Consider the following 122,055-nt stretch of genomic DNA (forward strand, 5'->3'; position numbering starts at 1 on the left):
GTTTTGTTTCTTTTCCTCTGTGGCTTTATATTTTCATTCTACTCCCTCCAGAATTTTATCCTAATTTAATAGCATATATTTGTATGACCAAAGTATTTTACTGTTATCCAATCATTAGTTTTTCTCTAACAAAAATCCTTATATAAATTGAAATTAATCTCCTTTCACTCCAAGGCTCTATGGGCTTAAAACATTTACTTTTGGATTGAGTTACCATTACCAAAAATCTCTTATGTTACACATTCTGATACTTATTGAACATAAAAATAAAAATTTAGTTGAAATTTTTTGAGGTCCCATCCAGGCCTTGCTGTCTGAATTAGCTCATGATATCCATGGATGAATATTACTTATAGCTAAAATGAGACATGGCTCAAGGTAGGTTTTATTCCCCTTTTTTGTATTTATAGATATAAACATGGAAATAATTCATTAATATAAATACATCTATGGGAAGGGAAGCACTTTTGTTATAGAAATGTCACTTAATTCTCTGAACTCCTTCAAAGATATGTGGCCCCCCCCCAAAAAAATCACATAATAATGATTCATTGTCTAAATTATTTTTACTGATCAGTCAGTGGGTGACTTGGTTAGATTCTTCTCCATTTGATGGAAACCGCCTGGTTCACACAGGGATTCGTCACCTAGTTTTTAGAGTCCTTCACTTTCTCAGTTCCTAGGAAAGTGTGCCAAAAAGGGTTGATCAAAAGTTAGCCAGGAATATCATACCTGTTACTCTTTCATTTAAAGACATCTTTTTTAACCTCACATACACAGAATGAATTGGGAAATTTTATTTATTTATTTATTTATTTTTAATTTTTGGCTGCATTGGGTCTTCGTTGCTGCGTGCAGGTTTTTCTCTAGTTGCAGCGAGCGGGGGCTACTCTTCATCGCGGTGCGCACGCTTCTCATTGTGGTGGGTTCTCTTGTTGCGGAGCACGGGCTCTAGGCACGCGGGCTTCAGTAGCTGTGGCACGTGGGTTCAGTAGTTGTGGCTCGTGGGCTCTAGAGCACAGGCTCAGTAGCTGTGGCGCACGGGCTTAGTTGCTCCGCGGCATGTGGGATCTTCCCGGACCAGGGCTCGAACCCGTGTCCCCTGCACTGGCAGGTGGATTCTTAACCCCTGCGCCACCAGGGAAGCCCCAAAAGTAATCTTTTTATGTTCCACTCTCTGGTCTTTGTTGCAAAAACTCCTCTGTATCCTGGCTCCTCCCTTGCCTCTTCAGAGCAGTCTTGAGGCCGGAGATAGATGGGCTCCAGGCCGGATATTTCCTTGTCTATAAAAGGAAGTGATGGAGGTAACTTCCTTAGGGATGCTGGTAAGGATTTAAAGGGAGTAAGCATGGGTCCGTGCCAGGCTGAATCAGCACCCCTTGAGGTACTGTCCTGCAGCCTCCCCAGGCAGGGCTGCCCCTGTGCCCCTCTGTGTTCCTCAGCCCACACTCGCCCATACTCCCTTTTCCTCTCTCCTGCAGCACAGCCTTTACACACACACACACACACACACACACACACACACGCACACACACTCCTACAATCAATCGTTCAACAAGTCTTTGAAGATGTGTAAGCACTGGAGCAAGCTACACCTGGGCATGTGATGTGACCATGACACACCTGACCTCGTGTGTATGGGGGACACAGGTGTTGAATAAAAATAACACCACCGGTGATTTCATCACGATTGCGCTGAGGGTGTTGAAGGAAAGTTCCGGGCAAGGGGAGCACACAGCAGCCGGTGGGTCAGGGAAAGCTTCCCAGAGAGATAGCGGGTCAGTGCTTGGGGGAGGCTGGGAGCACGGCTGGCCGGGAAGGAGAGGAGTGAAGTGGACATGCAGCCCTGCTGCGGGCGCTGGGCTGAACGACGCGCCGTACAGACGACGCTGTGCCTTTTGTTGCCTTAGCCGACAACCCCTGACCACAGCCTTTCCCCACGTGGCCCTGGATTCCCCACGTCATTTGTAAGGAAACAAAACAAGCAGCCTATACATGAGCTGAATCCATGTGTATGAAGTTCAGACACAGGCAAAACCAAACCCACAGAGGCAGGAATCAGAACAGGGGTTGCTTTCGGAGGGGGAGGGGAGTCGACTAGAAAGGGATGGGAGGGCAATGGATTTGGGAGGTGGAAATGCTCTTCCTCTTGATGGGAGCAGTGGTTACAGAGTGTATATGTTTGGAGAAACTCATCAAATACTTAAGTTCTGTGCATTTTACTACGTGAAATTATTGCTAAAAAAAGAGAGAGGGAAGGAGGGAGGGAGAGAAGAAGGAAACTTAAGAGGGGGAGGGAGGGAAGAAAAAGTGAGCGATAGGATAATACGAGGTGAAGAATCAGAAAAATAAAATAAAGCGGAGTCAGCCTAGTGACCTCAACCAGGTTGCTTACCTTTGTGAACCTCAGTTTCTCCATCTCCAGAAATGAACCATCGCCTGGAAATCTGTGCACAGTGCCTGGTGCCCGGGGGCACATACTGGGCCGTCTGGTCCCCTCCCTCTCCCCCTCTCTGGAGCACACCGTCCTCACCATGAACAGGAATAAGGGGCTGATGGCTGCTTAGAGAGGCCCCCCGTAAGCTCTGCAAGCATCTCTGCCCAAAACTGGCCTCTCCATGCTGCCGCCTGCCTCGGCAACGTCAACCTTGAAAACATTCCTTTGTTTGCTTCCTAAGTGCGCGGTATGGTTCAGAGGTATCCGCAGCTGAGCTGTGTTCACCTCCTGGGACCATACAGCCGGCAGCTCCTCTGTCGAGGGGTCGTGGCTCGGCCGTCCACCCCGATCTCTCAGAGCCCTCGGGCTGCTTCCATCTGCAGGGGCAGGACCTCGCAGTGACGGTGGTGACACCGAACAGAACTGCTTCTTAAATGTCGCTAATGACCCTGGGGTTGTGCACAGCCCTCGAGAACACCTCAACACCTATTCCTTCAGTACATCTTGGCCTTGGCCTGGTGCCAGGCCCTGGTCAGGGCGCTGAGGACACACGGAGTGACCACAATGTGACTTTCACCTTGGGATGAGAATCAGGTCTGGGGACAGGAGAAGGAGAGGCCTGGGGAGAGGTGGAACAGGGCAGTAGAAGCTAGATGGTGAAGGGTTTGCAGGTCGGAGAAGGAAGTCTGAATTTTACGTGTCCACACGAGGGGCGTGGGGAATTGTTCAGCCAGGGAGTGGGAGAGCCATGGGAGAAAGACAGTATTGCTGACATGGCTGCCTCACTTCTCCCCTTCCAAGGAAACCCTGTTTTAGATGTGTCCCACCAAAGACTACATTTCCCAGTCTCCCTTGCAGCCAGGTGTGGCGTGTGACCTAGTGCTGACCAGTGAGACATAGGAGAAGTTGGAAAGGAGAACTCATTAAAAAGGGGACCGAGAGCTGCCCATTCCCTCTTCCTCCTGCTTTACGCCTGGGATGAAGACATGAAGCTTGGCGTTCCAAGTTATTTTGGACCCTGAAGTGACCTCTAGGTTAGAGGCCAGGACTCAGGAGGGCAGAGCAAAAAGATATGTTAGTTGTTCCTGATCCCAAGCCAGTGGCCAGTAGTCCAAGGCTGTCTGGCAGACTGCTGACTTAACCCTTTAACTGCCCCGAGCAGAAATGCATTCAGCTTTTCACAGCCAATTCAGAACCTGGGATACCCACCCCCTAACACCTACGCCCCTACACACTCCCATCTCTGTCAATGTACCACTGTCCCCCAGTTTCTTAGGCCAGAAACATGGGTGGCATTCTCCACCCCCTCTCTCTCATCCATAAGCCCCACGAGGCAGGGTGGGGTGAGAAGAGCCCTAATTTGCAGCATCTGACAATGTCTCACACCACAGCCAATTTCAAGTCACCAGCCTGACATCATTGAAAGCGGAGTCAGGAAGGGTTGTGTCAACTCCACGAGCGACGGCGCACCACAAAGGCAAGAATCACCACTTACACGGTGCGTGTCTCTTTTCCCTGCTGGCCTGGAAGGTGTCGGCTGTGCTCACCATCACGTACCTGGGGTCTAGTATGGTGTCTATTGCATCGTGGGCTCCGAGGAATGAATGGAAAGAAGGAAGGGGTGGTGAACCTGGAATTGGACCTCTGTTTCCTCCGTGTCAGCCGGGGTTCAGCAGAGAAATGGAGATTCATTTTAAGGAAGGGGCTTACGTAGTTGTGGGGTCTGGCTGGGCGTGTCTGAAATCTGCGGGGCAGGCCTGTGAGCTGGAGACAGGCAGGAACGGCCGTCCACAGGCGGAATTTCTTCTTTTTCAAGGAAACCTCAGGTTTGCTCTTCACGTCTTCAGCTGATTGGATGACACCCACCCACGTGATGGAGACGACCTCTTTCACTTGAGTCAACTGACTGTAGAAGGAACCACATCGACAGATGCATTCGCAGCAACACCCACCCTCGAGTTTGACCTAATAACTGGGGAGAGGAACCTGGCCGAGCTGACATATAAAGTGACCAGCACGCTCGTCTCAGGTGAGGATTGTTTTCCTCTCTCTTGGAGGTCCCTGCTGTACTAATTTCTCCCCAGAGCATGCCCAGTGCATTCAGAGTAAGTATCTGGGGTGGCCGGTCACCCACGTCCAGGGAGCTTCCTGATGCCTGGTGGGCCTGCATCCTGAGAGCACGGCCATCCTCTCCTCTCTCCCAGGTCTGGCAGGAGTGGCCCATCTGGCTGGCATGGCACCGGGACTTTGGTATCTGTGTGCAGAGCCCCAGTTGGAGCCCACAGGGAGCAGATATGGGCAGAGTCCAAGGTTCAGGGCTTTCAGGGTCATTGTCTCCACCGTCGGCCCCTCTCTGAGAGGATCCTGGACCCATCAGAGATTGCCGGCTTTTCCTTTCATAGCCCTGAGCCTGTGAGGTCTCCCTCCCTCCCGATCCGTGCCCTTCCTCCTGTGAGACCCTCCCCTGGGGCAGGTGGAGCTCATTGGCACAGGTTATGCTCCTCCAAGTCCGCTTTTCTCAGTTTCCACATTTGAGGCCTCCTCGCCAGGCAGCTCCCATCTTTGTGAACGCTCGGTCTGCCATCCGGGTCGCCTCCTAAGGTCTTGGGCTTCTGTCCAGGATGATGCTTTAGCCCTGGTACCCAGAGCCAGGTGAGAAAGGGCCCACCTCCTTGGAGATGGGTGGAAAATATTCTTCCTGTGTTAAGCTCGACACTGACACTGACTAACCTCTTCCAGGGTGATGAGTTATGCCATTTTCCAAGAGGAATCGGGCTCGGGGAGAGTAAGTAGCTTGCCCTAAGTCACACGGTGGAGTCGGGACTGAATTTAGCCCTGATGTTTCAGGCCACCTACTGACCCCCCCGCAGGTCTGCTCCACAGTGGAAAGAGGTGCATCAGGCTGTCCCACCTTAGACGTGAGCTGGGCATAAACCCTGGGCCCTGGGGCAGCAGGGAGGGCCGTACAGAGCTCCGTGGCACTGAATCAAAGTCAGATGAATATGAGAGCCCTACTGGTCATGCAAAGTTCTGAGGATGACCTGGCTTCCCAGTAAATCGCTCTAATCAAGTTGAGTGACGGTAGCAGGCAGGACCATTGGGCACTCGGCAAGGAAGTGGTGTTCCCACCTGGGGATGCCTGAAGAATTGCTGATCTGCTGTCCTTGCTGGAAAGAGGATTTTCTGGAAGGAAGGGCTTTACAGGCTCTTTCTTACCTAACACAGCCATGAGGAACAACTGTCATTATGCCCATTTTACAGATGAGGAGACTGAGGCTGAGGGAGGTTTTTATTTGTCCAAGGTCACACAAAGGTAAGCAGCAGAGGCAGGCCCATACGGCAACAAAACCCTTACTGTTTGAACAATATCACACAAACTCTGCAGAAGCTAGCCCCAAGCCCCCCAGAGGTGATCTTAATTCCAGAGGAGGCTGGGAAGTCCACATCCAAGCTCATAACCAGCATTTGATTCTGGACCCTGTGAGTCAGCCTTCCAGGGCGGAGTGAGGGGACGATCTAGAACTGCAGCCTCTAACAGGATGGGGTCCATGCCTGGGCGCAGCAGAGGCAGAGGCAGGCTTCCAGCAGTGCCCCTCCCTTTAGGCTTGCTCCCCACTCCTGTCTCCCATCCTGGGCTCCCGGCCAGGTCTGGAGCCACCTCTGCTCCCTGCGCAGCCTGGACCAGAGCAGCTGCAGCCTGTACAGACCAATACAGGCCAACGTGGGTGTGCCCATTTCCAGGAGCTGAATGTGGTGCTGATAGCAGAGTCCCCAGGCCAGGCCTTGCCCAGGATGGAGCACCCCTACACCCCAACTGTCTTGGGAGCCCATCGCTTGGCCTGGCTAACTCCCCAGCCGTGGCTGGTCTCCAGGTGCAGCTAGTGGGGCGCATGTGGGTGGTGGACAGAGCCTGGAGTTTAGCAGGGTGACTGTGGGTGAGTCATCTCCCTGGACCTGTTTCTTCCTAGTATTACGGATGGTGTTGCTGACAGCTGACATTCCTCTCTGCCGTGCACTGTGCTAATCACTTTACAGAGATAACCTCATTGATTTTTTATAAATTTATTTATTTATTGGCCGCATTGGGTCTTCGTTGCTGCGTGCGGACTTTCCCTAGTTGTGGCAAGCAGGGGCTACTCTTCATTGTGGTGCATGGGCTTCTCATTGTGGTGGCTTCTCTTGTGGAGCACGGGCTCTAGGCGTATGGGCTTCAGTAGTTGTGGCTCATGGGCTCTAGAGCTCAGGTTCAGTAGTTGTGGCACACGGGCCCAGTTGCTCCGCAGCATGTGGGATCTTCCCGGACCAGGGCTTGAATCCGAGTCCCCTGCGTTGGCAGGCAGATTCTTAACCAATGCGCCAGCAGAGAAGTCCAGAGATAGCCTCATTTAACTCTCATAACAACCCACAAGGCAGCTACCATTATCACCTCCATTTTACAGACAGGAAACTGAGGACCAGAGAGCTCGAGTGACTTGCCTGAGGTTACACAGCTAGTAGGCGGCCGAGCCAGGCTTTGAAACCAAGCAGTCTGGCTCCGGGGCCCACACTCTGAGCCCCTCCACTCCCCGTAACTCCAGAGGCAAACTGTGGTGGGAGGACCGTGGATGCGGTGTAGCGAGGAAGCCACAGCTACCTATCTATGCCTCAGTTTCCTCATCTGTAAAATGGGAAAGCATATGACTCCCCTACCCAGCTCCTGAAGTGAGCATTCATTCAACAAATCCTTAACAAGCAGGTACCATGTGCTGGCCAGGCAGGCTCCAGGAGCCTGGGGTGGAATGGTGAACAGCACAGATAAGCCCCTGCCCTCCCAGCCCTGGCATTCCAGTGCGGGGACAACAGACAGTGAACAAGCTAGCAAGAATATTCTAGGTCAGGTGATTGAGTGACGTAAGAGGTCTGAAGGCTCGCAAACCACAAAGGTTCTATGAATGTCCCTGTCCTCCACCGAAAGGGGGCCCAGTGTGTGTTAGGGTTGTTGTGGTTAATAAGATTTTATCCTTATCTGCCAGGTGCTTTTTTACCTGTACTACCTGATTTTGCCCTCCCCACGATCTGTACGGTAGGTTTTATTACTTCCGTCTTACACATGAGGAAACTGAGGCTCAGAGAGGTTAAGCAACTTGCCCAATGTCACACAGCTGGTAAATGGAACAACTTGAATTCAAAGAAGTCCCCTGACTCTAAGTCCAGGGCCTCCTATGCCTGAGGGAACACAGTATGTTATGGGATTTAAACACACTGAGAGTTCTTATTTTAAGAGTTTAAGATTCAAATCAGTAATATCCAAAGTCAGGGGAGTTGAAGAATTCTTTTGTGCATGAGTTCAACCTTGTTCCAGGCCCCATCCCAAGAGCCCTGGGTGGGGGCCCTGGTGGAAAGGGGCCCCTGGAGATGAATGAGCTGTAGGTGGTCCTGCCATCCAGAAGCTCAGGGTTCAGTGAGGGCAGCTTAGGTGGGAACCAGAATCCCAGTGACGCTTTGAGGTGTCCCAACAAGTTACGGGTGAGCACTCTTTCCACACTGGCATTTATTAAACGCTTCCCATATGACAGGGCAGGACGGGACTGGCCCTGCATTCTGGTTCTGGGCCTGTCACTTCCTTGCTGTGTCACTTGGGGCAAGGCCCTGCCGTCTGTGGACATTAGGGCACCACGAGGGTGTGGGCTGCCTGGCACGGGGTCCTCCAGCCTGATACTGCTGACACCAGGAAGAAGGTGGGGCTCCATCGGTCGTGTGGGAGGTGGGGCAGACACATTCATCCCTAATGCTTGTCCAGAGACGTGGGGCCCTCACGGGGACAGCCTGGGTGTGCCTGTCACTCCTGGAACCTGGGACACTTGCCCGGGGCCAGGTCATCAGAAGCCAAGTGACTCTGATCACAGGCTTTGGGGTCCAAAACCAGGGTTTGATTCCTGGCTCTGCCACTAGCCAGGTGTGTGAACTTGGCCAAGTCACTCAGCCTCCCTGAGCCTCAGTTTCCTCATCTACAAAATGGGAATAATATTTGCAGGGAACCTAGCACAGAGCCTGGTAGCTGAGCAGTCAATGAACAATAGTTGACACTGACAATTATGAAGCTGGTGATGACAGAGGGTGAGACATCAAAGCTAACATTTATAAGCACAGCTATGTGCCAAAGCATATAGCTCAGGACAGCTACTCCGTAATGGGGTGTGCATGCGTGTGTATAAATATAAATGCAAACATATACATTCTCACAACCTCTGGCTCGCTCTCTCCGTCCCTATCTATCTACCTATCTATATTTATCTATCTATGTAACTATACCTGTATATCCATAAAGAGACAGAGAGAGAGAAAAGGCGAGAGGGACGGAGGTAGGGAAGGAAGAAGGGGAGAGAGAGAGAACAGCCACATTTGTGACTTCAGGGAGGGTAGCTGTCTGTCTGGGGATAAGGTCTGGACTGACACTGAGTAAATACCCCTTTCTATATTTTAAATTTCTTTTTTTTTAAATTAATTATTTATTTATTTGGTTGCCCTGGGTCATAGTTGCGGCAGGTGGGCTCCTTAGTTGTGGCATGGGAACTCTTAGTGTGCTATGCGTGTGGGATCTAGTTCCCTGACCAGGGATCGAACCTGGGCCCCCTGCATTGGGAACGCGGAGTCTTATCCACTGCGCCACCAGGGAAGTCCCTACATTTTGAATTTCGAATCATGTGATTGTTTTGCCTATTTAAAATCTCATTCAAATTAGACATATCTATTTATCATACTGATCATTCTATCCTCAGGATGACCTGCAAGAGAGAGCTAGACTCCTGCCCACCTGGCAGATGAGGTGACATGAGCTGCTCAAGGTGACTCAGGGAAAACGTGAGAAAGATGGGCCCTGAACCCAGCTCCGCCTTATGGGACTCTCCCGGGGCATCAGGTTGGAGGCTCTGAGCCTACAGCTCCCCAGCTGCGGTCAAGGGGCTGTGCTCTGTCCAGAGGACAAGCCCACACGGCCACTCCTGCCGGTCCCTGGCTGGGGCAGCACCGCGAGTGTCTTCGCTCCATCCGGCAGGTCTCACTGGCTCAGTGTGAGAACCTGCCCCAAAGGCCTCAGCTCTGCAGGGGGAAGAAGTAAAAATAGCCGGGGGCTTCCCTGGTGGCGCAGTGGTTGAGAGTCCGCCTGCCGATGCAGGGGACTTGGGTTCGTGCCCCGGTCTGGGAAGATCCCACATGCCGCGGAGCGGCTGGGCCCGTGAGCCATGGCCGCTGAGCCTGCGCGTCCGGAGCCTGCGTCCCGCAACGGGAGAGGCCACAACAGTGAGAGGCCCGCGTACCGCAAAAAAAAATAATAATAAAAATAGCCGGGCCGAGCGGCCAGCGGCTAGACTGTGGGCAGCAAGGCATGCCTTTCCCATGACCTGGGTCCTGCAGAGCAGAGGACTTCCCTGAGCCCTCCTGTGTGCCGGGCCCTGGGCCGGGTACCTGGGAGGCAGCGCTGAGTCAGGCACAGCTGCCTGGGGCGGGACACGTCCCGGGTACACCGTGGCGGGCGGGGCCGGGGAGGGGCTAGCACTGGCCAGGTGCAGTAGACTGTGCAAGAGAGAACTCTCACCCAGTCACGGGGGTGGGGCAGGGAAGGCTTCCGGAAATAGGTCACATGGGTGAATGCAGGAATTAAGAAGAGGTGCCTGCAAACGTAAAATAGATAACTAGTGGGAAGCAGCCGCATGGCACAGGGAGATCAGCTCGGTGCTTTGTGACCACCTAGAGGGGTGGGGTAGGGAGGGTGGGAGGGAGGGAGACGCAAGAGGGAGGAGATATGGGGCCATATGTATATGTATAACTGATTCACTTTGTTATAAAGCAGAAACTAACACAGCATTGTAAAGCAATTATACTCCAATAAAGATGTTTAAAAAAAATAAAATTAAATTAAAAAAAGAAGAGGTGTGTGTACGGGGCGCGTGCCAGGCAGTGGGAACAGCATCGGCAAAGGCAGAGGTATGACAAGTGTGAGACATCAGGAAGGGCAAGTAGCTGGGCATCTGCGGGGGCGGGGTGCCTGTGAGGGGAGGAGGGTCTGGCTGGGGTAGAAGGCAGGCCCCATGGTAAGGGCAAGATGGGACTGTGGACCAACGGGGAGCCAAGGGAGGGTGTGGAGCAGGGGTGAGACGTCGGATCAGCATCTTAGAAAGACTGCGGGTTCCTGAACCCAAAGAGACGGTCACCCCGAGGCTCAGGCTCCACCATCTGCGCCTTGCATGTTCCTGCCCCAGGCGCGTTTCGGGCACCTGCAGCTCTTTTCCTGAGGGCTCTCTCTGGCTGCCGGAATGCATGCCCCCTCCCCACCTCCTTTCACTCCCACCAGGAGCCCTGGTGCCTCAGGCGGGGTGACTGAGTGCCAGGCGCTCCCTGGCCACTGGTTCGATGATGCACCTGAACTGGCTGCCTCCTTGTCCGTCTTGCTTGCCTTTTCTCCTGCCAGCCTTTCCTAGGGTCACGTACTGTGCTAGTTGCCTGTCATTGCTATAACAAATGACCCCGAACATAGCAGCTGAAACAACACACACTTATTTTATTTTTTTAGAAAATTTATTTAGGGCTGTGTTGGGTCTTCGTTGCTGTGCGCAGGCTTTCTCTAGTTGCGGTGAGCCGGGGCTACTCTTCGTTGCCGTGCGCGGGCCTCTCATTGAGGTGACTTCTCTTGTCGCCGAGCACGGGCTCTAGGCGGATGGGCTTCAGTAGTTGCGGTGCATGGGCTCGGTAGTTGTGGCTCACGGGCTCTAGAGCGCAGGTTCAGCAGTTGTGGCGCACGGGCTTAGTTGCTCTGCGGCATGTGGGACCTTCCGGGCCAGGGCTCGGATCCATGTCCCCTGCATTGGCAGGCGGATTCTTTACCACTGCGCCACCAGGGAAGTCCAGCACACACTTCATATTTTATAGTTCTGGGGATCAGAAGTCTGGCACAGATGTCCCTAAACCAAGGTGTCTGCAGGATTGCGTTCCTTTCTGGAGCCGCTAGGGGAGAATCTTTGCCCTGCCTTTTCCAGCTTCTAGAGGCTTCCTGCATTCCTTGTCTCGTGGCCCTTTCCTCCGTCCTCAAAGCCAGCAGGTCAAGTTCTTCTCACATCGAGTCTCTCTGATCCATTCCTCTGTCCCTCTCCTCTTCCACTTTTAAGGACTCATGTGATTAGATTACTGGCCAGATAACCCAGGATAATCTCCGCATCTGTGGTCTGTAACCTTATTCACGTCTGCAAAGTTCCTCTTGCCGTGTAATGTAACAGATTCACAGGTTCCTGGGATTAGCAAGTGGACAGCTCTGGGAGCCGTTATTCTGCAGACCTCACCTCCAGAATAACACATTTGCACTGAATCCTTGCCCCAAGGTCTGATAGGGGCCTCAGACTAAGAACCTCAAACCTTAATCCTGAGCCCCTCGCTCCCCTGCACGTGCCCCAGCTCTGGTCGACATTGCTCCCCCTTCTCTGAGAGTCTTGGCAGTTCAGCCTCCAACAGACATTGGGTTTTGCTGAACTTTCACCCTGAATTACCTCCTCCAAAGTCCACACCCCCTGACCAAGGCCTTGCCCACAGCTCTTGGAGTCTCTCTTAAACCAGGACAATTGAGGTAAAAAGCTAGGCAGAGAATTGGAGCAACCCTTGGGATGGAGAAAAGGGCACAACTCTGGTCACTGCCAGAGCTGGGTTCAAATCCTGCCTCTGCAACTTCCTTGCTCTGTGGCCTCCGGAGACTCACTGGTCCTTTCAGAGCCTTGGTGTCCTCACCTGACAAAGGTGTGAGGGGCCCCAAGGGGTGACTAAGCAGGTTAGAGAGTTGATGGTGGGAAGTACCTGGCGCACAGTAGGCTCTCGGGAAACGAGAGCTGTTTTCAGAGACCAGGTGGCTCTAGCCCTAGGTGGTTACCATCTTTTTTTATAGAAAATATTAATGATAAATAAATAAGTGCTTTGCTACCACCCTGAACTGCCAATCTGATTAGGGGCCGAAGAAGTTTGTCTGTTTCCTGGATGCAAAGAACCAGCTGATTTCTCCAAGCCTGGTGCAACTGACAATTATCCCAGACAACACTGACGCCCTCTGGAAGGTAGCTGAAATGTTGGGGTAGCATGGGAGAAGGAGGGGGCTCTTCAGAGGACCCACAAGCACCTTTGCTTCAAAAGTGGGCCCTGGGTCAGCTACCAGGGTAATTAGGCCCGACGGTCTTGAGGTAGAAATTCGAAAGCTCCTTGAAATGCTATAAATCAAGCCACGCATGGGAAGGGTGTCTGACTTTACAGCAACTTTCCCCTTAAGGTAAGTCTTCCATGGAACCATATGTACTCTTCTTTCCATTTGACGGTGGAAATAAGTTAGATGATGGATTTTGATGTTTTTCGGCATTAAATTAATGTGCTGTTCTATGTGAATATTGTTAGATATTCCCCTTGATCATGTCAATTGGATGGAATGTGGTTTTCTTTTAGCCTTTTGTTCAAGAGAGATGGATGAAATAGGAATTTCCGCGATTCCTGAGTGGGTTTCGTTGTTGTTTTGGTTTTCAAAAGTTGGGTTGAAGGAACATCTACTCTGCTGGGACAGCTGGGTAACTTTCTGCCAACTAGATTGTCTGCAGAGACTTCTAGTGCTTTTCTCCATCTTCTTCCCCAGGGCAGCCAGGACCGACCCCCTCGGTGGCTCACTTCCCGCCACCAGGAATGCTTGGGACAAGCCAGGGACTCAGCAGCGGTGCGGGGGGTGGTCATAGGAACGGTCACCAGGGAATCTGTGAACACACTGCCCCCAGCACCATGGGTGGGAGAAGCCCAGTCACGTGGGAAAATACGTGACTGAGGGAGACCGGGCTTTGGAACCAGTGAGTCCCGTCCCAGCTCAGCCACTTCCTGGCTGTTCGACCGTGGGCAAGGTTGCTACTTCTCTCTGCTTCCGTAAAATGGGAGAGCAACGGCACCTGCCTCGCAGGATTGAGAGGATCTGATGCGTCCACACATGTAAAGTCCAGAAGGGCACCCAGCACTCAGAGAATACTCAGCAAGTACTAGGCCTGCTTACGAGGCCTCCATGGCTAATTAAGCAAATGGCAGGGAAATTAATTCATCTAAAGTATCAGGACAGGGACACCATTTTGCAAATGAGGAATGAGGCTTAAATAGAAATGCACCGCGGCAGCACCATTCGCGGTAGCCAAAAGGTGGAAGCAACCCAAGCGTCCATCGATAAACAGAGTGGATCCGCACAATGGAATGCTATTGAGCTTTAAAAAGGAGGGAAATTCTGACACTTTCGCCATGGATGGACCTTGAGGACATTATGCTAAGTGAGACAACCCAGCCCCCAAAAGACAAACCCTGTATGATTTCACTTAACAAGGTCCCTAGAGTAGCCAGACTCACAGAAACAGAAAGTGGAAAGGTTGCCAAGGGCTGGGGTGGGCAGCGGGCGTGGGGAATGGAAGTTATTGTTTAATGTGCACAGTTTCAGTTTTGCAAGATGACGATTATGGAGATGGATGGTGGTGAAGGTTGCACAACATTGTGAATGTATTTGATACCACTGAACTGTACCACTGAACTGTGTACTTAGAAATGGTTAAGCTAGTATATTTTATGTTACATGTATTTTATGGCCATTAAACATTTTTCAGAAGGAAAAAGAAATGACCCAAGTTGCCCAGGTCCTTCTGCTGGGAAGCGTGAGAGGCAGGATTCAGACTCAGGACAAAGTGAGTGGTTCCCAGCCAGTGGTTCCCCAACACAAACCTCCCTGCCATATGTCTGTTCAGTGGGTACAATTCAGGGGAAGAGCGTGGCGCTCAGAAAGAGAGCTGAATACTTGACTGAGGGAAAACACGAAAGGGGACCCAGGAGAGAGGAGCAATCAGTGGGCATGAAGTTAGGAGGAGGGGGTGTCAGGCAACTTCTGCTGTGTGAGCTTGGGCACACCACTCACCCTCTCTGGCCTGCTGTATGAGTGTTAGGTCAGGAGGGCATCCAGATCCTTCTAGCTCTGAGGTCTAGGGAGGGGCGAGATGAGATGCGCAGATACATGCTGACAGCTCCAATAGGCCTGAGTGCCCTCCGCCACCTGAAGATCCTTGCTGGGTGCTAGCAACTGCCTTCTCACTTGGGTACCTACCGTGTACCAAGCTCTATTCTGGGCCAGGTCCCTGCCCTTGGGCTGAGTCCTATTGGGGAGGACAGGCAAGAGACAAGTAAATGAACAGAAAGAGAGCCTATGAAGAAAGAAACATGAATAATATGGTAGGGTTTTTTCATTGGCGGGGCCAATGTTCCCGGGAGTTCCCGGGGAGGGAAGGCAGCCCTCTGGTTGGGGCCCAGGAAGGCATCTGGAGAAGGTGGCATTTAGGTCCCCAACTTTTGTCCCAGCCAACCAGGGTTACGAGAGATAAAGAACTCGGGGGCCCAGTCTTGTGGGGAAGACAGACACGGCAGCAAACACATCGCACATAACTACAGGGCAGGAGAGCGGGGCGGCAGACCACCTCACAGGAGATTTTCCTGGACAAAAGGACACATGAGCAGGACTTTGGAGGATGACTCTGTTAATCAGAGCTGAGAAGTGCACCCCAGGCTTTGGGTCAGGACAGGCAGGGCAGGTGGACGTTCCTGCCACCGAGGTCTCCCAGTCTGAGCTGAACGGGCTTTAGGGATCTGCCACCCAGTCCCACTTTTCCATGTGGGAAACAGAGGCTCTGAGAAGTAAACCACCTGCCCCTGCCGGCTTGCTCTGTGGCACGCTCTGTGCCGTGAACTTTACCTGACGTATCTTCTCGCCTAAGGTCACCTCTTCCTGGAAGATGTCCGCTTCCTGTTAAGGATACTTAAGCATTGTCATCAGACTGTGACATAATTATGGTACATAAACACAAATATAAAATCCATTTTAACAGGCATCCATTATATCTATTCCCCCTGTAAACACCACAGTATCATGAGCTGTTAGGAACAATTCTGTCTCTTAGGAATGATCCAAATCGGACTGTAAATCTTTGGCATTCTCTGATCTTTATTTATTCATTCAACCAGTATTTATTCTGAGCACCTGCTGTGTGTGAGGTCCTGTGCTAGGGGCTGGGAATGCAGCAGTGCTCGAAGTAGACAGAGCCCTAGGGACTTCCCTGGAGGTCCAGTGGTTAGGGCTCCGCGCTTCCACTGCAGGGGGCACGGGTTTGATCCCTGGTCACGGAACTAAGATCCCCACAGGCCGTGCAGTGTGGCCCAAAAAAAAAAAAAAAAAAAGGTAGGCAAAGCCCTGCCTGCCCTCCTGAGGCTTACAATTAGAGCAGAGAGGAGCGCCAGGGACAAACACATGTGCAAGAAAGCACATGATGGTTAGTGCCGTGAAGGACAAAACCAGATACCACAGCTGGAAGGACAGGTGGCTGCGCTATTTTGTGACCGTAGAAGATTTTTAGGGCCATTTTGGGTTGAATGGTGCACTCCCCCCAAAATATGTCCACCCAGGACCTGTGAATGTGACCGGATTTGGAAAAAGGGTATTTGCCAGTGTCATTAAATTACAGGTCTCGAGATGGGTTCATCCTGGATTATCCAGGTAGGCCCTAAAGCTACTGACAGGTGTCCCTATAAGAAGAAGCAAAGACAGAGACACACAGAGAAGGTCACGTGAAGGCCCAGTGTGACCACAGAGGCAGAGACTGGAACGATGTGGCCACAAGTCATGGAATGCCTGGAAACATCAGAAGCTGGAAGAGACAAGGGATTCTCCCCGAGAGCCCGGAGAGGGAGCAGGGCCCTTGATGACACCTTGATTTTGAACTTCTGGCTTCGGGAACTGTGAGAAAATCGATTTCTGTTGTTTTAAGCCACCCGTTTGTGGCCATCTGTTACAGCAGACACAGGAAACGCATACACATAATTTCTGACTGAAGCTTGAACGCGGTGAGGAAGTAATCACGCAGGTGTGTGGGAGAAGAACATTACAGGTCAAGAGAATAGCGAGTGCAAAGGCCCTGAGGCTGACTGTGCAGAATTAGGGAATAGCAAAAAGCCAATATGGCTACAGCCGGGCTTGGGGGTGGGATGTGAGAGCAGGTCAGAAGCAGCCTGGTGGGTGAGGACCTTGTGGGAAAAGAACTTTGACATTTACTCTGAATGATATGGGAAACAACTGGAGGTGCTGGGAGAGGAGGGTAACATGACCTGATGTGATTTATAATCACACTGCTCTGGCAGCTGAGATGAGAGTAGACTGAGGGGTGGGAGTGGGGGTGGAAGCCCACTTGACGTGACCCCCGAGTCAAATCCAATCCCCAAAGCATCAAGGTCTCATGTTTTAGTGAAGGTTTGATGGGAAAATAGAAAGGGCAGTTGCGTGGCACAGCCCCCAACAAACGCTACCCTCCGTCCCCTTTAAACATCTCAGTTCCCTTCTGAACACATTTCCCATAGAAGCTAAGCTAAGAGAGGCAAAGTCTCTTACAGCCAAACAAAGCCTCCTGAAAACCCCGGGAAATGATTCCAGACTTTCCGATGATCATTGTCAACGTGATCTGCTTATGGTTCAGATCTGGTCCCAGACAGTGAGCAAGCATGTTACATAGATTATCTGTCTCCCTCTAAACTCACAACAACCTAGGAGATGGACACGATTATCCTCATACCCATTTCACAGATAAGAAAGCTAAGGCCCAGGAGGGGCAGGGACTGGGCCCAAGGCTATGCAACTGACAAGTGGAGGAGTCAGTCCCTTGAACTTGGGCGTTAAAGTCAATTTAACTTCAATTGGGCTGAGGCTGGGGAAGCGTCATTATGTATTTGCACGGGCATGAACTGGCAAAGGCATCCACCAGCCACCCTTTTCACTGGGTTTTCACAGTGGCCTTGGAAGAGACCAAGTGCAGGCAGGAGACTCAACAGTGGCCTATCTGGTATCAGGAGTTTCCTGGCCTCTGGGTGTAGCCCATTTGATCGGGACTCAGGCCTCCAGACTCCAGCTGTAACCACCACCCTCCTTGCTTCCTCCTCAGGTTGTGGCTTAATAGATGCTCTCTTGGGACTTCCCTTGTGGCACAGTGGTTAAGAATCCGCCTGCCAATGCAGGGGACACAGGTTCGAGCCTTGGTCCAGGAAGATCCCACATGCCGCGGAGCAACTAAGCCCGTGAGCCACAACTACTGAGCCTGCGCGCCACAACTACTGAGCCCGTGCGCCACAACTACTGAGCCCACGTGCCACAACTACTGAAGCCCATGAGCCTGGAGTCCACGCTCTGCAACAGGGAAGCCACCACAATGAGAAGCCTGCGCACGGCAACAAAGAGTAGCCCCTGCTCGCCGCAACTAGAGAAAGCCCGCGCGCAGCAACGAAGACCCAACGCAGCCAAAAATAAATAAATAAATTTATATATATTAAAAAAAATGCATTTGTGAAAAGAAAATAATTAAAAATAGATGCTCTCTTTAGCCAGCCTTCAATGCTATCGTCCCAAAGTTGCAGGGTTGGAGAGGTCATTGGAGCTCAGCCTGTCTAGACCACACTAAGTGCTTCAATATCTCTTGCAAGATCTCAGCTAAGTGATCAGGCCACACACACATACTCCCCTTACAAGTTTCTCACAACTCCTGAGAAGGTCAGTCCCATCTTGGGACACCCATGGCTGTTTAAAGTGGACAGAGCGCTAGAAGGGAGAGTCGGTTTCCAATGCTGGGTCCAGTCACCTGGGACAAGTCACTTCAGCCCTCTGAGCCTCAGCGTCCTCACCTGTTAAATGGGGACTCGTGGGACAGTGGATGAGATTGAAAGGAAATAATATAGGTGAACGTTCTTTGCACAAAATATGTACATAGAGGTGCTCAGTAAAAGCTTCCATTGCTCACAGTCCAAATATGTACAACCTTCCTGAAGGCAATTCCAGGTATAGCAAGAGTTCTGAATGCTCATTCCCTGCACCAGGTATGGTTTTGTTTTTTCTTAATATTTATTTATTTATTTGGCTGCGTCGGGTCTTAGCTGTGGCACGCAGGGTCTTCGTTGCAGCGTGTGGGCTTCTCTCTAGTTGTGGCGTTCGGGCTCCAGAGCGTGTGGGCTTAGTTGCCCTGTAGCATGTGGGATCTTAGTTCCCTGACCAGGGATCGAACCCACGTCCCCTGCATTGGAAGGCGGATTCTTAACCACTGGGCCACCAGGGAATTCCCCCAGGTAGGTATTATTAACCCTCTCTTCCAGATAAGGAAACTGAGGCTCAGTCGTCACCCAAAGTCAGACAGCTTTGGCCACAGTCTGGCTCTGGGCACTATACAAACTTGCCACTTCCCATGAGTCTCAGATACGGTTAGAAGTCAAGGGCAGAGGGTCACCAAGAGGACCTTCCTTTTCTCTCTCTCCTTCGCAGGTGCACACATGGCACTGACAACTTTGCAAGGGAGGAAGCAGGAGCCCTGAGAAAGGACATAACTTGCCCAGGATCACCAGCAAGTGAGAGCCGAAGCCTGGCTCCTTCTTCTGACACACGGCTCCTGAATGGTGGCCTTGCCTTGGGGACATTTTTGAACTGAGATTTGATCTGGCACCCGGGAGACCTGAGACCCCCCCCCCCCCATACCCCACCACGCAAACACCTCCAGAACATGAAGCGTATCGTAAGTGCTCAATCCAAATGTGTTGAATAGGTAAATGAATTCTTCCATAGCACACTCACCATAGATTCACGGCTCCCACCTATGCTACGAATAAATTCCAAACACCTTTTCACAGCCTACAAGGCCAGGCTTGTTCTGCACTCTGTTCACACACACACACACACACACACATCCCACCTCTCCAGTGTCACCTGGAATCCTCCAGCCATGCCGAACTGCTTTCATTTTCTCAGTGCATTACGACCTCCCCTGCCTTAGGACGTTTGTATGTGCTATTCCTCTGCCTGGAATACTCCCTTCAACCTACCTTCCGGTACTGATCACAAAGACCTGGGTCCTTTTCATTTTCCAAACCTCAAGCTGAATATCACTTTCTCAGAGAAGCCTTTTGCTGATAAAAGTCTAAGTAGATAGTCAAGTAGATTCCCCCTGTTTGTTTCTTCTTAGAGCATTTAACAGGTTAGTAATGATATATTTCTATTTTTATTATAGTTGGTTTCCATACTTAGGTTGTAAGTTCCATGGAGCCATGCTCGCTTTACTTACCAATGTGTACCAGGAGTCTAACACAGTATCTGCCAAGTTTGTTGAATCAATGGACAGAAAGATGGAAGGGAAGAAAACTAGATGTGGGATTGACAGGGACCTGGCTGTTTCCCAGTCCTGAATCTGTGAACCAGCTGAACTGTAAACTTGTGAAAATTACTTCAATTCCCTGAGCCTCAGGTTCCCCCTCTGTAAAACAAAGATAATAATAGTCCCTCCCTTCTTGTGGGAATTAAATGAGATAGTGTGTGTAATACACAAGACCAAGAACATAGAAGGTGTTATGGGTTGAACTGTGTTCCCCGCAAAAGATATGTTGAAATCCTAATCCCCAGTACCTCAGTGACCTTATTCAGAAATAGTCTTTGCAGATGTAATTAGTAAAGATGAGGTCATATTGAGTAGGGTGGGCCCCTACTCCAATATGATTGGCGTCCTCATAAGAAGAGAGAGAGACAGAGGAAAGATGGCCATGTGACAACCAAAGCAGAGATTGGAGTAATGCATCTACCAGCCATGGAATGCCAAGGATGGCTGGAAAACAACAGAAGCTAGGGAATTCCCTGGTGGCACAGTGGTTAAGAACCCACCTGCCAATGAAGGGAACATGGGTTTGAGCCCTGGTCTGGGAAGATCCCCCATGCTGCAGAGCAACTAAGCCTGTGTGCCACAACTACTGATCCTGCGCTCTAGAGCCCACGAGCCACAACTACTGAGTCTGCATGCCACAACTACTGAAGCCCACGCGCCTAAGAGAAGCCACCGCAATGAGAAGCCGGTGCACTGCAACGAAGAGTAGACCCCACTCGCTGCAACTAGAGAAAGGCTGCATGCAGCAGTGAAGACCCAACGCAGCCAAAACAAAACAAGACAAAACAAAAAACAGAATCTAGAAGAGAGGAAAGTATTCTTCCCTAGAGCCTTCAGACAGACACAGCCCTGCTGATGCCTTGATTTCAGACTTCCAGCTTCCATTGCTGTGAGACAACAAATTTCTGTTGCACTTTTTCCAGCAGCACTAGGAAATGGATACAGTAGGCACTGAACAAATGTCAGGTCAGTGTGTCTTCCTTCATTTTTGCTCTATCACGTTCTGTTACGTACACGTAGTCCCTGGGAGACGGTGTGGTCCTCAAAGTGTCCGCGTCTGATCCACATAGCACAGCCCTGGCCTGAGAGCGCAGGAGGTGGGAGTCAAACACATCAGTGCCCTCGTAAGGGCCCTGTGCCCTTAGCGCTTGGAAGACAAGGGCCAATTTCCTGTCGTCCTTTCCTGGCTGGGAACTGCCCCACACTGTGCACTGACAAGAATGGTGCGAGAACTGGTCTGGCCCAAGACGTGGAGGTAAACGGAGAGGATCTCGGTCTGCCCAGGCTTCCCAGTGATGGGACCTGCTTTCCTGAAAGGCAACCCCTCTTATGCCTTCCCGGCCCCTCCTCCTGGTATGGCAGCAGGGGAGCCCCTTCTGATGGAGAAGAGGGAATGACTACCTTCCAGCTCACCTGCTCCGGGCTTTTAAATATCACCTGGATGGAGCACCCTCTCCTATGGAAGGCCTGGTGTCTGACAAGCTGCTGGTAGGCTATGCTCACAGTTTAATACCTTGATTAAAAATCACCTCCAAGCCCTTTACATGTCAGTCGCCCAGATGCAGGGTCCTCCTGGGCGTAGAAGGGCAAACCAGTGCAGAGGAAGCCTCTGTTACTAATAATAACAAACCGTCAGTGCTGAGGCCAGGAGGTCGGGAGGCGTGGTCAATGTCTAGCCTTCAGGCTCCAGCAGAGGGACGTCAGCCTTGCTTCCCACCCAGACTCACACGTGGGAGGCGGTTTCCCCAATTGCAGGAAGGGGCTTCATATCCTGGGCAATTCAGAGACTGGTGTTTGCTCCTGGAGGGTGCTCTGGTGGTTTCTATCTTCGAGGTTGGGAAGCCAGCTCAGAGAGAGGAAGTAACCTGCTGAAGGTTGCACAGCTACCGAGCGGCAGCAGTGGACTCCCACCCTGGTCGCCGGACCTCAGAGCCTGACTGCAAGGTCATTTCTGGAGCAAATTTAATAGGGCAGAGCATGAGGGCTCTAGCTCAGCGGCTGGGGAGAGGGCACTGATTATTTGGGGAAGGCAATGAGTCAGCTGTGGACATGCTGCAGTGCGGGTCCCCACCAGCAAGGTGACAAGTGCAGGAGGCAAGTCTGGGGCCTCAGAGAAAGGTCAGGAGAGAGATGCACGTGTCCCTCATCTCCATGTTCGTTCAAGCTGTGGAGTAGATGAAACTTCCCCAGGAGCCTGCTGAGGGATGGGGTGAAGCAGTGGAGTGAGATGGGACAGAGGAAGAAGGGACCGGAGCTGGGGCTGGCGTTTACGGAGTGTTTCCTGTGCACCGGGCACTATTCTGATCCTCTGCATGGATTCACGTATCCCCCTCACAACAACCCTCTCAGGTGGATACTATTATTATTATTGTTTAAAATATATATATTTATTTATTTTGGCTGCACCAGGTCTTAGTTGTGGCATGCGTGTGGTATCTAGTTCCCTGACCAGGGATCTAACCCAGGCCACCTGCATTGGGAGCCTGGAGTCTTATCCACTGGAACACCAGGGAAGTCCCAGGTGGATACTATTATCATTACACCATTTTGCAGATGAGAAAACTGAGAGGCTAAATAGCTTACCCACGTCAGCAAGTTAATAAGTGGTGGAGCTCTGCTTCAACCCAGTGGGCTTAACCACCGTACTACCCGACCTCTAGATTGGCCCGTCGCCGGCGCCACTGTTGAGTTCTCCGTGGATTGGGGTGAAGGGGTAGGAATGAGGAAAAAGCCAGCAGCCATCAGAACAAATTTGGAAGAATAATGGCAAGACCGCGTCTCTGATTTTGTTTGGCCTTGAGCACAGCTAACAGCCAAGCAGGGCAGGCCTATTACCCCTCCATCTTCTCATGGAAATGGAAGACTTGTCAAGGTCAGTGGGTTCCTCAAGGTCATACTGTGAGGCTGTGTCAGAGGCTTGACCTCAACTCTCCAGATGCTGGAAGGGTATCTGGCACCCCCAACAGGAATGCAGGGCCGCTGAGAGGAGGGGCGGTGGGTCAGGAGGGGCTGTAGGCCCAGCTGGCCGCCTTGAGTGACAAGCTGAGATGAACGTTAGAATCCTGAAGGCGGGGATGGGTCCCAAGGGGAGTCAGTGGGGAGCTTCTCTGGTCAGGGGATCATTCACTGAAAAGCTGGCTCGGGCTGGACTCTCAGACACAGCGGGGCACAGTGTAAAGAGCAGGGCTACAGTCAAATCCCGGTGCTTGCCACACGGTAGCAGCATGGCCTGGGGCAGGCCACCTAACCCCTCCAGAGCCTTCGGCGTCTCTAACTGCACATAGGGGTAACCTCTCCATTGCTGGCTGATGTGTGGGATCAGTATGGCACACAGCTGGGGGCTCAGGAAATGGGCTGCTATTGTCAGTGTTGGACACAGCTGAGGTTTGGACACATTCTTTGATTTTTAAAATCAGGCTTTATTTTCTAGAGCAATTTAAGTTTCATAGCAAAATGGAGCAGAAAGGACAGAAATTTCCCATATGCCTTCTACTTCTCCCTCCCTAGCCTCCCACTTGTATTAAAGTGTAGCTTCATTGAAATTTTGTTTCCAAAATTCACAGGAAAAAGAAAAAAAACAAAAAGGAGACATTTGAAACCTTCCTGCCTGAGTCCCTTGCTGTGTAGAAGGGGAAACTGAGGCCCAGAGAGGGAGATTACATACCCAAGGTCACAGAGCCGAGGAGGCCTGATCCCTGCTTTCTATCAGTCAGTGTGGGTTGCACAGCATCACCAAGCATCCTGGACTCAGCCCCATCCTGCTGTTCACCACGCATACATGGGGTTGCAAAACTACTGCCCCAGCTGGCATCCACCGAAATCCTTGCTGGAATCCAGCACATCAAAGTCAGAGGGCACTGGAAGTTGTCACATTCCCCCTCTCATTGCCTTGTCCTCGTGCAGGGGTTAAAGAGCCTAGACAGGTGGCTCTCAGACTGGAGAAATGAATGATCACAGACATACACAGAGGCCAAGATGGTTTCTCTTTACAAAATCCTGAAGTGGGGCTCCAGAGGGCAGGCTCAGTAGTTGTGGCACATGGGCTTAGTTGCTCTGCAGCATGTGGGATCTTCCTGCACCAGGGCTTGAACCCATGTCCCCTGCATTGGCAGGCAGATTCTTAACCACTGTGCCACCAGGGAAGTCTGAACCCACACTCTTTACTGGGCCACCCTGCCTTTGACATTCCTTAAAGCTTTGGAAGCTCGTGGCTCGCTATGGAGCCTGCGAGCCGCAACTACTGAGCCCACGTGCCACAACTACTGAAGCCCGCGTGCCTAGAGCCCATGCTCCGCAACAAGAGAAGCCACCGCAATGAGCAGCCCGCGCACCGCAGCGAAGAGTAGCCCCCGCTCGCCACAATTAGAGAGAGCCCGCGTGCGGCAATGAAGACCCAATGCAGCCAAAAATAAAGTATAAATTAATTAATTAATTTTAAAAAAGAGTGTGGGTTCATGCTTGAGAACCCAGTTCCCGACGGCTCCCATGAACACGGGGTTGTTTTCTCATGTGTGTCTACTTGGACTACATTACAGATGACCTTTCCGTCATTCATCTACAAACTGGCAGGCCCTGTGGTGGGTCGGTGAACACCGTGGACAAGATGACTGCTCTCCTGGGATCCAGGTCTTCGGTGGAAGGGAGGCTGAGCTTAAAGAGTAAATAAACATACAACTAAGATAATTTCAGATACTGATAAGAGCTATGGATAAAAACCAAAACGAAACAGGATGGTGGCATCATGACTGGGAAGGCTGGCTACTTTAAAGTGGGGATCAGGGAAGGTGTCTCTTAGCAGGTGACATTATAGCTGAGCCTTGAACAAGGAGGAGCCAGCTATGCAAACATCTGGGGAGAGAAGTTTCTGTGAAGAGAAATCAGAAAGTGCAAAAGCCCTGAGGCTGGAGTCAGCCTAGCCTTCTAGGACTTTCATCAAAACAAATAATCTGGGACTTTCCTGGTGTCGCAGTGGTTAAGAATCCACCTGCCAATGCAGGGGACACGGGTTCAAGCCCTGGTCCAGGAAGATTCCACATGCCGCAGAGCAACTAAGCCCGTGTGCCACAACTGCTGAGCCTGTGCTCTAGAGCCGGCGAGCCACAACTACTGACGCCCGCGTGCCTAGAGCCCGTGCTCCGCGAGAGAAGCCATCACAATAAGAAACCCGCCCACTGCAGCCAGCGAAGAGTAGCCCCCACTCAACGCAATTAGAGAAAGCCCACACGCAGCAACAAAGACCCAACGCAGCCACACATAAATAAATAAATGGCAAAAAACAAATAATCTGAAGGCAAGGGGGCTGGATTTTTTGTTTGTTTGCTTTTGTTTTTGTTTTGGCCGCACCACAGAGATTGAACTTGGGCCCTCAGCAGTGAGAACACAGAGTCCAAACCATTGGACGGCCAGGGAATTCCCAGGGGGGCTGTTTTGTTAAGGAAACAAAGTAAACAAGATATTTTCATTCTCTAACCTGTAATCTTCCCCCACCACCTCAAAATCATACTAATACTAGTTAATTCCTACTCAGTTTAAATACTTCTTCCTCCAAGAAGCCTTCTGGTCCCACTAGTTCGTGGTTTATAAAAACTGGTCTGTGGCAAAATGAGAAAAATGTCAGAAAACCCGTGTGTGTGTGTGTGTGTGTGTGTGTGTGTGTGTGTGTGTGTGTGTGTGTGACTAAAAGGTTGCCAACTGTGTTACCTTTCTCTGAGAATATCTGAGATATATTGTTACTACAATCATCCCTCCGTTCAGCAGGGATTGGTTTCAGGACCCTTTCAATACCAAAATTGGAGGATACTCAAGTCCCTTACATAAAATGGCACAGTATTTGCATATAACCTATGCACATTCCCCTCCTTCATACTTTAAATCATCTCTAGATTATTTATAACACCTAATGCAATGTAGTTATAAATACAATGTAAATGTTATGTAAATGGTTGTGGCGGAGTCAAAATTTGCTTTTTGGAACTTCCCGGAATTTTTTTCTTAAGTATTTTTTTGTTTTGTTTTGTTTTGTTTTGTTTTGTTTGCGGTACACGGGCCTCTCACTGCTGTGGCCTCTCCTGTTGCGGAGCACAGGCTCCGGACGCGCAGGCTCAGCGGCCATGGCTCACGGGTGCAGCCGCTCCGCGGCATGTGGGATCTTCCCGGACCGGCGCACGAACCCGTGTCCCCTGCATCGGCAGGTGGACTCTCAACCACTGCACCACCAGGGAAGCCCTTCTCAAGTATTTTTGATCCATGGTTGTTTGAGTCCACGGATGCAGACCCATGGGTACAGAGGGCTGACTGTATTTTTATTTTTTACTGTTAGTAAGTCCTTTTCACTAAATGATGAGTGTAGATGACGACAAAGTTAACGCGGCAAAAATTAAAAGTTTACCACTCTTTGCAAATCCCCTATATTGGGGGGTAAATTTCGCTGGTTGGTCTGTGAATCCCAGGTCCGAGGGCACCTGGGAACTAGACTCCGAAGCTCCATTACTTGCCCCTTCTTTGCACCCAGGTCACTCTGGATTTCCCACACCCTTTCATCCTCTCCCTCTTTTCCGAGTTTGATCTCCAAGAGGGCAGGGCCGCCCCTGCCTGGCGTCCAGCAAGGCCGAGAACAGGTGCTCAGAAGACACGGATTGAATGCACTGTGATTCATGATGAGACACATTCAGTTGAGATGAACCTCACAGAATAAAATTGGGAGCAAACTGATGAAGGGAGAGAGCTGTGTAAAGGAGAAGATCCCAGACCTCACAGCCAGGAGCCTGGGTTCAAATCCTGCAAGAGGCAGTGTGGTTTGGGGAAGTCAGAAGACCTCACTTCTTCTGGAGCAGGAAAGCTTAGGTGAAATCATTTACTTTCTCTGAGCCTCGGGTTTCTCTCCTGTGAGATGGGAACGATAATGCCTTGACCCAGGATTCTTCTTAAGAACAAAACACAGGTGTACAGAAAAGCACTTTGTAGAAAGTGTGCAAATAGTTCGTGGTCCACCCTCCAGCACCCACCCAGCCCGTAATATCCAGTTTGCCCCTTCCCAGCCGGTACGTCAGCTTCTCCTACACCAGGGAGCTGGTGCGGGAACCTTGCTTCGCAAGTTCTGAAAGGAAAGCTCAGTGCCTGGCACTTAGTAGGTGCTCAACAAATAAATCAATGGAGAATGACCCCCAGGCAGGTCATGCTCCCTCTTAAGAAAATTGGCAATCTCCAAGGCTCCTTTCTCTCTGGCGCCTGTGATACTTATTTGCCTTTTTAAGGACAGACCTACGAATCACATTTAGGAAAAGTGGGTGGGTGTGAAGAGACTTTGATTAAAAGGTTAATGCACATTTTTGGTTCCCACTTCCGAATCTTCCAGAATTTATTTTTGCCTACTTAATAAAAAGAGCCATGTCACATTTCTTTAGCTTGTCTTCTGGGTTAAAAAAAAAAATTTTTTTTTTAAGCCTGTATTTTAAACCGCCCACTCCAGCCATCCCAGGACGCGGCGAGGAGGGGGCCGCAGACAGGTGGAGCGTGTGCCGGGAAGGCGGGGACCGAGGCAGCCCGGAGGCGGGGAGGGGCGGCGGCGGAGTTCAGGAGCCCCACTCGCCCCTCCGCAGGGGGCGTCTCCGCTCCTACGCCCCGCACACCGGGTGGGCTCCTGCCTCCTGTCCTCCAACCTCCCGGCGACTCCCAGCGCCCACCGGCAGCAGCAAGGCTCCGCCAGGCTCCAGGGCCCTCCGCTCGCCCGCCCGTGTCGGGAAGCCCAGCGCCGGCCGGAGGGGCGGGGCCGGGGCGGGGCGGGGCCGGGGCGGGGCGGTGGCGCTGATGTAATCCCGGCTCCTGGGCGGAAGGATATGGAGCGCGCCCGGTTGGCTGGGCGCTGAGGCCAGTTGCCGGGTAACGGAGCGGAGCGGCCGCGGTGCGCCGCCTCCCGCCCTCCGCCGAGTGGCGCCGGAGCCGCCGCCGCTTTACGTAAGGCGCAGGCCAGGGCTGCCCGGCGCTCGGCAGCCGCTCGGAGCCCTCGGTGCGAGAAGGCGCCCCCGCCAGCCGCCGCGACGCCCGGCCGCTCGGCAGGTACCGCGGGTGGGCTGGGCGGGCTGAGCGGGCCGCGGCCCCTCGGGCGGCTGGGGCGGGCCGCCACCGCGGCCGAGGGTCTCCGGGACCGGCCTGAGGGAGGCCGGGCCGCCCCGCCGGGCCGCGGGCTCCGCGAGGACCCCGGCCGGACCCCGGGCGTGCGGTGGGCTGCCGGCCCGGGGACCCCGGCCCTGGGGAGCCGGGCGCCGGCGCACGGGGCGGACGATGAGTCCGCACAATGGGCGGGTGTCGCCGCGCTGGGAGCGGTTCTCTGGGGGGAGGCGCGGCGAGGTGGGGAGCGGACGTGCGGCCGGGGTGCGGCGCCCAGAGTGCGGCGGCCGCGGGACACCTGGAGCGGCCGGCCAGCCGGCCGGTGGGCGCTCGCGGCGCTGCCCTCGCCCAGCTGCGTCCCTCCGCCCTCTCTCCTCCTGCATTGTCCTTTAGGGGCCCGGGAAGGGAAGCCGCCGGCGGGGGAGGGGAGGGGAGGGGCGGGGCGGCGCGGACGGACGGGCGCGCGGGCCTGTGGCGCTGCGCGCGCGGGGCGGGCCCTGCCGGTGGGGCGGGCCCTGAGGCGCAAGGTTCGGCGAAGGTTACGGCCGCCCGCGGGAGGGACTGGCACGCAAAGTCATCCGCGGCCGCGGCGCAGGAGGGCCTGAGCCGGCTCGGGCCGGCTCCAAGCACACGCGTCCCCGGCAGCCCCTCGGAGCTCTCCGCTCCTCCGCGCCCGAGGAACGGCTGGTCGCGAGGGAAATGCCTGCAGCCCCAGGACTTAGCGGGCGGTGCGCAGTTGAACGGGCCTGCCGAACTGTTGGTGGCGGACCCCCCCCAAATCCTGGCAGAAGCCGGTTTTGATTTCACTTTCGCCACCTTTCACCTTTTGCCCTCCATAGACAGGCAATGGAGACCTCACCTAGTACAAAGTGTAGGAGATTAAGCGGGTAGGGGGACATGTGGTTCTTTGGAATGGTTTAACTAAATGTGGTTTCTGCTAATAAATATCTGGGTTGGATTCTTGGATATCTAGGTCGGCTACTTCAGCCAGGTTCCTAAGATTGAGCTTTACGTGTCTGGGTCTTTGCTTGTTTAAAAAAAACTGTGGTAGGAGATTGGTGAAGAGGTCGGGGCAAGCAGTTTTGATAATAGGTGATGCCGTGGATAAAACTAACTATACAATCAAATCCCTAATCCCTAAGGTAGGTTTCTCCTGTGCAATAAGACCGGGGCCCGAGCACCTTGACATTTCATAGACTTCGAATCCGACGTGGCGGGGTCGGGGGCGGGAATCTATCACTTTGCAGCCTGAAGGTCAAATATTCTCTCATAGGTTATTTTGGATTGATCCACTCATAAATGGTTCTCAGGATCTTTATGACATTTCTTGGTAGCAAAAATTATTTCTGAAATTGTGCCTTTGCATACCTATAGGTAAGCTTCTTGCAATGTTCTGTATTCAGTTGCTGTACTTGATAAATAATGAATTTTTAATAATTCAAAAAATATTTATTGCTTCAGTTTGGGCACATATCTTACGGTTTTTATATAAGCCTGTGTCATCAGTGAAATGCCAGTTTGGCCACTGAAACATTGAAGGAAGGAGAGAATATTACTCTTCAATATTTAACTTTGTAGAAAGTATAATTAGAGGTACAAATGTTTTGTTTTTAAAGGAAAGTACCAGTCTTTACCATGGCATCAACATAAGGCAAATCTGTAACTATTTCAAAGGCAATTAGCTTATTTGTTACACAAGTTGCAAACATTTAAGAAAATTAAATGGATTTTTAGCGCTTCTTTAATGATACCATAGATCACTCCGTGCTTTATTTTATAGTAGCACTTTTCAAAAGCAGTAGGGTTGTTTATATTTTGCATTGTGTGGAAAGTACTGAGCCTGGGTTGTTCTCCCTGTTTCAGCAGCATTTGACTTGGAGCAGTTCATGGCCTCTGGGCCAGTTTTCTCATCTCTAAAATGGGAAGAGTGTTGATAACTGTCCCGTGGCATGGTTGGAATGATCAAGTGAGGGGAGATGTGACATTGTTATGCCAACTTTCAGTCCCTTTTAAAATACTAGGTAGTGCTAGTGTGTCCAAGCTTCAGATTCCTCTCTTGGCTTAAGGCTTTCTTATGACCCTGCCCGTCCCTTCCTGTCTGCACTTTGCCTGGCTGTCAGGTCACCTTTCCTAAATCTAGATTGCGTCTTGTCAGCCTCTGGCTCAGAATGCTTCTAAGGACTGACCGCCTGTTGTTTGGAGGCCAGAACCAGACTCAGCAGCATCCCATTCAAGGCCTTCACAGTCTGGCCCTGGTCATCTCTGAACTTTACCTGTCTTCTCGGTTCCCCTTCCACACTGTCCCGCCAAATGAGACTACTCTTGGTTCTCTGAACAGGCCAGGCTGCTTCATCCCTTCTTCCCTTATAACTTTTTCTCTGACTGGAATGCCCTGTCTCACTTCCACCCACTCCACTTTTTAAAAGTCCACATCTGATTTTATGTCCTCTCTGGAGCCCTTTGGAAATCCTGTCAAAGTGAATTATTCATTTCTGCAGTCATAATCTTCTATTTTTACTTTCGTTATTGCCTATATCACGTGTTGTATATGTAATACTCTGGCTGTGGTGACCCTGTCATTATTTTATCCCCAACACCTTGCTCAGGGGTTTAACCATGAAAATGTTCAGATGTTTGCTGAATAAAGTCAAAGTCTGTAATCCACCTTATTATTATAAACGATTTTAATAACAAACATCAGTACCAACCACAGCACTGGGAATGAGGTTTTATTATATTGAAGATGGTTAATACTTAGCATATTTCTTTTCAATTATTTTTAATCTCTCACAAGATACCAAGTGGTATTTTTATACAAAGTACAAACAACCACCTCTCCCACGTGTGTGGAAACTTTCAGGGCCCATGGACCAGCAATGCTGACTGAAGTCACTGCACCCTGTCTCTTGGGAGAGGGGATCAGAGCATACGTTTTAAAATGTTCCTTACCTTTAAAATGTAATTGCAGTCTCAGCAGATTCACGCTTTTTGTCTGAAACGTTTCTGGAGGTTTATTATAAGAAGTAAACTGCTTTTGAGGGCGCTTATTTAGGCCTGGATTCGAGAGACTTAGGTCTGTGTGTTGGCTCATCTCCTCACCCCTGGGGCACCATGGGCAGGTCGGTTAAATCTCTCTGGAACTTCAGATCCTTTATTTTGTGAAATGCTTTGCGGTGTCACTTAGAGTGGCTATTCTTTGTGTACTGCGTGCCCTTGTTCAGATAAAGGTAATGAGATGATATTACTTCACAGCACATTGGTCTTCCTTGTCACCCAGGCTGGAAACTTTTTGAGGCTTCCTTTTCTTGACCAGATTTTTACCAGGTCTGCCTCCATGTGTCTTTTCCATCAACCTTCTTGTTTTTGCTTTTGTTTTTCTCCACAGTTCCCCTGTCGCTGCCCTCCCTGGCTCTTGTCAGTTCTTATGGGGGTTGTTCCTGTAGGCCTGCTGACTGGTCTCCCTGTATCTAGTCTCTCTAGTCCTCCTGTGTTCTGTTCCCAGAATTATTCAATATGTAAATCAAATCGTATCATGCCCTGCCCCCCAGGTATATACCAGCGGTTCTTGACATCCCCCCGCCCCCGAGTTCCATCACGCCTGGGGTTATGACCTAGTACTGTCCAGTAGGCTTACTCCTACAAAGATTTTCACCTTGGAGGCATCACCACCTGGCCGGTTGCGAATTAGTGTTAAGGGGTTAGGAAAGCATTTTAAGACCTGTGCCATCTGGCCTCATTCTAACGTTTAGCTTCATATTTTACTGCATCTCTCTTGTTACCTGGTATTTCAACACTAGACCTCTGGCCACTTTCATGGTTGTTGGTCTGACTTCTTTACTCTTGAATGTCCTTTCTGCCTTTTTCTTCTTATCAAAATCCTTAATACTGAATGAAGGCTTGGCTTAAATGCTTCTACTTCTATGAAAGAAGCTTCCCCTGATTTTCAGAATTAATTCTTCATTATTCTCCCACACAGTGCTTGACGATACTTCCACTCAGCTAGTTTTTCTTTTTGACTTTTTAGTTTATTCTTTACATGGATTACAGACTCGTTAAGGGGAGAGAGGAAAATCTTATCCATTGCTGATTCCCTCTAGTGTGTAAAGTGGTCTTTCACATAGTACTTGTTGATTTAGATGCTTGATTGAGTTAACTCAATCACTCTGTATTCTCTGAATTTAGCAGAGGGGTAGTGGGGTTGGAGTGGCTTTATGTGAGAGCTTCATGAATCCACACGACATACTCAGAACAGGGCCCAGCACGTAGTAAGTGCCCAGTAAGTGGCAGCTTTTAGCTGTTAGTTGGAGCAGGTGTAGAGAACACTAGTGGTTGGGTATGTTGATTTTTTTTTTTTTAAACATCTTTATGGAGTATAATTGCTTTACAATGGTGTGTTAGTTTCTGCTTTATAACAAAGTGAATCAGCTATACATATATCCTCATATCTCTTCCCTTTTGCGTCTCCCTCCCACCCTCCCTATCCCACCCCTCTAGGTGGTCACAAAGCTCCAAGCTGATCTCCCTGTGCTATGCGGCTGCTTCCCACTAGCTATCTATTTTACATTTGGTAGTGTATATATGTCCATGCCACTCTCTCACTTCGTCCCAGCTTACCCTTCCCCCTCCCCGTGTCCTCAAGTCCATTCTCTACTTCTGCATCTTTATTCCTGTCCTGCCCCTAGGTTCTTCAGAACCATTTTTTTTTTTTTTTTTAGATTCCATATATATGTGTTAGCACAGTATGTTGATTGATTGTATATGCTGGTTACTGTAACAGTGTTCACAGATTTGCTTCTGGGTAAAGGAAAAAAAAATCGTCTGGTCTCTCCATCTTCATTCTTTCGTTAGTTTTGGGAATTAGCAGAAAAGTGAGTATTTGGTTGGAGGGAGCTTTTGCATAAGCAGATTCATGATGGTGGTCCTAAATTATTCTGAAGACAGGAAACCTTTCTGTAAGTGAGCCAGGTTTTTTGCAGTGGCTTAAGAAAGTGGAAAATGGTTTGTCAGTTGTTATACTATATGTTATTTTTCTGTAAAACACACGCTTTCGTTTTAATCTTATATATTAAGCAGTAGAATCTTCTTATTTAGTATTTAGAATGACTGTTGAAATTTTGTTTTTGAAGTCATCTCCAAAGCTTTTTCTTGCCACTAGGCTTTCTCTGTAGTTCTCTATCTTTTCCTTTGTCTGCTCAGCAGTTTTGCCCTGTGACTAGACAGGGAGAACCTAGGGGAGGAAAACCAGCTATCATTTTGAAACTTTTAATTAAATATTTAGGTACTATTTTTAAGTTTATATGTGTTACTGATTGACAGGTTATATCCAGAAACCTTAAAAAGTGGTATCTCTGGTTCTAACAAAATATGGAATTCCCTACTTGCAGCAACATAAGAATATGTATTAATTGCTATTTAGCTTATGTTGACTATATTGATGATTATGAGCTTTTAAAAAATCACTGGAAATATTATATTCCTATTATATTCTTAGGAATTATTATATTCCTAATAAATCTCTCTTAAAACCTGCCCCAAAGAATTGGGGATGATAGGCCTATCCCAGTGGATGAATTAGTATCAATTAGAAATAAAAGCAGTAGGACAGTTAGAAGATTAATAATTGCAAAAATGCTTGAGAATGTGTTGCTTTGTGTGTGTGTTCCTAGCTAGTGTGATGAAGGAATGTGAGTTCTGTGAATGCAGGTTGTGTGTGTGTGTGTGTGTGTGTGTACACGTCTGTACATGTATGTGGTTCTCTGGTGACGGGAAGCGAACCTAGGCACTGTGTGTCTATAGTCCTTATGGTGCCTGGCGCAAGGAGCGGTCACTCAGCACACACTGATGTCAGATGAGTCAGTCACACGTGGAGATAAATAAGTGTAAAGAAATGGGCCTCAGCACGTTTCCAGATTTCTTTTTTGGTAATGTGGTTGTTACCTCAATAACAGGAGGAGGTAGAAAGTGGGGAGGGATTTATTTTCCCTTTCAGCCAGGAGTTTGTTTCTAGCTCAACTACATTTTGCAAAGTACCTGTGGAATCTTAATAGCCAGTACATAACTATTTCAAAACTGTTTACCCAGCTTGGGGATTTATTCAGGCTCTTTACTTGTCTTCTTCAGTAACTATAGCTTTTTCTTGGGCATCTGATTAACATTTAGCTCCTTGTTAGCATCTTCCCTGAAGATTTTAATGGTGAGAAAGTTGAAAAAAATTTTCTTTATTGAAGTATAATTGACTTACAATATTATATGAGTTTTGCTACACAACATAGTGATTCAGTTATTTTTATACATTACAAAATGATCACGAGAAAGTTGAAATTGAATAGACACATTTTTGGTCCTTTTTTTGGTTGTTGTTTTTGCCACTGCTTCCTTTGATTACCACCATAGATAATTATTACTGATTGTATTGTTAATAGTTTTTTGCTGGTGCCATCGAAGGAGTTTCTTGTTTTTATAAGATGTAAAGCTCAATTTAAAACTATCAAAATATGTTTTGTATGATTTACCAAAACATTGTTTTGAATATAAGTAACTCTTATAAAGCCTATTTATTTTTTAAAGAGTCCATGTTAAATCTAAAAAAGCAGTAAGTTATAAGATGAATAGTAAGTGTTCTCTTTCACTCCCCTTCCCACCCTGTACTCATTTTGAAAAATCACTGATAAGCTTCTCGGATGTCATAGAAAAAAAATTACGCCTGTACTTCTAAAAATTGGAGTCATGGTAGAGAGTGTTCTTCGTTTAAACTTTGTATCTTGGAGCGCTTTCCGTATCAGCATGTGTAGACCTACCTCGTGTACAGATCTACTTCACTGTTTTTTTTTGTTTTGTTTTGTTTAATTTAATTTTGGCTGCGTTGGGTCTTTGTTGCTGTGCGTGGGCTTTCTCCAGTTGCAGCGAGCGGGGGCCACTCTTCATTGCAGGGCATGGGCCTCTCACTGCGATGGCCTCTCTTGTTGCAGAGCACGGGCTCCAGGCTCACGGACTTCAGTAGCTGTGGCTCACGGGCTCTAGAGCACAGGCTCAGCAGTTGTGGCTCATGGGCTTAGTTGCTCTGTGGCATGTGGGATCCTCCCGGACCAGGGCTCGAACCCGTGTCTCCTGCATTGGCAGGCAGGCTCTTAACCACTGCGCCACCAGGGAAGCCCCACTGTTTTTTTTTTAATGTGCCCAGTATTCTGTGGTATGAATGCACCAGAATTTATTTGATTAGTTGATGGAGTGGGTTTCCATGTTGTTATTGTAACACAGTAAACATTTTTATACATAATGTTTTGGTAAACTTGTGTGAGAAACCTCCTTAACCTAGGCAGCCTAAAACAAAACAAAACAAAAACTGACGAACAAGTTTCTAACTTCTCTAAATTATCATTGATCATATTGAAAATTTTCTTGGCGGCTTTATTATATTTAATAATTTTAGACATTAGGCTGGGTATTTTCTTTTCTGAAGTAGTCCTGCAGGTATTTAGGGTTATTTGGGGCATTATTTAGTTTAAAAGTGGTCAGAGTTTGTGGTGAAGGGGAAAGGTAAGGGATTCTTAGAAGTAGCTATTAGAAAACGGGTAAGGAGGAGTCTGAGCTCACGCTTGTTAAAGCACTTCCTACATGTGAGGCCTTTTGTTAGGGACCTTAGGTAAAGTGTTTCCTTTAATCCTCCTGACAGCTCTTGAGAGAGGAGGTATTATCTCCATTTTACAGATGACAAAGCTACAGCTCAGAGGTCTCAAGAAACTTCCCTAAGGTTACACGTAATACATGGCAGAGCAGGAGCCCCAACTTCTATCTTTGCAACTTAAAGTTAACGTACTTCCCACTGCCCGGCTCTTCCTAGAGATTCATTGGTTCACACGGCACTTGTCTGCTCACAGTGTCCTATGCCTAGATGCCAAGATGGTTAGACGTGCACGAGACTTACACGGGGCGGGAGGGAGGGAGCAGGAGGGAGGGAGCAGGAGGGAGGGAGCAGGAGGGAGGGTGGAAGAGCCATCGGCTTCCGTGCAGGTGTGATCCTGGGGGAGGAGAGATGGGGGAGGGCAGGCCAGAGCAGCCTCAGGCCAGGGCAGTTTGGAGACTGTCTTGGCCAGGCTGCTGGCTGCTCGGCAGGTCAGATCTGTACCCCCTCCTGGTCAGCATTGCTGGGAGCAGCCTGAGGGGCATGTGGCCTGATGTCTTTGCCACCATGTAGCAAGTGGAGACTCTCAGTCAGCTGGGCTCCCCACGGCAGGCCGTCTCGAGGGGCCGCCTGACCAGCCCATGGCCACCACACCATTCAGCGCTGGGGCGGGTGGGGGAAGCCAGCAGATGGGTACACGGGTCAAGTGCAGATGCGTGCTGAGAGGGAAAATGAAGTAGGCCGGAGGGGTGTTGTGTGTTTAGGGTGGGCAGGAAAGGGCTCTCTGGTAAGACATACTTGAGCTGAGACCTGAGGGGAAAAGGGAGAAAGGTGTGGGGCTGTCTGAGGAGCAGAGCATTATTCAGGGTGAGGGCAGAACAAGTGGAAGACCCCGATCGTGCATCGTTATGAAGGTGGAACGAACGTTATGAAGGTGGAACTGAACGGAGAGGATTCGCTGACAGGTTGGATTGGAATGTGAGAGAAACAGGAGGAGTTAAGGATGATGCCAGAGCTTTTGATTTGAGCAGTGGAAGCACAGAGTTGCCCTTGACTGACACTGGGAAGGTCCTGGCAAGGTTGTTGGTGGTAAGAATTTTTGGGTTTTCATTTGTGTTTTTTAAGAGATGTTGTAAGTTGAGATGCCACTCAGACATCGTCTAGTAGCTTGATGGCTCTGTAAGTTTTGGGTTCATGAGAGAGAAGTGGGGGTGAGAGAAAGTTTGGAGTAATCTCTAGATAGATGTAGAGATTACAGTCATGGGAGTGGAGATCAGCTAGGCCTGTGCTGTTCAGTAAGGTAGCCATGAGCCACATGCGGCTTCTGAGCATGTGAGATGAGGCTGGTTTGACTCGAGATGTTCTGTAAGTGTCACATACACACCAGATTTCAAAGACTTAGTATGCGAAAAAAAGAATGTAAAATAGCTCATTAATGATCTTTTACCTTGATTATATTTGGAGTGATAATATTTTGGGTCTATTGAGTTAAAGTATATTATGAAAATTAATTTCATCTGTTTTTTTTTAATATGGCTGCTAGAAACTTTTAAATTACATTGGTGTGACTCAGGTTTTGCTATTGGATGGCTTCAAAGGAGGAAGTGAATGTAAACAGAGAAGTGTGAGGCCGGGGCGGAGAGCTGGGGAAGAGGAGGGGCCCGCAGAGGAAGGGCCGAGAGGGCGGGGCAGTGAGGGTGGTAACAGTTGTGGTCTCTAGAGCTTGAGCGAAAGAAAAGTACCAGAGAGCAGCTAGGCCTGCCACCGTGTGACCGACAGCCGTTGCTTTAGGAGTGAACGAGTCTTGGAGGTGGTCTGTAGAGTGAGATCTTTCCCTATACTGTTTTTTGTTGTTTAAGTGAGTCTCATCAGGACAAGAATGCAGCCTTTTCAACCAGAGTTATAATGTAGCCTCTCTGTGGATGCAGCCACGCAGTAGGAAGAAGCACACATTTAGAAGATTGGACACAGTTAATGCAGGCAAGTGACTCTGACCTTCAAAGGCTCGCTCTCAGGGCTTTCTTTCATCTTGCAACCTTCCCTTGATGAAACAATTGTGAGAATTTCTTACCTTCCTTTTCCCAGTTCTAAGCCGGGGAGTGGACCTAGCTTCCACGTGGCCGTCCGTTATCTAGACCTGTAATTGGGTTTTCTGGTTGACACGCAGCTCGTTCTGTTGTGGTAGTCACATGATTTGGCACGCGTCCCCTCCCTGCCCTCCCGCGGCCCCAGTCTACTTCTGGCCTGATCAGCGCACAGGGCTCCAGAGCTGAGGAACAGGCTTGGCCCTTCACTGGCAACAGGCCGTCTGAGGACCTTCCGGTGCCGCTCAGGGGCTTCTTTTTACTATGTTGGTATGTGTGTTAGGCACATGTTTTTGCCCTTAGATCTTATACTTTTCCCCCCTGCATTTCATTTTCCTATTTCCAAAAACACACTTGCACATCTAAGGACAGTGTTTCCAAGGTTTTTCACTAGCCGTGTGATAGAAGCTGTCACGGAACCCACAGCTCCTCTGAGTGGAACTCGCTTGGGCCTTGCCAGGGTAGGCTGGCGATCACCTTGAGGAGGCTTGGGTCGCGCCCTGCAGTCTGCACTGGCTGCGGTGGGGCAGGGCTGGTCTCCCTTTCTCTCTGGCTTGGGAGTCAGGTCTGTCAGCTTCTCGAGATGCCTCTGTGCCTGTGGGGACAGTGAGCAGAGATGGCTGAACCAGGAACTGATTCAAAGGAGACGCTAAATGCAAAGTAGGAAGGCTTGGCTTTGTTTCTTTACAGTTATCTGATGGCAAGGCTACAGGTTAGATGAGGGGTGGATGGTGTGATGGAAAGGGCACCAGTTTCGGACCTAGGCCCACAGTGGCCCTGGTCTTGACTCACCTGGGACCCTGAATACATGTTTAAGTTTCTTAATCCATAAAATGAGGAGGTTTGGTTGAGCTCAGTGTTTGTTCATGCTGTGAAAGCAGTGTCTGCACAAAGTAGGTGCTCAAAGATTTATTGAATGAACGGATGAATAAAAGAATTCTAGAGAGCCCAGGTACTTATGGCATGAGGCAGAGGATGGGGCGACGGGGAGGCGTGTTTGGCCAGGCCCCCCCCTCACCTGTGCTCCTTCAGCCTGTCTCAGATATGGTACTGGGTTCTGCTACTTTGAGAAATGTTTTCACAACACCGGGTTAGCAGACCGATCTCTGAACGTGAAGCCGGCACGCTTCCGATGCTCCCCGCTGTCACATCCCTGTATACTTAGTGCCAAGGTAAAAGTTGTGGGAGAATAAATGCAGTTGCAGTCATATGTGGGGTGGGGAGTGCTGCAGAGGTGCTGTATTGTTTCCTGGCGCAGCTGTAATAAAGTGCCACAAACTAGGTGGCTTAGAACAGCAGACGTCCTCTCTCAGTTCTGGAGGCCAGAAGTCTGCAGTCCAGATGTTGTCAGCAGGGTTGGTTCCTTCTGGAGGTTCTGAGGGAGGACCTGCTCTGTGTCCCTCTCCTCACTTCTGGTGGTTACTGGCAATCTTTGGCATTTCTTGGTTTGTAGGCACAGCAGTCCAGTCTTCGTCTTTGTGTGACATTCTCTGTGTGTCTTTGTCCACATTTTCTTCTTCTTATAATGACATCAGTCATTGAATTAGGGCCTGAACAGAGGTAGATTGAAAATGAGTAGTGCTTGTAAGAGAACGAAGAAGAGTTACTAATTGAAAGTGATTACATTGCCTAGAGCTTTGATAAGCATATTCATGTTCTTAAACATAAAATGTAGAGTTTCCATAGAGTGGAATGGTGGATTCTGGTTTTTCTGCAGAGCAAACGATGTGTGAGGATGATCATTTCATGCATGTGCTGAAATCACATTCTCTTAGCTTTAAAATTACTAGACAACATGCCACCATTACCTTCCAGGTTAAGCTGCCTTGTGTCCCCCACTGTGTCTTGCACAGAGTAAACATACACCAAATGGTGGTTGTTTCTGATATTTAACTATGATTAAGGGGGTCGTGAATCTGATGGGGCAGTTGGTTCCTTTATGAGTTCTTTGGTAGGTGGGTTCTCTGGAAAGCAGCTGCAGATAGTTTAGCATGCAGAATGTTGATTAGGAAGTACCCCTGGGAGGGACTTCCTGGTGGTCCAGCGGCTAAGGTACTGTTCTGCCAACGCAGGGGGCTGGGTTTGATCCCTGGTCAGGGAACTAGATCCCACATGCCGCAACTAAATGATCCCGCACGCCGCAACTAAAGAGCCCGAATGCTGCAATGAAGGTCAAAGATCCCGTGCTGCAACTAAGACCCGGCACAGCCAAATAAAGAAGTAGATATTTAAAAAAAATATTAAAAAAAAAAAAAAGAAGTATGCCTGGGGGCCACACCTGCAGAACCTGCAGAAGGAAGGGAGAAGCTGGGCTGCTTTGCAGGCCCAGTCACAGCCTTGGCGCCCCCCATGGGGAGCTGTGGAGCTAGAACAGCCCTTCAGAGTTGCCCCAGGTTGGACCTGTGTACTCTCAGTCAGTCATCAGATGTGGGGCGGTCCTGGGAAGGGTCAGGACGCTGGAAGGGACAGCTCCCTGCAGCTGAGGCAGTCCCTGAGGGGCTGGCACAGCACTCCCAGCAGCTGGCAACGTGTCCTTCAGTTGCGGGTCTGGCTGGTACATCACAGCATCTGCCACAGTTGGACAGTATTTTTCTTAGAAAATTTTTGATTGATTTGATTTGATTCATTGGTTAGCCTTCTGGAGAAATACAGGATAAGTCTGTCCCCTTTGTGACTCCCCTCCTCCTTCCCCACTGTGTACGTAATGTGTATGTATATGTGGCAGGGGTGGGCTCGGGTGGTGAACAGAGTTATAGTTCGCCGTAAGCTTTTCTGTGCCAGGTTAGACACACTGGTTTCCTTAAACTTACGTTATTTCACGTGGTTTCGATGCTAACCTGCTCTTTTCTTGGTGTGGTTGAGACTTCCTTGGTTTTCTTTAGCCATCTGTCTGCCTGTTTTCAAGTATTTCAGTGACATTGAGGTCCTCAGAGCAATAGCTCATTCTCAAAAATGTGAAACCTATTTAATGTGAATTTAAATTCTTATCTCATTTTATGCTACTTCTCTCTTTCCCCTGTTGATTTGCGCTGCTTTGATGATTTGAAGGACCCTTTACTGAATCCGTGGTCATATTGGACTCCATTAGAGCAAAGTGTAATTCCTGGAAAGCCAGAGTTAGATGAGACCATTGCTGCTAAAGTCGTCCCCTTTGGGGCCAGAAGGATCCTTCTGGGTTGTTGCAAGTTGTTATCAGATGGTCTGTGGTGGTGAAGAGCTTGACCCTGGCGTTAGCTCAGTCTGCTTTCATATCCGAACTCTTCCTCTTTTCTTGCTGTTTGGGGAAATTAATTTCCTAAGTTTCATTTTCATCATCTGTAAAAAGGGAACACATAGATAGTAAGGATTCAGTAAACGTAAGCTGCTTCTGCCGTTGCTGGAAGAAAACCACACTTCTGTTATAAGGAAGAAAGTATCTTTGTTCACTAATTCTAGATATAGGTGACTGAGCTATATCTGTGATCTTAGCAAATGTCAAGTAGAAGGAAATGTTCTTAACTAATAAAGAATGTCTACAGAAAACTTAGACATCTGTCTTAGTGAGGGTGTGGAAACATTTCCTGTATAATCTTGTACAAGACAAAGGGTGCCCCACTGATACTACTTCTCACTGTGGTCCCGAGCACCAGCCCACACAAGGAGAGAACAGCGTTAATGGGATTGGAATGCTGGGAACACAAAACTGTTGTCATACGCAGACAATGATTGTGTAGAAGACCTAAGAGAATCTGTAACCTAGTATCTGGGAGTAAATCTAATAGCCACGGTCTGTGTGTTGAAAATTAAAACTTATTTGAAGGACATAAAAGGAGATCCAGTTCAATGGAGAAATGGCCCTTGCTCAGTACTGCAAAGCAGTCAGTTCTCCTCAGATTGATCTGTATATGTAATGCATTTCCAATTAAAATCCCAGTAGGGTTTCTCATAGAATGTGATGGTTGATTCTAAAATTATAAGAAAAAGCAAAGGGCCAAGATTGGGAAGACACCTCTGGAGAAAAATCTCGAGACTCCATGGAAAGGTCTAGTGATGAATACAGCATGGTGCTGGCGTGGGATGAGTATACTGAGCACAAGACCTGTGATTATGTGGAACTTTGATACAGGAGAGAAGTGGTGCTACAGATGGGGGTGGAGGGCTGATCCGTAAGTGATGCTGGACAGTTGATTTTCCTTGTAGAAAAGAAATGAAATTAGATGCCTTCTTCACAAGTCCACTTCACTAATTCTAGACATAGGTAACTTGTGGATGGGTTAAGGACTTGAATATTTTATTAGACTTTACAAGGTTGTACTTTGATGACCAAAACCCCAAATCTCAGTGACTTAAAACATCAAACATTTCTTCCTGGTTCACATCACATACTGGCTGCTGTGAATTGGCTGCTGTGGCTCTGTTTTAGGTGTCTTCTCATTCTGGGGCCCATGCTGTTCTGTGATACCAGAAGAGGCCAGGCTGAATCCCATGATTAATTTTATTTTTTTTTTGGTACGCGGGCCTCTCACTGCTGTGGCCTCTCCCGTTGCGGAGCACAGGCTCCGGACGTGCAGGCTCAGCGGCCATGGCTCACGGGCCCAGCCGCCCCACGGCATGTGGGATCCTCCCGGACCAGGGCACGAACCCGTGTCCCCTGCATTGGCAGGCGGACTCTCAACCACTGCGCCACCAGGGAAGCTCCCATGATCACTTTTAAAGCATCTTTTTGGACCTGGTGTATGTTACGTCTGACCAGTCATAGGGAGCAGTGCAGGGGCATGTACTGAGGCTTCAGGGAGGTGCTGCCAGTCTGTCCCGTGGTGACAGTAGAGACCTTCTGGGTAAAGGGATGGATAAGGGAAGGAAAAGGATAGTTGGGAACAATAGTATTGCAGTCTGCCACAAATGCGAGAAGAGAAACCTGAATACTTTCAGAAGAAAATGCAGACAAGTATCTTTCTGATCTTGAGGTAAGGAAGGATATCTGAAGACAGTGTTCTCAAACTTTAAAGTATATGTGTTATCTGGGGGACGTGATAAAATGCAGATTCTGATTCAGTGGATCTGGAGTGACGTCTTAGAGTCTGCATTTCTTTCTTTTAATCTTTTTATTTATTTATTTGGTTGCACCGGGTCTTAGTTGAGGCAGGTGGGCTCCTTAGTTATGGCATGTGAACTCTTAGTTGCGGCATGCACGTGGGATCTAGTTCCCTGACCAGGGATCAAACCTGGGCCCCCTGCATTGGGAGTGCACTCCACTGCGCCATCAGGGAAGTCCCAGAGTCTGCATTTCTAACAAGCTCCCAGGGAATGCTGATGCTGCTGGTGCATGCACCACACTTTGAGTAGCAAAGTCTTTAAGGCACATAAAGTGCCAGCCATAAAAAGGGAAGATTGATAAACTCAGCATATTAAAGTTAGAATTTTTTATCAAAGGATAGCATAAAGAAAATGATGAGCCACACACTGGGAAAAATACTCTGGCATATATAACTGGTGAGGGATTAGTGTCCATTATATGAAGAACTTCTAGAAGGCCACAAAAAAGAAACATTTCAACAGAAAAATGAGTAAAAACTGTGCACAAGTAGTTCAGATATGAGGAATCATAGCCAATAAGTATATGAAAAGGTGCTTGTCACTAATGATAAGGGAAATGCAAATTAAATCTCCATGAGCTATTTTTCTTTTTTTACATTCACTACAGTGACAAAAATTCATGTCTCTGAGTACCATGTATTAGAGAGGATGTAGATTAAGGGATAACTTACATACATTGCTGATTGGAGTGCAGTACTGGTATGATCTCTTTGGGAAATAATTTTACATTATGTTGCACAGTTCAGCATTTGTGTATCCTATAACTTGACAGTCCCACTTTTGGGTATATATCTTCAGGAGAAATGTGTACCAAGAGCCATATACCAGACTGTTCATAGCTGTTGTGTTTATAATAGCAATTGGAAACAACTCAAATATTCATTGACAGGAGATTGAATGAAATATGGTATTTATACAATGGAGTATTATAAAATAGTAAAAGTGAATAAACTTCTGCATACAACATGAGTGAATTTTGGAAACATATGCTGAGTAAAAAAAGGAAGTCCCAGGAGATTATATACATTGTAATACCATTTTTACAGAGCTCAAGAATAAATACAACTGAAAAATATATTGTTTAAGCAAATCTGCATTTGTGACAAGTTTTATCTTTTAAAACAATCAAAGAAATGACAGAGGTTAGTAGCCACTGTTGGATGGGGAGGCAGTGGGATGGGGTGGGACGGGGTGGGGAGGTGGACAAATAAATGGTAATGTGTTCTAGGCTGGGTGGTACTAACTACCTTTTTGTGTTTTATAACTGAAAAGCGTTATGTGCGTAGATGTTTTACCTGTAATAAAAGCAAACGTTAATACCACTAGTAGGCTCCGTTAGAAGACAGATGAAAGAGACAGGCCTGCTCTGTCTTAAGTGATTGTGTTAGTCAGGGTCCTCCAGAGAAGCAGAACCAATGGGATAGGGGTGGGGTGGAGGGTGGGGAGATAAGGAACTGTTTCATGTGATTGTGGAGCCGGAGAAGTCCAGACCCAGGAGAGCTGATGGTGTAGTTCCAGCCTGTGCGTGGAAGCCTGAGACCCCGGAGAGCTGATGGGGTACCTCCAGTTCAGTCTGAAGGCGGGAGAAGACCAGTATTCCCGTTCAAAGACGGGCAGAGAGAAAGAGAATTCTTTCTTACTCAGACTTCTGTCGTACTCCGGCCTTCAGTGGACTGGGTGAGGCTCACCTGTGTCGGGGAGGGCTGTCTGTGTTACTTAGTCTACTAATTCAAATGCTAATCTCACCTAGAAAACACCCTCACAGACACAGCCCAGAAACGCGTTTACCAAATATCTGGGCACCCATGGCCCAGTCAAGTTGGCACCTAAAATTGTGCCAAATATCTGGGCACCCATGGCCCAGTCAAGTTGGCACCTAATAGTGACCATCTCCCTTCCTAACTTCAGTTGCTCGTCTAGTAAAGATCACAGATCCCTGGGGAGGCATCCTTCTATTTCAGTTAACCCTTTCTCAGAGTTTCATTATTCTGAGCAACCATCAGGCCAGAGCACTAGTTAGCTAGCTTTGTAGGAGGCCTGGGTGGTGGTGGCTGTGCTGTGCTTCATCTTCATCCCTCCCCCAAGGACATAAGGACACAAAGGGGATTTTGCTGGAACATAATAGGATACACAGTGGTGATTCAGGTGTAGAGCAAGGCGAAGTAGATTGGTGATGTAGGGAGCGCAGAAGAATGAAATTAATTGATGTGAGATTATCTCAGGGAAAGAATGACAGAACATTGAAGGAAGGATAACAGTTAAATATGAGTGCATGGCGGTCCAGTGGTTAAGACTTCGCCTTCCAGTGCAGGGGATGCGGGTTCGATCCCTGGTCGGGGAGCTAAGATTCCACATGCCTCCTGACCAAAAAGCAAAACATAAAACAGAAGCGATATTGTAACAAATTCAATAAAGACTTAAAAAAAATGGTCCACATCAAAAAAAAATCTTAAAAAAAATGAGTTGCATGTATGTGCAACTCTTGTACAAATTGAGGCCTAGCTAACTTACGTTCAAATGAAAATATCCTCTGGGTAGTTGGAAATATTAGACTGAGAGGTCAAAGTAGGAGAATTGATTTGTAGATGGTGACATTTGCATAAGTTACACAGATCTTTAACATTGTCATTGAATAGTTGAAACATAAATGTTCATAGGGCCTGTAACACAACTCTAGGTAAAAGTCACTCCAGTAGTTATAATTACTGGTACCTGAAAGATGCATTAGAACAAGATTACTCTAATTTATTAAATATTTCAAGGGATGATAATCTCTTTCTTTTTAGAGTTGTTTAATTTCATATTCATCTGAGTAGAATACTCATTACTAACCCCCAAATCAGCTATTTCACATGACAGAAAACTTGACCAGAATCTATAAGAAAGGAATAATCAATTTCATATTTGACATGAGTTGTTTGAAAGTTGATTTTTTTGTTTAGTGTTTGGATAGTTAACTATTTTTCTTGCATCTTTGTTTATATGCCTTTCTGAACCATGCTGCTTAATATTTCTGCTGATTTTTTCCTTCCTTTACATTTACCTTTGTAACGTAATACTTAACGATTTGAACATATCTGTGAAGTTTTAAAGAGTTTTGACCTGTATTGGGCTCTGTAGAGAGTCTTTTAGTCTGTTTTTTTGAGGAGAAGAGTTTTAATTAGTGTAAAATTCCAATCAAATGTATCACCTTTGTTGAGTATCATACTTGGCTGAGTACAGTATTTTAAATATATTTGTCAGGAATGTTGCATTGTTAACCTTTTTTTTTTTTTTTTAAATTTACTTTTGGCTGCTTTGGTTCTTTGTTGTTCTGCGCGGCTTTCTCTAGTTGCGGCGCATGGCTTCTCTTGTTGCAGAGCATGGGCTCTAGGTGCATGGGCTTCAGTAGTTGCGGCTCACGGGCTCTAGTGCGCAGGCACAGGCTTAGTTGCTCTGCGGCATGTGGGATCTTCCCCGATCAGGGCTCGAACCCGTGTCCCCTGCATTGGTAGGCGGATTCTTAACCACTGTGCCACCAGGGAAGCCCTAACCTGTCTTTAAAGTACTTATATTTTAGGTTCGAAGAGTATGTCTATTTCATTGATCTAGGGAGAATTCCATATGTAAGTAGTCACTTGGGCTCCAAGTGTAGTAGGGCTTCTCAGCATGTTTCCCAGATTCAGGAATGCCTCAAAGTACACTTAAATTTGGTAGCATTTCTAAATTTTTTAGCAGCTGTGCCTGATATCCAGCAAAAGTTTGTTAAATACAGGTACTTTGCGTTTAGCTTGCGTCTTCACCAGCCCCAGGAGTGTGCCCTCTGAGCGCCATCCTCTTTCCTCCATTGTAGATCCACTGGTCAGTTGGATTCACTCTTGGTGGTGGCTCTGCTATGAACATCCTGTTGTCAGATGTCTGTCTTGATCCACTAAAAGATAGCTTGGTTGTTCTGTGAAATAGGAACAACTCAAGACCATTTCAGTGGCTGTAGGCACCCGCATAATATTCAGGTGCCTGCCTTGCTGCTGCGCATGTCATGTAGGTAGGTAGGTCACAGTGGACCCTGCCCTTGCAGTGCGGCAGAGAATGCATTGAGGAGTCAAGAGCCTCCAGGTGTATGTAATCAAAGATAACAAATGAGGATGAGGCATGCCCAGGGGAAAAGGGAGATTCTGGAAGTTTCTGACACTATTAAAAAATGGAGTACTGATTGATTTTACTGTATAGAACAGTACAATTTATGCAGATTATTTAAAGAAAAGGAGAAGGATATACTTAATGGTCTCATTCCTAAAATTATATCTTCAGTTTAACTTTTCAACCCTGGGAAGTTGAGACTGTAAGGACCCTAGGTGATCTATGTCTTGCTTATAATGTGGACCTTAGAGAAAGTGTTAATTCTTTCTGGTTAGAAGATTATGTTTACCAAAGCATATTCTGAGGAACACAGAAAGGATCCTTAACAAGTATGGAAAATGCTCTCTACTTTGTTTCCTTCAGGGAGGTTCCACAGGCACATTACCATATTAAAAGTTTCAAGATGTCCTAAAATAAACAAACCTGCTTTTGTTTCAGCTCTGGTATTTCCCTAATTTATGCAAAAAGAAGAAGTTCTATAACAAAAGTAATACATTTTTATATCACCTGGAATACACCTTGGGGAAACTGTAGCAGGTTATCTTTTAAATGATGACACTGTTCATTTAAATAGCTGCCTAGAGGCTATAACTATTGTTATGTTAAGAGTCACATCTAGTGGTATAAACACAATGAAATATTACTCAGCCATTAAAAAGAATGAAATAATGCCATTTGCAGCAACATGATAACTGTCGTTATGTTAAGAGTCACATCTAGTGGTATATAAACAATGAAATATTACTCAGCCATTAAAAAGAATGAAATAATGCCATTTGCAGCAACATGAATGGACCTAGAGATTGTCATACTGAGTGAAGTAAGTCAGGCAGAGAAAGAGAAATACGGTACGATAATGGGGAATATAAAAAGAAATGATACAAATAGATCTATTTAAAAAACAGAAACAGACTCACAGACTTAGAGAAGGAACTTACGGTTGGGGGTGGGGAAGGATAGGGGAGGGATAGTCAGGGAGTTTGGGATCAAGAGGTGTGCGCTGCTGTATTTAAAATGGATTAACCAACGAGGACCTAATGTAGAGCACGGGGAACTCTGCTCAACTCTGCAGCCTGGATGGGAGGGGAGTCTGAGGGGGAATGGATACGTGTATATGTGTGGCTGAGTCCCTTTGCTGTGCACCTGAAACTATCACAACATTGTTAATCGGCTATACTCCAATATAAAATAAAAAGTTAAAAAAAATCAGTTTTAAAGCTAAAAAAAAGTCACATCTAAAAACTTGATTTGATCTTTGAAGCATGTATTGAATAATTAATGGATGCAAAATGAAAATATGTACTTTGAACATATTTTGAGTTCTCAAATATATATCTTTTTGCAAGATCAAAAAGAATTTTATTCTGATTCTTTAAAATTTATAACTAGTTGGATATGAGTCAGATAATCCATATAAAATTTTTATACTGAATTAGATATCTCTTATTAACAGATACTAAAACATCACCAAAGTATTGCTTATAACCTAAGTTCATTTTAGAGAATTGTAATATGTATTACTTAGATTATGGCTTTTAATAGTAACTACAAAAAAGAATTGACCCACTGTCTTACCAGCGAGTTGTAGAATTTCAGGCCATTTTTTTTCCCCCACTCATTGAAACTCAGAAGACAGATCACTTTGTAGTTTTGAGATGAGAAGTTGAAAGCTGTAAAATTTTTATGCACAGACATTTTGACAAGCAACAATATCACTTTGAAAAATTATTTTAGTACACAATGATCTAGTATTTTACTTGATAAAGTGTTTCATTCTTGACGAAATGGGTTTCATCATGTTAGAGCTTTTTGCATTTTCAACAATTCTAAAAATCTACTTGTTTTAATTTTTTGTTTCCAAATAAACTTGCTTTGGGCTTGTGAAAATTTGCATTTCTTAGAGTGAAGATCAATTTAAGTTTCTCCTAATTGAAGTTTTTAGGTTTCTAAAATTTAGTTGTTCCATCACTTTTCCAACAATTTTTCTAAAAGCTTTCTAGAATTTCATAATAGTGAACTATGTTTTGATTTTTGGATTTTGTTTGGTAGCTGGTTTGTAATCTTGTTTCTTTATTTCAGATGTAAGTGTATACGTTTCCCCCTCCCTTTTGACCCAAATGGCTTCATGCGTGTTTTTTCATCCTGTAAACTGTGTGACGTGAAGTTTTCCCCTTTTAGGGAAAAAGGGCATTTAAAAAAATCTCCATAGGACTTTTTTGAAGGCATAAAAACTATCGTTTTGTAGCCCTGCTAAAGAATTCTGACATCTAATAGATCTTGAACTAAACACCTCATTGGTTACTGTACTGTGATAATCTGCAAAGAAATTATAACCTTTGAAAGGCAGTTCAGCTTTTCAAACCAGAAATATTAACAGATGAGTATGAATCAGCAAATAACTGCCCGTCAAGTAAAAGTTAGAAATAAAGCAATGTTACTTTACATAAGCAGTTCATCTCCTCAATATTCAGCCCAGTTAAAGCTATAAGAACATAGAAGCTGATCCAAACTCTCATTTCTGTAAGCATTTGACAACAGCACGGTCAGTAGAGGGGAATTCATCCAAGCTGGATGGAAAGCTCTTCCCTTTTATTCATTCTCATTACACACTTGATCTACATCTCATTTGTTTTGCTTTAATGGAAGTCTGTTTAGTACTTCTGATTCTTATGTAGAACTGAGTGCTTTCACCTATACTTTATCTTCATATAGTTGGTTCTTCCTTTTTTCTTATCTTTTAAACATAGATATTGGCCTAGGTCTGTTACATGCCTGTAATTTATTAAGACACCTGCTAGTTCCTGTTACTATCAAGTAGTAGTCTTATCTATAAGAACAATCCTACATTTATGAAAAAAATTGATTTTATTTGTCACTGGAGAATATACACTTATCAGTTCATTTCTGATAACCTGTAGTAAAAATGGAATTTCTTAATCTGTTACGCAGTTCTTCCTATTTGCACAGAAGGAACTCATGTCCCACACAAGATTTATTGATTATGTTATTTTTAAATGGAGCCTTATTCATTTCCTAGGACTTGATACATTTCTAGATGGGGAAGAGACTGTAGGTCTGATTGTCCATTTCCATAGTTTTCCAGTTAACGTGGCTAAACAGGTGTACAAGACCAGCTTTTAGCCCTTGGTCCTGTCTTCAGTGATAGGGCTGTAGGTTAGGTTATAGATTCTCTGTGGATTTTCTCTTCTGGCCGTAAATTGGCTCTGGAGCCAGGCTACCTACTAAAGAGAAAAGCAATACCTTGTGTTCCAAATTGATGCACTGAGATCTGAAACTAACAGGTAAAGATTGTGTGTATATGTATAACTATCTCATTGTATGAGTGCACTCTCTGGTTTGCTTGGCAAATATTATTTAGGAAATTTGTGAGAGTAGTAGAATATAAAAGCCAGAGGCTTACTATTTCAGACATCTCTTCTCTTTTCTATGTTCTTTTGTCTATTTCTATCTTATACCCTTTACCCTTCCCCTTCAAAGGCTTTTCTTTATGTGAAAATCCTATGGACACCCAAATTGAAGAATTATGAAAAGATAGTTGCAGGTAATGTAGGCCTTTGATGAATACGGAGCATTTTAACCATTTTTTGATGAAATTTGTAGTGAAAAAGGACCAGTTAAAAATAGAGTGAAGGCATAATTTGCAGAAGTACCATACCGGGTCAAAGGGAGGGCAGTGGGTTTCGGTGGGAAGAAGTCCAAATTGGTTACCTAAGGATGAAGACCAAAGCCCACTAATTCAGGGTGGTGACCCCGAAGGAAAGACCCCAAGGGTCGCCGTCTGTGTGTCACTAACACTGTGCACAGTGCCTGGTACACAGTAAGCCTCCAGAAGGTGTGTGGGTGGTGAGAGAATGAGTGAGAGCCCTGGCTTAGAGGGTTACTCCCTTCCGGGGGGGTTTAGAAATTGACTAGAGTTGAGTCCCTCCCCAACCCTCCCTGCTGGTGTTATGAATATTGTTTTATTTCCCAAACTTTCTCCTTCGGAATTCATTCCCCCCATTAGATTTGGAAAGTATTTGGCTAGACACAGGTTTTTTTTTTTTTTTGCGGTACGCGGGCCTCTCACTGCTGTGGCCTCTCCCGTTGCGGAGCACAGGCTCCGGACACACAGGCTCAGCGGCCATGGCTCACGGGCCCAGCTGCTCCGCGGCATGTGGGATCCTCCCGGACCGGGGCACGAACCTGTGTCCCCTGCATCGGCAGGAGGACTCTCAACCACTGCGCCACCAGGGAAGCCCACACACCTACCCTCCTTGGACTAAATAACCTTTCCTCCCAATTTTGTCCGTTGGCCCTCTATTCTGTTTATTCTCAGTTTTCTTTTTGCTCTGTTGATAAGCTTCATGTCTTCTTGCCGTTCTGAACAGTCTGGCTTCGTCATTAAACCTTCCATGGTTGCATTCTACCATAACGAAATTTGACTTGTTGACATTTGAGGCCTCTCAAACATAAAGGTAAATCTTTTCCAGTTCCCTCACACGATTCCTCTCGGGCACAGTATTATCTCAAAATAACAGTGTGGTTGGTACCCTACCTTCCGGGTATAAGGAAGAGTGTCTCGTACAGTCTACAGGCACATGAGGAAGGACATGGTGAACTCTTGAAAAGAGCTAACGGTTCTTGGTTTAGCCCAGCATAATCATTGCCAGCATTGTCCAGTAGAACTGTGATGATGGAAATGTCCTATACTTTATATTAGCACAGAAGCTGCTAGCCATGTGTGGCTATTGAGCGCTTGAAATGTGGCTGGTGTCGCTGAGGAGCTGATTTTTAATTTAAATGTAAGTAGTCACATGTGACTAGTGACTGCTGTGTCTGACAGTGTAGTAAGACGCTAAAACAACACTGGGATGACATAATGCTAGGTGAAAAATGCAGGATACAAAAGTATATATTTGTTTTTAACATGTTGAAATATTGAAAAATTTTAAGTTCTTTGCAAAGGAAAAAACACTGATAATCACACCAGAATACTAACAGTGAATTGTATTAGGGTAGAGAAATTGTGTATGGGTGCCCTTCTGTTTTCATATTTAAGAATACTTTAAAAAACTTTTATAATAAAGGTATATATGAGCAGAAAGAAAAAGTGTTCTGAGACTAAAAGAATGCTTCAGCAAGTGAATATATTGCTTGAACAGAGCTGCACAGATATTTCTTCACGAGATCTACATTTTATTCAGTACATTTTGCCTGAAGAAGCCAGATTTACAACTTTTTACTATCTGGTGCTCTTTATCATCAGTTGTGCTGTAACACAAGTAAATTGAGAAAACAATCCACAAATAATATTGTATGTACCGTGTCAGAAAGACATTATGCTTTTTGAAATAATTTTTATGAGTTTTGAGCAAACCTAAAAACCTAAAAACAATATATTATCAAAAATGAAGGGAAGTACCTTAATATGTCTGCCACATGTGTGCTCTACTTGAGCACTAAGGAAACTGAGCTATAGATCGAGTGTATGTCTCTTACAGCTATTTAAGGACACTCATGGGAGCTGTAACTTGAATAATTTTCAGTAATGTATGTGGTGTTACAAAGAGTATAAAAAGATGGCACTACATTTCTTAGCACATTGTTACATAGGGGATGAGATTTTGGAAGATCAATGAGCTTCTTCAAAACCACCCCTCAGGGCTTCCCTGGTGGCGCAGTGGTTGAGAGTCCGCCTGCCGATGCAGGGGACGCAGGTTCGTGCCCTGGTCCGGGAAGATCCCACATGCCGCGGAGCGGCTGGGCCCGTGAGCCATGGCCGCTGAGCCTGCGCGTCCGGAGCCTGTGCTCCGCAACGGGAGAGACCACAACAGTGAGAGGCCCACATACCGCAAAAGAAAAAAAAAAAAGACCACCACCCCTCAAGGGCTTCCCTGGTGGCGCAGTGGTTAAGAATCCGCCTGCCATGCAGCAGACACGGGTTCGAGCCCTGATCTGGGAAGATCCCACATGCCACGGAGCAACGAAGCCCGTGCGCCACAACTACTGAGCCTGTGCTCTAGAGCCCGCGAGCCACAACTACTGAGCCCGCGTGCCACAACTACTGAAGTACGCGTGCCTAGAGCCCCTGCTCCACAACAAGGGAAGCCACCGTGATGGGAAGCCCACGCACCGCGACGAAGAGTAGCCCCCGCTCGCCGCAACTAGAGAAAGCCCGCGCACAGCAACGGAGACCCAACGCAGCCAAAAATAAATAAGTAAAATAAATAAATTTAGAAAAAAGAAACCCCACCCCTCAGCACCTTGCCCCCCCCCCCCAAAAAAATCCCACTTCATTATTAAATTACTCACTTGAAGATTGTGGCATTACTATGTTTTGGCTGGCTATTGTTGAAAAGGTACTTATGTAATAACTTCAGTACCTAGATCTGTTTTTTTCTCCTTAATAGACAAATCATTTGTGACTAATTATCACTCTGAAAACATGTGGACTAGATAAAGAATTAAATGCTTTCGATTTTAGAATTCAGTTTATTCTAGTTCCAGGTCTGATCATAAGCACCACAGGCCCCAGGGCCCTCACTCCTGGAGACTGAGGGTGACACGGGGTTTCTTGCAGGGGTGGAGGGGTGTGTATGTGGGATGGTGTCATGGGCGTGGGTGGGGCTTGATAGATGTTCCCCCCTCACTCCATTTTCACTTCCAGGCTCACATTAATACTAGGCTTGGAGGCCTTCATCCATCCCCAAATCTTTGGGGAGTGATTTTCATTCACCAGCAGGGCTGTGTATAATTCTAGAGTCCTTAAAATGTCTAGAAATTGCACACTAGGCCACAGAAGGAAAGCGGTGTGTGCTAAGCTTCTGAGTCTGTACTGTTTGGGGATAGTGCGGCTTAAATGCAGAGGTTGCTCTGCAGATGTGCACATTCCAAAAGACGGGAAACAGCAGCCTTGTTATTTCTATGTTCATCCTCTGCACTTCACCACCTTGAGTTCTTAGCAGCGTAGCACTGGAATTTGTAGTAGAGACCAAACTGTTACTTAAAAAGAGGAAAGGCTTTGGTATGATTAAAACTAGATTTTTATTGTAAATGAAGTTGATTTCATAGTTCTTTTTTTTTTTTAAGGATAGCGAGGAAATTATTTTTTGTACTAGAAGCCTAATGTATTTTACGTAATTACTATTCTTCAGGTAATCATATCAGTGAAGAACCCTGTTAGAGTAAGCAAATATAAATAATTTGAGGGGGGTAGTTTGTAATAACAGCACCTTCCATTGGTGTGACATTTTGTGAAATACAGAGGCCACAAATATCAATACTTGGATGCATTTCTCACTTGCTCATTGAAACAACGAGAAGTTGAGAGGCAGGGAAAGCAAGTATTTATTATTCTCCTTTACAGATGAGTTATGGGCAGAAAACCCAGCTATTCAGTAGTGGAAGTGATACTGACTACAAAAACCTACATGTTATGGACCGCTGGGCTGGTGCACCTTGCACTCTTCCGTCCTGCCTTCCTGAATTAAAGAAGATGCATGCTTCCATGGGCATTAATCCGCTATATATATTTTTTGGTATCCTTAATAGAAACCATTTAAAATTTAAAGTAAAAAAGACAAGAGAAATTCTAAAATAAGTGTATTATCGTTGGACCTTTAAAATTATCATTTACACAGCCCAGTCTTTAGGATGATTTGCGTTAATTTTACGTGGCAGAAAGATGCTCAAGACAATTTGTTGAAGGTCTTTTTTTCTCAGTGTAAACCTTTGTAGAAGGAAAAGTTGAAAAAACGAAACAAAACGAAGAACCTTTGAGTGTACATGGTGGTGCTTTTTCTTTAAAACTTTTAGAGAGGGCTTCCCTGGTGGCGCAGTGGTTGAGAGTCCGCCTGCCGATGCAGGGGACATGGGTTCGTGCCCCGGTCCGGGAAGATCCCACATGCCGCGGAGCGGCTTAGCCCGTGAGCCATGGCCGCCGAGCCTGCGCATCCGGAGCCTGTGCTCCGCAACGGGAGAGGCCACAACAGTGAGAGGCCCGCGTACTGCAAAAAACAAAACAACAACAACAAAAAACCTTTTAGAGAAGTTAAACTAAAATGCAGTTTAACTTCATACTGACTAAACTTCACATTTGGAATGAGTATGAAGATGAATAGACAGAGTTTGACATATGGGTGTTTGCCAGCCATGTTCTTGAACTTGCCAGGTGGATGTTAAGTGGGTTTTGCATGTGCTTGTCAGATCCCTCCATTGTTTTGGCCACGTGGTGGATCACACCTGAAGTAAGTTAAACAGATAATTTTATTTCTGAAACAGTTCAGAACTAGAAATAAAGAGCCTCTCGTTCGGTCAGATGTTTGCTCTGCTACCAAAGGCTTGCAGCTTAGGGGAGGGGAAGCTTAGTTATGACCCAATATTTATACCTGGGCCATCTGTTAACAGTTTATGTTCACAGTAAGGAGAATGGACATTCTTGAGCTCCAGGAACATTTAGACCTGTCATGACGGTACAGGAGGAAGCCAGCTTGGGGTGCTTCTGTCTCAGACCCTTGTTATTGGTGTCCAATTACAGGTGCTGCCCAGATGACTACATAGGCTGACGCTCCCAGACTTACCAGCCTTTCCTCTCTTTTCCTCAGTCCTCTGAGTCTGTTCTACGTAGAGAGTAAAAACAAAATATAGTCACTAATGACTCTAGGGATATGGACAATTTAAAAATTATATGGCATCAGCTATTGAACAAGTCACAGCAGGAGTTCTGTTAGTGGTAATGATGCAAGGGAAGGTCTTAACTGGCTTTGATGAGATCATGGGCGTTCAATGTGTTTTGCTTTCTTTTCTGCATCTCACCTACTTCTTGAATCCTTTGATTTGTCCAAATCTCTTAATGACAACAGAGAGAATCCCATGGTTGGGTTGATACCATGTTTTAAAGTAAACATAGTAAACTAAAACAGTTTTTCTTTATCAGTCTTAACAGTGAACCAGGTCTGTCATATGTGAATTTTTAAGGCCTTTATTCATTTAAATAATGGAAAAAAGCCTTATACTAAGTTGTTCGCAGTGAAACTAAGTTTTAGAAGTTCTCTGGCAAAGACAATTATATACATTTCGTTAAAGACATTCTTCTGATACCTCTGTACTCTCTGGATCTGATGTATATTGTTGGATTCAGTTCCCTAAAATTTTGTTTAGAATTTTTGCATCTGTGTTCGTGAGCCATATTGGTCTGTAGTTTTCTTATAATATCTTAGTCTGGTTTTTATGTTAGGGTAATGCTGGCCTCTTACCATGATTTGGGAAATATTCCCTCCTCTTCAATTTTTGAGAAGAGTTTGTATAGAATTGGCATTATACTTTCCTTAAATATCCGGTAGAATTCACCTTTAAGCCAACTGGGCCTGGAAATTTCTTCGTGGGAAAGTTTTTGTTTGTTTGTTTGTTGGTTTATTTTGGCTGCGTTGGGTCTTCGTTTGCTGCGTGTGGGTTTTCTCTAGCTGTGGCGAGTGGGGGCCAGTAGTTGTGGCTCGCGGACTCTAGAGTGCAGGCTCAGTAGTTGCGGCACACGGGCCTAGTCGCTCCGTGGCATGTGAGATCTTCCCAGACCAGGGCTCGAACCCATGTCCCCTGCATTGGCAGGTGGATTCCCAACCATGGCGCCACCAGGGAAGCCCCTGTGGGAAAGTTTTAAACTGTAAACCCAATTTCGTTTATAGGTACAGGGCCATTAATTCTATTTCTTCTTGAGTGAACTTTGGTAGTTTATGTTTTCAAGGAATTTGTCCATTTCATCTAAGTTTATTTTATTGGTGTAAAATTTTTCTAGTATCCCCTTATTGTCTTTTTTATATCTGTAGAATCTGTAGTGATCTCACCTGTTTCATTCTTGATATTGGTAATTTGTCTTCTCTCTTTCCTGAACGGTCTGGCTAGAGGTCCATCTTGTCTGAAAGAACCAGCTTTTGGTTTCATTGTTTTTCCATTTTCTATTTCATTGATTTCTGCTCTCATCTTTTATTCCCCTCTTGTGCTTAGCTTAGGTTTCATTTGCTCTTCTTTTTCTAGTTTCTTAAGATGAAAACTGATTTGAGACCTTTTCTAATATAGGCTCTCCTTGTGCTATAAATTTTCCCCTAAATACTGCTTTAGGGCAACCTAAAAATATTGATACGTTGTGTTTTTATTTTCATTCAATTCAAAATACTTTCTAATTTCTCCTTTGCCCTATTGGTTATGTAGAAATATGTTCTTTTTAACTTTTTTTTTTTTAAATTTTGGCTGCGTTGGGTCTTTCTTACTGCGTGCGGGCTTTCTCTAGTTGCAGAGAGTGGGGGCTACTCTTCACTGTGGTACACGGGCTTCTCATTGGGGTGGCTTCTCTTGTTGTGGAGGCTCTAGGCACTCAGGCTTCAGTAGTTGTGGCACACAGGCTCAGCAGTTGTGGGTCGTGGGCTTAGCTGCTCCGCAGCGTGTGGGATTTTCCCGGACCAGGGCTCGAACCCGTGTCCCCTGCACTGGCAGGCGGATTCCTAACCGCTGGACCACAAGGGAAGTCCCATCCTTTACTTAACCTATTTGTGACTTTATGTTTATTGTAGAATTTTTACTATATTGTAATTGGGACTTGTTGTTTTAAGACCCATCTCTGCCTTTTATTGGTTGTTTAAGCCATTTAAATTTATTATGATTATTAACAGCTATCTTATCACAGTCTTCAAGAGATAACATACCATTTAATGTGATGTATAAGAACCTTATAATAGTGTTCCAGTTTCCCACTCCTGGTCTTTATGCTGTTGTTGTCATACATTTTATTTATACATATGTAATTAACCTCACAATACGTTGTTGTTTTTGTTTCAATGGTCAGTTATCTATTTTCTTTCTTTCTTTCTTTCTTTTTTTTTAAAAAATCTTTGGCCATGCAGCAAGGCATGTAGGATTTTAGTTCCCTGATCAGGGATTGAACCCACGTCCCCTGCATTGGAAGCGCAGAGCCGTAACCACTGGACTGCCAGGGAAGTCCCTCAGTTATCTTTTAAAGATACTTAAATAACAAGAAAATTTTAGTTAATGTTTCTAGTGCTCTTTGTTCCTTTGTGTGGGTAGGACATTTTGTCCTATCATTTTCCTTCTGCCTAAAGGACTTCCTTTGACATTTCTTTTAGGGCAGGATTGCTGGTGATGAATTCTTTCAGTTTTTCCATGTCTGAAGAAGTGTTTGTTTCACCTTTGTTTTGAAATATACTTTTGATGAGTACAGGATTCTCAGTTGACAGGTTCTTTTTTTCAATACTTTCAAGTGTTTTTGCCCCATTCTCATTTGCATGGTTTCCATCAAGAAATCTGATGTCATCCATATCTTTGTTCTGTTCTACCTAATGTTTCTTTTTTTCTCTGGCGACTTTATTACTGGTTTGAATAGTTTTATTATGTGTTGATTTCTACATGTTTCTTGTGCTTAGAGTTCATTGAACTTCTTGGATCTGTGTGTTTTGGTTTTCATTAGTTTTGGAAAAATTTTGGCCATTATTCAAATATTTTTTTCTGTCCTTCTCTCTCTCTTCCAATTACATGTATGTTAGATTTCTTAAAGTTATCACACATCTCACTGAAGTGCTGTTAATTTTTTGAACTTCTTTTTCTCTCCATATTTCATTTTGTATAGTTTTGTGTATGGTTTAAGATTCAGTAATCTTTTCTTCTCAAATGTCTGATCTGCCATTAGTCCTGTCCTATATTTTTAATCTCAGACATTGTAGTTTTCATCTTTAGATATTTGATTTTATATCTTTTCAAACATATGGAATATAATCATGATAACTTTTAAAGTCTTTTTCTGCTAATTCTAACTTTTGTGTTGATTCTGGATTGGTTTCAGTTAATTTTTCCCTTCATTTCCATTCCCTTTGTGTCCCATTTCTTTGCATGCCTGCTAATTATTTATTTATTTATTTAGACTGCACCACCACCGCGGGTCTTGTGGCATCTTAGTTCCCCTTAGTACCAGGGATTGAACCCAGGCCCTCGACAGTGAGATGGGAGTCCTAACCATTGGACCGCTGGGGAGTTCTCACATGCATGCTAATTTCTGATTGGATGCCAAGCTTTGTAAATGTTATCTTCTTGGGTGGTGGATATTTTGTATCCCTTGAGCTTTGTTCTGGGGCCACAGTGAAAATAGTTGGAAACAGTTTGGTCTTTTGGGTCTTGATTTTAAGATTTGTTAGGCAGGTCCAGAGCAGTGTTTAGTGTAGGGCTAATTATTCCCCATTACTAAGTCGAGACCCTTCTGAGCACTCTACCTAGTGTGCCCTGAATTACGAGGTTTTCCAGTCTGGCTGGTAGGAAACAGGCACCATCCCCAGCCACACTGAGCCTTAGGGCGTGTTTCCTCCTTTCCTTTATGATGACCCTTTCCTGGCTGGGTCCTCACATGCATGCGCCGATTAACACTCTTTTGAAGGCTTAGGAGCAACCCTTTGCAGATATCTGGGGTTTTCCTCTGGAGAGCTCTCTCCTCTCGGTACTTTTCCTGTGATCTCCAGCTGCCTTAGATTCTCTGACCTACTTCCTTCAGCCACCGCTTCATGTCTCCTCATTGTCTTGGTGCAACCTTCACTGAATGAGTGCTGGCTATCCACTCGCTTCAGGTGATGTCCCCAGAAGTGAATGTATTGGTTAATTGATGATCTGTCTGGCATCCTGAGATCCACACGTATTAAACAATTTATGGAAAATGTTTTAATTTTGAGAGTGAGCTGGAAAATTTCAGCAAGTAAACGTTATAGAAAATCTTTGCTTTAATTTATCTAGTTTTTATAATTCAGAAAAGAATTATAGAGAAGATTTTAGGAAGTAGCAGAATACATATTAGTGATACATTGATCTAGTAACTTCATCCTGTGGTGGATTTAAACATATTTTCTTTATATTTAATGTTTGTAACATTTAGTGTGTAGTTCTAGATGAAGTGCAAGAAACTGAGCATTAAATCTTTGGTGAAGAGTGTCTGTCTTTCTGACTTGATGCTCTTACTAAAAATAATTATTAATACTTTTTAAAAAGTCATTTTTGTAACCCTCTTATTATCTGCTAAAATTCATGCAAAAGCTGATCCAGTGAGATTACCTATCACTATGTTAGTTTTCATTTTCTAGTGGCATAAATTAATCAGAACTCTAGCATAAAGAATATTATGACTTAATAAAGCCATTGTTAGATTAGTATGATGTATTGAAAGTATGTTAATTTAGTGGAAAATGGCATCTATCACAAGTAATTAGAAAGTCAACCTAGGTATATAAGAAGAAAAGTTAAAATAGATATAACTATTGCCTGGCAGGGCTATAAGACAAATGTGTGTTTCATCTTAATTTTTATGAAATAAGTGATGAGCAGTCCAAAGTTTTTAGCCATACAAAAATTGATTACCTGTGTAAAACTTACGTTTATGGGACTAATTTTTTTTTTTTTTTTTTTTTGCGGTACGCGGGCCTCTCACTGTTGTGGCCTCTCCCGTTGCGGAGCGCAGGCTCTGGACGCACAGGCTCAGCGGCCATGGCTCACGGGCCCAGCCGCTCCGCGGCATGTGGGATCTTCCTGGACCGGGGCACGAACCCGTGTCCCCTGCATCGGCAAGCAGACTCTGAACCACTGCGCCACCAGGGAAGCCCGGGACTAATTTTTTTTTTACCAGTGTTTCAATGAAATTACCATTCAGCTGCTTGTTTCTGTTTTACTTTAAAATGAGCTAGTGATTTGTTACGAGATAAATTCTTTCAGCGTAGCAAAATTTTACAAGTCCAGTCTCTTGAGACATAGCAAAATAAACATCAGTATAATTGAGCATGAGTACAAAATACAGATTTCTGAGTTTTCCTTACTTTTAAATGATATTAAGCTTTTAAAAGTTTAAAATGTCACTTAGTTTAAAATGTCAACGATTACAGTAAAAAAAAAAAAAATTAATGTTCCAAGATACCAAAGGTATTTTAATAAAGAGGAATGGTTCATTTGGATTTTTTTCAAAAGATCAGTAACGTAATTTATATCTATACATAACACATACCTTTTTTCTCTCTTATTTTTGTAGGTTCTGCTGGAGACTTACATTTGGCCTCAATGTGAAATTAAAGTAGAAAATCACATCTACATGTATGTTGCTATCAGGATGTTGATTCATTGGTCATGCCTGAAGAGGGAAATTCAGTTCTAGATGGCTGACTGCCAGCAAAAATAAATGCTTACCCTAGATGTCAAGCATCTCTCCTTTTTACTGGAGTGAAAATCCCCTCCAGATACCAACAGAACATCACTGCAGAAAATGCTCCACATTTTAAGGATGTCAGCAACCTAAATTCATGCGCCCTATCTGTACAGTTGTTGTGGATGGTTTACCATCTGAAAGCTCCTCAAGCTCTTATCCAGGCCCTGTATCTGTCTCTGAAATGTCTCTGCTTCATGCTTTGGGTCCAGTGCAGACCTGGCTGGGACAAGAGCTAGAGAAATGTGGCATTGATGCCATGATTTATACTCGATACGTCCTCAGTCTTCTGCTGCATGACAGCTATGACTACGACCTGCAGGAACAGGTATTTACATATTGTAAATGTTTTGTGAAAATTTATGATTGTGTTTACATTTTCCTTCAAAGAGCACTTTTGTATTCTAGCACAAGTTAGACGGCTGGGGTCCACAAACTTCTTAAGCTGTCAGTGAATATAGATGAGCCGCATTACCAAACACACAGTTTGGTTCAGTCATTTTCTCTGACATTTTCTTGATGTTGATTGCATTCTGACACAGACTCTGGATCTTGTCACAGACGGTAGTAGTTTGATGACCCACTGCCTTTGAGTTAGTGCTGCTCCAGAATGTTGGTTTCTACTATTTAGGAAAACCCCACATTGTGATTAGACGTTTTCATCGTTGGGTCTGTTATACTTCTTAACATTCCAAAGTTTAATATTTCATTTTATCTCTAAGAATGATGATAAACTGCTTATTAATCAAAGTGTGTGTTTTGAATCAGTAGACTTAAAATTTTGGTAAAGCATATAACCTTAAAGTGGCCAATATACATTTTACTTGACTTAGGTGCTTAAAGTGAAGAAAGCAACCAAATCTATGTTCTTGAAAAAAATCTCAACTTCAGTCTCACTCTCCAAGAGAAGCTCCTGAATGTGAGGCTTGCTGAAAGGGAGGCAGAGTCATCAGCACTGAACCAGTGAGCTCTGGGTGACTTCTGGGTACAAATTTCATGTAAAAGGGAGTGTTTTGGGAATTCCCTGGCGGTCTAATGGTTAGTACTCCGCACTTCCATTGCAGGGGGCACAGGTTCGATCCCTGGTTGGGGAACTAAGGTCCCACATGCCTTGTGTCACGGCCAAAAGATAAACAACTTTTTAAAAAGGGAGTGTTTTGTGGGCAGTATTTGTTGTTGTTGTTTTAAACCATTGTTACTAACACTGAAAACAGGAGCAAAGTTTCATTGACGGAAGAATCTGGCTTTGACCTTCCAAACCACAGAGCAGTTTCAGAGTCCTGTACATACAGGGGGTTTCACAGCGTGCCTAACATTCTGTCACATGTCAGTTGAGCAGAGTATTTCCCACTGCTGGTGTTCCGCATCCTTTCTAGCTGGACACAACTACATTTCCCCTGCTTCCAGGTTGCTTACTGCCCTGGCTGGTGATTATTAGGTCAAGTAAGGCTTTGAGGGGGTTGACTTAAAACCTAATAATCAGAAAGTGTGTTATTTTGGCGGTCAGTATTTTGCATAATTTTCTTACCAAAGCTCTATTATTTTCCATCATATTTCCAGTAAATGTACTTTAAGGGCAAGTAACATGTTAAATCTACCAACATAGAAGAATTTTTATTTCCAGAAATGAGGAAGATATTCCTCTTAACTCAAAAATCATGTACTTCAGTTGTAAATACGTACGTGTAGGAAACAAATCGTTTTTTAGTAGGAGTTTAATAAGACTTCTTACTTCTTAAAATTGTGTATTAACAGTATCAACACCAATAAATATATTAGCACAAAGTATTTATGTGTTAGGTGCTATAGTACATGGAAAAAGGGGTAAAACATAGGCCTGCTATTAAGATTATAGTGAAGACTTCCGTGATGAGACCTGTTTGTGAATCCCTCTGGTCTCTGTGTTCGCTGTAGGGTGGCGGCGGACGGGGGGTGGGTGTCTTGGCAGCTGTCAGCGGCCTACTGTGTTGATCCTCCCTGTTCTGGTTCATCTTTAGGACACAGGACAGATAAAGGTTAGTGAAAACAGAGCATGTCTGGAATTACAAGGAGAATCCACAGGGAATTAAAAGGGCCCTAAAATCCTTTTCTGCTCAGCCCTGGCTCGCACAGTGCCAAGTCCCATGCTGATGGGGAAGGTCAAATTGAAAATGACCTTTCATAGGAGATGACCCATAACTTTTCCATGACTCAAGGAGGAGGATATGCTCACTGTATCCCCCCAGAGAGAGTCAGGGCATAGAGCCAAGGGAATGGCCTGAGCTGACCTTCTGTGATTCAGACTCCACCTAATGGGCATACTCACCAGCCTGCTGTGGGCGAGCAAGCGTGCCACTCTCCTGATCCCTGGGTCACACTGAGGGTGGGCTCACCCCTCATTTGAAGGCCAAGTGACTCCACTTTTGGGTGTTTGTTTCCTTGCATCTTTTCTCACCCCTCAGTCCTTGAATTAGTCTAACCTTGACTTGAAAATGCCTAGTTTTAAGGCCATTGCTTCAACTACTGGCCTTATTTGTCATGTTGAATTCATGGCTTTTCACAGCTTTAGCTAAAAGAAACACACAAAGAGCTCTTGAGTTCTGAGAAACAGATTTTGTACTTGTCTCAGCAGCCCCTGGTGATTGGGTAGGAAGTACAGCTGATCAGGCCCTGGTCTTGGTTGAGGCTGACTAACAAACAGAGTTACATGTAAACCTCTGATTTGGGCAGGTTTGTAAATACAGTTGTGGCGACAGCTGTGTACTGCGTAGTGCTGCAGAACAACTGCCTTTTAATACGTAGATATTATAGGTGGGTCATAGTAATTTTATTTCCACAAATTCTATTTTTTTTCTTTTTTCTTTTTGTCAAGATTACCATATTCTGATAAATGTATGCTTAGATAAATCAGGAATTCACTATTCATCATTTTTAGATGTAAATATAAACTACTTTTCTAACCCATCCTTCAAGGTCCAGGTCACCTTCCTCTGAATCCACTTCTGATAATTCCTGATGAAAACAATGGCTTCTTCTTCCAAACTTGACCATGTTTCTACTATAGAGCTCTTAATTATAGTTATTAGAATGTATTATCTTTCCCAGTAGTTTATAAGATGCTTAATGGCGGAAATCATATATTCATCTTAAAAATTTTTTTTAACTTTTTTCTTTTTTTTTTTTGTGGTACGTGGACCTCTCACTGTTGTGGCCTCTCCTGTTGCGGAGCACAGGCTCCGGACGCACAGGCTCAGCGGACCTGGCTCACGGGCCTAGCCGCCCCGCGGCTTGTGGGATCTTCCCGGACCGGGGTACGAACCTGTGTCCCCTGCATCGGCAGGCGGACTCTCAACCACTGTGCCACCAGGGAAGCCCCTAAACTTATTTTTTGAAATAATTTCAAACATCAGAAGGATTGGAAGAGTACGACAAAGAACCTCAGTCAGCCCCAGTTGCTAACATTTTCCCACTTTTACTTTATTTCTCTCCTCTCCTTTTTATGCCCGCTTATCCTACATAAATCAGCATATTATATATATATTTATTTATTTATTTTGCGTTTTTGAATTATTTTATTTATTTTTTGTACAGCTGGTTCTTATTAGTTATCCATTTTATACATATTAGTGTATATATGTCAATCCCAATCTCCCAATTCATCCCACCACCACCCCCCGCCCACCACTTTCCCCCCTTGGTGTCCATACATTTGTTCTCTACATCTGTGTCTCAATTTCTGCCCTGCAAACTGGTTCATCTGTACCATTTTTCTAGGTTCCACATACATACGTTAATATACGATATTTGTTTTTCTCTTTCTGACTTACTTCACTCTCTGTGACAGTCTCTAGATCCATCCATGTCTCTACAAATAACCCAATTTTGTTCCTTTTTATGGCTGAGTAGTATTCCATTGTATATATGTACCACATCTTCTTTATCCATTCGTCTGTCAGTGGGCATTTAGGTTGCTTCCATGACCTGGCTATTGTAAATAGTGCTGCAAACATTGGGATGCATGTGTCTTTCTGAATTATGGTTTTCTCTGGGTATATACCCAGTAGTGGGATTGCTGGGTCATATGGTAATTCTATTTTTAGTTTTTTAAGGAACCTCCTTACTGTTCTCCATAGTGGCTGTATCAATTTACACTCCCACCAACAGTGCAAGAGGGTTCCCTTTTCTCTACACCCTCTCCAGCATTTGTTGTAGATTTTCTGACAATGCCCATTCTAACTGGTGTGAAGCGATACCTCATTGTAGTTTTGATTTGCATTTCTCTAATAATTAGTCATGTTGAGCAGCTTTTCATGTGCTTCTTGGCCATCTGTATGTCTTCTCTGGAGAAATGTCTATTTAGGCCTTCTGCCCATTTTTTCATTGGGTTGTTTGTTTTTTTAATATTGAGCTGCATGAGCTGTTTATATATTTTGGAGATTAATCCTTTGTCCGTTGATTCGTTTGCAAATATTTTCTCCCATTCTGAGGGTTGTCTTTTCGTTTTGTTTGTAGTTTCCTTTGCTTTGCAAAAGGTTTTAAGTTTCATTAGGTCCCATTTCTTTATTTTTGTTTTTATTTCCATTACTTTAGGAGGTGGATCAGAAAAGATCTTGCTGTGATTTATGTCAGAGTGTTCTTCCTCTGTTTTCCTCTGAGAGTTTTATAGTGTCTGGTCTTACATTTAGGTCTCTAATCCAGTTTGAGTTTACTTTTGTGTGTGGTGTGAGGAAGTGTTCTAATTTCATTCTTTTACATGTAGCTGTCCAGTTTTCCCAGCACCACTTATTAAAGAGACTGTCTTTTCTCCATTGTATATCTTTGCCTCCTTTGTCATAGATTAGTTGACCATAGGTGCGTGGGTTTATCTCTGGGCTTTCTAACTTGTTCCATTGATCTATATTTCTCTTTTTGTGCCAGTACCATACCGTCTTGGTTAATGTAGCTTTGTAGTATAGTCTGAAGTCAGGGAGTCTAATTCCTCCAGCTTCGTTTTTTTCCCTCAAGACTGCTTTGGCTATTTGGGGTCTTTTGTGTCTCCATACAAATTTTAAGATTTTTTGTTCTAGTTCTGTAAAAAATGCCATTGGTAATTTGATAGGGATTGCATTGAATCTGTAGATTGCTTTGGGTCGTATAGTCATTTTCACAATATTGATTTTTCCAACCCAAGAACATGGTATATCTCTCCATCTGTTTGTATCATCTTTAATTTCTTTCATCTGTGTCTTACAGTTTTCTGCATACAGGTCTTTTGTCTCCCTCGGTAGGTGTATTCCTAGGTATTTTATTCTTTTTGTTGCAATGGCAAATGGGAGTGTTTCCTTATTTTCTCTTCCAGATTTTTCATCATTAGTATATAGGAATGCAAGAGATTCCTGTGCATTCATTTTGTATCCTGCAGCTTTAGCAAATTCATTGATTAGCTCTAGTAGTTTTCTGGTGGCATCTTTAGGATTCTCTATGTATAGCATCAGGTCATCTGCAGTGACAGTTTTACTTCTTCTTTTCCAGTCTGTATTCCTTTTATTTCTTTTTCTTCTCTGATTGCCGTGGCTAGGACTTCCAAAACTATGTTGAATAATAGGGGTGAGAGTGGACATCCTTGTCTTGTTCCTGATCTTAGAGGAAATGCTTTCAGTTTTTCACCATTGAGAATGATGTTTGCTGTGGGTTTGTCATATATGGCCTTTATTATTTTGAGGCAGGTTCCCTCTATGCCCACTTTCTGGAGAGTTTTTATCATAGTGGCTGTTGAATTTTGTCAAAAGCTTTCTCTGCATCTATTGAGATGATCATATGGTTTTTCTTCTTCAGTTTGTTAATATGGTGTATCACATTGATTGATTTGCGTATATTGAAGAATCCTTGCATCCCTGGGATAAATCCCACTTGATCATGGTGTATGATCCTTTTTTTTTTTTTTTTTTTTTGTATGATCCTTTTAATGTGTTGTTGGATTCTGTTCGCTAGTATTTTGTTGAGGATTTTTGCATCTGTATTCATCAGTGATACTGGTCTGTAATTTTCTTTTTTTGTAGTATCTTTGTCTGGTTTTGGTATCAGGGTGATGGTGACCTCATAGAATGAGTTTGGGAGTGTTCCTTCCTCTGCAAATTTTGGGAAGAGTTTGAGAAGGATGGGTGTTAGCTCTTCTCTAAATGTTTGATAGAATTCACCTGTGAAGCCATCTGGTCCTGGACTCTTGTTTGTTGGAAGATTTTTAATCACAGTTTCAATTTCATTACTTGTGACCGGTCTGTTCATATTTTCTATTTCTTCCTGGTTCAGTCTTGGAAGGTTATACCTTTTTACGAATTTGTCCATTTCTTCCAGGTTGTCCAATTTATTGGCATAGAGTTGCTTGTAGTAGTCTCAGGATGCTTTGTATTTCTGCGGTGTCTGTTGTAACTTCTTTTCCAATTTTATTGATCTGAGTCCTCTCCCTCTTTTTCTTGATGAGTCTGGCTAATAGTTTATCAATTTTGTTTATCTACTCAAAGAACCAGCTTTTAGTTTTATTGATCTTTGCTATTGTTTTCTTAGTTTCTATTTCATTTATTTCTGCTCTGATCTTTATGATTTCTTTCCTTCTGCTAACTTTGGGTTTTGTTTGTTCTTCTTTCTCTGGTTCCCTTAGGTTAAGGTTAGACTGTTTATTTGAAGTCTTTCTTGTTTCTTGAGGTAGGCTTGTATTGCTATAAACTTCCCTCTTAGAACTGCTTTTGCTGCATCCCATAGGTTTTGGATCGTCATGTTTTCATTGTCATTTGTCTGTAGGTATTTTTTGATTTCCTCTTTGATTTCTTCAGTGATCTCTTGGTTATTTAGTAACGTATTGTTTAGCCTCCATGTGTTTGTGTTTTTTACATTTTTTCCCCTGTAATTTCTAATCTCATAGCGTTGTGGTCAGAAAAGATGCTTGATATGATTTCAGTTTTCTTAAATTTGCTGAGGCTTGGTTTGTGACCCAAGATGTGATCTGTCCTGGAGAATGTTCTGTGTGCACCTGAGAAGAAAGTGTGATCTGCTGTTTTCGGATGGAATGTCCTATAAATATCAATTAAATCTATCTGGTCTGTTGTGTCATTTAAAGCTTGTGTTTCCTTATTAATTTTCTGTCTGGATGATCTGTCCATTGGTGTAAGTGATGGGGTAAAGTCCCCCACTATTATTGTGTTACTGTCGATTTCCTCATTTATAGCTGTTAGCAGTTGTCTTATGTATTGAGGTGCTCCTATGTTGGGTGCATATATATTTATAATTGTTATATCTTCTTCTTGGATTGATTCCTTGATCATTATGTAGTGTCCTTCCTTGTCTCTTGTAACATTCTTTATTTTAAAGTCTATTTTATGTGATATGAGTATTGCTACTCCAGCTTTCTTTTGATTTCCATTTGCATGGAATATCTTTTTTCATCCCCTCACTTTCGGTCTATATGTGTCCCTAGGTCTGAAGTGGGTCTTTTGTAGACAGCATATATGTGGGTCTTGTTTTTGTATCCATTCAGCAAGCCTGTGTCATTTGGTTGGAGCATTTAATCCGTTCACGTAATTATCAATATGTATGTTCCTTTTATCATTTCCTTGTTATGGGTTTGTTTTTGTAGGTCCTTTTCTTCTCTTGTGTTTCCCACTTAGAGAAGTTCCTTTAGCATTTATTGTAGAGCTGGTTTGGTGGTGCTGAATTCTCTTAGCTTTTGCTTGTCTGTAAAGCTTTTGATTTCTCCATCGTATCTGAATGATATCCTTGCCGGGTAGAGTAATCTGGGTTGTAGGTTCTTCCCTTTCATCACTTTAAATATGTCATGCCACTCCCTTCTGGCTTGTAGAGTTTCTGCTGAGAAATCAGCTGTGGACCTTATGGGAGTTCCCTTGTATGTTGTCATTTTTCCCTTGTTGCTTTCAATAATTTTTCTTTGTCTTTAATTTTTCCAATTTGATTACCATGTGTCTCGGCGTGTTTCTCCTTGGGTTTATCCTGTATGGGACTCTCTGCGCTTCCTGGACTTAGGTGGCTGTTTCCTTTAGGGAAGTTTTTGACTATAATCTCTTCAAATATTTTCTCGGGTCCTTTCTCTCTCTCTTCTCCTTCTGGGACCCCTGTAATGCGTATGTTGTTGCGTTTTATGTTGTCCCAGAGGTCTCTTAGGCTGTCTTCATTTCTTTTCATTCTTTTTTCTTTAGTCTGTTCTGCAGCAGTGAATTCCACCATCCTGTCTTCCAGGTCACTTATCCATCCTTCTGCCTCAGTTATTCTGCTATTGATTCCTTCTAGTGTATTTTTTATTTCAGTTATTGTATTGTTCATCTCTGTTTGTTTGTTCTTTAATTCTTCTAGGTCTTTGTTAAACATTTCTTGCATCTTCTCGATATTTGCCTCCATTCTTTTTCTGAGGTCCTGGATCATCTTCACTATCATTATTCTGAATTCTTTTTCTGGAAGGTTGCCTATCTCCACTTCATTTAGTTGTTTTTCTGGGGTTTTATCTTGTTGCTTCATCTGGTACATAGCCCTCTGCCTTTTCATCTTGTCTGTATTTCTGTGAATGTCAGCATATTATTTCTTAAGACTGGATTTTCTCTTAGCCGTAGAACAGTTGTAAAATTCAGGAAGTTAACACCGACACATTATTATCTAATCTACTGTCAGTGTTCAGTTATTGTTAGCTGTCCCATTGATGTCCTCCACTGTAATTGTTTCCCTCATCTAGGGTACTGCATTGACCTTCGTGGTCACATCTCTTTAATTTCTTTTAATCAGGAATAGTTCCTCATCTTTCCTTTGTGTCTCATGATGTTGACAGTTTTGAAGAGAACAGGGCAGTTATTATTTTGCAGAATATCCCTTATTTGGGTTTGTCTGATGTTTCCTCCTGTTTAGAGTCAGCTTATGATTTATGGGAGTACCGTTGTGTAATGTTACTGAAGCGATGAGTTTCCCTCTTTTCTGTGCGTCACGGTGGACAGCACATGATGTCAGTCTGTTTCATTCTTGTTGGCGCTGACTTTGGTTCAGATGGTGGCCGCCAGGTTTCTGCACCGTAAAGCTGAACACTTCTCTGTGTAGTTTTCGGGTCACCTGTCCAGAGGAGACTTTTGAGTTTGCCGTCCATAGATGACTCCCACCTGAATTAATTATTACTTTGATGGTCGCAAAATGATGATCTTTTTTCTAACTTGGTTATCCCATGTACATTTAGTCATTGGCGTGTGCTGCAGTGCCTTCCATCTTTTTAAAATTAATCTCCTTGTTGTGTAGAGAACACTGCCGTAGGCCAACTGCAGTGCCGGCCATTTCCTGCCACATCTTGAAGCTAAGTGGTATTTTCCCTGCTTTTACTCACCTGGAAATATATGTTCGGAGGGGTTAGGTGACATGCCTAAGGCCGGGTGGTTAGTAATGAGTCAGGATTTAAACTCATGTCTGGCAGCCAAATCCCGTGCCCATTTGTTATGTCAGAGTTTTGTTTTTGTTGGCTTTTGTATGTAACAAATAATTGTTGAATGAATAACATTAAAACACTCTACTGTAAAGGCAAGTTTTAGAAACTACGTGGAATTGGTTTACTGTTGTTTAATGCACTGTGGGCTTTAGAGGTGGGGAAAGATCGCTTTGCCTTCTCAGCTCACAGTTGAACTATGAGCTGAGTGCCCTTGGAGCAGACGTGAGCGGCAGACAGCGGTGTGCCTTGCTAGGAGGTCGGAGCATTAGCCTGGCTCCTGCAGCTCTTAAAACAGACTGTGTTACATTATTCCAGAATATTTCACAGTCTTATTAAAAATGACTGAAAGGAAAGCTATAGTAAAACTGTAATTTAAAGGTGGGAGTTACCTTTTCTTGTCCTGAGGATCATGGTCAACAGCAAGTTCCCAATAACCTGTCATGAGTAGGAAGAATTATTTTAGGAAGGTGGAACTGCCTTTCACCACATCATTCTTATACAACCCCAGGCAGTCTTAGTTTTCCTATGTAGCCAATTACGTTAAAACCACCATCCAAGAGTTTATTAAGACATTTCTTACGTCTTTATATTTTAATGTTCTCAGCATCATGAAAGCTTTGTTTGTCTGGTCCGTGATTATGACAGAAAGCCCAGCTTGGTCTGTCTTCAACAGAAGCAATGGTAAAACACAAGCCCATGTGCATCATGTGCCGCACGTGAGCCCCGAGCTGGAGCGCTCACTTCCAACACAGGGCGCCTCATTTAACCCTCACAGCCACCCTGCTGTCCCCATTCCACAGGTGGTGGTACTTAGACACAGTGGCTAAGTAACTTGCCCAGCATCACACAGCTAGTAAACATTGGAGCATTTATTGGTTTTAAAGCTTGAAATGTCCATGGGGTAGGGCTGGCCTCAGCGGCAGCTTGAGGAGCCTTCAAAGAATCAGTGCCTCATCTTGAAGTTTGCCTTCTCTGTTGCCGTTATTCTCGAGCTTCCCCGCTCCCCTCCTCACTGTAAGCCCAGACTCCCACCCTCATCCGTGCATGACCGGTCCCTGACCCAGCTGCTAGGATGAGGGGACTTTGGTGCCTGGGCTGCAAGCACTTGGAACCATGAGGACTAAGAATTGGAGAGGGTGGGCTCCCAAGGAAATCTGGGATGATGAGGGTGCTGACCCATCAAAAAGAAGCGCTCTCTAAATACCTGTGTACAAAGTCACGCTTTCTTATTATAAATTTAAATTTTAGTAAATATTCCCTGATTGTACTACATTCTAAGATTTGGGCCTCAAACAAACCACTTGCTAATGTTATCCACTCTCTTCATGATTTTGTTCTCTCTGCTACTTCTAGGACTTTTATCTTTGCAGACCTCCTCTGAAATTGTCCTTTCATGATAGACCCTCAACCTGTGTGATTGCTTTAGATGTTCTTACGATGTTAGATTTTTTTTTTTAGGTCCCAAGGCTCCCAGGAACTTCATTAACTGTTGCAGATAGGGAGCAACTCTGGATTCTGTACAAGAATTAAACTTTTAATTGAGGTATAAAATGCATACAGAAAGGGTACAAATTAGTGAATTTTCACAAAGCTTGTATCTATGTAATTACTCCCAGAAAAATAAATAGAACATTCCATTGACACAGAAGCCGCGGCCACCCCTGCCCCACACAGGTTTAGAATTCCTCATGTGTCCAGAGGGGAATCCAGCAGACTGTGGCTTCTGTTTTCCACTCCTTCCTTTTTCTGGGATCCTGATGCCTACATCTCTAGTTTTTTCTCTCCAGCTCTTGAGAGACCACCCCCAGCTCCACTGGTTTATTGCCTCTTAAAGGCTACCTTTTTCTCAGCCTTTTGTCCGGGGCCTGGAATGGGTACATTTCCCAAGGGAGAAAGCAGCCTTAGCTGTCCCTCCCTGGAACGGTCCTTCCTGCTTTTCTCAAGGCCTGGGTGGCTCAATAGGTCACTAATGACTTAGCGCGGGCGTTGGGTGTTTGGTTTGGTTTGGTATGTTATCTGGCTTTTCTGGTTAGCCTGGGCAGGAGAGTTGATCTGCTGCCAGTTTTTTGGTTTTTTTGTTTGTTTTGTTTTTTTTAAGGCAGTTTTTTTAGAGCACTTTTAGATTCATAGTACAGTTGCGAGGAAAGAATAGAGATCCCATATCCCCCGTGCCTCCACATATGCACAGCTTCTCGCACCATCAGCATCCCTTGCCAGAGTGGTACCTTTGTTACAATCAACAGACTTGCATTGACATCATTGTTACCTAAAGTCCATAGTTTACATGAGGGTTCACTCTTGGTGTTGTACATTCTGTGGGTTTGGACAAGTGTGTCATGACATGTATCCACCATTATAGGATCAGACAGAGTAGCTGCACAGCCCTAAAAATCTGTTTGCTCTGTCTCGTCATCCCTCCCTCTCCACTAACCCCCGGTGACTGCTTTTTTTACTGCCTCCATAGTTTTATCTTTTCCGTCATCAGGATCGTACAGTACGCAGCTTTTTCAGATTGGCTTCTTTCGCTTAGTGATATGCGTTTAAGGTTCCTCCATGGCTTCAGTGCCTTGCTGGCTCATCTCATTTTAGTGCCGAGTGACAGTCACTGTCTGGATGGACCACGGTTTATTTATCCCTTCACCTACTGAAGGACATACTGGTTGCTTCCAAGTTTTGGCAATTCCCAGTAAAGCTGCTGTAAGCATGCGTGTGCGGGTTTTTGTGTGGAAGTAAGTTTTCAGCTCCTTTGGGTGAATACCAAGGAAGCCTGATTGCTGGATGGAATGGTAAGGGTATGTTTAGTTTTGGAAGAGACTGCCACACTGCCTTCCGACGTGGCTGCACCATTCTGCGTTCCCACCAGCAGTGAGCGAGAGTTACTGTTGCTCCACGTTCTCGCCAGCATTTGCTGTTGTCAGTGTTCTAGTTTTTGGCCATTCTAAAGGTGTGTAGTGGTATCTCACTGTTGTTTAATTTGCATTTGTCTGATGACATTATGTAGAGCATGTTTTCATATGCTTATTTGCTATCTGTATATCTCCTTTGATGAGGTGTCTGTTGAGGTCTTTGGCCTATCTTTTAATCAGGTTGTTTGTTTTCTTATTATTGAGTTTTAAGAGTTTTTTGTGAATTTGTGTAGCAGTTCTTGCAGATGTGTCTTCTGCAAACATTTCTCCCTGTCTGTGGCTTGTCTTCTAATTCTCTTGACATTGTTTTTCACAGAGCAGTTTATATTTTAATGAAATCCAACTTACCCATTTTCTCTTTCATGGATTGTCCACCAGTTACTTTTTAAAAGAGGGTGTTCATTTGTTTTCTTGTTTAGTTTGGTGTTTATTTTGCTTATCTTCTCCTCAGTCTTTCTTTGACCACCATATTTAAAAAGAAACCTTCCATTCTCAGTCCTCTTTTCTACTTAATTTTTCTTCATAACACTTGTTGCTACCTGGAATTGTATGATTATTTGTGATATTTTATGTTTATTTGTATGTCTCCTCTGCTGGAATATACAATTCATGAAGTTAGGGACCTTGTCCGCCATGTTTTCTGCTGTATTCCCAGCCCTTAAAGCAATTCATGGGATGTAGAAGATGCTCAGAGATTTATTAAAGAAATGAATAGATGTGTGCTTCTTTCTCAGGTGTATGACTTGTGTGTGGAGGGGGAAACATGATGGAGGTGAGTGCAGATGTCATAGGTACACACTGGGGCCTGCCTGCCCTTCAGAGAAGTTACTGTAGCTTCTTCCCTCATCACCACCACCATCTTTCCCATTTTAAAATTTATTTTATTTATTTATTTTTGGCTGTGTTGGGTCTTCGCTGCTGTGTGCGGGCTTTGTCTAGTTGTGGCAAGCAGGAGCTACTCTTCGTTGCGGTGCGGGGCCTCTCATTGCGGTGGCCTCTCTTGTTGCGGAGCACGGGCTCTAGGTGCGTGGGCTTCAGTAGTTGTGGCACGTGGACTCAGTAGTTGTGGCTCTCGGGCTGTAGAGCACAGGCTCAGTAGTTGTGGCGCACGGGCTTCGTTGTTCCGCGGCATGTGGGATCTTCCCGGACCAGGGCTCGAACCCGCGTCCCCTGCATTGGCAGGTGGATTCTTAACCACTGTGCCACCAGGGAAGAAGCCCCATCTTTCCCATTTTTAAGTGTACAGTTCAGTGGTATTAAATGCATTCATAATGTGCAGCCATCACCGCCATCCATCTCCAGAACTCTTTTCATCTTGTAAAATGAAAACTTTATAATTCCCCTCTCCACACAGCCCCTGGCAACCACCATTATACTTTTTTTAAAAAAATAAATTTATTTATTTATTTATATTTTTGGCTGCGTTAGGTCTTTGTTGCTGCGCGCGGGCTTTTCTCTAGTTGCAGCGAGCGGGGGCTACTCTTTGTTGCGGTGTGTGGGCTTCTCATTGGGTGGCTTCTCTTGTTGCAGAGCACGGGGTCTAGGTGCATGGGCTTCAGTAGTTGTGGCACGCAGGCTTCAGTAGTTGTGGCTCACGGGCTCTAGAGCGCAGGCTCAGTAGTTGTGGTGCACGGGCTTAGTTGCTCAGCGGCATGTGGGATCTTCCCAGAGCAGGGCTCGAACCCGTGTCCCCTGTGTTGGCAAGCGAATTCTTAACCACTGCACCGCCAGGGAAGCCCTAGTTTGTTGTTTTTTTTAAATAAATTTATTTTATTTATTTATTTACTTTTGGCTGCTTTGGTTCTTTGTTGTTGTGCGCGGCTTTCTCTAGTTGCGGCCAGTGGGGGCTACTCTTCATTGCATGCACGGGCTTCTCATTGCGGTGGCTTCTCTTGTTGTGGAGAACAGGCTCTAGGAATGCGGGCTTCAGTAGTTGTGGCATGCAGGCTTAGTAGTTGTGGCTTGCGGGCTCTAGAGCGCAGGCTCAGTAGTTGTGGCTCACGGGCTTAGTTGCTCCGCCACATGTGGGATCTTCCTGGACCAGGACTCAAACCCGTGTCTGCTGCATTGGCAGGCGGATTCTTAACCACTGTGCCACCACGGAAGCCCTATACATTTTGTCTGTATGATTTTGACTGCTCTTAAGTACCTCGTATCAGTGGAATCATACAGTGTTTGTCCTTTTGTGACTGGCTTATTTCACTGAGCACAGTGTCTTCAGGGTTCATCCATGTTGTAGCAGGTCAGAATTTCCTTCCTTTTTAAGGCTGAATAATATTCCATCATATGGATATGCCACATTTTGCTTATCCATCCATCTGTCAGTGGACACTTGGGTTTCTTCCACATTTTAGCTACTGTGAACAATGCTGCTATGAACATGAGTGTACAAATATCTCATCGAGACCCTGATTTCAGCTTTAGGGGGTATATATCTAGAAGTGGAATCGCTGGATCATGCAATAATTCTGTTTTTAATCTTTTGAGGAAGTGACACTAGCTCCACCATTTTACATTCCCACCAATAGTGCACAGGGTTCCATTTCTACGTATCCTCACCAACATTTGTTATTTCCTGTTTGTTTGTTTGTTTTTACATAGTAGCTATTCTAATTGGTGTGAGAGGTACCTCATTGTAGTTTTTTTTTTTTTTTTCCCCCCACGGTACGTGGGCCTCTCACTGTTGTGGCCTCTCCCGTTGGCGGAGCACAGGCTCTGGACGCGCAGGCTCAGCGGCCATGGCTCACGGGCCCAGCCGCTCCGCAGCATGTGGGATCTTCCTGGACCGGGGCATGAACCCGCGTCCCCTGCATCGGCGGGCGGACTCTCAACCACTGCGCCACCAGGGAAGCCCCCTCATTGTAGTTTTGATTTACATTTTCCCTGATGATTAATGATGTTGAGCATCTTTTCTTGTGTTTATTGTCTGTTTGCATATCTTCTCTGGAGACTTTAAAGTCCTTTTCCCATTTTTGAATCTGGTTGTTTTGTTGTTGTTGAGTTTAGAAGTTCTCTATAGGTTCTGGATATTAACCCCTTATCAGATACATGATTTGCAAATATTTCCGGGGTTTGCCTTTTCACTGTGTTCATCGTGTCTTTCAGTGCATGAAATTTAAAAATTTTCATGGAGCCCAGTTTGTCTGTTTTTTATTTTGTTACCTGTGTCTTTGGTGTCACATCCAAGAAATCTTTGCCAAATCCAATGCTGAGAAGCTTTGCCCTATGTTTCTTCCAAGAGTTTTATAGTTTTAGCTTTTACGCATAGGTCTTTGATCCATTTTGAGTTAACTTTTATATTTGGTATGTGGTAAGACTCAAATTCCATTCTTCTGCATGTGGGTGTCTAGTTTTCCCAGCACCATTTGTTGAAGAGACTGTCCTTTCCTCATTGAATGCTCTTGACACACTTGTTGAAAATAATTTGAGCATATATGTGAGGGTCTATTACTGGTCTGTCTGTTCTAGTCATTGGTCTATATGCCTATCTTTATGCCAGTACCTCACTGTCTTGACTTCTGTAGCTTTGTTGCAGTTTCTTTTAAACCCCTAATTAATTGTATCTTCTGCCTCAGAGTCCATCATTCTAGAAGTGTAGCTGGGTTATTGCACTTTCTGGTTTTGCCCACAGGTTAAATAAGAATAATCCTTGTACTGATTGCTAGTTGAGTTGGATCATTTCTGTATTCAACAAAACTTGTTCTTTCAGCCCACTTGTAACCTACTTTACAGTATATCCCCATTCGTGTAGCATTTCACTGCTTGGAAAAGCTAGCATTTGCAGTGTTTTCCTTTAACAATAACAGTGGACCCATCCTGGGTTCCTCAGGTGTCTTGCTGCATATACTGTATTTCAACAATCATTCACTCAATAGACATTAATTTAAATTAACTTTACACATAAGGAGTGTGAAAAAAAATTGAGAGTAGGAGTTAGTACTAATGGTGGGTGCACAAGTTCATGTCCACAGACTCCCTCAGATACATAGTGAAAGGGGTGGGGGGGGGTTGGTAAAATCTTTTCATGGATAGAGAAGATGTTTTGAATATCAGCACTGCATTTAATGCCTGGGTTTTTACTCACCACGTGAATGGCCATGACGTGCTTGCTAGACACCGGCAGGCACCAGGACTGCAGAGATGACTGGGGGGTGGGTGGGCTCTGGGAGACGGCCATCAGGTTCGGGTCTGTGATGTGCTCTGGCTGTGCACAGTCCGGGACGTGGGCCTGGGGGGCTGCGGCGGCGGGAACCACAGGCAGGATCACGGTTGAACAGCCTTGAAGGAAGAAGAAAAGGCGGGTGCGTGCGAGGTCACAGGAGCAGGAAGGGGCCTGATACTGGGAGGCCAGAGGAGGATAGGGAGGGAGAGGGAGGAGATTAGACCGAGAGAGGCGAGCAGGAAGCTGATTCCAAAGAACCTGATGTGCTCTGCTGGAGGATTTGTATTTTAGTCCTGGAGACAAAAAGACCCATTGCTATATTTAGTCAGCAGTACCAAATGGCAAGCATGGTAATGGGTGATCGGGTTGGGCAACTGAAAACAGGGAGGCCAATGAGGAACTTGTTGGCTGAAGACCTAGTAGGAAAAAAAAAGGATGCACTTAACCTGAAGTTCTCATTTAATTGGTGCTATTCATTTTTTAGAGGCAGTTTACAGTTCCTTTGAGCAGTGAGAAGTGAATTTATTACTGAGGCCTTTCCTCAGATTCTAGCTATATCTTTCATTCACAAGCAACCAAAAATTTGGTGTAAATCGCCTTAATTGGAAAAAAAGAAAGTCACGTACAGCTGCAAGTCCAGAATGAGGACTGGCCCTGCCTGGCTCAGCTCAGAGCTCACAGTGTCATTAGGGCGTCCGCCTGCCTCCCAGCACCAGCTTGGTTTTGCAGCCACTGCTGGGGACTGGAGGGCAAATGACAATGAGCACGTTTCCAGCATCCTGCTCTCACACTGTGCAGAGGGTGTGTTCCCTGCATTCCCAGCAGAAATCTTGTGTGGAGGGCCCATTTTCAAGTGCTCATTTCTGATTGGTCACATGCCTCTCTCTGAGCCAGTCTTTGTGGCCAGAGGGATTAAGGCCCACAGATGGGAGTGGCATTAGTCCCATTCAGACTCTTGGTGGTTTGGTTTTTCAGGACTCTTGTTAATGGGAAGCTGTGGGAGGCAGGTGCCCCGCAGCGAACAGCAGTCGTTGATCCCAGCTGCATTTCACAATGCCGTGGTCTTTTCCTTCCTCCAGTTCTCAGTTTCCTTTTTTTTTTTTTTTTTTGCGGTACGCGGGCCTCTCACTGTTGTGGCCTCTCCTGTTGCGGAGTACAGGCTCCGGACGCGCAGGCTCAGCGGCCATGGCTCGCGGGCCCAGCCCCTCCGCGGCATGTGGGATCTTCCCGGACCGGGGCACGATCCCGTGTCCCCTGCATCGGCAGGCGGACTCTCAACCACTGCGCCACCAGGGAAGCCCCCTCAGTTTCCTTTTTGATAGAAGACGGCAAGAGAAAGTCAATCAAAACTCTAGCCTTATGTTACCTCACAGTAGTGTCTAGAAAAGCGCCTGACAGTAGATTCTCGGCCTGAGAAGTCCTTTAGCCACATCTTCTTTTGGTGCTTAATAATTGTGCTCTGTCTTTAAGATTATGACTTTGAAGAATCATACTTGATTTGCTGAGTTTACCTAGTAAATATTTGACACATGCATAATATTATATGTTTATGTCTAAGTGGACTTTTAATTAGTATAGCACAGAAAATATAGCAAGTAAAATAGAAATATCTTGAGCTTTTTTATACTGTGTTCTTTTAAGGTCTAATTATTAGTTCAATGCTAATGGTTAATGAATAAGTCATAACACATTCACACAGTACATGAAGGCAGAAAAAAATAGAATAAGGGAGCTCTCAAATACAGTAAGTGGCAAGAGCAGGATGCATAAAAATATATCTAGTATACTAGTGTTGGTTTAGCTTTTGCTATAGACTTGATGGTGTTTCTTAATGGATTCAGCCTAAAATTGCAAGGCAAAGTAGCACATATAAGCAAAATTTGTAATGTGGTAAAGTCATTCTAACAGCTAACATTGTTTGAATCACAAATAATGTCAAGTTGCTTTATGCATTTTCATTATGTCAAAAGTTAAAACAAGAAGCAAAATCTCCATTCCCACACAAATTTGCGCTGGATATGTTGTCCAAGGTCAAACTGCAGTTCTAGCAGCATTTTTCACACCTTGACACAGTGCAAAGGAAATGTCTGCATCTCAGAATCTGTTTAACTTCAGTGAGAAGCTCCCACCTAACTTTCACTTGGGAGTGATTGATCTGCAATATGATGACATGCTAAAAGGCACGTATCGGGCTTCCCTGGTGGCGCAGTGGTTGAGAGTCCCCCTGCCGATGCAGGGGACACGGGTTCGTGCCCCGGTCCGGGAAGATCGCACATGCCGCGGAGCGACTGGGCCCGTGAGCCATGGCCACTGAGCCTGCACGTCCGGAGCCTGTGCTCTGCAGCAGGAGAGGCCACAACAGTGAGAGGCCCGCGTACCACACACACACAAAAAAAAGCACGTATCAAAGGAAGAAGCTAACAGAATTTTATAAATTCCTTCTAAGCAATTAATCTGTTCCGTTGAACCCATGCCTGTGGATTAATATCAGTAAAGACATTTTCAAAGATGAAATACATAAAATCTTAAAAATCAGCATTAACAGGGTAGTTAGGTAAGAACCAAAAAAGACATCTAGATTGGAAAGGAAGAACGAAAACTATCTCTATTGACATACTGACGTGGTGTTGTGTATAGAAAATCCTAAGGAATGAAATTAAGAAAATTCCATTTACAATAGTATGAAAAAGAATAAGATATGTAGGAATAAATTTAACAAAAGAAGTGTAAGACTTGCACACTAAAAATTATAAAACATCATTGACAGAAATCAAAGAGATCTAATAAATGGAAAGACATCCCATGTTCATGATCAGAAGACTTAATATTGTTAACATAGCAGTGCTCCCCAAACTGATCTGCAGATTCAAGCAATCCCTATCAGAATCCCAGCTACCTTTGTTGCAGAAATTGGCAACTGATCCTAAAATTCATACGGAAATGCAAGGGACCCAGAATAGCCAAAAGAATTTGAAAAAAGAAGAACAAAGTTGGAGGACTAACACTTCCCAGTTTTAAAACTTATTGCATCCTGTAAGCAAGATGGTTTGATCCTGGCATACATATGACTGGCCGTATGTAATGGAACTGAGAATTCAGAAATAAACCTTTGTAGTTTCCAGCAAGACCATTCAATGGGGGAAAGAATAGTCTTCAGCAAAAGGTGCTGGGACAACAGGATAACCACGTGTAAAAGGATGAAGTTGGACTCCTGTCTCATACCACATACAAATATTAACTGAAAATGGATTATAGACCTAAATATAAGAGCTAAAAGTATAAAACGTAGGAGAAGACATAAGAGTAAATCTTCATGGCTTGTATTAGGCAGTGGTTTCTTAGATACCAAAGCATAAGCAGCCAAAGAAGATATCAAGGTATTAACTTCATCACAGTGAAAAACTTTTATACTTCAAAGGATATCATCAAGAAAGTGAAAAGACAACCCATAGAATTAGATAAAATAGGGACTTCCCTGGTGGTCTAGTGGTAAAAAATCTGCCTTCCATTGCAGGGGACTCGGGTTCGATGCCTGGTCAGGGAACTAAGATCCCACATGCCGCGGGGCAACTAAGCCTGCGCGCGTCTAGAGAGCCCGCCTGCCGCACACTACAGAGCGTGCCACAACTAGAGAGAGAAAACCCGCACGCCACAACTAGAAAGAAGCCCACGCCGTGACAAAAGATCCTGCATGCCTCAGCGAAGATCCCGTGTACCACAACTAAGACCCGACGCAGCCAAAATAATAATAATAATAAAGAAAATAAATAAATAAAATGAACATTAAAAAACCAAATTAGATAAAATATTTGTAAATCATTTATATCTGATAAGGGATGTGTATTCAGAATAGATGATTTAAAAATGGGCAAAAGATTTGAATAGACATTTGTCCAAAGAAGATATGCAAATGGCCAATAAGTACCTTAAAAGATGCTTAACTTCATTGGTCATTAGGGAAAATGATGAGATACCACTTCATCCTCACTAGGATGGCTAAAATAAAAAACACAGACAATAACAAATGTTGGTGAGGATGTAGAGAAATTAGAATCTTCATATGCTTCTGGTGTGATTGTAAAATGGTATAGCTGCTTTGAAGAATAGTCTGGCAGCTCTTCAAAAGGTTGAATATAGAGTTACCATGTGACCCAGCAATTCCACTCCTAGGTATATCCCCAACAAGATTGAAAATATGTGTGCATACAAAAACTCGTATATGAATGTTCACAGCAGTATTATTCACAATAACCGAAAGGTGAGAACAATCCAGATATCCGTCAGTGGATGAATGGATAAACAAAGTGTGGTACATCCATGCAGTTAAATATTATTTAGTCATAAAAGGTAATGAAGTACTGATACATGCCACAACACGGATGAGCCTTTAAAACGTTACACCAAACAAAAGAAGCCAGGCAGGAAAGGATATGGATTGTATAATTCTATTTATATGAAATGTCTAGCATAGGAAAATCTATAGAGACAACAGATTAGTAGTTGCCAGTGACTTGGGAGAGAGAGGAATGGGAAGTAACTGCTAGTGGGTACAGGGCTTCTTTTTGGGGTGATGAAAAATGTTTCAAAATAAGGTAATGGCGGGACTTCCCTGGTGGCGCAGTGGTTAAGAATCCGCCTGCCAATGCAGGGGACACGGGTTCGATCTCTAGTCCGGGAAGATCCCACATGCCGCGGAGCAACTAGGCCTGTGCGCCACAACTACTGAGCCTGCGCTCTAGAGCCCGTGAGCCACGACTACTGAGCCCGCGAGCCACAACTACTGAGGCCCGCATGCCTAGAGCCCGAACTCTGAAACAAGAGAAGCTGCCGCGATGAGAAGCCTGCGCACCGCTATGAAGAGTAGCCCCCGCTCGCCACAACTAGAGAAAGCCTGCGTGCGGCAACAAAGACCCAACGCAGCCAAAAATAAATAAATAAATAAATTTAAAAGAAAATAAGATAATGGTATTGTTGCATAACCCTGTGAATTATACTAAAAACCACTGAATTGTATATTTAAAAAGCAAATTTTATGGTTTGTGACAAACAAAGTGAGTGCCAGACACGTGTTCTAGGTGAACAGCTACAGGAGCTCTTCTCATTTCTCTATTCTTGACTTACGAGTATTCCATTAAAAAAAAAAAACTTTCGACTGTTAAAGGAGTATGACCTAGTTACAAGAAAAGTTATAGATTCCTGTTCCTGCTCACAAAGAGACGAGCTCCTTGGTGGCCTCTTAGTACATTTCTCTCAGACATTTTAATGCACATTAATAGGTGTGCATGTGTATTTTAACCAAAAATGAGATCATACTGTTGTATAAACTACTTCTCTTATATATATTGTGAGTAGCTTCCCATGTCAGTAAATACACTTCATAATCTCTTTAATGGCTGTAATATCTAATTGCCTGGATGAATTATAACTTATTAACCAAGTCCTCCTTATTTGACATTTAGGTTTTCTCTACATGTTTGCAGTTATTGACAGCTATATGATCAACATCACTGTAGCTAAATCTATGCACACTTTGGTGATTTTTTTTCCTTAGGCTAAATTCCCGGAAGTAGAATAATTGATCAAAAGTACATATGCATGTTTAAGATATTTGATATGTATTGTCAAACTGCCCTCAAGAAGGACTGTGTGTCCATGTGAATTCTGAAAATCCCTTCTGCCTGTATAATAAAACTTTATTTGGACCTTTGAATGTGTTATTAACCCTGCTGAGCTTTAATATAGCTGCAGTAGTGGACTTCCACTAGTGGACCACCAGTGGACTTACCTGGTGGTCCAGTGGGTAGGACTCCATGCTCCCAACATGGGGGGCCCGGGTTCCATCCCTGGTTAGGGAACTAGATCCTGCATGCCACAACTAAAAGATCTTGCATGCCGTAACTAAGACCTGGCACAGCCAAAACAAATATAAATAAATATTAAAAACATTTATATTTTTATATATATATATATATATATATATATATATATATAGCTTCAGTAGAGAAACATGTTTATAATGCTGAGTAAAGAGAAAGCCAGTCTCAGCAACTCAAACAGAAAGGAGTCCTGTTTTCAGTAATTACACAGAACTTTTCTACCTTCTTTGTTTTATACGCTGTGAATAGAGGAAAATTATAACATTTTCCTCTGTCTTCAGAAGCTTCAAATCTACATTGTTATGGTTCTGTTTCTGCTCCTGTGAAAGAACAAGCTCTATCTCCAGAAGATATCACTGATAAGGAATGTCAGGTTTCAGCTGTTGTCCAGCCAAACACATTAGATAAATGGAAATATACTGAGAGTTCTTACTTGGCCATCAAGCACATTTTCCCTTGGCAAGTGGAATTGACACCACTCAGCCAGCAAATATGTTTTTCGGGTTCACGAGATCTGCAAACATGCCCAAGAAATTAAGTAAGAAGTATGTTAATCATGATGAGTATAGAGGGGAGGGGTCCTCCCACTCTTATCTGGTGGCATGAAAGTAATTTTATGTATTTGATCACAGTAAAGATTGGCTACACAGTTGATGGTGTATGATTTGATCCAAGAGATCTTTTGAATTTATTATTATTGTGCTTTTCCTTTCTTCCATCTCATTCATTAATTCATATCTATTTCCTGAGGGCCCACTGTAGGCCAAATATTCTTCTAAGGAGTTTTCTTAATTTTGCCTTTGTCTTTCTTTCTAATCTTTTTTCCCCCTCTTGTCTGTCCGCTGGTTTTAATAATAATTTACCAAATGAAGGGCAAAATGAAGTGGCAAAGCAATTAAAAATACTCAAGTCCCAGTTTAGGGAGGTAAAGTAAACCTACATCTTGGAATATTGTATAACCAAAGAATTTGTAGTAACATGGGGGTAATGTTTACAATATAAGTTAAGTACAAAATTGTACAAATAGTGTGAATTCAATCATGTGTGTTTTTGTTTTTTGTTTTTTGTTTTTTTGGTACGCGGGCCTCTCACTGCTGTGGCCTCTCCCTCTGCGGAGCACAGGCTCCAGACGAGCAGGCCCAGCGGCCATGGCTCACGGGGCCCAGCTGCTCCGCGGCATGTGGGATCTTCCCGGACCAGTGTACGAACCCATGTCCCCTGCATCGGCAGGCGGACTCCCAACCACTGCGCCACCAGGGAAGCCCCAATCATGTGTTTTTTTAAAGCATGTGAAAAAGACCAAATGAAGCAGACCAAATTGTTATAATTTTCGCTGGGTGGTAGGATCGTGGATGATTTGCTTTCTTCCTGCTTTTCCAGTTTCCCTTAGTTTTTATAACAGGCGTATATAGTCAAGGGGAAAATAAGCTTAAAATACATAAAATATTTTATATCTGTTGTTTTTTAGACTGCAAGTTATAGGAATGAACCATTCACCTGTTAAATGTTAAAATCTGCTAGTAAGGGACTTACTTCCCTGGCGGTCCAGTGGTTAGGACTTTGCCCTTCAACTGCATGGGGCACGGGTTCAATTCCTGGTCTGGGAGCTAGGATCCTGTATGCCGTGTGGCACGGCGGGGAAGAAAATAAAATCTGCTGGTAACATGAGCAGTCATTATTGACGAGTGGGAAGTACAGAAAAGAGGACATTTAATTGTGTGTATAGTTTAGAATTTATACTGAAATTTAAATGATAACACTTGAATTTACATGTGAATGAGTTTATTAGCATTTTCTATAAATATAAATGGGTCAGATTTATTGAGATCATAAATCCTAAATAATAATTACTTCAGTAACAGATATCGAAATAATGGATTAGGACTTCCCTGGTGGCGCAGTGGTTGAGAGTCTGCCTGTTGATGCAGGGGACACAGGTTCGTGCCCCGGTCCAGGAAGATCCCACATGCCACGGAGCGGCTGGGCCTGTGAGCCATGGCCTCTGAACCTGCGCGTCCGGATGGGAGAGGCCACGACAGTGAGAGGCCCACGTACCGCAAAAAAACAAAAACAAACAAACAAACAAAAAAGGATTATTCTGAAGTGCTCTGATTGACAGTGTCCTATGGTCTCTTAATTTATTAGTGTGTACCAATTTGTGAATGAAAATAATTTGGTAGGGGAATATATGTGTAAGTATGTGGGAAATAATAGTGTTTGAAACTTGTTATTCAGCGTTGATCATTGAAACTCGTCCATTCTTATTTTAGGAGAATGACATCTTCCTGGGCTGGGAAAAAGGAGCTTATAAGAAATGGGGAAAGAGTAAGAAAAAGTGCTCAGATCTAACTTTAGAAGAAATGAAAAAACAGGCTGCTGTCCAGTGTCTTCGATCTGCTTCTGATGAAGTAAGTTTACATTTGATTTCTAATACTTAGGGGAGAAAAAAAGGTGGTGTGTCTTAAAAGTTTACCGATAATACATCTTAACCAAAAAAACCTTAGAAAAGTAAAGTACTCATTATCTCACCACCGTTATGTAAACATTGCCATGTTTTCCTTTATAGTATTTTTCTATATATATTGAGTTTTATACAACATATTCTTTTTTATGTACTGTCGTAGTTGGAGAATACATAAAATTTTATATATATTTTTCCCCGTTTAACATGTATTTATTTTGTTATTATTGATACCCTATCTTTATTCTTTTTAGTGGCTAAGTTACGTTTCATCAAATAATATTCCAGTAGCCGCCTAATATATTCTTTATTACTGGATATTTAGAGTGCTCTTGGTTTTGTGTTATGCTCTCCAGAATATTTTCATGCGTGGCTTTTTCCATGGTATATATGTATATATTTTGGATACATTGCTAGAAGTGGGAAAACAGTTCTAACATTTAAGAACACTATGTTTGCTTGATTCATAATTCTTTGTTTGTTTTTAAGGAAAATAGTATAAGATTGTTTTAGTGACCTTCTAACGTTTCATGTAAAATATTTCTTATGTCCTTCAGCATCCTGAACTAACGCCATAGTTTTAGAGCATAATCGCTATTTAAATTAATACTCTGATTCTTTGTTGCTCACTATAAGATAAAATCTCTGCGATCATAACTGCTTGGAAAATTATTTTGCTTTTACCATGCTATTTGAGATAGTGTGCTTTAAGCACCTTTACAGTTCAAAGTTAAATTGAGAAGATTCATACAAGGTGTGGAGAGCAGCTTCCGACCTGCAGAAACTTCCTTCCTAAATTAAGTTATCAAAGCAGTCTGATGTTGGGGGTAACCAGCTTTGCTGCATTTGATAATCTGCAGAAGTTCTATTTTGTCTCCCACCTACCACACATGGCCGTGAAAGCTTGTTCAGTGCTTCCCAGCTGTGTGTTCTCATCCTGCTCAGAGTTGTCTGTGGGAGCCCGACTCCCTGGCCTGTGCCCATGGTACCTGGTGCCTACCCTCACATCCTAAATGCAGTTGTGCATTTCTGTCTTCCCTTCACGACTGTGCTCCTTGGACGCCAGGACTGTGAGTTCCCCATCTTTGCATCTCCTGGTGCCTAGCAGAGTGAGTGCCTGTCGTGTAGAAGGTACTGCATTTCTCTTGAATTAGTTGAACCTCAGTTTCCAAAGCGTCTTCCACTTTCATCCAGTCCTTCTTTTTCCCCTTCCCACTGTTTTCCTCTCCCTCACCTCTTGGATTTTTTTTTAACTTCTGATTTCTTGAAGCTGCTGCCTCATAGACTATGGGATAGGAATTTGGAAGTTACCACTCATGTGGTTATCTTAGGTACCTTTTTGTTACAAAGAGAAGGAACATAATTAACCTAGTTTAGGAGAAAATGGAAATATACATAAAGGTTACAGGGATATCTCACTGAAACCCAGTGCTGGAAATGCAGCAGCCTGGGGAGTGACCTGAACTGGGAACCAAATGATTGGCAGCCGAAGTCATTTTCTCTAATGACCCACAGTCTCTCATTTGCTTCTCTCTGTGCTTCTGGGTCATTCCCTCTCTACCTGAAGTCTGGCTTTCTCTGCTTCGGCACACGCATGGTGAAAAAATGACCATTCTAGCCCCAGCCCAGCATGACTGCTGAAGCCTGGTACCCAGCCCCATTCAGTTGAGGGAGAATCTGATTTGCTAGGCTTGGGCCGGTTGTCCACCTGTGCTTTGATAAGCTGTGGCGAGGGGACAGAGTTGCCTGCAGGTCCATTCCTTCAACAGGGGCTGAGTGATGGGCAGTCCTCAGAGAAAAGGGGGTGGTTGGACAGTTACCCAAAAGGTGTTTTCTGTGTGACACTGAAGGGGGTAATAGATTGGTAAAGGATTTCAGAGCTTTTAAAGGAATTGAAAATGGAGATGGTTTTTAAAAGTGAGAGGTTAGTTCAGGTAAATTCTTTGAGCAAAATCCAAAAAAGCTACTGCTGAGTCATGGTGGGGAGGAAAATATTAGTAGGGAGTTTCAATCTGGGAAAGGATCTTATTTCTGCTTTGGACCAAAGTTGCTGAGAAATGACTCTAGCCTTCGACTCATGGTGAAGTGGACTGAAAAACAAGGACAGCTGAAATCAGCTGTGGGCAAAGGGGGAGCACAGGCATCTTGTTGTGTGCAGTGCAAGACCCTTCTCCTCTGACAGCTTTTTGAGTGTGTGTAATTCATCCTAGCTGAGCATGATGTGTGCCAACAAAGAACTGGTGTCAGGTAGAAACAGTGCAGGGGAGGAGAGTGGCTTGCACAGATCTTTGATTCTTTAAGTTGTTGCTTTAGAAAATGCTTTCCTTTGCCTGGCTGTCAAAGGCGGGATTTTTGTTTTCAAACCCAATGAAGCATATTTGTCCTAACTCTTTCCTTCTCATTTTATTAAAATTACTGCGTTCTTTTTCCTAATAAGGATTGTTTTTTTGATCTTACCAAATTAAAGTCGGCTGAGGAAGTGAATGTGCCAGTCGTACACCAGGAGCTCAGCCGAGTGCTTGGGGACAGAATGAAAAGGAAGTAGGAAGTCCTCAAGCCCCGGAGCCCTGTCCCGAGCCGCCTGCTGTGTGTGCATCAGTGCACAGCCCCCTTAGGACAGCTCACCTGGCTCTTGGGAGCCAATGGAAAGACGTTGAAGAGAACCCTCTCTAACTACGGCCTGTAGCAATGGAAAGGACTCGCTGTGGTCACCTATGAACTGTAGGCTAGCTTTTCCCCCTAGAATCTGCCTGGTGGCTTCAGTGAAAAGAAGAGAGCAAAGAAGGCCCTATGTAGGAAATTATAATGCAGAGTTCTATTTTATCTTATATTTTTGCCACAGTGAATGTTTGCACGTGGGTGTGTTGTTCATTCCCTAAATACTGAGGATGGTAATGTTCGCGATTCTGTGCTTTGCTTTCCCACCCGGTTCTAATGCCAACTTAGACCCCTTCTTCGTGCAGCTCTGTGTAGTCACTACTAACTGATCAGAGTCAAAAGCCACTAACAAGTTTATAGTCTAATTGCTTAAAATGTTAATGACATAATCACAAGACAGTAACATAGGTGATGCTATCACTCTATTAGGTAGGTAGGTAGAGGTGATGTTCTGAGTTACATGTGAGATGAATTCTTTTCTCATTACTTTCGTGTGTGCATGTGTGACTGTTACAGCTACAGTGTTAGCTGTTTCTGTAAAAGCATCCAGAGTTATCAGACTCTTCGCTCGCCATGGTTTAAATAGAATGGTAGACTTCTCTGACTGCAGTTTTACATCCCTGTGGTGGGACGCTGTGCCTCCGCTTAATCCTTGCATCAAGTTGTACCCACATTTCAGCATGTCTCTGAACCCGCTCAGCCCAATATTTATCTGAGAAACGTCACCAAAACCATAAGGAAACTCAGTTATGTCCAAATTTAATTTTATACATTGATGGTAGTTTGGCAACACCCGTGAACATCTGTGAGCCATTGTTTATTCCTGTTGGGGACCATGACCTTTAATGGGCTTTGTTGTTTGTTAAGTCCCAGCTGAAACTGCCTTTGCTAATACTCTTCGTTTACACGTGCAAATAAAATGGAATTCTTTGGTACTCACTTTTTTATTTTTTCGGTATGCGGGCCTCTCACTGTTGTGGCCTCTCCCGTTGCGGAGCACAGGCTCCGGACACGCAGGCTCAGCGGCCATGGCTCACGGGCCCAGCCGCTTCACGGCGTGTGGGATCTTCCTGGACCAGGGCACGAACCCGTGTCCCCTGTATCGGCAGGTGGACTCTCAACCACTGCGCCACCAGGGAAGCCCTGGTACTCATTTTTTGCTATAACATTTTGCATTTGATTTGAGTGCAGTTAGTAATGGGGTCTGTAAATAAGAACGGTGCTGTGACTCAGTGATAGGCCACTCAGACCTCCCCCAGGTGGGCATTTTATAGTTATGTGATGTTATTCTAAGCCGTTCTGTTTCACTTACCAGTGGACATGGCACATACCTGATGTGGTTACATATATCCACACCTCCCTTTCTCCCTTTTAAAAACATAAAAAGTGGAACTGTGCCGACTGTTGTTTTTTGAATCCTCAAGTTTACTTGGTTCTGTTTTCTCTTTCCCCAGAGTTGGAGCTTTTCATATTGTTTTGTTTTTAATAATTAGTTATATTTCTGTTTTATTTTTATTGAGCTACTTAAAACTGAATCAGGGCTAGTATTTCATCTCCCATTTTGGGAATGGTTAGGATATTAGAAACTCAACAAGGCCCTGTTTGGGGAATAAAGTTAGGATGCAATGATAACTTATTTCAATTAAGTTAGTCTTGAAAGTAACAGCACTGCAACTTACCCTGGGTAACTGACTTGCTCTGTGGTTATTCAGCGTCTTGTAGAGGATTTATGTCCTCAGTACAGTGAAATCTTATTGCAACTGCTCATGTTTTCACATTCAGCTAAGTTCACCAGTAACATTCTTTTTGCCAGTAAAAGTACGTAGTACATCTCAATACTTTGCGTATGTTTTGTTTATATGCTGTACAGGGTTGTATATAAAATACGTGTAAAGTCATTTATGGCAATTTACTTTCAAGGTTAATTTTGACCATATACATTGTTTCTTTGCATGCTGACATTTGAACTTATCCATTCTGGATAATGAGCTCAAGACAATGGTAACTAACATTTACTGAGCCCTTAGATGTGTGCAGTGCCCGTCTGGGTGCGCTGTCCACATTGTAAGAGGTGAGGCTGTGCTCCCTCTACAGGCCAGACCCCTGAGAAGCCAGTGGTTATTAAAGCCAAGAATGTTCACAATTGCTGTGTTGTCACAGCCAACCCTGCGTGAGGAAGCCTAGGCCTTATCTCCTTGGGCATAGAAAGAGCTGGGTATTCAAGGAAGCCTGTAGGCCGTTATGAGGACTTGGCTTTTCCTCTGAGAAGCCTCGAAAGTTGGAGAGTTTGGAGCAGAGGGGTGATGTAACTTGACTTAAATGCTGATAAGGTGCTGCTGGCTGCTGCATTTAAGAGTAGATGGGTTGGGGCGAGGCAGGGTAGATGGAGGGGCAGAGGCAGATGCAGAGAAAGCAGGTAAGGAGCTATTACCTTATTAGTCCAGCAGGCCGATGAGGGCGAGACCTTGTTTCTAAATGTATTTTGAAGGTAGAGCTGACAAGACTGAATGTAGGGTGGAGGAAGAGGGCAGAGGCAGAGAAGGTAGCCAAGGTTTTGGGGCTGAGCAGCTGCAAGAAAGGAATCTTCATTTACTGAGGAAAAGGAAATTGGGAAGAAGCACTAATTTGTGGGTGGATGGGTGTGAGACGTCTGTGAGAGAGGCCGGTGGAGATTTTGAAAACGCAGTTGGATATGCGTGTCTGGGGTTGATGGGCTGGGTGTTTGGGGGAGGAGATTGAACAATAGACCACTGGCTGGTTTGGCCAGAGCTTGCCGTCTGGCGTGTCTCCAGGGGCTGAGTAGGACGCTAAATGAATGAGGTGGTGGGGAGCGGGTTGGCCTGTGGGAAACGCCGTCCCGGTGGTGCCAGGTCTTCTCTCTTTTTAGAAAAGGTAGAAAGTTGGGATTTTTATAGGAAATTTCCTACACTATTAAATGCTGGAAGTGAGGGTGTGGAAAAGGAAACAAGTGGGGAGGGGCTGCTCTAAAAATCTGAGGGTGAGGTGAACAAAAGGGCATAAAAAGAGGCGTACGCGGGGGTTATTGAGTGGGGTGTGACAGACCGAGTGTGCGAGGGCGGGAAGGCAGACGCGGGGAGGGACAGAGACCAGAACAGTGAGCACCTGTGTACGTGGCTTGAGAAACACATAATTGTGAAAACAGCTTGAGCCCCGCAAGTGCCCTTTCCTCGTGGTACTTCTCTCCATCTCTCTCCAAGGTTACCAGTGCTCTGAACTTGGTTTTCCTCTCTCCCGTGCACATCTTTATACTTTTACTAAATGTTATTTGAGGGGATACACAAATGTGTGACTATTTTGCATGTTAGCTTTATATGAATGGTATCATACTCTATGTATTTTGTAACTTGCTTCTTTTAGTTAACATTTTGAAAGATTTATCTATGTTACTAGTATGATCTTATAATTTCTCTTCACTGCTAAATGTCCATTGTAACACTGTAAAGCTATTTATTCTTCTGGTAATGGACCTTTCAGTTGTTTCCCAGTTTTGATTGTTATAAAGAACACAGCAAGGACCATTCTTGTGCTCCCACCCTTGTGCACATGTACAGTGCCTTTTCTAGAGTATATACTTGGGCATCAGACTGCTACATTAAAGTCAGTTGTTTTTTTCACCATTTTAGCATTACAGGCTTGCGTATCTGATGAAAGCTATGGACCTAACCAGAAAGATTATCTTTTCTTCTATGCCTCCTTGCCCTATAGTAGGTGTGCAGTAATATTTATCCATTGCATACTTCCCTCCTCCTCTATACCACATTCTAGAGAGCGAATATAAATAAGAGCTGGAGGCAAGCCATTGGGTAGATTTTTGTAGATCCTCCTGTGTTTAAGGATGGGAATCACAGCCCTCATGCAGGTGCCTTGGCAGAGACAGCCTTTTGTTTGTTTGGATTTTTTGTTTAAAAATTATCCTTAAATGGCTGTAGGCCATGGATGTTTATTCCATCCACGTAGCCACGTGCCCCACTGCTTCCTATTGCATTATACCTGGCTGTCACATGTTTGTATTACTTCCCTGGCCACTGAAGACATGAGTTTATGAACCCTGGTATATATTCTCAGTTGTCTTATTGGTGCTCTTTTATTTATTGACTTAACAAGTCTGTGGGTTGGGTAGGGCTCAGCTGGGAGGTTCTTTTGCTGGTCTTGTTTTTTTTTTTTAACTATTGATATATATATATATATATATATTTAATATTTATTTATTTGGTTGTGCTGGGTCTTAGTTGGCGCGTGCGGGATCTTCATTGCCGCACGTGGGATCTTTTAGTTGCGGCATGCGGGCTCTTAGTTGTGGCGTGTTGGATCTAGTTCCCTGACCAGGGATCGAACCCGGCTCCCCTGCATTGGGAGCACGGAGTCTTAGCTACTGGACCTCTAGGGAAGTCCCACTGGTCTTGTTTGTTTGGTTTTTTTGTTTAATAAATTTATTTGTTTTTATTTTTGGCTGTGTTGGGTCTTCGTTGCTGTGCGCGGGCTTTCTCTAGCTGCAGCGAGCGGGGGCCACTCTTCGTTGCAGTGCACGGGCTTCTCATTGTCATGGCTTCTCTTGTTGCAGAACACAGGCTCTAGGCACGTGGGCTTCAGTAGTGGTGCAGGCTCAGTAGTTGTGGTGCACGGGCTTAGCTGCTCCGCGGCATGTGGGGTCTTCCCGGGCCAGGGGTTGAACCCGTGTCCCCTGCATTGGCAGGCAGATTCTTAACCACTGCGCCACCAGGGAGGCCCCTGCTGGTCTTGTCTGAGGTCTCATACCGTTGCAGTCATTGGCATCTGGGACCGGAACATCCAAGATTGCTCTCTTAGCTTGTCTGGCACCTCAGGAGGGATAGCTAGGAGCTGTGACCTTCTCCGCGTGGCTAGCTTAGGCTTCTGTCTACGGCAGATGGAGCCCGGGAGTTAGCATTCTGAGAGGGCATGCATCACACTTGCTAGTGTCTCACTGAGGAATCCTGCACATTTGGGGGAGGGACCTATACTAGGGTTGAGTGCCAGGAGTCGTGGCTCACTGAGGTTACCAGGCTTTCCCCATCCTGACAGGTACTTTCGTGACAGATGGAAGCCAGACAGGCTTAGGACACCAGGCACCTCTGAGGGAAAGCATGAGATACCATAATGAAAACTGGGGACTAAATGAAAGTTGGCAAATTGTTGAATCCCCACCCCTTTCTTCTCCCTGTCTGCTAGAACTCTGAAGATTGGGGAATTTCTCTCTGAGGAAAAGGTTGCTGCAAAGAAGAAACAATCCAAGGGACAAGATGATCTCTTGAAAATTCTAAACATGATAATGGGAATGAAAGAACTCAACAGAAGGGTTGGAAGGTATAGCTGAGGAAATCTCCCAGGAAGTAAAAGCAAAAAACGAAGAAATGGCAAATAGGAAAGAAAAAAGAAATTAGGGGACCGATACAAGGAGTTCAAAACCCAGCTATTTGCAAGTGTCATTGGTATGCTCCCATTTTCCAGCTGTGAAAAGTAAGGCTTTGCTAGGTGACTGGCTTAAGGGCGGCCATGTGGCTAACCCTGAGGTGAAGTTCAAACCCACGTCTTTTTGACTCCCAGCGGCATGGACCGCTTGAGTGCCCCGGAGTACCACATTGGTTAATGATCACAGGGCTGGTGTGGAACTGCCTGTCACGCATTTAGGCAATATCCAGTCCCAAAGGGTTCTCCATAAAAGATTAACCTTTGAGATGATTAACATAGCTACAGAAGCCTTTGACTACGGAGAGGAGAGAGAATGAGGCAGAATACGTCAGATTGCCTTTGTTTCCTTGATGCTGATGATTAAGTTCAGTAGTTCAGAAGGATGGGAAGCGCAGAGGGGGGAGAAGCATTGGAAACGCTGTGGTATGGGAAGTGATAGAAACTTATCAGGGAACAAATAAAAATCTTTCCCAGAAGCAGTGGGACAGTAGCTGCAGTGTTTGACCTGGGCTGCATCATCACGGAAGTGGCTCCACCCTGTAGCCTAGGAGACGGAAGGCAGCAGTGCCAGCACCGTGGAGTCCCCAGAATCCAGGGGACTCTGCAGTGTCTGGGTCAGGTTAGTTACCTTTCCTACTCCTCCACCCTCAAACTCAAATCAGAGCAAACACTCAAGGCATTTTAAAAAGCAGTGAATCCAAAACTGAGACTCTGGGAAGTGAGAAACGAATCAACAGTCTAGAGGGGGCACCAGTATTTAGGTGACCCGTGTGACAGGCACTCTGAGGGGTGCCTCACACGCACATCACCTTAGTTTACCCTCGGGAATCTTGAGAGGGAGGTGTTCAGAGACCAGGAGTGGCGCTGCACCCTACTGCCCAGTGAGTATGGGCAAGGCAGGAATGCAGGCCCAGATACATTGCCCCCGGCCATCTCCCAGCTGTGAGAAGTAACAGTTATTCGAGGGTAAACTCCCTGAGGGTAGGGAGCTCATCTCTCCGGGTGTCCTACCTGGCCGTCGGGGGCCCTGACCGTTTGCTGAGAGTGAGTGTGAGTGAGTGAGTGAGAGGGTGAGAAGTACACGAGTGAATGGTCATGCGTCTGGAAGACCGCTTATTGAACATCTCCTGAAAAGTGCCCGGCTCTGTGTGTGCGCCCCCCGGTGTTCAGATTTGGATACCATAACTTGAATTTTAGAGTGGTCCTGTGGTTTGCAGAGCAGTTTCTCATGTTGGTTTGGTACTGGGAGGTAAGTGGGTATTAGCCATCTTACAGCTGAGAAAAGCAGTTTATGAGTTACGTGGTAGAATGTTAGTGTTTTTTCACCTACGGCATTGTTTCCCCTTAGAGCTGTCACTAAGGTATGAGTATAATGTACTGCAGGCTCTCAGTATTCTTGAATGCCCTCACGGATATGGTATACTGTTAAAATATGATTAACAAAATTATCTAGTATTTAATATCATAGTTGGGAAAATGGACAAAGTTTCTCATTAACAGTGCCAAGTCGACACCTCAGAATGCCTGCCAGGAGACGACAGGGTCCGGTGCTGCTTCTGACACCCCTTCTTGTTGCTCAGTTTGCTATCATGATAACCCAGTGGTCTAATGATTTTTTTGAAAAAATACAATTATGATGCTTCAGGAATCAAGGAAGACAGAATCGGGGTCGGTAGAGCTTGCTCTTGTGTACAGGGTTGAGGACTAAGCGTGTTGTCTATTATCCATTTATATATGAGAGCAAATGTATATACTTCTAAGCTGCATTCCTATCCAGAACAGCTAAATTGTACAGTTGCTTGGAAGTGCTTTCCGAGACAAAGCGTAAAAAGTAACATCTGGCGACTGTTGTAATGAGCGCTCTATGGAGAATAGTAGGTGGCCCGCCGTTGCAGAGGATCGAGCGGAGTCGTATAAGCAATCCCTAGGGCTTGGTGTTCTGCCCTGGAGACTGGCACCGGCTTTAGAAACACAGTGACACAGGCTTGCTGTACAGACCAGCGTGCAGCCGCGAGTCAGCTGACACTGGTGTTAGGTTCATGGTCTGGAGGAAGTGGAATAAAACGGCCATACTCATCACACCTTTTACATTATGGTAAGCAGAATCTTTCCGATGGAATTGTGTAGTCAGAGTTACGCTTATGACTAATATCTGCCATGGTTTTTAGGAATTTTTAAGGAAAGGACAGCTCTCCTCTGGCCCATTTCCCTTTCTTCTTTTGTCCTGTCTCCTGTAAAAAGCTGTGATATAATGTGGATAGACTGTAACTATCAATGTTTACAATTAGCTGTTTTCATTGTAATCTTTCTTGCTGCTCAAACTGTGTAACTGCGGTTTCTTGTTGAGGATATCTGTAATACTTTGCTGAGTCATTTTGTGTGAGGTGAATGGGGTAGCGTCTATTTTTAGCCCCTCAAGGCCCTGTGAGGACGACAGGAGGCAGAGTCCTGTGCCTGTTCGGGTTGTGACCACCTAGAGAGACTCGATTCCAATTTAAGTAGGGCTTTCAGCCACTGAATAAACAAAAAGTTCCTAGGAAATACGTTCACTTTTTTTGTACCTTGTAAAAGATTTTTCTTTCCTCCTGTGAGAAATAGAGAATTTTAACAGTTTAAAAGTCTACATAGTAAAAGATTTGCTTATGCCTGTTTCCATCATTCATTTTTCTTTAGAGTTTGGCTCTTATTCTTTTCCTCCCAATTTCAGACTCTTCCACGCACGCTCCTTAAATTTTACCCCAGTTCTGTACAGAGGCTAATACCCTATTCATGACCCTTAAAGTAAAGCTTTCACATTCGCTTGCAGTAATGACTTATGTTTTCCACCTGCTCTGTTTGTTCCAGTCATGAGTGTTCACTTTAAGAGAAAAAAAAGAAAAAGTCACCTGTTTTCTTTAGACCATGTACTCCTAGAGGACCACGAGGAGATTTTTGTGATTTTAATTTGTATTGAGCCTCGTACAAGCCCTCGCTTGTACAGATATTGAATAATGGTTTTGATAGCGACTGACTTTTAACCGTAAGATGGGCATTTAGGTCCTTAGGCTCCCCCGTGAGCAAGATGCTGTATCCCTGGGAAGACAGAAGCTACTCTGGAAGGTACATTAGTATTTTCACATTTTATCAGTAAGTGCCGGTGAATATACTTTGTTAGTAAAATACGTATACTAAATTGAATCTAGAAACCTATAGTTTTTAAACTCTTTTTAAACTCTTCATTTAAATATTCATAATGTGTTTCTTTTGAAACATGGAAGATTTGTAAAGCTTTTATATTAAGACAAAAGTATACAAATACCTGACTCTTACATACCTGGCAGTAAACTATGTGCTTTTCTGTTCCCACGCAGAGCTCTGGTATCGAGACTTTAGTGGAGGAGCTCTGCTCCAGGCTGAAGGACCTGCAGAGCCAGCAAGGTGAGGGTGCCGCCTCCAAGGGCCATCCCCGCACAGTGGGTAGAGTCACCAGATCTTGGAATTGATCAGAAAGAAGAGGCAACAGGAGCAAAGTCTTTGTATTCAGTGTGTCACCAGGCCAGTGTCACACTCTGTCTTTAGCTGTGAGTGGCTTCTGGGTCATTCCACAGCCATCACTGGTCGATAGATCCCTGCCCTCAAAGGGATGACTTAATCCACAAGTGCCCTCATGGAAAGGAGACGTTTCATTGTGTTTGTCTTCAAACCGAAGCTCAGGGATCTGGAGCAATAATCTCTTACCTTTCCCATCCTTCTCCTCCCCCCCAGCCCCCAAGTTAATATTTGCCTGTTGACTTCAAGGCCTGCAAAGGTGTCAGCTAATTATTCTAGGTTTGGAAGGAACTTTTGCCTTTACTCTTGAAGCTATTGGAAAGGCAGGCTTGACAAGCTCATTGAGTCATTTTGATTCGTGAACCCTCACAGCTGCTTTTCTCAACTTTCCTGTAAGCCCGTAGAGTAAGAGTGACCTATTAAAGTGAAGGATCTTTATTTTACATGTCCTCCTCATGGTCACTGTGCTGCCCACCAAGCCTTGAGCCTTCTTCTTTTTTTTTTTTGCGGTACGCGGGCCTCTCGCTGTTGCGGCTTCTCCCGCTGCGGAGCACAGGCTCCGGACGCACAGGCTCAGCGGCCGTGGCTCATGGGCCCAGCCGCTCCGCGGCATGTGGGATCTTCCCGGACCCGGGCACGAACCTGCGTCCCCTGCATCGGCAGGCGGACTCTCAACCATCACACCACCAGGGAAGCCCGAGCCTTCTTTTTAATAAGGGCACAATTTATTTGTTTCTAATCTGAGGGCAGTATCATGAGCTAAGCTAAGAGTATAGCCCTCTGCTTCTATTTTAGTTGAAACATAGCCCTCACCTAGATGTTAAGTAACAGAGAGCTAATTGTAATAACTTTCTTTACAGATTAGTGTTAGTCAAGATGAGGCAGTATAAAGTCCGTGAGTGCAGAATTTTGTGAGAAAATATTTTTGGAATCTAAACAGGTGTTCTCTCCTTCTGGTGTAATTAATAAGTACACAGGGAATTTCATTCTCTTAATTAAGTGCCTCTAGAGCCTCTGTCAGTGATGAGGTGAACCTCTCTCCGTTCTCAGCCCAAAGTTAATGTGGTTTAGCCAGAGTTCCCTCTGGCACACTTAAGAAATAGATTTTTATTAAAAAGATAAACTGGTGTAGAGTTCTTTTAAAGCCACAAAAGCCTATGTAATTTCTGATTAAATTTACTTAAGAAAAAGACAGGAGCATTTATTAACTAAATATAAGACAAATCTTTCTGAATTTTTGTTTCATAACAGAAGAGAAGATTCACAAAAAGTTAGAGGGGTCTCCCTCTCCAGAGGCAGAATTATCCCCTACAGCAAAGGATCAAGTGGAAATGTATGTAAGATTGTATTCAGTAATAAAGCATGTGTTTGTTAAAATCAGACTAATGACTGCTACATGGTTTACAGTTTTTTGTTTGTCATATGCTATTTAGTTTGATATTTTATAACTCAGGAATTTATTGAGCACTTACTGTGTGCTTGACGCTGAGAATTCAAAGGTGAATAAGAAGGTCTTATCTTTTTCACGCATATTGAATCAATATTTGTGAAATTCACGGAATGACACAAACCAGGCCATTTATGGTCCATTCATATACCTCTTCTGAAATTCACACCAGTCCTTTGACAGCTGTAAGCAATTAGGCTTGTCCTTGTTTTATACACAAGGAAGCCAAGTTCCCCTTGCTGATTACAGAAGGACCTGGGCAAGTCATTGACCTTGTCCGACTTGTTTCCTAAAGATGCTTTTCTGTCTTTGTTTGTAGATGGTTCATATTTAAATTGACTGCATTGTAAGGAGACTTCCTTATTATACATTTTATTTGAATCTTCTCAACTTCTAAATCTTAAGGGAAAAAGAGTACTTGGTTGTGTTGCTGTGCTGTCCAGCACGGTAGCCGTAGCCATGTGCGGCCTGTTGGCCGTTTGCGACGTGGCTGTTTCAGGCTAAGAGGTGCCGTGTGTGTCATACCCATCAGCGTTCAAAGACTTCATTTAAAAAGAATGTAAAACACTATATTAATAGTTTTTCTTGTTGATTACATGTGAAATGATAATGTGGATATATTTGGGTAAGTAAAATATATTATTGAAATTAATTTCACTTTCTTCTCTCCCATTTAATGGGATTCCTAGAACATTAAAAAGTACTTAAGAAGCTCATAATATATTTCTATTGGACAGCTCTGGTCTAGACTGAAAAGGAGAGTCAAGTATAGGCCCTTTGAACACCTGGCCTTTTATCACTTCATGTGTGAGCTTGACTTGCCTCTAGAATGACCCCCACTTTGGTAGCCATCCTGACTCTCGAGTCTTCCTTTGTCAGTCTGTCTTGCTCTGAAATCTTCAGTGGCTACCAGTTTCCTAGCAAACTGAAGACGCTTCTTTCCTGCTGAAGCCCTCTGAAGCCAGCCTCCCTGGTTTTCCTGTCCTGTGTTTCCAGTGGTTGCTGGTCTAACGAGGCACAGCATCTTCGTGTCCTCACACAGGTTCCCGTGCCTCACAGTACTCTCCAGACCGCTGCGTATCTGGAACATCAAGGCTCAGCTGTGGTCCGCTTTGTCTGATTGTTCTAGGCCTCACCAGCATCCCCTTTTCTGAACACTTGAATTCCAAGAAACCTGCCACTTCTGAGGGTCTGCTTAATGCTGGGCATTGCACTTGCCTCCTGAGAAAAGATTCGATAATAACAGTCACTGACTCATCTCGCATGTTAATTCCTTTACTCCTCACAACTCTGTGAGATAGATACTATAATTACCCCGTTTTCTAGGCCACAGAGAGGTTAAGGACCGTGCCTAAGGTCACATAGCTAGGCAATAGCAGAGTGAGGATTCAAACTCAGGGAGTGTGGCTTCAGAGCTCATGCCCTCGACTGCTTTGCTATCCAGCTTTTCACCTACATTTGTTTCCAGTGCTCATAACAGCCTTGTGAGGTAAGTCATAGTATCACCATCTTACAGGTGAGGAAATGGACCAAGACATTACATGATTAGCTTAAAGTCACAAGCATAGTAAATGACTGAGCTGAGATTCAAATTCAGATATTTCGTATCAAAATACTACATTCTTTCCACTGTATTAATTTGTAACTAGTGACTTACGAAAATCCAAATTTTAAAGATCAAAGTCATCTTAACGTATTTTCTAAATATTCCTATAGTGCTTATCTCACTGCTGAATGTAAGGGTGCTTGATCCATAGAACTAAGTATAAAGTATATTTTACGGTATTATTAATTTTTAAGAAGTTACTAATTCATGGGTGACATAAACGCTGACTCTATTGAAATGAAATATCCCATTTCTCTGATCGGTGATTTTTTTTTTTTTTTTTTTTTTTTTCTGATCGGTGATGTTTTTACTACATCTGATACGTCTGAGCGCCCACTTTTGAACTCTCTACTTGTTTTTCAGGTACTATGAAGCATTTCCACCACTTTCTGAGAAACCAGTTTGCCTGCAAGAAATCCTGACTGTGTGGAACAAGTCTACAGTCTGTTCTTACCCTAGCTCTTCTTCATCGTCCACAGCCCCACCAGCTAGCACAGACACGTCCTCTCCGAAGGACTGCAACAGCGAAGGTGAGCTCATCAAGGAGAGAAGCAGCGACATGCCCACCACTGTGCACGAGAAAACCCAGAGCAAGAGTCAAAATGAGAAGGAGAACAAATTTAGGAATGGCACAGGTGAGGAGAAGCCTGCTTTGTACAAAAAGCAAATCCGACATAAGCCCGAAGGAAAGATGCGCCCTCGCTCCTGGTCTTCCGGCTCCAGCGAAGGAGGCTCGAGCTCAAGTGGTAATCAGGGAGAATTAAAAGCATCCACGAAGTGTGTGAAAGTGAGACACAAGACACGAGAAATCCGAAGCAGAAAAGGGCGGAATGGGCAGAGCAGGCTTTCACTGAAGCATGGCGAAAAGGCGGAAAGGAGCGTGCATGCCGGAAGCAGCAGCAGCAGCAGCGGCGGCTCCACCAAACAGCTGTGCAAGCGGGCTAAAAGGCCGCTGAAGGAGATGGGCAGGAAAGACGCCGGCAGCACCGAAGGAAGAGACCTGTACCTGGAGAGCAGAGCCGACAGAGAGTACAAAGAGGAGCCGCTGTGGTACACCGAACCGATTGCTGAGTATTTTGTTCCTTTGAGCAGGAAAAGTAAACTAGAGACCACATACCGAAACAGGCAAGATACAAGTGATCTGACCTCAGAAGCAGTAGAAGAATTGTCTGAATCAGTGCATGGTCTTCGTATCAGCAACAATAATATTCATAAAACATACCTCGCAGCAGGTACTTTCATTGATGGTCATTTTGTAGAAATGCCTGCAGTTATAAATGAGGATATTGACCTCACGGGGACCTCATTCTGTCCTCTACCGGAGGACAGCAGATACTTGGATGACATTCATCTATCAGAATTAACACACTTCTATGAAGTGGACATTGACCAATCCATGTTGGATCCTGGTGCCTCAGAAACAACGCAAGGAGAAAGTCGGATTCTGAATATGATTCGACAGAAAAGCAAAGAGAAGACAGATTTTGAGGCAGAATGTTGCATAGTGTTAGATGGAATGGAGTTGCAAGGGGAACGTGCAATATGGACAGATTCTACCAGCTCTGTGGGTGCTGAGGGCTTATTCCTGCAAGACCTCGGCAGTCTGGCTCAGTTCTGGGAGTGCTGTTCATCCAGCTCTGGCGATGCCGACGGGGAGAGTTTTGGAGGAGATTCTCCAATTAGACTCTCCCCGATCTTAGACAGCACAGTGCTCAATCCGCATTTGCTTGCTGGCAATCAAGAGCTCTTCTCAGATATTAATGAAGGATCTGGTATAAACTCTTGTTTTTCAGTGTTTGAAGTGCAATGCAGTAATTCTGTTTTACCATTTTCTTTTGAAACACTCAACTTGGGAAATGAAAATACAGATTCTAGTGCTAATGTGCTTGGAAAAACACAGTCTAGATTACTAATATGGACCAAAAATAGTGCCTTTGAAGAAAATGAACACTGTTCTAATCTTTCAACAAGAACTTGTAGTCCATGGTCCCATTCAGAAGAAACACGTTCAGACAATGAGACATTAAACATTCAGTTTGAAGAATCCACACAGTTTAACGCAGACGATATGAATTACGTAGTTCCTAGAGTCTCGTCAAATTATGTAGATGAAGAACTTCTAGATTTTTTGCAAGATGAAACTTGCCAGCAGAACAGTAGAACTTTAGGAGAAATTCCGACATTAGTTTTCCAAAAAAAATCCAAGCTAGAATCTGTCTGTGGTATTCAGCTAGAACAAAAAACAGAAAACAAAAGCTTTGAGACTACACAGGTATGTAGTGAAAGCAGCCCACGTGGAGATGGCTACAGCTCAGGGGTTATTAAAGACATTTGGACAAAGATGGCAGATAGCAATTCTGTAGCTGTGGTAGAAGTAGAAAGGATCGAGGATGAGTTGTTTTCGACAGATGTAAATAACTACTGCTGCTGTTTGGATGCTGAAGCTAAAATGGAGCCCCTCCAGGAGCCTAACAAGGCTGTGCAGAGATCAGAATATCATCTGTGGGAGGGACAGAAGGAGAACCCAGAGAAAAGAGCTTTTGTTTCTGGTGAGCTATCAAAGGTGGATGGTGGTGACTATACTACCCCCTCTAAACCTTGGGATGTGGCCCAAGATAAAGAGAACTCGTTCATTCTTGGAGGAGTTTATGGAGAGCTCAAAACCTTTAATAGCGATGGGGAATGGGCAGTAGTACCACCCAGTCACACAAAAGGAAGTTTGTTACAGTGTGCAGCTTCCGACGTGGTGACAATAGCTGGTACAGATGTCTTTATGACCCCAGGAAACAGTTTTGCTCCTGGTCACAGGCAGTTATGGAAACCCTTCGTGTCATTTGAACAGAATGACCAGCCGAAGAGTGGGGAAAACGGATTGAATAAGGGGTTTTCTTTTATCTTCCATGAAGACTTATTAGGAGCTTGTGGTAACTTTCAAGTTGAAGATCCTGGACTTGAATATTCATTCTCTTCCTTTGACTTAAGCAATCCATTTTCACAAGTTCTTCATGTAGAATGTTCGTTTGAACCCGAAGGGATTGCATCTTTCAGTCCTAGTTTTAAACCGAAATCAATCCTCTGCTCTGATTCAGACAGTGAAGTTCTCCACCCCAGGATATGCGGCGTTGACAGAACACAATACAGGGCTATTCGGATCTCTCCTAGGACTCACTTTCGCCCAATTTCTGCATCTGAACTGTCCCCAGGAGGAGGAAGCGAGTCAGAATTTGAATCTGAAAAAGATGAAGCAAACATCCCCATTCCTTCTCAAGTTGATGCATTTGAAGATCCACAGGCAGATCTCAAACCACTGGAAGAAGATGCAGAGAAGGAAGGCCATTACTATGGAAAATCAGAGCTTGAGTCTGGAAAATTCCTTCCCAGGTTAAAAAAATCTGGAATGGAAAAGAGTGCTCAAACATCACTTGATTCCCAGGAGGAATCAGCTGGGATTCTGCCAGTAGGAAAGCAGAATCAGTGTTTGGAATGTAGCCTGAATGAGTCTCTGGAAATCGATTTAGAAAGCTCAGAAGCAAATTGTAAAATAATGGCACAATGTGAAGAAGAAATTAATAATTTTTGCAGTTGCAAAGCAGGTTGTCAGTTCCCTGCTTACGAAGATAATCCAGTTTCTTCAGGACAGCTGGAAGAGGTATGTGTCAGTGTATATTGGTATTTGGTAAAAGCATTTGATCAGACTTTAATTCTAAAGAACAGTCATTTCAGACAATGAAAGATAGGGTTAAATTATTGGGAATTTAGTTTAAACATCTTAAAACTTAGCATTCTGAGGATTTTTACAGAAGGACTTAACGTGGATTTGATATTCATAAATTTGAACTGGACCGTAGACATTTTCTGCAAAGACATTTTTAAATAAATCAGGATATGAGATGTTTCCGTGTTGTCTTAAGGTACACGTACTATGCTTAAAGCAAAGCCTGGCATATAAGTGCTCCAGCTTTCAAAAATTGATGAATCCAGAAGTCGCTATTTACTCTTCAGACAGTCCTTTACTCTTCAGAAGTGGCAGCAAAGGGTTTCTTTACATAGGAAGCCTGTCTAATTGTCTCTGAAACACTGATTAGCTTATTGAAACTTATGTTTTACATGTAAAATAAATTACATCTCTACAGAATTCTCTAAAATTTGTCGTGGTACATGTAAAAATTAAGCCACAATCCAAATGCAACAAAATAGCTTCTACAAAACCCGTACAGGTGGACTTTGCTTTATACAAAGTACCTATTCCTGAGGTTACATGAATGATACGGGTCAGCCTATCAGATGAGGTTAATAGTAATAGCTTTGTTAATGAGAGTCATTGTACCATTTGACTGTTCCTAAGAAGTGATTCGAGGTTAAACTGAGTGAGTGTACAAGAGATAACACTTAAGGCAATAACCTGTTTCACAGAAAAAGCACAGTGCTCTGCCCATTTGCAGCCATTATTTGATATAGCAGTGCCTGGCCTTTTTCCAGGCGCAGCTTTTAAGAAGACAGTTGGAGGTGTTTAGAAGTCAGGCCACCTGTGGCTGGAGAGCAGCTGTGTCGCCCTTCCTCCCATCTGTCCCCCCGCACACTCCGACCCCCCTTCACATGGCTCAGTCCCACTGGTACCATGAGGCTCCCTCAGGCTCCCACGTCTCCCACTGACGCATCCCTCATTCCTCTTCTCTCCCCTGCTGCATCCCCACCTGCATCAGAAATCATTTCTCCCTTCTTTTAATTTTCATGTGCTCTATGCCTCTTCTTTTAATTGCATTTGCCCTTTTTCATGAGTCATCGATGTACTTTCCTCATTAGATTATAAGCGCCTTATGGATACAGGTCATGCCTTACTCATTTGTCAGCTAGGTGCTGACGTGTGGCCCCGAGTGCATGTGATGGTCGGAAGCCCCACAGGCAACTCGAGAGTCAGTGCTCCCATGAGCTGGCCTGGGGATGTTTAGACATGAGTTGAACCCCACTGAAACGCTGAAGTCTGAACTGCTCAGAACAACAACAACAAATAATGTTGTTAGGTTTTATCTGTTTGTTTATTGCCCCACTTTTCTTCCTTAAAAATTCCTTTATGTACTTTGTATTTCACCTGGTTCCAGATTGGGAAGAAAGAAAAAGAGGAAAGGAGTGAGATTCTGCATCATACCATTACCATGTTCCTTAGCTTTCTAGTACGTTGACGTACTTATGTGTTACCAGAATTCTGGGTTGTCTTGAAAGGTCTTAGCTGCCAGTAAAGTCCTCAGAGGACACTGAGGTTGTCCGATATCCTAGCTGTCCTCGGTCCTCACAACCCTGGTCTCTCAGCAGAATCGCTTACAGTTCAGAGCCAGGTTGGAGCTAACTTCAGAGATTCATCTGAGGTACAGAAAGGTTGAGGGTGGCCTGAAAGGACAGGCTGAGCCCAGAATCTGTGCCTTTTCACTCTCTCACACTACCTGTCGGTCTTGGGGAGCTCCTGCCAGGGTCGTCTTCCCCTCCTTTCCTGAGTGAGGGCAGTCTTTACAGAGGGCCAAGCTCTGTTTTAAGTCACTAGCTGCCAGTCTGTTTCAGTGCAAGTGGTCTAGAAGGTAGGATTTCTAATAGAATTGTACCCAGCAACATGAATTATGATCCTTTTCAAAAATTTAGTGGAGTTCAGTTCAGCAAACATTTATTAAACATTTACACGTTCTGTGCCCATCGCTAAGGTAAGTGACCTGGATGAACAAGACACTGACCTTGCCCTGGGAGAGGGAGAGTTCAGTCTAGTACTGAAGACCAGTTGGCAAACAGATCACTTCTTTTCCTTGACCTAGGTAATTCACTCCTGTGGTTCAAATTCAGGAGTTACAGGAGGGTATGTACACAGTGCACAGGTCCCTCCCCAGCAGCAGCCATGAGTGTGAGTCCCGGTGTGTATCCTCCGAGGATACTGTGTGCTTGGAGAGCAAATACCTCTTCACATATGTTTCCTCCTCCTTTTTTTTTTTTTTTAACTGAAATGACTTTATTATAATCACCCTTCCTTTTTTATTTTCTGCATATTATTCCATTGTATGGATGTACCAAAATTTCCTAGCCAGCTCCTTATCTTTTAGGCTGTTTGGGTAACATGGTGGGTGGCTTGGGGAGGGTGAGCATAGGGTGCCGTGGGATCCCAGAGGAGAACCGACCCAGCCCGTGAGAGTTGAGGAGGGCTTTTGCACGTACCTGAGCATCCAGGGCAGAAAGGAGGAGGCAGGACGCTCTAGGCAGAAGCAACAGCGCGCACGAAGGTAGAGGGGCTTGAAATTTCTCACGTGTGCAGGGGAGCTGCCAACGTTTAGGTCGTGGCTGCTGAAGTAGGAGCTAAAAGCCGAGGAGCAGTGCGCCAGGCGTCCGTTATTTGTGCGTGAGTTTGTGCAAGAGTGTTCTCTGTGTCATCTGCTTGATTGCTGCCTCCATGTCGTGCGCTTTAAGGCGCAGAGAAGCAGTAGAAGGCCCCGCCCTGTCTCCGGGAAACCATAGTCCAGTCCAGCAGAGGAGGCCTCCCGCGAGGAGTGTGCCAGGGGAGTTGGAACGCTCTGATGAGGGGAGGGTGCTCGGTCCCAGCCCCGCTGTGCTGGCTCTGTGCCCACTGCTGTGCCACCACTGCCCTACTGAATGCCTGTAGTGACTTGCCGCCATGGGCTTATCCCCCCCGTGGCGGCTACGGGCGCGTAGGCCCAGAGGGTGGGATGCCTGCCCCAGACCCCAGTGTAAGGGCAGAGCCCAAGTTCCTTCCAGAACGGGGCGCTTCCTGTCAGTAAAGGAAAACTTAGGACAGCAGTGTCCCTTACTGGTCTCTGTTGCACAGGGTATCTCTTCATTTACATTTTCTCTCTCCTTTTCCAAACAACAAGGCTTATTATAGGAGGCTTTCTTTTCCTTTTGTGACGCAAATAACTGAGAGCTGACTGTGTCAGAGGGCACTGTTCAGTGCTCTGTTCCCAGAGCAGAACTCACCTTTCTCTTCACCAGAACTAGGACTGTCTAGTGAGCATTTAAAGCAGTGAGCCTTTACCTAACTTTCACCTTCTAAAGAATTTCTGAGTATTACATCTGTGGCTAAAGACGTTTCTGATAAGCCTTTCTGGATTAAGTTCATGTTCTCTCTTTTTTTTTAATTTTTTTTTTTTACTGTTTCATTCATACATTAAATATTTATTAAGAGCCTACTATGTCTGGGCGCTATTCTAGGTGCTAGGTTTAATAAAGGAATAGACAAAGACTCCTGCGTTTGTGGAGGTATATATTCAATCAACAATATGAAGTTACACAGTATGTTAGAATCCCAATGCTGTGGAAAAGAAGAGCCGGATAAGGGATGTGGTGGGATGGGAGTGCTTGGAGGGGTTTGCCATGATAAATGCGGAGTAAGGGCAGGCTTCCTTGCCAAGGTACAACTGAAGAAAGGCTTCCAGGTGACCTGGCACGTGAGCCAAGAAGCTACCCGGAGGGAGCGGGAGAGCGCTGCTAAGGCAGAGGTGCGCCTGGATCGGCCAAGCTTGTGTTCTGGTCCGTTTTCCATTTCTTCCATTCTTTCTTCATGCTTTTCATTCTCAACCAAGTCAGAAGTTGAATTAATACATTAAACAGACATTATTTAAGCAAAGCCTGGTTATCTTTTGCAGCCTAAAAATTGGAAATAGCTAAGTGGAAAGATGTCATAACGTGTATTCGGTGTAACATAAAACAGGAAAAATAAGTCCTTGCTGTTGGAATTGACATTCAAATGGAGGATGCAGAAAAAATCCTAAAACTATGCCAGAGTCGGCATGGTCTAACAGTGATTTCAGCAGGGGAGGGAGAGAGAAAGTGGTGTGCTAGATAATCAGGGACTTTGGCCAGGGGGAGCCTTTTCTTGAGGCCAGCAGACCTGGAGTATCTGCTTTGTGCCAGGCCCTGTTCCTGGAGGTGTGAAGATCAGTAAGGTGCGCTTGCTGCCTTGTGCTCACACACGTCTGGTCCTGCCTGTGTCTCACCTCCTGCTGTTCATGCTGGCCCAGCCCCCCGGCTACACCTCGGCCCCTCCAGCCTGCTTTCTCCCACCGCGTCCTGTCTGTCCCGTCTGTCCCGGTGAATTCTCTCCCCTTTCTTACTCTTTACCTCACTCGCACAATCTCAAGAAAGGATTAAAGATAAGCAGTCTGACTGCACTCACATGAATAAAACACTGATCCTTCCTCAGCCTGCCCCACACACTTTCCTTCTCAAATAGGAACTTGTTACCTTCAACTCCATCTCTCTTCGATAGTGCCTTGGGGACAATCGGGAGACTTCTGTCCAGGGCGCCATCCTTGCTCCTCCTGGATAGCACCAAGTAATCTGTTCGCAGATAGGTATGCCTTGGTGAGAAGGCGGAGCCTTTCCAGAAGGGCCCCATAGTGCTGTGAGTTATGTGCCCGACGCAGGAGTCAACCTTGAATTAACTGCAGACCTGGCATGTTGCTGGCTTCATTTGCGTTAACCCTGGCCTTGTTGTCGCTGTTGCCCTTGGTATCTGTTTATCTAATAGGTTTACTAATTTTTATTGTTAGAATACACTGCAGGAGAAAATGGTGAAGGTTAACTGACCACTCTGGGTAGACAGCACAATTCTTCAGTTTCTAATTGAGGGGTATTTCTGAAAAGTTACATGAAAATCAGAATCTGAAATATATTTCCCGTTTAGTAAGTAATAAAAATCACACATTACTGAATCAAAAAGTTCTTGATAAAGTAAAATAATTTACTTTGTTTAGGAGAGTAACAAAATCCTGTTAGAGGACTGAAGATCATCGGTTGTAAGACAGTTCAGGTTTTGAACTTGAACATGTAATGAAATGTCTCCTGAAACACAGGTGTATGCAGTGTTTACAGGTCGTATGCATCGAGCAGACACTTCCTGAGACTGGGATGGGTGATGGGAGTTACAGAGATGCCGAAAGCAGGCCTTACTGAGCCTGCCAGGGCCTGTTGTCAGGCACAGTGAGGCAGCAGCGTGGAAGACCCCAGCATACCAGGATGTCCCCGGGGTGGCTGCCCCTGGCCACGTCTTCTGACGACCGCTCATGAGGACACTCCTCGATCATGCATGACAGCCACACTGCATCTAGTCCTTGCTGCCCAGACAGGTGGGCACGTCCAGCTGGGACTTGAGAGCTCCACCAGCGAGGGGTGGGCGTGAGCGCCTTCCCCTCTGCCAGGGCTGTGGATGTGCACGGAGTACGGGGTCATTCCTGCTCTCAGGAGTCCTGCCCTCCTCTCATTTCGATGTCTGTTTCCTGTGTTGAATTTGAATTACTATCAGTGTTATTACTTGGTTTTAGTCTCAACTTCCTTCTGGTTCTCATCGAAGCAGCTAATTGTTATAAAGACATTAGGTTGGTAACTCTGCCTATAAAATTTCCTCTGTCCCATTTCTTCTTTGACTCCCTCCTGCCTGAGTGTGTGAAGGAGAAGAGGGTCCTCCTCACGTTCTCTCGAGCACCTCACACTAGCCACCCCGTTATCTCTGTACTTCCAGAATCTAAAAACTTGCCTTATTTGAGGCTGTTTCCTTATGTTTTTGCCTCGTAAGAGTTTTGTTGTGGTTTTTGAAAAGGCTTTTTATTCCATTTGCAATATAAGTGTTTTTAAGAAAAACTTCCTTTGTATGCTATGAACACGTTGGCTTTCTGTATTCACCTTGTCTAGAACAGTAAAAACAAAAAGTCAAAAAGAACCTCACCAGTTAAAAAATCCTGGGTTTGTAGTCCATAGTTAATAACGCTTGAATTTTTTCCCCTTTATTTTGGAAGTTTGTGAACTTTGTCTATATTTGGTTTGATCTAAACAGTTTCCTGTATTGAACACTGATGTACAAGGAATGAATAGAAGTCAAGAAAAACAGACCTGGTGGGAAAAAGCCTTGTACTCTCCTCTTTTTCCTGCCTCAGAATGTGAAGGTAAGAAGACCTGCATTAGGTCATTGATTCATCCACTCAGATTTCTAATTCATTAAAAGCAGTAAATTCTTTTGCTGTAAAAATCAGTCCAAAAACATTCTGTGTGGCCAGCGTTTTTCAGGCACTGGGGACGCAGAGATGCATGAGGACTGGACCCTGCTCTAACCCCCATCACAGCCTGGAGGGGCGGGGCGTGGAAACGCTACGGAGAGGCACCCCGGCCCTGAGGGCTCCGTGCCTGCTCCCCATGAGAGGTGGAGCCCCCGTGAGAGGTGGAGCAGGGAGTCCTCAGCTCTGGGGGGCCTGCAGGAGGGGCCCCGGTGGGAGGGCTGGGGAGAGGTAGTCCCCGTGACAGGAGTGGCCTGAGCAAAGGCCGAGGGTCTGCGGCAAGTCGGGCTCGGGGACAGGGACCCATTGGGCCCAGCTGGGTCGTAGCTGAGGCTGGAGAGAGGCGGGGGGCGGCGGGGGGAGCGCTGAGTTTGGCGGAGTTGGACAGGCAGGAGGAGAGGGCCACTTAAAGGAGTTCACATTGGAGGGTATCAGGTCAGGTGTGGTTTTTAAAACAGTTCTAGCAGCAGAATGGAGGGGGGAAGGGATTGAAAAACTGCAGAGCCCCTGCTGGGGTTCTTAGGCTCTTGCAGTGATCTGGGTGTGACAGGATAAAGGCCTGGATTGAGGCACTCGGGGGGGTGGGGGGGCATAGAGAACAGCATCGAGAGGTTTTGTGGAGGATGCCGGAGTTTGCTGGGTGACTTTCTGTGAGTAGTGAACAGCAGGAGGGAGTTAGGGGAGACCGGACATCGGAGCAGTAGCAGATTTGGTGAAGATGATCTTAGTCTGTGAGCCGCCCAGGTGGACATACTCAGAAGCTATAAAAAGATCCTGATCTGAAATGTCGGGAGAAGTGAGAACTAAGGAGGCAGCCCAAGTGGTCAGCTCAAGACTCTGAGCTTGTGCAGACCTCCGTGGTCCCCTGGGCTGTCAGCTGCAGCACTTCGTCAGTGGTCTCTCCGGTCAGAGCCCTGGGGCAGGTCAGTCTCCTGTTAGTATTTGCATGTTCGAGTGTGTGTCTCTCCCCAGCTCATTTGTAGTTAACCTGGAGCAGTGATGTCCCTCACTGCCCGTGGGGCCTTGCACACGCTGGGGGCTCCGGACGCCTGCACTGGCCCGCCCTCGCAGCCTGGCCTCAGCCGACTGCGGGGGAGGCTGGGACTGTTTGCTTCTCTCTGTTCTGTGGGCACAAGAAACGGCTTCCCCAGCCCTGCCTTCCTCCTTCCCAAAGGGTCATAAGGGGAGCATAGAGCAGAGTCTTTATTTTCAGCATCTTTTTTTTTTGTTTTGCGGTACGCGGGCCTCTCACTGCTGTGGCCTCTCCCATTGCGGAGCAGAGGCTCTGGACGCGCAGGCTCAGCGGCCATGGCTCACGGGCACAGCCGCTCCGCGGCATGTGGGATCCTCCCGGACCGGGGCACGAACCCGTGTCCCCTGCATCGGCAGGCGGACTCACAACCACTGCGCCACCAGGGAAGCCCTTCAGCATCTTTTTTATTTAACAGCATTTATTAAAGGCCTGTTCCTCCATCATTAGCTAGTATTTGGGTTGCTCTACATGACTTACGAGGTGCTTTCAGTCTTTTATACAAGCCCCGTGAGAGCCTGGTGTTCAGATGAGGAAGCTAAGTCTCAAGTTGAATGCCCAGAATCAGGCACTAGCCATGCAGCTCAGGCTTGAGTCCAGGCTGTCTCCTTGTGGTCCAGAAGCTTGCTGTCCACAGCAGCTGTCTGCAGTTGGTGCCCGGGAGACACCAGGGTGATAGGAGTGCAAACCAGACCTTGACCTCAGTCCAGTCCAGTGCACTGGCTGAGTGAGTCCCAACTGCAGTTAATGGGAGTGCAGGCGGCGAGGGCCGGGGACCCTGGAGCAGTGCAGCAAGAGGACACCCACACGCAGGAAGGACCCAGAGGGGAGGAGGGACGTGGTGGCAGAGCAGGCAGGGCCAGGATGGGGGGCAGCTTGGGGTGACTTCCAAGCACACTGAGTTGGGGCTCCATCTCTGTGTCGCGGGCTGTCTCTGCAGCCTCCGTCCCGTTTTCTGAGGAATGCGCTTCAGCTGTCAGCTCCAGGTCCGTGGTTATCTATACAGTGCCTTGTAGGTGCTGTACGTGGTTGTTAGTCCATTCAGCTTTTTATATATTGTGGAGTGGCGTGAAGGGAAACTCTCAGTGGATAAGTGTGGTGACCAGACTTTTGAATGACCTTGAACTCACGACCATGAGTTAAATCCTTGCACGGTTGCCTCGTAGTGCCGTTACGAAGTGTGGTGCTTTCAGCCTGTGGGGTGGGGGCATAGACTCAGCAGAAGCTTAGCTGGGAAGCAGGTGGCCTTCTCACCCACTCAGCAGCCGTGACTGCCGACGCTCGTCCCTGCTCCAGAAACTTCTGACGTCACGCTGATGATTACTGAGAAGCCTGTGCAGCTCTGAGTCTGAGCTGGGAGCTCCAGCCTCCCCGGGAAGGAGGGCAAGGAGGATTGTCCCTTTCTCCTGTGAGTCAGGAGATGGAGGCCCCAAAGGAGGAGGAGGCAGTGTGGCCGTGGAGCAGGGGCAGCGAGGGCCCCGTCGGCACGAAGGCCCAGCCCCCGCCCTGCTGTGTGCCCACACACACACCCACTCCGCACATATTTCGTGCATGCTTGCCTCATGCCAGGCACTGTTCTAGGGGCTGGGGACGCAGAGGCGTCGTCCCTGCCCTCCTGATCAGCTCATCTCTCAGCAGGACCTGAGGGAGTCAGGACACAAGCGCCTGGCGGCTGGGGCGCGGTCCGGGCAGGAGCGCCAGCCGGGGCAGCAGCAGGACTGCACACACTGTGGCCCCTGTGTGCCCGGCACATGGGCCGGGGGTAGGGGCACGTCAGGTGGGCAGCAGGGAGTCCGACCACAAGGGCCTCGCAGGCTGTGTGCCACAGTCTGTCCCACGCGTCCATCTCCAGAGCTCATACACTGGATTCAGAACATTTGGAAAGCTCACTTAGAAAAGTGTTTGTGTTATTTGAGTTTTAAAGAGAGAGCTCTGCAGGGAAACAGTATAGGTAATAGTGGGGGGGATCCGCTTCGTCTGTGGGCATAACTGAGCCAAGGAAATGGTTACCTTCCCCACCTCGTACGAGTGGTGACCAAACGCGGTGGGGCGCAGAGATGATGAGAGCTTGGTAGGCGAGCTGAGAGAAAGGTGACGGCCCAGAAAGGGTGAGGGTGAGGGTGAGGGGTTCCCTGCCTCATGGGAGAGCAGGGCGTCCTCCCCAGCTGTCCTGCGGCGGGCCGGCCCCAAGCCCAGGGCTTTCGTTAGTAGCAGCTGTGGAAGGTGTTAGTGAGTGTGCCAGCCCGAACTTGAGGCTGCACACAGGTGATCTCTGAACTTGCACAGAAATCTGCGAGGGCAAATGATGATCCTGTTTTAGAGATGAGAGAACTGGGGCTCCAAGAGGTTCGATAAGTTGCTCCAAGAGGTTCGATAAGTTGCTCCAAGTACCATCACAAGTAAGTAGCATCATCAGCAATCGACTGACGTCTGTCTAATCCCAGAGCCTGGGTTTTTCGTGAACCTACACTAGTAAGTTTGAGGGCCTGAGACTGTCAGGACCAAAGGTCACGGAGAGTACAGCCTTTTGTGGGAGGCCAAGCAGGGCCCAGGCTTGCCCGCCCCCGGTGATGGCAGGAGGGCCATGGTCGTGGAGCTGGCCCTGCCGCTGCTGAGACGCGTGGGGTGGCGCGCAGCTCATCCAGCACCTCGCGGTGACTGCTGCGGGCGGCCGGGGTGGAATCCTGACACCCTTTCCGTGGAGTTAAGGTGGCTGGGGGGCCAGTGCAGGTTAAGGCCGGTGGGCATCAGCCCTGGCAGTGCTTCAGACTCACCTGGGAGCTTCTCAGAAAGTGCTCATACCCAGACCAAGTCAGTCAGAATCTCAGGTGCGGGCCGGGCTTCCGGACTTTTCTTAAAGCTCCCCAGGCGCTTTGAATGCGAAAGCAGGGTTGAGAAGCTTTAGACTAAATGATTTATCTGATTCCTTCCAGTTCCAGCTTACAGTCCTGTCCCCTTCCGAGAGCCGCTTACCCAGCCAAAGCGCTAGCCACCTTCCTCCTCCCTGTTCCACGGGTGGCTTAGTTGCTGCTGAGCTGAGGAGGAACAGAGGATGTTGCCCTGCTTTGTTATCTCCGTTGCGCCCCCTCTTGTCTGAAATTCCTTTGCTCACTTGTTCTATGAACATACGCGTGGTGCATCATCTGTCCCCCTCCACACCACGTACGCGCTTGAGAGCTCGGACCTTGCTGGGCTTTTTATCCTGTTTTCCCAGGGCCTGTCACTTAGAGGTGTGAGTACGTGTTTGTTGAATGAATGTCTCATGGTGGGATAACAAGAATGCATGGTTATGCTGGCGTGTGTTTTTGGTTTTTGTTTTCCTTTTAACTCCATGAACAATTTGTTAGAAGGATTTTTAAACTGGCCTAACGTTTTCCTCGTACACCCCTGTCTGGCTGGTGCTGAACATGTCTGCTTTTAGTGACTTCATAAAATCCCCAGAGGGCTGTAGACCTAATTGATCTGACTTTTCATTGAAAAATGAAACAAGAATGTATGTTTCGTAACTGTGTCTTAATGAAATTTCCCCCCCTTTCCCTCTTTTCCCTTCTCCATTCAAAATGATTAAGAATGTTATACAAATGCCAAGGGAGAGAATGGTATAGAAGAATATCCAGATGTTAAAGAAATGCCCAGTAATGAAGAGCGTCTGTTAGATTTTAATAGGGTAAGTGGACTGTCCTCCTCCTTATTACTAACTTACAAACGGCCACCACAACCCCCAAAGTCCGGGAGTCCTGTGACTGCCTCTCCCTGTCACCAAGCTCTGTGGGTGTGGCCTTCCTCGTCCGCGGCCCTTTGGTCTGCATCGCCGCCCACTTACTGCCAAGGCTTCCCTCTCTCCCTGCAGTCTGTCCGTCACTCTGCCGCCAGAGGGAGTTTCTCCATGCGAACCTGACCCTGTCACTCCCCTTAAACTCCTTGGGTGGGCGCCCTCTTCCCCATCAAAGTGTCGACCACAGGGAGCCCTTCCGGTGCTCATTCCTGCCCCCCAGCTGACTGCACTTTCTGCTCGCCCGCCTCCCACCCCGCCTGTGAGCCCCTGGGGCAGGGACAGGGCCTTTGCCTCGCCGGGTAGGCAGGCAGGTGAATGAGTCGAAGGGAGCTTCCTTGGCTTCTCAGTGTGATTGTCATTGTCAGTTGAAGTCTCGTGAGAAATTGCTCCCAGAGCGCCCTGTGGTCTTGGTGTCCGTGGACCTGTCAGACCGAGCACATCGAGGCAGACGTTTGGGGGCGTCCCCCAGCATCTCTCCATCTCCGTGGATGTCCCACCCCCCAGCGTCAGTCCCCAGACCCAGAACTCGTTCTTCGTTCCTCCTTCTCTCACCTACACACGCGGTCCGTGTGCCCGCCCTGACCACCCACCTCTCAGCCGGCTCCATCGTTCGCGCTTCCTCCGCGTCACCGCCCCCTGCGGACCTCTGCCGTGGGCTTCGCCGTGGGCTTCGCCTTGGCCTTCCTGCTTCCGCCTTCCCCTCCCCAGTCTTCTCCCCACACCGTGAGGCAGGACAGCCTCGCGAGGGTTACTTCGTTTAGTCTCACAGCCGCCCCAGGAGGTAGGTGCTGTTGTTTTGCGGAAGAGAAAACTAAAGGCCCGTAACGATTCAGAACGTGTATCCACACAGCCACAGCCCGGGTGCAGACCTGAGCCATGACCCTCAGCCCTGAGTCCGACTCCCACTGCCGACCGCCATGGCCTTTCGCCCTCGCGCACTCGCTGCCGGGCCGTGTGTGTTTGCCCTCGCCTGCCTCTCTGATCCTGCGTCCTCTGCTCCCCCCTCAGGCGTATGGTGGTCTTTCCGTCCTCCTTCCTCAGGGGCTCTCAACCAGGGACAGTACTGCCATCTGGAAATGGGGGTGGGCGGGTGCTTGGGGGATTTCGCTAGTCACTGTGGCTGGGTGACTAGGGAGGCATTGCTCGTCACCTGGGGGAGGGGGAAGAATTACTAGTCACTGTGGCGGGGAGGATGATGTTGCTAATTACTGTGCAGGGACGCATCACCAGCTATTATGACTGGGGAGGGACTACCACTTGCACTTGGTGTCCTGAGGGCCAGAGATGCTAACCATCTTGTGGGTGGGGGAGAGTCCCACACAGCCAAAAGTATCCCCCAAAGGTACCATATACCTACGGACCCCCAACTCAGAAGCACAGCCCCGAAGTCCCAAGCCAGCTCTGGCTGTTTCTGTGGTACCGCTTGCTTCTCGGCCGCGGGCGAGGATGCCCCGCCGCTCCTATCTGGAGAGCCCCGGCAGCCACTTCCCCCAGCTGGTCAGCGCAGCAGGAAGCTGGGAAGCTGTGCTGGTCGGTCTGCTTGCTGTCCTCTCCCCTGGAACAGGAGCCCCAGCAGGGCAAGGCCGTGCCATCCTCCCGGTGGAGTCCCCGCTCAGAGACTCGTTTCCATCCAGCCCTGACATCGGCAGCCTTTTGTCCGAGGGGTTGAACATGGAGAATTAGGGCTTGGGATCGTGTATAGATCAGGGAGGAAAGCTTGTTTGTTTTGCTTTCAAACAGGAAAACTCTTCAGATTTTTGTAACTCTCCACTGGAAAACATCAACGATTTGTTTCTTAATCTCTGCATATATAGAGTGTCTCACATAGCCCTTTTGAAAAAATAACTGGCTTTTGACCTGTTGACAGTTGTTCCTTTCATCTTAGGTGTCTTCTGTTTATGAAGCAAGGTGCACAGGAGAGAGAAATTCTGGAGCAAAAGCAAACGGCTTCCGCAGAAAGATGTACTCCAGTGCCAGCTCTGCCTCGGAGGACACGGGCTCGGAAGGTGGTGGCGCGTGGGTGGAGCCCAGCGAGGAGGCGCTCTTTTCCCGAACTCATCTCTAAACCTGCAGAGTGTAGTACAAATTATTTTTAAAAATTGATATGTGAGCGAAAAGTACCCTTTTGTGAGGCCTGTTCATCTAAAACAACAACTTAGGTTTCTAAGGTTTCTTCTTCAATTAACTGGTTCAGATCAGTAATTATCTTTCTCTTCTTGCTTATTTTAGAGTTGAGGACAGCTATCCTGTTGAAGATTTTTTTTTCAAGCTGTTAAATTCTTGGCTATTTGAAATAGACTAGATGTGTTGTCATACCAAGAATGGGTGTGCATGTGCTCATCTTAGAAGCATCACTGCCTTTTGCATCTTCACTGCAGTTACCTTCCTTCCAGCTGCAGTCACATCACTATCACCTTATTAGCATCGCAGTGTCAGCAACCACTTCCGCTATTCAGAGACTTTAGCTTTGGAACATTTAGGCTTTGTCCTCCAAGAACTGGGATATGAATACTTACCCTGCAGTGGATCAGTGCCTTTCTTGAAGGCAAGAGGGCAGCATGGGTGACTCATCCCCGGTCTTCATTCAGTAAAATCTCATGTACATTTAACGTAGGAACCACAAGGGTGTGCTTTTAGAGACTTACAAAATACTGTGTTTTCTCTCTTAGGATGTTCCCCCTAGAGTATCATGGACAATACCATGGTTTGTGACTTTCTTGTCACCTGAGGCAGCCAAGGCTTTGAGGTACGGGGTAGCGTTTGAGGCCAAGCGGGGTGAGAGCGCACCCCCGACCTGCTCTTAACGCTGCAGTTACATTTTCCGCAGGCACCGCTCAGGGTTATTTGCGGTGCGTCTGACAATACTCGATGAGGACCTTAGTTGCAGATGAGATTTTTCTGGTGACCGATACTGAATCGCAGCCCCCAGAACTTGAGACTGTACACGTCTGGCACGCAGTAAAGGCCATCCCAGCGCCCCAGAGAGACCTTGGCTGCTGCAGCGGGCTGCTCCCGTGGCTGTGTCTTAGTGTAGCTTAGATCTCATTTTGTGTTTGCGAGAATGTTCTGGGCAAGTTCTGTGTGTGGCGGGTCGGAGGGTAGAGTACTGATTTCTCCCATACCTGTGTGATTGCTTCATGGGACCCGCTTTCCCGTGTCACTCGGGAACCCAGGGGTCAGTCCCTCTCATCCAGTCCCGTCCGTTCGTGACGGTTGCTTCCTTGAGCTTTCACGCTGCCATGCAACAGGCTGAAGTTAGAAGGAGCAACATTTGCAAAACCTAAACGTTTAAAATTGTTTTTCTTTTTTAACCAACTCATTGTTTTTTTAAAAACAAAAAACAATGTGTGACATCAGTTTAGCATGTCTAACATCAGGAAGTCTAATATGGGTGAGACAGCTTCGCCACTATTTTGGCGGGCAGTAAACACATAATTTACTAGCTGGGAGCTGAACTGGCTGAGAAATACATCATTTGCTTCGAGCATTGGGTTTTGTTGCCTTTTTCTTAATTGATGACACAGACAACTCCATCCAGGGCTGTGGAGTCATCCCCGGCGCTGTCTGTCCTCACTGTGGGAAACCTGATGGGCCGTTGGGTTTGGTCTCACCACATGTCAGGGTTTGTTTTTATACAGCACATCTTTGACACTTTAAAGTGGGTTTGTGTGTGTGTGCGTGTGTGCGCGTGTAAGGTTTTATGTTGCTGTTATTTATTTACAGACTTTATAAGGTTATATGTATTTTTCTTTCTTCCAGAGCTTCCTAAAAATTGATTAGCATCTGCACTGAAATATAATTTAACAGCAAAGGCAAAAAAGAATTGGAAGTTGTAAATTCCTAAAATCACTACAGTGACGATCATCCTAGAAATCGTTGCTTATGTAGCCGAGACCAAATAAATATATTTCAGACACAACCTTTAGCTCAGTTGATTTCTGGACAGCTGCTTTTTATCACGAAAGGGCTCCAGGTGGTCAAGGCGCAGCCTTCCCTACACGCCAGTGGGAAGACGTTGCACCTTCCACGGGGGAATGGGAATGGATTATAAGCGGGCAAGGGGATTAACAGATTATGTATTTATTTGTTTTCATAGCTAAGTGGCTGAAGCCCAGAGGCTTTCAGCGACAGAGCTGAAAGTATGGTTTTCAGTTTTGTAAATGGATGATCACAAAGAAAAAGCATTTTTTAAAAAGTTGGCAAAACGCTGAAACGCACTGTGGTATGAAGCGCATTGCATATCCGTAGCACTGAAGTATCAGTTTTCCATTCCTGGGCTCTTTTTTTCCCCCGTGGTTGTATCGTTCTGATTTCACGTACACCAGAGTAACTGGTTTTTTGTTTTCTTGTGGAGTTAACACCAAATAAAAAATTTAAAAAACAGTTGGTTGTCTTTATTTATCATAGCAAAGATTCTTTTATAAAGAACCCCAGCCTCCTCTTAATTATGTGTGCCAAGGTCACATCATTCCAGAAGAAGGTTATTTAGCTCTTCCTATAGGCGTTGCAGAAAGTGCTGGCGTCTGCTTTGCTGGAGAAGAAAATGGGTGGGGCCTGCTGAGAAAAGAGTCCACACACACCCCCCATCCCCACCCCTAGGAACTACTGCCTGAACCTTGCAAAGAACACACCATTTTTGTCTTGTGGTGGTAGACAAAGCTTAATCTTTCTGTTCTGAAGAAAAAAAATTCCATGTATGTATATTAACGTGATCACTGTACACTGTAAGAAAGAAATCAATGTATTATTAAAGAAGTATACAGGAATATTCATCTGTACCTCCATCACCCTGAGAGGGTAGCTTCTAACATTTGTGCAAAACACCATTCTAGACAGCTGAATGTATATATGGATATATATATATAGAGAGAGAGAAATTTACATTAAAGGGTTGTACTATACCTGCTCTTCTGTGACTTCAGAAATAGGTTTTTTTCTCAGACATCTTTTCATGTCAGTAATGATAGATCTGCGTCATTTTTATAGCTGTATGATTCTATTATATGAATTTAACAGGTTCCTTGTGGATCAATTGTTTTTTTTGGCTGTGCTGGGTCTTCGTTGCTGCGCAGGGGCTTTTCTGTAGTTGTGGCGAGCGGAGGCTACTCTTCGTTGCGGTGTGCAGGCTTTTTGTTGTGGTGGCTTCTCTTGTTGTGGAGCGCGGGCTCTAGGCATATGGGCTTCAGTAGTTGAGGCACGTGGCCCCTAGAGCACGTGGGCTTCAGTAGTTGCGGCATGTGGGCTCAGTAGTTGTGGCTCACGGGCTCTAGGTCACAGGCTCAGTAGTTGTGGCACACGGGCTTAGTTGCTCCGCGGCATGTGGGATCTTCCCTGACTGGGGATCGAACCCGTGTCCCCCGCACTGGCAGGCGGATTCTTAACCACTGCGCCACCACGGAAGTCCATGGATCAACATTTAGAATGTTCCTTTCGTGTTTGTTCAGTATTCTAAATAGCATTTCTGTGGATGTCCTTAAACATGGGTCTCCTTGGACGATGGCTGCGGAAGGGCAGTTCCAGCCCGTGGGATGCCTGCTGCTGGTGCTGTGGTGTCGCCCACGTCACACTGACACAAGGTCCTTTAGACCTGTGCATGAGCTTAGACATCCTTTCTTTTCTTTTTTTTTTTTGACTTTTAAAAATAGTTTATTTCAAAATAATTATGGATTCACAGGAAATTTCAAAGATAGTACAGAGAGGGCTCATGAACCCTTCACTGTTTACCCCATGTCTACATCTTCTAGAACTACTGTACAATATCAAACTCAGGAAATATGTGTTGATGAGATATGTATGTATAATTCTGTGTCATTTTATCACATGTATAAATTCATGTACAGCTGCCCACCCTTACCGTGGATTTACTTTCCAGGGTTTCAGTTACCCACGGTCAACCTCAGAAAGCTTAGACCTCCTTTTTTTCAACCGTCCTTAAGCTGAGCACTTGCCTCTCGACAGCACGGAGGAGAGGTGGGTTTCTACAGGAGGATTCGAATTGTGTTCTACCCATCTCTTTTTTCTGGTTTCTAGGATGTGTAGGCACGTTTTTAAAATGCCTTCTCCATCTTAAGAGTGAAAAAATATTCTCCCGCGTTAGGTAGAGCAAATCTCTGGAGCATGCATCTTGCAGACGAGGACCAAAGCTGAAGGAGTCAGCTTCACTTTTCCCAGCTAGCTGAGCGGCTGCCTCAGCACCGTTGTCTGTGAAATCCTTCCCCAACCCGACTGGAGGTGACATCTGTAAAGGGAACCCCAGGGCTGAGTACCTAAAGCAGTGCCTCGTGCCCAGCAAGCCCCCGACCGTTCTCTCGTGGCTGAGCAGCGGGTGGGCGCCATCCCGGGATGCGTCTGCATCCTCCCTGGCTGAACTGGCCGAACTACGTCTTCCTTGGTCTGGCCGCGGCGCCCAGCTGGGCGGTGTGGTGGCAGCCGGCCGCCCTGCCGGAGGCACTGAGGCAGGGCCGGAGGCTGGCGGGGCGGCCCCGTTTGCGGGCGCGACAGGAGACGTCACAGGAGCGTGCCCTCCGCTGCCGCGTCCAGGACCTCTCCCGTCCGCCAGCTCCTTGCACGGGGGTGCGCCTCGTGGCCACGGCGACCATTGGCCCTACTGTCGTCGTGGCTCTTTGAAGACCTGCGAGCGTAACTGCTTCACAAGTGCCCTCACCCGCAGAAGCAGGGTAGGGTGTCGAGCTGGACTGAAACGGGGCTGCCCTGTGCACAGCAGCTGGGGGCGGGGCCCTGGCCTGTTACTGTCCCCAGGAACCGTGGTGTCACAGCCGAGTGA

The 122,055-nt window shown here is 45.6% G+C and overlaps 1 protein-coding gene across 6 annotated transcripts; it reads left to right on the forward strand.

The window, feature by feature from the left end:
- The first annotated feature begins 27,461 nt into the window (after window positions 1-27,461).
- Window positions 27,462-119,654, forward strand: KIAA0232 (KIAA0232 ortholog). 6 transcript variants are annotated; one of them, XR_007477064.1, is made up of 9 exons: window positions 27,510-27,732; window positions 60,743-61,241; window positions 85,552-85,689; window positions 97,199-97,265; window positions 98,628-98,709; window positions 100,793-104,078; window positions 109,273-109,545; window positions 110,250-110,358; window positions 117,157-117,294. XR_007477064.1 is itself a non-coding variant. In XM_004265148.4 (9 exons), exons 2-9 carry the CDS (start codon window positions 61,011-61,013, stop codon window positions 117,334-117,336), a joined length of 4,191 nt encoding a protein of 1,396 aa, XP_004265196.1. In that variant the 5' UTR covers window positions 27,543-27,732; window positions 60,743-61,010; the 3' UTR covers window positions 117,337-119,654. The 6 variants fall into 6 exon arrangements, 5 of the variants coding, with proteins under 5 accessions (XP_033275356.1, XP_004265196.1, XP_049565185.1 ...); XM_004265148.4 differs by lacking the exon at window positions 109,273-109,545 and adding an exon at window positions 115,066-115,163 and having other exon boundaries at window positions 27,543-27,732; window positions 117,157-119,654; XM_049709227.1 differs by lacking the exons at window positions 27,510-27,732; window positions 109,273-109,545 and adding exons at window positions 29,644-29,749; window positions 115,066-115,163 and having other exon boundaries at window positions 117,157-119,654.
- The last annotated feature ends 2,401 nt before the right edge of the window (window positions 119,655-122,055 follow it).

The sequence above is a fragment of the Orcinus orca genome, chromosome 4 (genome assembly GCF_937001465.1).
Source record: "Orcinus orca chromosome 4, mOrcOrc1.1, whole genome shotgun sequence".
Lineage (NCBI taxonomy): Eukaryota > Metazoa > Chordata > Mammalia > Artiodactyla > Delphinidae > Orcinus > Orcinus orca.

Bases quoted from the DNA above. Each gene is read 5' to 3' on its own strand.
- KIAA0232 (XM_004265148.4), top strand. From the start codon at position 61,011: ATGCGCCCTATCTGTACAGTTGTTGTGGATGGTTTACCATCTGAAAGC. The intron at 104,079-110,249 runs GTATGTGTCAGT...TGATCTAAACAG, and splicing joins CTTCAGGACAGCTGGAAGAG to TTTCCTGTATTGAACACTGA. The intron at 110,359-115,065 runs GTAAGAAGACCT...AAAATGATTAAG, and splicing joins TCCTGCCTCAGAATGTGAAG to AATGTTATACAAATGCCAAG.